Below are 144,179 nucleotides of genomic sequence, written 5' to 3' on the forward strand. Positions count from 1 at the left end.
TCATAACAAATATTGCTGTCATTATATGGTATGCAAAACACATAGTGGACGTTATACAGAAAAATTGAAAAAAATAGTCGTTCGTATTAAACTGAACTGTTATGCAGTCATGGCTACATATCAACACAGTAAACAGTGAACAGTCACAGCCATCCTCATTTTGTTTCAGTCAGACTAAATGTAATAATCACTGCTGCTATATTAATAAGCATCTGAGAGTATCTGTAAATTAGTCAGTGAACATACAACTGACAGAAAACCTCAGAACTCACTGTATCTGTAAGCATGCCACTGACACTGCAGAATAATCAGAAATTACAATGAATACATTTTCATTCCATCTTTATCTTCTGTTCACTGGGGCTGTTTCCTTTTACCCCTACAACTGAGTGGGCAAGATGGCAGCACCTTGTGCAGCAGTGGCCTCTCTGTCTCCCATTGTGTATTTTATGTTTATGCTTATGTAGAAGTTATCGGTATGTTGTCCATGTTTGGTGTTCATTGGAGTCTGTTGTGTGGCTGGGTGTGTGGTTGCATGCAGCAGCGGTGTCTTGGTTGATCATTTGGCTTGATTGTTTTTGGAGTAGTTGGTTTGGTAAGGCCATTAGAGTCTTTGGATGGAGAGTTGCACTGAGTTCAGCGCTCAGATGGTGGAGACCCGATTGTCTGGTGGTGCTATGTGTTGGATCCAGACTTGGTTTTCTTGTTGATCAGGGGGAACTGGACTGAAGTTTTGAGATGTTGGTGTGGAGATGGAGCTGATAACAGTGAGATGGCTTGGCATGGATGGTGGATACCTGGTTGTCTGCTGGTGCTGTGTTCTGGATCAGATTTGGTTTGTTGTTGTGTCAGAGGGAACTGGACTGGATTTGGGATGGTCTGTTTTTAATATCTAGCCATTTTGCTGGTGTTGCCATGGGGCTGATGATGGTGAGAGTTGTGCCAAGTGTAGATGGTGGAGACCCAATTGTCTGCTAGTGCTGTGTACTTGATCAGGAATTGTGCATGGCTATTGACGTTTCTGTGCCTATAGATTCCTTGGACTCTGTTGTTGTGTATGTGTATATTGTTTCTGTGTATAAGTTTATCCTTAATTTCTGTGTTTCTGTGTTTATACTTGAGCTTGGAGGAATGTAATTTTATTCAGCTGTGCACTTTTTTAATGTATGGTCTGAATGGCAATTAAGTTTTCTTGACTTGAATATGTGGAAGATCTGCATGCCACTGATGCACATTTGCCCATCTCCATGCAAAGTGTTCTATTCCATACACCTCCATTATGCCACAGACAGGTTGACTTGCAATTTAGCTAAAACAGAGTGTCAATACATAAATTGATTTATACAGATCAATGACAACATAGATATGTAATAAGAGCAGTCTGTTCCATCACAGCAATGCCGGACAGCTTACCTTTAAACTTGCTGTAACTCAGCTATACCTTAAAGTGAGTTCAGCCAGGTGAACACAGCTTTTATGTACCATTTGTACCATACATAATTATTAAAGTTCATTAACCTTCAATGTTTTAGAATCCAGTTGTGCACGTCCATATAACCTCTTGAAATTCAGTGCATTAACCAATAGCTTGGCATAATGGGAAGGTGTTCCATGCTACTACCTAACAGGTATCAGTAAACAGGACTATCCCTCCACTGGTCTGTTACCTTTACTTTACTTTTACTTTAAAATGTGATTTTGATACATTCTGCTCATGCCATTGCTACCTGCAAACTGAGTGTGACCTGCCTTCACATTATTCTTATGGGTTTTTTTGGAACAAGTTTTACCTTCAAGATTGAGGATGTTTACTGATAGGAAGCTTCAACATGTCAGGGAGCCAAACTGGACCAAGGAGGAGACCACCCAAATGCACAATGTCTATGCTGCATATGAGCAGAGGATACCCAGCATGGTCCAGGAACTTCATCATTATCAAAATATGGATCTGCACTGCAGGGAGCTCCACAGATGGAATGTGATATATTGGACTGGGACACAAGTCTGTCACCATTATCATAACCTGCTTCCGAAGGATGCTGAGGATCTTTGCTAAAGGTTTGCAGAGGTCTGAAACTAGCCAGCAGATGCCTGCAATAAGTTTCATAATCCACACCTTTACACCTACATCATAATAAATGTATTCGTTAGAAGTATCTGTTTATGACGCTGTTTCAGTTGTATTTAATGAGTGCCTGTACTGATAATTGTAATGTAAATGTAGTTAATGTTATCATGTCTATCCTTCTGCAGTTATCCATTACTATTCTGGGCCAATATACACAGTCTGAATAAAATTTGATTGTGATTGTACATTCTAACATACATCACACAAATAGCTATGAATAATATGACAGAAATATTCCGTTTAGAGCATCAGGTAACTTGTTTTGTCAATTAGCTCAAATGGTTAAGTAATAAGTCAAAATGACTGCTGTTTACCTATGTGTGGGTTCAAATCTCATTATAGACTATTTTTTTAAGTAGTGCAGTTATGAAGATAATATCAAACAAAACATATGGAAGACCTATGTTTGTCTAGCAACTTAGAGAATACAAAGCTTTACACATCTGGCATGGTTATGGTTCACTGACATCTATAGCACTTGGGCTCTGGATGACTACACATTCCTCTGTTACCTGTCAGGTTTCAAGAAGCATCACACGGTATGCCATACATTATTAAGCTATACATTATCATAATATCAATGGCTGCTGTACTATCTTTCATAATTGTACGAGCAATGCAAGTCAGAATTGCTAACATATGTTGGATTCTGAAAAACATATTGCAACTATAAGATGATTAAAAATTGACACGTACTACTGCTATAAGATGGATGCCATCATTATGTCATAGAAACATCCCACAGTAATTCTATATGATGGAAAGAGTGGTGCTGTCTCTTAGCTCGACCTGTTAAACAATATGAATGTGTCATGGATATATGCATGTGGGTTTAGATCCTTGTGTAGAGTATGTGTTGATATTTCTGTATTTACTATTTAAAACAGAAATAGAGGAGTCTTGCTTATTCAGTTATGCAGTACAGCTTTTTACACATTTAGTATGTACATGGTGCATTAGCACCTATAGTGCTTAGGTCTCAGATGACAGATTTTAGAAAAAAACCTACAGTAACTCTATATGATGGAAGAAATTGTGCTATCTCTTAGCTCAACCTATGTGTCATTATGCAAGTGGTTTCTAATCCTCAAATAGAATATTTTGATATTTTGACACTTCAGTATTTACTATTTAAAACAGATAAAGTAAATACTCATTTGTTCAGTTATGTAATATAGCTTTTTACATATGGCGTATCAATGCCTATAGCACTTAAGTCTTGGATAATTATGAATCTCTCCATTATCTGCAAAGTTTCTGGAAGCATCTTACCAATGTCAATACGGTTGTATGTGTAAATGCTTGGTAATATATATATATATATATATATATATATATATATATATATATAGATATATATATATATATATATATATATATATATATACATGTATAGGTTACCTGAATATTATGTCATAATCCTTCTTAACATTGAGTCCCCTCCTTAGTAACTTGCATGTTGCTGCATTTTATAATAGCGAAGAACATGAATTCCTATCACGTGCACTTATGTCTGTCAAGTACATCCACATGTTCTATCTCTAAGCATGAGACTTTGAACTCTAATGTGTCACAGCTGTTTGCTGTTGCTGTGAACAATGTGTTGACATGTAGTCAAGACTGCATGCTTTTGTGTTTTAAATGCACAGCACATGGAATATGAACTGTTCTTTTACCCATCCTGTAATTCAGAAACATGAATCCATGTGTGTCATTCTTCCTGCCATAGTCATGTAGTTGTGTTGTTTGACTTACATCAATCCATGCAGTCACCACAAAGATGGAGCTACTAAGCAAGTAGCTGCCATTGTTGTTATGCAAACATAGATGAGTTGTAGGCTTCAATCTCATATCCTCGAGTTTACATATAGTATTATTCACGTGTACAATATTGAGACTGACACAATAACTAAATGTGCACAATGTGAAATTGTATTTCTTGTTGAGGTAAAAGGACATGTGACACAATATTTTCACTGTTGTATTGTACATAATGAACATCCTGCCACAATCATTTCATGGCAGTAATACGTCCTTTTTTCCTTTATGCGGGTGATGAAGACAAGGCCTATAATCAAGCTCTGTGCATCAAGCATGTACACAGGCTGGAGGAGCAGCAGAAGGAGAGGTATGTGTTATAACTGTCAACATTAACTTCCCCAGAAGCACTCATAACATAGTCAAAAAATCAGTTTTGCCTGAAGTGTCAGGCATGCTAATATTAATGCCAGACTACCCATAATGCATCTGCAGCAGGCATTGTTGTAGCTAACATTACAGATTTTTTTAAACATTATCCTTTGAGTTATAATTAGGGTATGTTTTTACAAATGCATTTTTTGAGTGACAACCTAAATACATACAAATTAGTGGAACTGTCATAGTGCTTTTACCCATAGCATTTCACATATAAGTTGATTGTGCTGTTATTACTGTTGAGTGGTAGTTTACTGATTTATGTTGTTCATAGCCTGCTTGTTCTATTACTGAATGGGTGTCTGTAGTTTCAACCTTATAAATGCTGTAGGCAATTTCTGGCATGTACTTCAGTTTAACTTGTTTGGCACTTCTGTATAATAAACCTGTAATGGCTTGTTTAGTACAAAATTATCCTATTTTATATAACTGGTATGCACAAAAATGATCATCATTAGTGTTTTAATTGTCCAGGTACATAGATAAAAATGTACTACAAATATACGCAGTGGTAGTGATACATTAGTTGATGAACAGTAATGTGTGTGTGTGTGTGTGTGTGTGTGTGTGTGTGTGTGTGTGTGTGTGTGTGTGTGTGTGTGTGTGTTTGTGTGTGTGTTGTGCTGCATGCTAACACTGTGATTATGATTGATCAGTTGTTCTCGTGTGTTTTATTGAATTTCAGTTCTGCGATATTGTGATGTCAGCCATTAACCATGTAGCATTGGTCATCGTATTTGCATATGAATTATAAGTTAAGCACTTCTTGTTCTTTATACTATACAATGATAATATACACAGGTTATTCAGGGGATGTCAACATGACAAATTACTTACACATAAACGTAAGTTACAGTTAAGAGTAATTGTCCTAGTGACACCTCAACAAAATTGTGTGAGGCACATGTACCAATAATGGACCACGAAGTAAGAACTTTTTTTTTTTGTTAAACTGCCTGCTTGACATGAATGTAAGACATATGTCATTTGGGTTACACCAAAGGCTCTATTCTAAATGATATGTTGATAGTGTCACTATGACTTTATGGTGTAATAAGTCTTTTGGAATGTAGAAATATATCAGTACTGCATGTCATAGTGTCATAACATCCATGTCTTGATGTGTCATTTTATATATATATATATATATATATATATATATATATATATATAGAGTTTCACTTTATAATCTTGAAATACTGAAATATTGAATTTCAGTATTTTGAGACCATAAAGTTGAATCTTCTAAATACCAAAACTTCATAACCACAAGTCTGGAAATATCGAAGTTGAGGTTATAGTGTTCCAGTACGTGACATGGGATGTAGTGTGTGCCTGATGTATGATTTGGTGTGTGGATTTGGCTGGAGATTAAGGTAAGTGAATTTTTTAAAGGGTTTGAGTACATATTGGAGTGTATGTGAGTGTGTTTGGATGTTTTCGGTGTGGGTTAGGGTAGGTAGGTGAAAGCATGGGTGTTTAAGTATCGAAAGTGGTGGCATTTGTATATATGTGATGGGTGCGTGCAAGAGGACTGTAGAGTGTGTAGTGGTGAGTTTACTGTCTTGTTCTGTTTAGTACATCCTCAGAGTTAGTATATATAAGTTGCTGGGGGTGTGAGGGGCACAGCCCCCCACATGGGGGGTTTGCCCACCTGCTTATTTGTAGGGTAGGTTTGTTTGTGTTTTTGTGTTTGTGTGTGCCTTGTTTGTTTGTTGTAGTGTTGAATGGATGGTGTATGTGTTGTGTGGTGTATGGTGTGTTTACGTTCGCGATTTCCAATTTCACGGTTTTGGGGTTTCGGTATTTAGAAAATTCGGCTTTATAGTTTCGAAATACTGAAGTTCAATGTTTCAGTATTTTGAGATTATAAAGATATATATATATATATATATATATATATATATATATATATATATATGGATCTATCTTACTACGTCGACAAGTCAGAACGCCGACAGCGAGAACACCGACGCCAGAAGATCGAAAACGGAGAAGACCGACGGATCAAAACCCCGACGCTGAGAACATCGACAATGGAAAAGGCTGTGTATGTATGCGGTAGTGACGGACGTTAGGGTGCGAGTAAGGTAAGTGTGCGACTGTGATAGTTTGTGGGTTAGGGGCGGGTTAAGTGAGTTAGGGTTAGGGCGTGGGCTAGGTAAGTGTGCGACTGTGATAGTTTGTGGGTTAGGGGGTTAAGTGAGTTAGGGTTAGGGCGGGCTAGGTAAGTGTGCGACTGTGATAGTTTGTGGGTTAGGCGGGTTAAGTGAGTTAGGGTTAGGGCGGGCTAGGTAAGTGTGCGACTGTGATAGTTTGTGGGTTAGGGGGGTTAAGTGAGTTAGGGTTAGGGCGGGTTAGGTGAGTGTGCGATAGTGGCGGACCTTAGGGTTAGGGTTTGGGTTAAGGTTGTAGGTAGTTGTGTATGTGAGGTTTAGTGTTGGTTTGTAAGGATTTTGGTTTGCTTGTGTTGTGTGTGTGCTTTTTGGACCGGGGATTTGTTTTGTTTGTTGCTTGTCGGGATTATGGTGTGTCGGGCATGTGAGGTTTCGTGTTTGTGAAATGTCGGTTATGTGGTGTCGGTGATTTTGTTGTCGGCGTTTTGACTTGTCGACGTAGTAAGATAGATCCATATATATATATATGGTGGCTGTGCATGTGTGTGTTTTGTATTCATACTGATGGCCAGTTTTTACATGAACAAGTAATAACAGCATTTTCTTAGATAAACTGGGTATTGCATTCAATGTAATGCACTGGAGTAACCTAGTGACAATATATGATTGACATTTTGACCCACACATGGCCTTCCATTGATATGATCAACAAATGCTGATAATAGGACATTGAGAATGTTGTATGATCATTACTGAATACCAAATACTCTCAGTTCTTTTTATTATACAAAGTATAAATACACATTATGGATTTTATCACCTGACAATTATGTTTTAATGGCAAGTGTAATGTATTGTGGTATACCTAGAGCAAACATGTCACATTTATAAAAATCATATGTTTTGATCATGTTAATGATATACCATATACTGTCTTTAATGTTATTTAAGGACACATCTGATTGCGGTCTATGTCAAAATGGTTTTACACATAACTGTGATGTATATTACACACCATGTTGTACATTGTTAAGTGTTGAAGTATGCCTTATTCATCACATATGATATTACAGTTGCATAAGTTCATATAGTATTGTAATATGAGATACAGAAAACTTTCCAGCTATAGATTATGTCATTTTGTATGTGTTATATGGTCATAGTCTTTGAGGAACATGCATTGTGTATTTTTTTTACTGTGTTTAACTTTGACAGAGCATAGGACCTGTGGCAGTTCTCTTGTTTTTAATTTCTCCAAGTCTTTTGGGTCTCTAATACCATGATGGAAGTGGATCCCATTCCTAAGTCAAAGCATGCTTAAAGTTAATGAAATTAGTATTGTTTCAATCTTTGATGTTAGCCAGAAGTGCTCTTTGCAACATCTGCAATGTGCCCAGTACTGACTTCTGCAATTCATATGGAGTTACTTGTATCGGTAACATACCTAAGTATGACTGTAAATTCTTTTTATAAGACCCCTTGCTCCAATTACTATTGGAACTGTCTGGGTATCATTCCTCATTGCCCTCATTTCTGCCTGCAAATCCTGGTGTTTTATGACTTTGTGTCTCTCTGTATGTAGGACACTGTAGTCACTGGGTGTAGCAATCTCAATGATCAATGCTACTTTTGTCTTCTTTTCATGGACTACTATATCTGATTTTCTCACATCTATTTTTTGAACTGTTGTAATGGATGATCCCTTGTGATATAAACTTCATTATTTTCTATAAAGCTTTGTGGGTCACGTTTCCAATGTTTTTCAGCTACTTCAATATTATAATGTTTGCACTATCCCTAATGCACCAGTCTTGCCAAATTATTATGTTTTTCAGTATACAGTCCTTCTTCCATTAGTATATCACAACCAGCAACAAGGTGTGCTACTTTTTTCCAGTTCTGTTTTACATGTTCAGTGGGCTTTGTAAACCAATGTATACATAGTCCACAATCTTAAGCCACCAATATTAACCTTTCATCTTTTGGTTTAAATTTACCTCTCCCTAACATTTCCTGTATTTGCTCTGATCAACATGAGGCTGTTTCAATAGTTTTCTATACTTGCAATTAGATTTATGAATTTTCCATGTTTCTTTTCTTCTCATCTGACTTTTCACCTTATATTCTTTTTTTGTTTTTTGGATCATTCAGTTGCTGCCTGATTTTTATCTACTTACGGTTTGATTTTCATTCCCACTTGACACCGGTATGCTTCTACTAAACTAAGCAAGGAAGTCATCTTAGACTTATTCTCCTCGTGTTTTAAAACTTTCACTATGTTTGTGTCTTGTGAGGTCATCAGATATGTATGCAGTCCTACAATTGCAGATATATACATGTAATCAATTTCGAGGAGGCCCATACCTCCTTCAGAACAGGGAATATATAGTCTTAGTATACACTAAATTTTATAAATCATTTCATAAGTATAAAGCATCCTTCTTGTTTTCCTGTCCAGCCAATCCAATAGCTTTTGGGGCAAGTCAATCACTCCAAAACCGTATGTTAGGACAAGAAGAGCAAATTGATTTATAGCTTGGACTTTGTTCTTAGATGTCAGCACTGTTTTCAGTATTAATGTTGTCTTCTAAAATATCTAATACTATGTTTTATTCACATTTGTTCATATTTTATTGTTCATCCTTCATCAGTTCCCAAATAATTATACCCTCCCTCTTGCTCAGATTCTTTTATACCACACTCCTGTCCCAGGCTGATGTTTTCTTGGTGCTGTAGATTTCCTGCTTTAAAGGTTGCTTTTGCACATTTATCAAGACCAAATGACATTTTTATATTATCTGAAAAACTTTTGACCACCTGCAGTTGTGCTTTCAGTTCCTCTTTTGATGAATTATACAGCTTTAAATCATCCACAAAAACAAGAGGGGAAGTCTTTAAACTTTGTTTTTTTCTGGGAACCAAATTGAAGCCATGACCTAATCTATTAAGTAAACAGCTTAATGGGTAAAGGGCAAGATAAAAGAGCAGCAGTGACAGTCATCCAGGAATATCCCCCTTTGAATTTTTTATCCCTGGAATAATAATTTTTCCTTTATCATGGCTTAACTGCAAAGTGGTTTGCCTCTGTTTCATGGTTGCTCCAATGTAATTAATCAGTCTAGGGTGTATATTATACATTTTTAAGTACTCTTTTATCCGTGGATGTAGGATGCCGTGAAATGCTTTTTTTGTACTCTCTCCATGCCATATTTAGTTTCTTCCCCTTTTTACAGTTCTCCATTATGACTTTATTATCAACAAATGGTCTGTTGTTCCGCATGACTTTTTTTCTAAATGACTATAAACTCTGTCAGCATCAATTTCAGTGTATAGTTTATACATCTTCAGAAGGCAAGTTATTGGTCTATAGTTTTAGGATAGCTTGCAGGTTCACTCTTAAGAAGGAATATTGTTTTTCCTGATGTTAAGTTTAGTGTCAGTTTAGGGTGTGCATATAAACAGTTCTTACTCATGACTAAATCTTCATGTAAAGATGTTAATACTTTTAGCCAGAAGTTAGGTACTGCATGTGGGCCTGGGAATTTCCAATTAGGAGCTTTTCTTAACTTTGTTTCAATCTCTCTGGAAATTACTTCATTCTATTTCATATCATGTACATTTTAACTTCTTATTCTTTATTTTACTTCTTCTATCCATTCAGCATCTCTGCTGTGTTGCACATTATCTTCATAGCTGTTTCGTCAAGATGTATCTATTTCTTCTTTTGTTTTGATGGCATTTTAATTCCTTTTACTTTGTTTACCAATTCTCTATAAACTTTTTTTTGGGTCATCAATAAATTGCTTATTTTGTACTTTTCCTTTATATTCATCTGCATATCCTCTAGGTTTTTTCTGCCTGTGTTGATATTTTTAGTTTATTATTTCCAATAGTGCATAATAGATACTGATTTGTTCTGATACTGCACATTGCTTTTATCACATCAATCTTTCTGAGTATTTTTGTTGATCTGTCCCCTCTTCTATACTCTTCTAACAGTGACACTTCTTGTCTTAATAGCTTTATAGTTTTCTCCATTTGATACTTACATGATGGCATTTGATTTCTCTCTCCACCCTCCTCCTTTCCCTTATTGCCTTGTATTTTTGGGGTAAGACTTTCTCTGATATTAATTTAGCTGCACAGTAATGTATTCTATTTACTTCTGTTATATCACATGGATTTCTATGAACAGTCCTATTTACTGTGTTCATTTACTTTATCAAACTTCTAACTTTTGGGGTTTTACTGATTTTCTGCAGTCTATTTCTTTCATTGATCTTAATATGTCTGTCTATCTCTGTTAAATCAAACAACTCTTCTCTTAGATCATTTTCTTCTAAACTGAGACACATTCTTTTTTCTCCATTTCCTTTGGGCTTTCTAGAGAAAGTTCCGGAGTATCTTCCTGTGCCACATTTTCTTCAGTTTTATCCAGTGTCATTCATTGCTCTTTCATATGGGAACTCACTGGCCTATCACTCCACAACACTGACTGCATCAGAGTTGCCACAATTTCCTGTTCCTTCCTTTGCTGTATAACTCCAACTGAACTTTTGTACTGGTTTCCTATGAAAGGCTCCAAAATATCCTCATATGGCAACTGATCAGCTGTTTCCTGCTCCATTGGTTTCTCATTCATTTTGGGGCTCAATTGATCTATACTTCTGTGATGTTATCAGAGTTAGATTTTCTAAACAAAATCCTTCACTTTGCAGGTAATCTTTAGCTTCATTTTCTATTACTTCACTTTTCCATTACTAATCTGCTTTTCTACTTTTCCTCTTTGTTTTCTTATTTTTTTGTATTGTAAAATTTTTCATATCCGGATGCCTTTGCCTATATTTCTCTTCAAATATCTTTGGTGCTGCTCTTTTTGTATTAATTATTTTTCCTTTCTCTTTTACATAAATGTTGCTTCATATTAAATCTCTTTTCTTTCCAAATCCATATTTCTTCTTCAGATGTCTTTTGCTCCTCCTGTTTCTCCTAACTTGGGGGGGGGGGTTATTGTTCCATCATGCTGTGATATAACCTGTCTTAGAATTTCTACACTAAATCCTTCATTTTGCCGATATTCCATATCTTCAGCTTCTACTTTACTAATCTTCGTTCTATGTTCCTTCTTTTAGATCTTCTTTTTTGTATTGCAAAACTTTCCATATTGGGATGCCTTTGCCTGTATTTCAATTTGAATATTTTTGGGATGCTTTTTGCACCATATCAGATCTCTCTTTCTTTCCCATGTCCATATTTATTTTTTATACATTTGAAAGCATCTCTAGATTTTGTTTTTTATTTTTTCACACTTCCTCAATCGCTTCTTTTTCCAAACATTCCAAGTTTTTTTGACCTATATGAACACAGATTTGTATGGATTTTCTGATTGGATGAAAGTGATGATGATGTGCTAGACCACAGCCAGGCAACTTGGACTTTGAGGACCAGAATGATGACAGGGTGGATGACAGTGATGATGAGAGACTAGGACCTGCACATCCCATTCCTGCTGCTTGCCATAGAAGACATCCACCACCACAACAGAGAGTTGATTTATGGGACCTTAACAGGGAGGTGATGACAGATGTCTGAGCAGATGCAGATGACAGACCTGATGCGGAATTGTTTCAAAACATGGCACAGACCATGTATGATTCCTTCCAGGAGATAGCACTTAAGATCATTCATGATGTTCAAGCCCATCATGATGGCTCCAAAAGACCATAAGCATTGTTTGTGAGATCCATTTATGTAATGCTGCTACCATGGTGTTTGCCATATCCAAATATGTACTGTAAACACACAATTGCACAGGCAAAGCATATTATTCTAATGATTTTCTGATATATGTCCTATTGTATACTACATATAACATGTCATATGTGGTGTTATATTGCAGCTGAAGTATGACCCACATTATAAGTTGTACTTAATACATACATTACGCCCTATGGACAGGGGTGTTACTCCTTATGTGTGTGTGTGTGTGTGTGTGTGTGTGTGTGTGTGTGTGTGTGTGTGTGTGTGTGTGTGTGTGTGTGTGTGTGTGTGTGTGTGTGTGTGAGAGTGTGTGTACACTTCCATGCATTCAGTGCAGCATAATAATATGTCCAGTACACTGTGGCCCTATATGTGATAGGTATAACTGTTGCAGTTACCATGGTGCAAGTGAGACACAATTGCTTTGCTTGCATTGTTTCACTGTATACATGGGTAGATGACAGCAACTCAAAAATGATACCACTATATACTGTGTACTCCAATTCCCATGTATTTCACTACAACACACACCTACCATCGGTCATACACATTCAGGTGTGATTGTCAAACAGTCTGTAACATCTCTGCACTGACTAGCGCATCGATATAAATGTAGTTCTGCATTGCACCATGGCTGGTATGTATCCCTACCCTGTTTGTCCATTTTCCTTCACAAACATTGTAGAGTCTGAATGTGTGCTGTCTGTGTACCTTACCTGTCCTTTATGTGTATTTTCAGCCTTTGTCTATCATATATTCTGATATTTGTTATATGTTTATACTTGCTGTTTTACCCTTCTTCTCCTTTTTCTTTTCTATTCCTTTTATTATCAATAAAAAGGGGGGGCTATTTCTACCCACTCAAAGAAATGCCTATGTCCCTCTAAATGTCCCTCAGAGTTTCCCATTTCATCATATCTCTTGCGTGTCCCTCTTCTTCACCCTAACCGCATGTCTGCTTTTCTATCTCCATATTTCCTTGGGTGTGTTATAACTTGTTATCCGTACACTTGTCCTGCAATTATTGTTATCCCTTGTTAGCTATGGTGAAGCCATCTTGATTGCCCTTCACATAAGTTCATTTTTTTATTTGAAATTTTGTGGAGTCCTTTGGATTCTGTATAATCTGATGCGTATACTTATATATGTGATGTTGTGATCCCACCACTGCCAACCAATATGTGACATGGTGATCCCACCACTGCCAACCAATATGTGATGTGGATATCCCACCAATGGCAACTAATATATGATGACCCTCCACCTCTGTGCCAGTAATCAAGGAGCTTTAATCCTCACCACTCCCCAGTAAGAGTCCCCATTGGCACAGATATAGAGTTGAGTCCTTAGCCAGGGTTCCAAGCTAAGTCCTCCAACACTCTCTCTGTCCAACCAGTGTTTTGTGCCCCTGCCCAAGTAGCTGACACACACACTCTTGGAAATCTGATTTACACAAACACACAGACATGCACACACACAACACACACACACACACACATACACACACACACACACACACACACACACACACACACACACACACACACACACACACACACACCTGAGAAAGGCTGACAGAGGCTTACTAGCTATGCCTCCTTCTGCCCAGACTATTAGGCAGTTATCACTGCCACCAGAACCCCTCATCAGCTACTTTAAGGCCCTTAACAAAGGGTGTTCAGTTTTACTGTGTAATATTACTATTAATACAAATGGTAGTTTGGCCAAGAGCAAGGCTATTAGAAGTGGCCCAAACAGTGTTACCAAATAAATATGGAAGTACTCTCAAAACATAAATATCTCTACATAGATCAGCCACAATGAAAGGTTTAAATATATTTAATAATAAATAGCAAAAGAACAGGAAAATACTAAGTATATATTCAGAGTGACATCAGAGTCCACAACACAGAAAATATTTAAAATAACATTGAAGTACAGGCTCAGATAAATAAAGAAAAACAATCCCCTGGATTTACTATTCTTCCATGCAGGACTAATCTAGTCCTGCACCAAAGCGGCAGTTGAAGAGGAGGACGGCAGTGTACCATGCATATTAATGAAGGTGTGCTGCCTGAACTACTAATGCTACAGGGAGTGTGGACGAGTGCAGGGGGCGTGTCTGAAAGCAGAGCTCTCAGAATAAACATGCCCCTGCAAAGTAGAATAGAAGAATGTGTAAATAAATGAGTGAGACCGCTCACAGGTGTCCGCATATCCCCATCAACAGTCCCCATGTGTACAACAGCAACAGTACAGAAAAATAAAACAAAAAAACCCTTATTTTTTTTTAAAACCCCCGAGTACAGCTAACCGTAGGTGTTCATGTGTGCTCATCTCTTAGCTATGGTTAAAGCAGCTGAAAAGACTGAAGAGGATAACAAGGAATATATATGTGTATGAAGCAGCACAGCAATAGTGTAGTGGTTAGAGCATCCGCCTAATGAATAGGCATTCCCAGTTCGAGTGCCACTGCAACACATATCATTTTCCATTCCATGTGAAATATGTATATGAACATATTTTTACATCTTTTCACTGTATAACCTACATAATAAAATTTAAATGTGACCTGGAGTACTGCATTAAATGCACATGTGAAGTGTCAGTGTCATAATGAATAAGGCACTAGTGTTTAAGCAGAAATAAGCATATATAAGCACTAGTAAGCGTATTTAAGTGCAATTGTGCTGGGGTAAACATTGCCCTCACAGATTAAGCAATGTAGAAACTGAGTGTAAGAAACTGTAACCAGAGCTTAGCAGTGCTTACCTCTATGCATACCTGTGCAAACCCACTTACAGCTGCTTTAAAGTGCCTTAATAACTCTGTACCCAACAGCGCATGTACTGCCCAGCAACAAAATAAACAGCCTCTGCAAAGCTCGAACCCAGGACCATCGACACTACAATCACAGTAGTTAACCACTAAGCCATCATAGCAATGCAGAAGAGTGAGATGTCAACAAACAAATCCTCACCATAGGAAAATCAAACTGAACATGTGAAATGAACCTATGTACAGTGTGATGTATAACCTGCCACAGAACAATAATATGTGAATTGGAGTACTGCAGTAAGACCATATGTGAGGTGTTATTGCAATAAAGTGTTGAAGTTCCCAGGACCCCATACAGTGTACATATACATGAATCAAGGATACAAGACACATATATAACATGTAATGAAGAAGACCAATGCCAAAAGGCAAATATCATGCAAATCAAATATTAAGCACCACTAAGCATTGCACAGCACTGCTACCCAGACTACTAGCAGGATACTATCAGCGGGAGAAACAGTATCAACCTGCAAAGTCTAATCTTAAACAAACACATGTTCGCCCCTAGCGGGATGACCCAAAAACTCCTACTAAAAAGAGTACTCGAGGTAACATACCATACCTCACAGGTAAGCAAAGAAGGATACGTATGTTTGCAGACTGAATGTGTGGGGACCCTGAAGATCCATGGGGTGAGACAACCTACATGATGGGTCCCGAGAAGTGGAGAGTGGGCAATGTGTAGTGGTGTGGTGAGATTCGGATGGAACCTGTAGGAAGGATGATTGATGTGGAGGACAGAAGGGATGGAGGGAATGATGGGTAAGACATTATGGGCCAAGACTAGCCGGGGTTGGACAGACCCATTCTAATGTAAGACCCATGGATGTAAGCAAGAAAGGAGGGGGGGACAGGAAGGTAACTGAGACATACCATTCCCCATGGCAATGCACGTTATGAGTAATATGTATGTGGCATAACCCATGGAATAACATATATATACATATATATATATATATATATATATATATATATATATATATATATATATATATATAAACTGGAGTACTGCTGCCATGAAAGAACAAACATATATATATATATATACATATATATATATATATATATATATATATATATATATATATATACATATACGACCTGGAGTACTGCAGGAAATGTACATGTGAGGTGTCAGTATCATTATGCATAAAGCAGTAGCTAGGTTAAGCAGCAAGAAGCAGTAGTAAGCATATGTCAGCACTTATAAGCGAATTTAAGGAAGTGTGTGTGGGTTTGCGCAGAGGTAAGCACTAATTTACAGTCACAGTGCCCTGCACCCAGTAAGCTTATAAATTGCTTAACATGTGTAGACAGTGCTTACCCCCATGCAAACCTGCTTACAACTACTCAAAAGTACCTTAACCACACTGTATCCAACAGCCCTTGTTCTGCCTAGCAAACAAATAAGCAGCCTATGCGAGGAACAAACCCAGGACACTGCATACCATAGCAAGAGTGATTTACCACTAAGCCATCTCAGATATACATATCCTTGATGTATTCACAAACGTATCCATCCCAGTCATTCAACAGTACAGAAAATGTATTCCAACATGTAGATGTATGTGTGTGAGTAAATATATTAATGTATAAACGGTTACAACATATTGATATATATATATATATATATATATATATATATATATATATATATATATATATATATATATAAAACAATATCATTATGTATGAACATATACACATGCAAATGCCTACATCTATAGCTAAAAATGTCCACATCTACATGTCTAAAAATATATATGGCAGGTAATATATATATGTCAGCAGATATATATATATATATATATATATATATATATATATATATATATATATATATATATATATATATATAAAATATATATATATATATATATATATATGTATATTTGTTTGTGTCTTTCGGCTTTTCCCAGTTTAGGGGTCGCCACAGTGGAACTCCGGTCCGCTAATGATTGGTAGTGGATTTTTACGCACCGGGTTACCAGCCCTGATGCACAACCTTCAAAGAAGGCACACCCCATTCACGTATGCCTCCACACAGAAGATGCTCCAGCTGATAATCGGACGGGACAACATCTTGCTATGAGGCGACAAAGCTACCGCAGCACCACATATATACATATATTGGTATATACGGGCATACATCTGTAGATAATGGGGAGGTAACAAAACATATATGTCCTCATGCAACATTAATGGGGTTGAGAGGCCCCACACAATACAAGTTTGTTACGAATAGGTATACCCCCCCCCACAGCCAAGCACGACCTCACTATAATACAGTACCAAGTGGTGCAGATCCCATAACCAGGACCAGACACGACACGGCCATCCATAGGATACACATACACAGACACATATATGCAGATACAGGTATATATATATATATATATATATATATATATATATATATATATATATATATATATATATATACATATACATATGTAACTACACATACACACACAGAAATTTGTACAGTAATATACATATGTAGCACATGCACACAATATGGAGCAGCCAGTATTCCTACAGTCACCACCTTACCAACTGGAAACTGTATGAGCCACCCATACGAATGACATTCATAGCCTGCAACATATACTCACAGAGATATCAAAGGGTATAACACCACACACAGGTGTGTATAAATGAATGTGATAGCTTTATTTGTGTACTATGACAGTTGTATATGCCATGCCATTCAGCTGTTTAGACACTGACATCCATATGAACAGTGCAATGCAACTGTGAAACAGTTATACTATGACAGTAGTCTGGAAAAGTTGACATATGTTGCTGTCCAGGCCGAGGCCTTCAAGAAGTACATTAGTAATGACAGACTTGGCCACAGCATACAAGACAATCAACAGTATGTAATGCAGATGTATAGGTCAGCAGTCTCTATCTACAATCTGTACACAATCCCTAGGGGGTACAGACCCCAGTTGACACCATGGGATGTATCTGTGACATAGCAAGGCATGCCTGACACCATCACAATCACACTGACAAACAGAACATCCTGTATGGCAGGAGGCAGTAGGCCTACATTTACCCAAGGTGAATTGTATAGTAAAGTACATCCAGATACCTTAAGGCAGCTTATCCCAGGTACTTACACATATTGTAACAGCCTAGGTTAGTCATGTTGCACCCCCCTTACACTCACTAATACTAGGCTATATACCACTGTTACATTCACTGGCCTCTGGAGTGCATTAGGGCACACATGTATTGTGTAGGTGAAACCCACACATATATTGCCCCAACCCCCCACTATCCGTGAGGGACATAACAGCAGTGGAGTGATGGCAGGAATGACAGCATGACATACACAGCCCACTACATAACAACCCTTGACAGCATGTCATATGTGCAAAGCCTGGTATGTAGGTGGAGGACAGAGGCTGGAACACATACGCATATGTGTAAAACTGTGGTCATACAGTAAGCAAGATATGTATATGTGTACATATCTATATGGATATATGTATACTTATATATACATATATGTTCACCATATGTCCTGCACATGGAGTGGAGCCCTACCTCCGCCCCAATAGTCCCAACCTCTCAGTGCAAGGGAATGTTACGTATGTAGTGCAGGTATATTTGTAGACTACTGCTACTCTAATAGGGATTGTCTTCACAGAAATGGTGTGTGTGGGAGGCCACATCTGCTGTTAACATGTGCACCATTGGCTACTTACAGAGATCCTAAGGTCAGCATAGTACAGTACCACTGCTAACACAGTAATGCCCCTCTGGACTACAGCTGCAATATAGCCAAAATATGTGGACAGTCAGGTCAGTCCAGGGGTATACACAGAACCCCTCCATGCAAGACATGTGGACCAGGCCTGTCAATGTGGAAGTTAACAGCCATGTAGGTGGGTATAACATGTGCATGCTGGTATACATTTGCCCCCATAGGTTATGCATTCATACACCCATCTGTCCTGATGCATAATAACCGCTGGTACAGAGGTGCCATGGCCATATACTATCCACTAGTTAGTGACATACATATAAACAGCATATCACTGCTTTGTCTGACATACATGATTGTTATGGTGGCCAGGCAGCAGTACATCTGGCAAGTATCTGGACATGACATCTCACTGGATAAGTACAGTAAGCTGCTAGGCGTGTAACAAAGCACAGTGCAGGCTACAGGCAGACTGACCCAACACTGGGCTACATCTCCTATGTGGGAATACACATGTACCTGCATATATAGCAAGGTCTACAGGCATGTCACATCACAGAGTAACAGACACCTGTGTGAAAGTGCATAACCACAACCAATGTGAACACAGCCACAGCCACATATGGTAAGCTAGCATACTATTACAGTATATGGACTATCTGATGTACACCATCCTCATATGGGCCACTCACACAACAACCCTACATATACTGGACCACTACACAGTGTGGTCCGATGGCTGTCTGTGGTTTGGGACATGTGTGTGTCCGCCTCTACAAACGTGTAAGCTGATAGGGTGACATGCAGTTGAGCATCTTCTAACATCAGATAGAACAGGACCAAGAACAATGACATCTACCACAGTCTCTACACAGGCCAAGGTACATATGCACTATACACACACTGTCGACAATTACCAGCCTTACACATACCTCAGTACTGTACACACAACCACATAATGCCCAGGCTGTGTCTTCAAATATAACCCCTACTATACATAACATTTGTAGCAGTCTGATATCTCACTGGCTTGTTATCAGATGTGCTGTCAATGCATATGGTGTACAGATCATATGCACACCCTACTGCATGACATATGTACAAAGGTTGACAGAGTTGTGGCTGGAGGCACAAACACAGGGCCAATATTGACATGTCGCTGTGATAACCTCATACATGAAATGACATCAGTAACTCTCCTGGCTGTCAACATCTACTGACTGCAATCCTCCCACTACCTTCTGCAGTCAAGAGGTAGGTGCTCTGTGGGAAACACAAGGAATACAAGAAACCACACACTGTCCAGTCTGCAGATGACCCCACTGATGGGGATTCCTCATAAACATAGCACTGACATGACAAGTATTAAAACATGTAGGACAGCCATATCCACACACACCCTGTTAAACCAATATCACCCCAACTGCAGTATAGCAGCACTTACAGTCTGTAGTCAAGACAGGCACATCCCCCTCCTGTGTGTTGGCCCATTTCCACAGTGTATGTTTTCAGAGGTAAGTCCCCAATCCATCTGTGATGCTGTTTGCCAAACAACATATCTAGTTCCTGCTCACAGTGAATGAAAATGCCCAACACCAACATGATGTTCCTAGATATTGGAGTGTGTTTCCATGCAATTGGCTATGAGATTGTTACCACAGCTGTTCCACATGCACTCAGCTAGAGGAGGGCTGTAATCTGTGCAGAGGCCATTAGCTGATCATGAGCATCACTGACAATACACATGCTGCTGACTAAGCAAAGCAGGTGTAAGTCTCCACATCCACCAGAGAGGGAGTGAGACAGGCAGACAGAGGCAAAGATAAGTCAGGGTCGTTTGGGAGAGTAAAACATAAGCATGTTTGTGTCACACTCCTACCAGTCCAGGGTGCATATATATCTACATATATCAATATGTTGTATCTGTTTAGACATCAATATATTTTCACACACACATACATCTACATGTTGGAATACATTCTCTGTACTGTTGAATGACTGGGCTAGATGATATGTTTGTGAATACAGCAAGGTTGTGTACATCTGAGATGGCTTACAGGTAAATCACTTTGGCTATGGTGTGCATGATCCTGCGTTTGAACCTAGCAGAGGTTGTTTATTTTGTTGCTAGGCAGAACAAAGGCCGATGGATACAGAGTGATTAAGGCACTTTAAAGCAGTGGTAAGCGGGTTTGCGTGGGTTTGCATGGAGGTAAGCACTGCTAAAGTCTGGTTACAGTTTCTTATACTCAGCCGTTGAATTGCTTAACCTGTGTAGCCATTGCTTAGCTCTGTACAAACCCATGCAAACCTGCTTACAACTGCTTTAAAAGTGCCTAAATCACTGTGTATCCAACCCAATGGGCCGTGTTCTGCCCAGCAACAAAATAAACAGCTATTGCAAGACTCAAGCCAAAGACCCTGCACACCTTAGACAAAGTGATTTACCACTAAGCCATGACAATTACAAAGACATTTGGTGTTTTCAGAAACATATCATCCAGTCCAGTCATGCAACAGTACAGAGAATGTATGCCAACATGTAATTTTATGTGTGTGTAAATATATTAATATCTAAACAGATACAACATATCTAGATAGGTATATATATATATATATATATATATATATATATATATATATATATATATAATATTGATTTCTAAAACTATATACATATATATCAGTATATATGAACATATATACATGCATATGCCTACATCGACACTTATATGTGTCTACACCTATACGTCTTCAAATACACAGCACATTACATATGTGTACACAGATATATATCTATGTAGGTATATACGGACATAGTTATAAACATGTTAGCAGATACATATATCTATATAGGTATATATGGCCATATATTTGTAGATAACAATGGCAGTTTAACAAATACACATATGTCCACATGCACCATTAATGGGGTTAAGAGGACACACACTATATGTCTAGTATGAAAAGGCATCCCCCCCAAAGCCAAACACATGCGCCCTGCAATGCACTGCCAAGTATAGTCCGCCTCCTATAGGACAATAGGACATGTAATATGTGGAAGCCATCAGCATCCCCAGGATACAGATACACAGACACAGATATACAGATACAGATATACATATGTATATATAGAGATATATATATATATATATATATATATATATATATATATATGTATATATATATATATATATATATATATATATATATACACACACACATGTGACTACACATGTAGAAGGTGCACACAATATGGAACTGCCACTATGCCTACATTTAACACCTGAACAACTGGACACTGTACAGGCCATCCATACAAATGTCAATCGTTGCCTGCAACATATACCCATAGATGGTCATAGGAAAGACACCACACACAGGTTTGCAGAAATGGGAATCCTTTAAGTGTACTATAACAGTTCTATATGCCATGTCATATAGCTGTTCAGATATTGACAACCATATAAACAGAGTACTGCAACTGTGGAACAGTTATACTAATACAGTAGTCCGGAAAGGTTTACAACTGTTGCTGTCCAGGCCAAGCCCTTAAAATTGTACAATACTGAAGACAGACTTTGCCACAGGATACCAAACAATCAACAGTATGTACTGCAGGTGTGTAGTTCAGCAGCCTCTATTTACACTCTGTACAAACTCAGTAGGAGATAAAGGCATTTTTGTGATCAAATGGGTTGTAACTGGTACATAACAAGGCATAACTGATACCATCATGAGTACACCAACAAACAGAACAGTAATGTCAGCATAGGTGAAGTATACAGTACTGTACATCCAGATGCCTTGTGGCAGCTCACCTCTGACACCCCCTCATTTTGTAACAGCATAGGTCATTTATGGTGCTCCCCACCTATACTCAATAATACAGGCCCATATACCACAGTTACATACACTGGCCTCTGCAGTGCATAAGGACACACATGTATTGTGTAGGTGACGCTCACATATATATGGTCCCAGCCCCACTGTATGCGTGGGGGATACAACAGCAGTGGAGTAGTGGCAACAATGGCAGTGTGATATACTCACTGCCCACTACAGAACAACCCCCAACAGCATGACATATGTGCAAAGCTTGGCATGTAGATGGAGGACAGAGGCTGAAACACAGGCACATATGTGGAACACTGTTGCCATACACTAAGCAAGGTGCTGGCGTTACAGGATAGTCTGCAACATACCCTTAGTCAGGGAATTGAGGTTAGACACAGAAATAGATGTAGCCATGTACTGATAGCATGCAACACACACACTGCCAGTGTGATATCTGACACAGGACCTGTGTGGCGGAGGGACAACACATGATAGGCATACCTCTGTCCAGCAAGAGGACAGGCCCACAGCAGTTAGCTATGCAGACAGACTGCATTCCAAGGTACACTAGTATGTACACACACATACCCTGTAACACCAGTACTATGCAAAGCATAACACCACTCTAGTCACAGTCTGTCTGTAGTTCCTGATCCTTCTACGGATATGTGGCCGCTCTGAGTGTGCATATTCTCCCGTGAGAGGTATTGCTACCTGCTGTCTGTAACACTGATGCCCACACACAGGGCAGATGTCCATCACACAGGAAATGTAAAGGGACCACACCCACATGCTGTAGGGATTTATAGTGGGGGGTTGCCATGGCAATGGTAATTTGAAGTAGGATACATGTGTAATTTTATATATATATATATATATATATATATATATATATATATATATATATATATGTGTGTGTGTGTGTGTATGGCTATCTGGATAAATATATGTACATATATTTCCACCATATGTCCTGGACTTGGAGTGCTGCCCTACCCCAGCCCCTATAGTCCCAAAGTCGTAGTGCAAAGGGATGTCTGGTGTGTATAGCAGGTATATTACCTGACTACTGCTGCTGTCATTGGGACTGTCTTCACAGACATGGTGTGTGTGGAAGGTGAAATCTGCTTATACCATGTGTGCCATTGGCTACTGACAGACATCCTAAGGGAATCATTGTAAAGTACCACCGCTAGCATGTAATGCCCCTGTGGAGTGCAACAGAGATATTGGCCAATATATGTGGAACTACGGACACACCCTGTACGGTCCAGAGGTTTACACATAATCCCTCAGTGCACAACATGTGTACCACGCCTGACAATATGGATGTAAACAGCCATGTAGATGGGCATAACACATAACGACTGATATACATTTGCCACCATAAGTTTTGAATTCACACACTCCTGTCTGGCCCGACACATAATGACTACTGGTACAGGGGTGCCATGGACACTTACTACCCACTAGATATTGACATACATCTGTACAGCATCCCACTGCTCTGTCTGACATACATGACTTTTAATGGAGGCCTGGCAGCCGTACATCTGGAAAGTATCAGCACATGACATCTCACTGGGTAAGTACATGAGGCTGCTAGGCATGTAACAATGCACTGTGCAGGCTACAGGCAGACTGTCCAACACTGGCCTACATCTCATATGGGGGAATGCACATGTACCTGCATATATAGCAGGCTCAACAGCCATGTCACAGCACAGGGTAAGATACACCTGTGTGAAAGTGCATAACCACAACCAATGTGAACACAGCCACAGCCACATATGGTAAGCTAGCATATTATTACAGTATATGGACTATCTGTTGTACACCATCCTCATATGTGCCACTCACAGAATTACCCTACATATACTGGGCTACTACACAGTTTTATCTGATGGCTGTCTGTGGCATGGGGCATGTTTGTACATGGCCCTACAAACATGTACGGCAAAACGGTACCATACAGTGGGGCAGCATGTAACATCAGATAGAAGGGGAGCTAGAACAATGACATCTACCACAGTCTGTACACAGGCTAATGTACATATTAACAATACACACACTGCTGACATTCACCATCACTACACTGACTTCAGTATTGTATAAACATCCACAGAATGTCCAGGTTATGTCATAATATAGAACCCCTACTGTACATGACATGTGTAGCAATCTGATATATCACTGGCTTGTTATCAGATATGATGACACTTTTTATGGTGTACAGCACATATGCACCACTTCATGCATGACATATGTACAAAGGTTGACAGAGGTGTGGCTGACAGCACATACACAGGGCCAGTATAGACATGTTGCTGTGATAACCTCATACATTTACCAATGTAATGGGGTTTGTTGCAACATATGTCCTATGAGGGATATGAAGTCAGTAACTGTCACGGCCTTCACCATCTACAGACTGCAATCCTCACACTACCTTCTGCATTCCACAGATAGATGCATCATGGCAAACACATGAAACTAAAGGCACAACACTGCCCAGTCTGCAGATGACCCTGCAGATGGGGATTCCTCATATACATGGAACTGACATGGCAGGTATTGCGACATGTACGACAGGCATATCCAGACAAACACTCTTAAACCAACATTACTCCAAATGCAATATAGCAACACTTACAGTCTGTAGTTAGGTCAGGCACACCCCCCTCCTGTTTGTTGCCACCTTTCCACAGTGTATGTTGTTAGAGGTAAATCCACAATCCATTTAAGATGCTGTTTGCCAAACAGCAGATCTAGTTCCTTCTCACAGTCACTGTAAAGGGCCAATGCCACCATGATGTTCCTATGTATTGGAGTGTGTTTCCATGCATTTGGCTATGGGAATGTTACCACAGCTGTTCCATGTTCAATCAGCTAAGGGAGGGCTGCAAATTGTGCAGAGGCCATCAGCTGATCATGAGCATCACTTAAATTACACATGCTGCTGCCTAAGCAAAGCAGGTGTGGGGCACCACATCCACCAGAGGGGGGTGGGGGAGGCAGACAGAGGCAAATACATCTCAGGGAGGGGTGGGAGAGTAAAACTGAAGCATGTTTGTGGCACACACCTACCAGCACAGGGTGTCAAACCCCCAACAACTATGTAGTGCTATCACAGTCCGATGCAATTATTGGATGTGCCACATGGGTTACCTGCTGTGGAGCACTCAGAACATATATGTGATGGTGAGTGACATCTGCAACAGGGATATGATAGATATACGGTAGGTGATGTACACATGCCTGTCTGCATGAACAGGTGCCAGTGCCAACACAGGCACACTCACACAGGGATGCACACACATTGACACACTTGGCAGGGCCAGGAGTGCAACTCATCAGTAGTGGGATTGCCACAACACATCGATGTGTAGGTATCACATGCACCACATGGGTCATACAGAGGTTGTATGGTCAAAGAGTATGAGTAGGTGTCAGACATCAGACAGCATGCTTCAGTATGCCCTGAGGGGTTGTAATGAGCGTGGATGTGGACATACACACCATACAACACACACAAAAACACACAGGATGTCAGTTCTGACATGCATGGGGGCATGTCTGCACGAGTGTGTGGTTGTCAACTATGCCAGCAGGCTGTACAAGGGTAGGTGATGGGTATACCTTGTCATCAGGCCACATGACAATGGTCTGCATTGTGGCTCAGGCCTGTAGTTTCTGCATTTGCCCAGACAGGTGGTTATTGCTTCCCCCATCCAGTCACCTGGGTGACTATTGTGTGTGCCAATGTTGTGCATCACTTGCCATGTATGTGTTCCTTAGTCCATGACATGAATGGTGTCTGGGATGTTCACACCTCCCACATGCATGTACAGTGACATGTGTTACTGTACCTGGGGTGTCTGGCCCATGTTGTGAACACAGATTATCATCAGATGTGCCAGTCTTGCCCACCTGTAGCAGGAACTGGTAATGGGCAGCAGCCAGCAGGTTTACCCTGCACCTACATTGATAGCATGCTAACTGCATTCCCTGATGTCAGTGTCATCTGTCCACACAGGGCATGTTGTCAGGCATGGTATGTCCGTTGTGAGTCACATGTGAAGGCACCATAGGTGGTGCAGGTGTCCATTGGGGAACATGGTGGAGATGCACTGTCTGCATGTACATGCATACTGGACAGATGGGCAGGGTGACATACCCTTTGTAGCCCACTGCTATCACTGCATAGTTACTATCAGTGGCCAATATGCAGTGTGCTACCCACATATTGGCAGTTGCCTAGGCATGTGTGAGTGTATGACACATGGGTTGAGTGTGTCTCTGGGTAATAGTGGGGTTACTAACTGTGATTGGCTGGCCTTGATGCCACATGTATGTGTATGGCTTTGCAACCCAGCCTCACAGCTAAGGTACATCTGTTATCCCTGTATGGTTGACATTGTGATATATCGTAGGGCCACCATAAAAGAATTAAGCAAAACCCCCTACACATTGCCCACACGAGTTGCAAACACACACAGAAGTCACATCTGGGAGTTGAACCCCTACCTAACTAGTTTATTACACTACAGCACTACGCAGTTATAGTATGCACCACAGATATTACTGAAGTGCTTCTTCTCCAAAGGTGTATTTCACAACGAATGACATCAGCAGGATTATCAAAGAAGAGCATTTCAACTGTACTGTGAGTGACCAGCCTAAAATGCATTGATCCCTACACAGACAGTGGGACACACACAAAATATCCATAACCAACACGTGTGGGTATTAAACCCCTGACCGAGGCCTATATCACACTACAGTATAGAGCAGTTATAGGTCACACCACAGGAATTACTACAACACTTTTTCCACAATGTTGTATTTCACAATGAATGACATCAGCAGGATTGCCAAAGTAGGGCATTTGAAATGTACTGCGAGTGGCCCATAATGCATTGCTCCATACACAGACATTGGAACACACACAAAACATCCATGGGTGGATATGTAACCCTACCACAGTTCTAATTCACACTACAGCAGTACACAGTTACAGGACACGCTACAGAGATTACTGGGCTATACCTTTCCCAAAGGTGCATTTCTAGGTGGGTGACATCAGCAACCTTACCAAAGTTGAGTATATGAATTGTACAGAGTGTGAGTAGCCTAAAAAGGCATTGCTTTCTGTTCAGTCAGACACACACACAGAAATTCAGACACAAACACAGTCTTCAGGTATGGGGTTAGAACACCTACCTAATTATTTTATCACACTACAGCAGTATACAGTTACAGAGCACACAACGGAGATTACTGGGTTATGATTTTCCCAGAGGTGTATTTCTAGGTGAGTGACATCAGCAGCCTTGTTAAAGTTGAGTATATGATTTGTACAGTGTGTGAGTAGCCTAAAAAGCATTGCTCTCTACTCAGTCAGACACATACACAGTTGGCAGCTCTGGGGTTAGAACACCTACCTAACTACTTTATCACATTACAGCAGTATGCAGCTATAGGGCACACTATGGCGATTACTGTGTTATGATTTTCCCAGAGGTGTATTTCTAGGTGAGTGACATCAGTAGCCTTGCCACAATTGAGTATATGAATTGTAAGGAGTGTGAGTAGCTTAAAAAGCATTTCTCTCTACACAGTCAGACAGGCACACACACTCACCAAATCTGGGGTTAGAACTACTACTTAACTAGTTTATCACTACAGCAGCACACAGGTATGGGACACGCCATGGAGATTACTGAGCTACAGCTCTCCCAAAAGTGCATTTCACATTGGATGACCTCAGAAGGCTTGTCATAATACTGCTATGGGGAGGGCGGTGTGTGCATGGGCCATAACAGATTCCTGTATTTGTTGACATGCCACATGCGGGCATACACAGGGTCATATGTCACAGGTACGTGTATACAGCTACTAGATGACTACTTCCTTGTACAGTCATGTTGCACAGCTGGCACGTGCACCACAGAGTCTGTCATGCTGACCGATACTGGTGGCTAGTATCTGCAGTGAGTGACATCTGCACCTCATGTGTTTGGGGCCCTTTGGCTGTGTGCTGGGTGGGACAGGGCCGGATGGCTCCTGGTCATGGTCACCCTCTTCCACACATCTATGTCCATCTACCTTTGGCTTATTATAGTGTGTTGTCCTTACATATGTGTCTGTATTCCTATCCACTGTGTGTGAAAGGCAGGAGTGGTGCATTCTGACATGTGTCTGCACTAAGAACTGCGACTGCCAGATATGTCTGGTCCACTGGTGTTTGCAGACATGGCCTTCATGTGTTTAGTGTGTGAGCATGCCCAGTATGACCTTTCAGTATGTTGTTGACTGACATTGCCTTCATTCCTCTAAGTGTGTGAGCATGCCCAGTATGGCCATCTGTATTGAATGCATGGATCAAGTCCAGCTAGTTTGTACTGCGGTGCTGACCTTTGTGTTGTACACCGACAGGTAGCATGCTGTGTCTGTAGGGTAGCCATCTGTCATTTGGCATTGACTGTTGCTACATTTCTGCATAGTGGGGGGCACCTGACTGTGTCTACATTTCTAAACAGGAGTGGGGGGGCACACCTGACTGTTACTATAAGTGTAAGTAGGATGGGGGGGGACACCTGACACTTGTACACATTTTCTAGGACTGTACTGGTATGTCGGGTATTCCATTTCAGTCTGTAGTCTTACCTATTGTGCTGGCTAGAGGCATACCAGTGTACTACAGATCTTAGCTTTAATTACCTACATATTAGTTTCTGACTTACTAGCTTTCACTACTTACATCCCGCTGCCTGGCCTGCTGTAGTCTGTCTGTGTAGGCCTGGGGAAGGGCTTACCCATAGGGCTCATTCAAAGGCCATAGTACAGCAGTTGTTTGTGTTTGTCTACACCTGTCCTGCTGGCTGAGACTGTTGTTGGGTATGTGAACCTTCCTGACTGGCATGTGTGGGTCTTATGGACACACATGTCACTCAGCCCATTTTCTGCAGTGGGTTTTGTCACCTTGTATAGTACTGGCTACTATGGTGACTCCAGTATGTGTTGCAGATGTCATCGTGCCACTTTGGGTGTCTACTGTCTGCTGCCATATCATTCAATCACCCAATTCCCTTGCATGCTCACATCCATAGCATAGCTACAGGTAACAACACATTCTACTCCGTTTGGCAATTGGTAGGTTGATTGACTTACCTTGAGAGTGTGCCAGACTTGAGGATGGTGTTGGAGGTCTGCCTATGTTGGATGCACATAGTACATTCCCTATACATGGCTGAGCACAGGTAGTGTCATGTTTGGCATCCCTTTTACTGTCTGTGCGAGTCAGAGAGGTGTCATTTCCTGGGTTCCTACTGTGTCAGTTCATATGCTATGGGTTTCCTCTTTGCCAAGGCCAGGGCATACTGGGTATGCCTCCTTCTGCCTACTGGGGCAGGCTCAGGTTGTTCATCCTCTGAGTCACTATGTGCCTGTACAGACCTTGGTATTGGTGGGGGGCTGTGTGACCCTACCCCATGCTGTTCCTGCTGCAGCGGTTTCCGCAGGATCATATTGTGTAGCATAGCACATACCATAAAAATTTGGGTACATGTAGCTGGTGAATATTGCAAGGCTCCACTGGATATGTCCAGTCACCAGAACCATGACCTGAGCATCCCAAACACACACTCTATTATATGTCTGGCCTGTGCATGTGCCTCATTATGGCATTGTTGTTCAGGTGTGTGTGCATTTCTGATGGGTATCATCAGCCATGGCTCCAGTGGGTACCCAGCATCCCCCACTAGGTGACCATAGGGGATGTCCACACTGGCAAATCTGTGGTACAGCTGCGTCAGATGCCATATGTTTGAATCGGCATATCTTCCAGGGCAGCCAGCACACATTCATTATAATGCCCTGGGCATCACATACGACCTGGCAGTTGATGGAGAGGATGCCCCTGTGGTTGATGTAGGCCATATCCTGCTCACTGGGTGGTGCTTTGATGCATATGTGGGTGCAGTCTATAGCACCCACTACCCCAGGGTATTCTGTTATTTGGTGGAAGAGACGCATATTGCTGGTCAACACCTCATGTGTGTTGAGGAAATATATATGCTCACTGGCATGTGCTGCCATGGCATCTAGGAACTGGTGGAATACTCTGGATGCTGATGCCTGTGAGATCCCCATGCTATCTCAAGTTGTGCTTTGTGAGGTACCTGTAGCTAGTATACCTAGGCCTACACATACCTTGGTATCCACTGGGATGGGTTTCCCTCAGCCAGTTTGGTGTATCAGGTGCAGCCGGCACAACTCAAAAAGTTGCTGTAGGAGGTCTCTGTCCACCCTATAGTGCTCCACTATGTCCAGCCCATGTAGTCCCTGGTAGGTTATCCTGGGTCTGTACACTCTTCTCTGTCTCCTCACTGTGGGTTGTTCGGCAACATTCACATCCGCAACACCCTCAGCCTCTTGCACATGATGTTCTATGTTGCTTGCTGCAGCCCTTCTCATTTTGTAGGTTTGTTTGTTAAAATTTCCCCGCATGTATACACCAGTGGTGTAGTGTGTGAAAAAAACAGAGGGGAAGGTGTTTGCTTAGTTTATAGTAGTGTTTTGGGCTGTGCTGGCCTGCTGTCTGTGGAATTGGCTGATTCTGATACATTTCACCTGCCAGCTAAGCTAGTTTTCTTTGATTACCTTCCTACTGCTGTTTTCCCTTCCCATTGCCTTCCTGTCTAAGCCCGTGTGCACGCCGCACAAACAGAGTGCTCAAATGTGCACAGAGCTGTTATTTCCTGGTTTAACTTCCCTTTTCTTCCTGTAAAACCTGGTGCGTGGTGCGCACACCCGCTTACACTTTGTAAAGAGTGCTAGGCAGGTTTAGACACACTCCTAGCTTAGCTGTGCTAAGCTAGGAACAATCCCATGCCACAGGGCTCCAATCCACTTACAGTATGCCTGACACACACACCCATGATGTCACCTATATCCTAGGCTTGCACCCAGCTATTTATACTCTTACACTCTTGGGACCTGCCTCACACCCTGGGGAAAACTGGGATTCACTAACCTTTCCCTCATTTGCATAGGATTGCCTGCTAATGCATAGTTACATGTCCCACACTGAGCCTCCCCCCTTAGCAACCATTACTCACTGGCCAGGTTGTCTTATGCCTGCCATTGACTTGCATGGTAGAATACTGATTTTAGTTAAAATGCTTATTTTAGGTTTATTTTATTATTTTCCCCCGATCCCATTTGCACGCCATTGACCTATGCGTAAACAGCCGAGATCAGTGAAAAAAAAATTAAAAGTTGTTTTTTTTTTAAAAACAGTTTGAAATGCCAATGGCTTTCTACTTTGCCATTGACATCCTTCCTCAATAATATGCAGCCTTTATTTGGAGCTATCATAGCTCCATTTTATAGTTTACAGAAATGTACTTGTTTACTAACCGAGTACATTTCTGCAGACTACACTCGTCCTGCACTAACAGCTGCCGTCTTCCTGGATCACAGATTACCCTCATTTGCATGTTTTTCACCTGCAAATGAGGGTAATTTGCATACAGGAGCTTGGTCCATGTAGGATTAGCCTAAGAGCTCACGTGTAAGTCCTGGGATCTCGTTCCTGGATCGCACTCTATAAAGGGCTTCATAAATCCGAGGGAATATTTAAACTAAGCTTCACACAGCCACCTCTACACATCCAATCCTAAACAGAAAAAAATCAGACCTATTGCTAATGAACATTAATATTAGATGTATAGCTAACAGATTAGACATTCTCCCTACCACTCTAGCCACATACTCCCCAGACATAGTAATAATCACTGAAACATGGATTTAACCAAGTACAAAAGATAATGAAATACTACCCCCAGGTTACTCCATACTACAGGTGGATAGACACAACAAAAGAGGAGGTGGAGTTGCTATCCTCTTTAAAGACCATCTCACTTTCACTTTCCTTGACTGCAAAACCCACAACTTGGCAGTGCAGAAATCATCTGTACCACACTAACTATAAATTCAGTAAAAACACTAAATATAATTGGCTGCTATACCCCACCTGGAAATAATGCCTCAGTTAAAGAATATCTATTGCACTCAGCAAGTAGTACCCTTAGTCGGGAGACATTCATACTGGGTGATTTTAATTTAGACTGGTTTGCATGTGATACAGATCACCCCATCCATCACATAAACTTACATGGTTTTACACAAACTATTCAAGAACCTACCTGAATAGATAAAGCTAGTAAAAAATAATCAACTTTGGATTGGATATTACTGATTATACCATGACCCCCCCAAAATGTGCACACTGATTGGCCAGTGTGCACATTGTAAATCGAGTTATACTAATGGAAAAAGGTCTGGTCGCCCGGACTTTTTTCCATTAGTATAACTCTACTTTTAAAACACTGTCTCGCTATGTTAAATGGGTTTAACATAGCGAGACAGCTTTAAAATAAGCAATGGAGATCTCTGTTGCTTATTTTAAAGCTGTCTCATATGCTAAACCCATTTAACATAGCGAGACAGGTTTAAAAAAAGCAACGGAGAAAGCAAGATCTCCGTTGCTTTTTACTGTTCGCTATGTTAAATGGGTTTAACATAGCGAGACAGTTAAAATAAGCAACGGACATCTCCGTTGCTTATTTTAAACTGTCTCGCTATGTTAAACCCATTTAACATAGCTAAAAAAAAAGCAACGGAGATCTTGCTTTCTCCGTTGCTTTTGCTCAACTCTGATGTACTGCGCGGCAGGCGCAGTACATCAGAACTGCCGCAGATGCCAGACATCTGCGGAAGGGCAGTAAACAGGCATTATACTATGCCATTATTTAAGAAAAGTAATAGTTTCTTTTCCTAAATAATGTCATGGTATAATAGCAATAACCCACTTCTGGATGTGGGTAATGCTGTATTTACCCACGGTTGGCTTTGTTTGGTCCCTCGGGCTTTGCCCTCGGGACCAAACCACGCCAGCCGTGGGTAAATCCAGCATTACCCACACCCAGGCGTGGGTTATTGCTATAATAACTCCTCTCATTCATTCTAATCAGGTTGCCTTCCTGATGATCTGAGCAACCACCTACCCACATTTCTTATACGACAACACACATTCCCACCAAAACCTGCCATATTTAAACAACTCAGAAAAAAAACATAATTTTAATCTTGATAACTTCCTAGCTTACCTACAAAGGTGCAATTGGACTCCACCCAAATACCTTGACCTAGATGACGCAGTGAACCACTTTAATAAATCCTTTTTAGATGTATTAAATGCTTAACAAAAGTAACACTGCTGCAGCTGGATAAACGAACATTTCCAATTTATTTAAAATAAAATAAATCCACAAGTTCAGATTGAGCGCTTTCTTCCCTTTGAAAAGGGATTTCATCAGAATCTACCACTTCTAATCCAATTTCCCCTTAAATATTAAATTAATAACTGACAATATCCAATTAACTACATAAAGCGACACATTCTTAAAAACTTTAAAATACAATATATCATAGTTAACAATGCACTGCTAAAACATTATCTTCATTTAATAAAACTACACATAACTGATTTCAAAGTGTTAATTATTTCATAAAAGCTGCTTTTTTATGTAACAAGGGCTTGATGGAAATTTTATCATTAAGCTCAGGGTCTTGGCTTGCCTGTAACTTAATTTGCCACCTTACCTCCTTTTCCTCTATGTGGCAAATTAAGTTACAGACAAGCCAGGCAAGATTTTAAATAAATTGGAACTGTTCATTTATCCAGCTGCAGCAGTGTTACTTTTGTTAAGTTTTTGGAGATTTTTAACACTGGTTGGCTCTAGTTGGTGTTATTTTGTAGATATATTAAATGCACATGCTCTTGTTAGAACCATCAGAGTAAAATCAAACTATGCCCCCTGGCTAAGCAGAGACGCTAGGGCCCTTCTGAAAACTAGAGATAAAGCCTGGAAACTATGGCAGAAGACTAACAAAGTAGTTTCTAAACAACAGTATCAGGAACTTAGAAATAAGGCAAAAAAACAAATAAAACAGGATAAAATAAATTTATATCATAACATTCAAAACACATATCAAAAAACCCTCAAAAACTCTGATTGGCTATAACCTCATTCCTTCACCTAGGGAAATCTACTACACCAACTCCAAACATCCACAGCAATTCTGATAGCGTAGCTGCCATTTTTAACAAACATTTTACTGAATCTGTAATTGCCCTTTCCAAGCGGCAAACCCCTACTCCTGATACCAAACCAACCAAGTCTACAACCAGCAATGCCTCATTCTCTTTCTCCCCAGTTTCTACAGCCACTATAAAAAAACTACTCCAGAAACTAAAACCTACTACACTTGCTGTAGATAACTTACCTAGTGAATACCTCACAATTGCAGCTGAATCCGTAGCCTTCCTAGTATCGATCCTTATAAATAGCTCCATTCTCAAAAACAAGGTTCCTCGACTCTGGAAAATTTCCCATGCAATCCCACTTCATAAAGGGGGACCTTCCACAGAACTGACAAACTATTGTCCAATTGCTATTCTTTCACCTCTTTCTAAGCTACTCAAAAGGTGTATTCATCTCCAGGTCATTAAATTCTTGCTAACAAATATCCTTTTCTGAAACACTCAGCATGGATTTTCCCCATCACATAGTACCACTACAGCTCTCAACATCCAGGAATAACAACAACTTTGTATCTGCCATCTTTCTAGACCTATGAAAAGCTTTTGATATGGTCTCCCATTCCAAACTAATAGATGTAATAACTGAATTATCCTTCTCACCATCTGCCACAGCATGGTTTCATAACTATTTATCTGGCCGTCAACAATCTGTTCTGTGGCAGGGTGATCTATCTCTATGCCCTCCTTTATCCATTGGTGTCCCCCAAGGATCTATCTTTGGCCCTCTCCTTTTCTCCCTCTTTACTAATAATCTACACACAGCTACTCCACATGGTTCTATAATACAGTATGCAGATGATTCAACACGTATCTGTGCTGCTACTTCTCTATCAGCTCTTCATTCTCAAATACAGGAATCTTTCACTTCTGTTGAAACATGGTTAGCCAATGCCCATCTAATACTGAACCCAAACAAAACTAAATTATTACTCTTCCAAACTAACAAGACATCTATCTCATGTCACCCATTTAATATAATAGCCAAAGGCAATACTGTCATCTCCCTGACAACCCATACAAAACTTCTTGGAGTGGAAATAGACAATAACCTAAAATTTGACTTGCATGTCTCCCTAAAAGTAAAAAAGTCCATAAGAAACTTGGAAGTCTGTATAGGCACAAAAGGTTCCTGACCACAATGGCCAAAATTGTATTAGCATAATCCCATCTGCTCTCCACTCTACTATATGCCCCTCCAGTTTTAAGTAATCTAAGGAAAACTGACGTATCTAAGCTAGAAGCATTTTATAATAGCATTGCTACGTTTGCATCTGACTGCCGTATAGAACACATCATTGTACAGCAATAAGGTTACTAGACTGGCTTGGGCTTCCCAACATTATTCTTTACAACCAACTCTCTCTAACTCACAAAATTGTAACACAACCAACCAGAACCCCTGCACTACAAAATCTCATCCTTCCTTACAGTTCCAGCAGATCACTTCACTGTAATAAGAAGTTACTTACTGTCTCCAAGGCCAACAACACATCAGGAGAATCTTTATTTTTCAACTATATATCTCGTATAAGGAACTTCCTCCTTAAATCCATTCTGTCAGTCTCATCCACTAACCACTTTAAAGCATCACCTAAAGCTTATCTAAAAAAATAAGTGGCTATGTTCCTGTACTAATCCCTCATGAATGTTCTGATACATCACAGTATACCCCAACCATATCCAACTTCTTCCCTGGTGTTTAATCCTTTATTCCTACTGGCCTGTCTTAACCTTATATCTTGACATAAGTCATACTTTACAAATAGTACTAGCTATGTTCAAAGCCTAGGTTTTGTTGTCAAGATGTGACAAATTTGTATTTTCTTCTTTATGCTACATTTTGTTTACTTTATACTTTATTGATTATTGTAATGCGTGCATTATAATTTACTGCTGCTCATGGAGCTATTCTCCCTGAGCATCCGCTGAAAAGGGACCTGTGTCCAGTCGGACTTTCCCAGTAAACAAATGTTAAATAAATAAATAAATAAATAAATAAAATATATCCCTGGCTGAATCTAAGAGAATTATACTATTCCCTAATAATGTACATAATATAGCAAATCAGATGATGTGGTGAATAGTCCTTTTTGTTGTCAGGCCCAAGATAGAATGCAGAATGCTCTGTCTCATTAAGGGACTTCTCAAAATAATATCTAAAATATTACTTCTGAGATAACTTGCAGAATGCCATCCATTATGGTCATTTGACTTCTAGTTTCAATGCAAACCCCCATTGCTGGAAGCTGGCAGGACATAGCACCTACCTGTAAAAATATACACAAGGGCTTTTGCTCAGATCTCTGGCAGGTGTTGGAAGTCATAAAACAATTGCATACCTCCACACTTCTAGACTAATAATTAGCTCACCCCACAGACAATACAGAAAGCCTCCTCGTACAAATGTGTCTTTGGCTGCATTGAAACCTGTGAGATAGCATTTTTATGGCCTAGCCTATAAAGTGATTTCATTTCAGATATATTTTAAAGTTTGCTGGACTGAGGTTAACCTCCTGATTTCAAGTTTCCTCTGTTAAAACATATACATTTAAACAGTTGCAATAGTGGATGGCACAGTGGCGCAGCAGTACTGTTCTTGCCTCACAGCAAAAGTTTGTCTGGTTCTTTTTTTAGCCAGAGTGCCTTCTGTGCAGTCTGCATGTCCTCCCTCTGTTTGTGTGGGCTTCCTCCCACATTACAAAGACATGCCTCTGGAGTGTTTCTCTCAAGGCCTCTGCTGAAAATTGGCTTTGTTCCAAGTCAGACTTTCCTGGGTAGCAAATGTTAAATAAATAGTGCATGTACATGTCTGTTCTCTCCAGGACAGCACAATGTGAATCCATTTCAAACACAAGCACTTTACAAATACCTTTTCAACACAAACATCTGTACAAATCAGTTTGATATATACATAATATACAGTTCTAATACATTTGTAACACCAGCATCTTGTAGAAATCAGTTGATATTCACAAATGACATAATTATTTACAAAATTCCAGCCAGCTGTGTTGTCAGTACCTCCTTTCATCACAATATACATCCATTTATGAATTACAAAGAAAACCGTAATTGTTTGTGGATATTTGTCATTTTCCAGCAGATTGCTGCACAATTCTATTCCTTTAGTAATTTTCTATAAGTTGCCTTGGGCTAGCATAATTTCCATAGATGTAAATTCATAATGCACATCTCAGTCTATGAAAACTTTTCTTGACATACAGATTTGATGTGATTGCTTGAGAGTGTGCAGTCATTGCTGATAAATCTTTATATACTGATGCATATTTGCATATTGCTCGATTATCTGCAATTTTTGTTTGGAACTCGGTGAACAGCACCAGGTTCTACAAAGTTTAATCTGACCTATAGTTTACGGCCTGTGTTTAAAAAGAGCTTCTCTTATACTTATTCATCTCAAATGACCTAGTCTGAGGTTTATTTACATATCTGTCTAGTGGCGCTAAGTCATGGGCTATGAATACCACCCTTCTTCTAAAGTCATGACAATAAAAAATGAAAGTGCTAAAAAAGCTGTAGCTCCAATTGTTCTGCGAAGGCATATTTAAATGTTAATTTGGATTTTCATTGACATTCACAGTACAAGAGTGGTCTTTTTTGGTCTGATACTAACACTGTTAAAGTCAATAGTGCATGTTGACACCATTTACATATTTCTATCTTTACCATCATTATTACCTGGAAATTTGTTTGTAAGTTTACCAACTCCTTGTGTAATTTGTTATTCACCGCCAATTATTCATTACTTTTACATTTTCGCTCTATCTATCAGTGGACATGACCAGTACAGATACTTTATGGGTTTGGATTTACAATTACATTACTGCATAGCTTTGTTTATTATTTGTTCACAAGATTTAACCCTTGGTATAAACTCAGTATGTTAAGAAAAATAAAGTTTGCCCACAGAGTCTTGTTACTTAACTTTCTAAAGTTTTTTTTTTTTTGTTAATAAGATAGGATATGTTGGATCTTTAGTAGAAAACAGCATATACTTTTCTGATTTGTTGACATCTGGGATACAATCAAGTACTGAAATGATATCACATATAAAATATTTGCTTATGTCCAATTATACCTGAAGACATTGCTACAAGCTCCTTAAAGAATTAAGGAAAGGTAGTAGCATTGGTCCTGGGGGCATACTTGTAAACATCATTGCTAGTTTTTTATTTATTTATTTGGTAACTGAGGTAGAGCACAGATCCCAATGGATATATTTCAGGCACAACCTGTACAAATATAAATGACAGTAGATAAGCAATTTAACATGAAGTATTATGAATGCAAACAAAATGTTGTGTGCTGAGCAATGAATTAGTAACAGTAATAATGAAGTATACAACACAGAGGGGAATAAGAAGGCATGGTTAGAGTTAGGAGGGAACATGATGAAGAAGAGAGTTAAATAGTGAGCACAAACTGTAAAAGATAGCAAAAGTAAGGTAAGGGCAAAGAGAAATGAATTATTTATAATATATACAATGAGGAAGACATGCCACATATTAGTGTAGGGGAAACAATGTGAGAAATAAAAATGTGCCTGACTAGTGAAAGGTTCAGTGTGGAATTAGGTGATGTGTCCACAAGGAAAGCACTTGAAAATTGACTTGATGATCTTTAAGCTGAACGTGAAATGATGGGTATGATGTAAGGACTTTAATATTAGTAGGGAGGGATTCCCAGAGTTTGGGGCCTAGGGTCTAGAAGGCATGGTTGGTGCAATGAAGTCTGGTTCTGGGACATTAAAGGGGTGGAGCAGAATGGTTAAGACTTCTTAGAATTTAGCGGGGGGGGGATCTGAAGAGACTGGAGGCAACGGGAGGACAGGAGTGTTCTTTGACAAACTTGTAGAGTTGAAATCCAAAAAGCAGGTTGCCATGCTGTTGGACAGGTGGCCAACTGGCTTTATTAAGAGTGACACAATGATGCTCATTTCTAAAGAAGAGGGTAATGAAACAATAGATCACGTTATAGCTTGGATGGTAGACAAGTTTTTCTTGGATGCTGCTGTAGCCAGTGGAAGTCCATAATCAAGCTGGGCTACTAAAATGCCTTTGCCTCTGGCATTCCTGGGTGGTCTGGAGAGAAAGGGGGAAACTTTATAGGATCACAATAGGATGGAATTGATTTTCTTCTATATTTGTTCTATGTGAAGATGAAAGTTCTAAGCAGGATAAAGCCAAATACTAAGGTATTTGAAGGAGATGACTTGATTAATGTGTTGTCAAAATGGTTATGGATAAAAAGTGCCTGAGAGTTTTTCTGCAATTTAGGGGAGGTACCAAACACTATTACTTTAGTTTTGGAAGTGTTCAGAATTAACTTTTTGTTACTAAGCCATTTGATAAGAGAAAATCAGTCAGCTTGTAGTTGTTGTTTTATTGCTGAGGAGGTCAGGTTTGAGTGAAATAAGACCATGTCATTAGTATAAAGCAAGAGCTACAGCTATGGGAGGTCAAGTGATATTTTTTAATGAAAATGGAAAAAAAAAAACGATGAGGAGACAGAATGGAGGCCTGAGGGACTCCTTTAAGGAGAGGGGGAGTAAGCAGAGAGTGTGTTCTGAAACTGAATAGAGAAGTACCAAATCAAAAGATAATTTTTAAACCAGCGAGCTATATCTGGGCTAATTCAAATTTCAGATGGGTGGTATAACAGAATGTTATGCTCAACCAGATCAAAATCCAGTCAGGATGCCTTTGTCCATAGCCAGGAGAATGTTATCAGTAAGTGTCCAGAGTGCTGTAGAACTGCTCCTACCAGCTCAAGGCCATGTTATTTTGAAGATAGTAGATTATATTGGGATATGTAATGAGTGAGTTGATTGTAAACCTATTTTACAAAGATTTTAAAAAGTATTGGAAGAATGGAGATGGGACAGAAGTCAGCATGTGGGATGGGTTATTCTTGGGTGGATGGATTTAACAACGGCTGTTTACTAAATATTAGGCATGATGTTTGAGTTGGACAGAGATTACTAACGTGAAGAAGGAATGGGGTTATAAATTCCTTACATAGGAATAACAACCAAGGGAGAAGATTGCCAGGGCCAGCAGGAAATTCAGTTTTTCAAGTAGTGGCAGTACGTATTTAGCTTTAATTGCTTTGAAATGTAAATATGGGGGAGACTAGAGAGAGAGGAAGGGTTATTAATGTAATCATGAATGAGAAGTGTACTGAAGTGGAGGCTGAAATCACATGTTGTAAAGTGAGATGAGGAGGAGTGAGTGTTAACTTGATTAGTACAGACTGTTAGACTGCTGACTTCTGCCCAGAACATTTTAGGTGAGTTGAGTAGAGATGACTAATGTTTTTTTTTTTTTTTTTTTAATAATATAACTGTTATATATCACCTGATTACCTCTTTAGCTAGATTTCTTAGCCTAGTATAATATTGACTAGATGTTGAAGATTGTTTGGTTTCCAAGTATGCTAGACATTTTCCCTGAAACTAAGGATGTATTTGAGTTCATATGTGAGCCAGTTTTTTTTTTTTTTTTGAGGGGAGGGTGGGTTTATAGAGGTGTGATTTTAGGAAAGAGTAAGTCCTGGAGGTTAGTGAGAATTTATGTGTAGAGAATGCTGCAATTGTTGGGGTCAGTAGAAGAGAGCATAGGAGATCAGTTTAAAGAGGATATAATTGTCTTTAGTTTGAGAATGTTGGATTGGGATTTTTTCCAGAATGATATGAGGAAAGAAGAAATTGTATGTGATGAGAGATATAGAAACTGATTGGACAATGGTCACTGAAGGAAGGAGGTGAATGAAAATTTGGGAAATAATGTTAGGATTATTAAAAATAATAAGATCACATAGTGAGTGATGACAAGAGTTGAGTTTGGCTTGTTGGGTTCAGTGACCAGTTGTATGGGCTTGAAAATAATAATGATTTCCAAGATATTGTTCTTATTAGGATGAAGAAGGCTGAGATTGCAATCCTCTAGTAAGATGAAATTTTACAAATGTTACAGTGTCTTTATTAGTCATATAGTATGTATTACTGAGCACTGGAATAGTGCTTAAGACCTGGAAATTGGCTTATGTTGTCTAAGTACATAAGGTTGGTGGATATAACATGGTGCCTAGTATAGTCTGGTAAGCTTAAGATCATTGTTAAGTAAAGCATTTGAAAGCTGTTTATTCAAAATACTGAAGGCATACAAGCTGAAAATTGTGCAGATGTCAACTAACATGTTTAAAAAGGGTAGCTCAATCTTTAAACATTCTAGTTGCATTTTATGAACCAGTAAGTAAGGCTGTCTATGAGGAATTTGCAGTAGATGTTGCCTTATTGAGTTGTCCAAAGCATTGATAATGTTACCCACCATATAATAACTGAAACTATCATTAAGCTACATATAAGCATATGCATAACTAAGTGAGGTAAAAAGTCGGTAATGAAAAGATTACAATGTGTTCAGGTATCAGGAGAATTTTAAAACTGGTCTCATGGTGGATCATTGCATTAAGATACCAGGACATGTTCTAGTCGGTCTCTTGTTTTATCAAGTGTGTCCCAGAGGTTGGATTTGGATCCAATATTATTCAACTTTGCTTTCTCTAAACCTCCAATATATGGCCATTGGCATGGAAAACAGTTTCAAAATAACAAAAAATAACTTTTCTTTGGCTGATTTCAGCAGTTTAAGCGTAGGGTAACGCAAATGGGATCGGATGGAAAATAAAAGTAAAACCCTGAAAAAAGCTTTTTCTGCAAAATCACAATTTTGCCATTACAGTCAATGGCAGGCAGAAGACAACAAGGCCAGTGAATAGTGGTTGCTAAGGGGGAAGGCTCAGTGTCAGACTTGTAACTAGGCATTAGCAGGCAATTCTATGCAAATGAGGGGAATGATACTGAATCACAGATTTCCACTCATAGCTAACCTGCAGCTAACCGTGTAGGTGCAGGAAAGCCATGGTGCAAGCCTAAGAGTTAGCTGACATCATAGAGGGGTGTATCAGGCATACTGTAAGCTTATTAGAACTCTTGGCTTGGGTTTGCCCTTAGCTTAGCAGAGCTAAGGAAGGAGGTGCATATGAAGCTGCCAAGCACACTTTACATTCCCAAAATGGGTGCGCACGCCGTGCACCGGGGATTAAACAAAAAAAAAATGAAATAGCAGCTCCATTCACATCTGAGCACTGAGTTTGCACAACGTGCCTCAGGGCTTAAACAGGAAGGCAATGGGAAGGGAAATCATCAGTAGGAAGGTAATCAAGGAGAACTAGCATAGCTGGCAGTTGAAATGTATCAGAATCAGCCAATTACACAGGCAGCAGACCAGCCCAGCCCAGCACACTACTATAAACTATGTAAACAACGTTCCCTCTGTTTTTTCCCACAAACTCTACACCACCAGTGTACACAAATGGGGAAAGTTTACCTAACAAAGGTAACAAAAATGATAGGAGCTGCATTCACTCTTATAAATCAACACGTGGAAGAGGCTGAGGGTGGTGAGGATGAGAATGCTAACGACCAACCCACAGTAAGGAGAAGGAGATGAGTGTACAGACCCAGGGTAACTTATCAGGGCCTACATCAGCTGGACATAATGTAGCACTATAGGGTGGACAGGGACCTCCTACAGCAAATTGTTGAGCTGTGCTGACCACACCTCACACACAGAACCAACAGAGGGGAACCCATCCCAGTGAATACCAAGGTATGTGTAGACTTAAGAATACTAGCCACAGGTACTTTCCAAAGACCAACTGGGGATATCATGGGGATATCACAGGCATCAGCATCCATGGTTATCCACCAGTTCCTGGATGCCATGTCAGCACATGCATGTGAGCACATATAATTCCTCAACACCTGTGCTGTGTTGACGAGCAATATGCATCTCTTCCACCACATAGCAGAATACCCTGAGGTAGTGGGTGCTATCGACTGCATACACACACACATCAAAACACCAACCGGTGAGCAGGGTAGAGTCTACATAAACTGCAAGAGCTTCCCCTCCATCAACTGCCAGGTCATGTGCAATGCCCAGGGCATTATAAGGAATGTGTGTGCTGGCAGCCCTGAAAGCTATCACAGCTCCCACATCTGGCATATGACACAGCTGTACCAGAGATTTGCCAATGGGGACATCCCATATGGCCACCTATTGGGGAATGCTGGTTTATGCACTGGCGCCATGGCTAATGACACCCATCAGAAATGCACACGAACCCAAACAAGAACTCCATAATGAGGTGCACGCACAGACCAGAATCATAATAGAGTGTGTGTTTGGGATGCTCATGTCACGGTTCCGGTGCCTGGACATATCCAGTGGAGCCATGCAGTACTCACCAGCTACATGTACCCAAATTGTCATTGTATGTGCCATGCTACACAATATGATCCTGCGGAAACAGCTGCTGCAGGAACAGCATGGGGCAGGGCCAGACAGCCCACTACCATTGCCAAGGCCTGCATAGGCACAGAGTGACACAGAGGAGGATCAACCTGAGCCTGCCCCAGTAGGCAGATGGAGGCATGCCCAATATATCCAGTCCTTGGCAAAGAGGCAATGCATAGCACATACATTGACATGGTAGGAACCCAGGGAATGACACCTCACTCTGACTCACACATACAGTCAAAGGGATGTCAAACATGACACTACCTGTGCTTAGCCATGCATAGGGAGTGTACTATGTGCATCCAACATAGTCATCCCTCCAGCACCATCCTCATTACTGGCAAAGCCACAAGGTAAGTCACGCTCAATATCAATTGCTGACTGGAGTAGTATGTTCTGCTACCTGTATCTATGGTATTGATGTGAGCATGTTAAGGAATCAGGTGGCTGAATTGAATGCCAGCAGATAGTAGATACCTATATCGGCAGCATGAAATCCTTAACAAGTACTGGTGTCAACATAGTAGACAGTACTAGACAAGGTGACAAAACCCACTGCAGGACATGTGGTGGGCCAAATGTGTGTCCATAGAACACACACATGCATGCCAGTGAGGCTTACATACACAATAACAGTCCCAGCCAGCTTTACAGGTGTAGACAAACACAACAAAAGGCTGTGCTAAGGCCTCTGATTGATGGCTATGGAAAGCAGTCCACCTCCAAACCTACACAGACAAACTACAGCAGGTCAGGCAGTGGGATGTTAGTTGTAAAGGGTAAGAAGTCTGAAACTGATATGTAGGTCAAGAAAACCTAAGAACTGTAGTACACTGATATGCCTCTAGTCTGCATGATAGGTCAGAATACAGAATGAAATGGAGTACCTGAAATGCAGGTACATTCATAGCAAATGTGTACAGCTGTCACGTGTTTCCCCCCTCCCCCACAATCCTATGTAGTAACATGTATGTGTAGGTATAATAACAGTGGAGCACAGATTAACTGAGCTGGCCACAGTAGCAGGATGGATTGCACCACGTGTACAATATGCAGGGTTGTATGTGTTAGGATGGTGTGTGTTGTATAATGTGTGAAAGTGGTCAGCATGTAGGCATGGTGGGTTGTGCCCTCGTGGCCAATGGCCAGTACTATTGATGACAGGGCCATGTTCTCACAACTGCAGTACCAAACACAATGCATCCCAGCAAGACACATTCCAGCTGTAATCCATACTAATTGTTCAGCTATAATATCTGTCACCATCTGAATGATGGACATGGCATGAATGTGGGCCCAGACATACAAACAGTACACAGGTCAAGGTACCCTAGACTGAGAGTGTATAAAATGTTACTGTCAAATTTACGCACCTTTGGAATTGTACATACAGGTTAGCAGCACATTAGTTGGTAGTGTCATATGGAATACTAATGTCGTCTGGCCAAACACTGGCAGACCACAAAAGGCACTGGTATGAAGTACTGAGAAATTGCTGATGTCCCTGCACAAGCCAGCATAAGTGGAATACCCCATGTATATCTGAGTCAGCAGCAAATAGCTTCCATAGCACACATGCACCCCGTTCACCCCACCATCAGCCACAGTTACCTCACAGGTCGTATCCCTGCTGTTGGGAATGAGTACAATATGACCCCCTACCTCTGTATGGAAACAGCCAAAGAATGCAGCATGCTGAAGAGGTGTCCCATGCAGGTGTGTCCCTAGCTGTAAGCAGCACCCTGCCAGCATCCACACCACTGGATCAATAATGACAGAAACTATTGACATTAACACCTTGCCCACCTACCCAGTCACCTCAGGGGAATATAGTGGCTTGCAGCCTGGGACTGTAGGAGTGACACAATGCAACGGCCTGCTACAGATGGCCTGCATCACTACCAAATGCCCTACAGTCCTCTGTCAAAGGCCTGTGCCTTACTTGTACTGCCAATGTATGTTATCTCATGGACTCTCAAATAACAAAACATAGTCCACAGAACCCAAATGCAAGGCCATGTTGACAAATCTCAGTAGCATGTCCACCATGTCCTACATCATGAACTGTGGACCAACCCCTAAATATTGCTGTGATGAAGTGATAACTATAGGGATACTTATCAGATAACATTTGCATAGTGTTCAGAAGAGGATAGAATAACAGAAGGAGGGGTGAAAGCATGAACGCCATGGAGTGTGTGAAGTCTGAAACTCAGCTGTGTGCACGTACTATCCATCCCTGCAAACACAGGAATGGGTGGCAACAAACCTGCTCATAAACCACAAGGTGAAGGGATAATGACCAGGAATATGAGCCCTGCCTCTGGGTAACATGTGTGGATCTGTACAGCTAAGAGGCATGGTCACAGCAGGATATGGCCATACTGTCATGTTGATGGATGTACAAGCATGGGATCCTCAGCCACCACAGTACCAAGGTGCTGAACTATTTACACAGACCCATCAGCAAGTGTCTGCAGCTCACCCTCCAGAATGGCATGATTGTGCAAGAATATGTAGGCTGCAGACTACAATACTGGACACAGCTTCATTCATCCTGTGTTCCCCAGGAAATTACTGCAAGCAAATATGTATAACTGTCAGTAGCTGATGACATAAAACATCACAGGGTAAAACAGTACATATGTATGAATATCTCTGCTAACACCAAAACCATGTAGCAGTAGCAGCACAGACACAATTACTTACAGTAACCCACTATCCTTTGCCCATTGTGACCCCATATTGTCAACTGATCTACAGATATCCTGCAGAAACAAGTTGCTAGCTGTAGGTATAGAACTCAAAAGCCTGCACTGGAGTACAACCTACCTGGAATGGATTCACACATTCAATACAGAAGGTCATACTGGGCATGCTCCCACACTTACAGAAATGAAGCCCATGTCTGACAACAACAGTAGATTATACATATCTGACAGTCACAGATGTTTGTGCACACACTCAGCATTGCACAGCAGTCATGCTTTGCACACACATTGGATAGAAATACACACATATATCCAAGGACAACACACTATAATAGGACAAACTTACACTTACATAGATATGTGGATGAGAATGACAGAGTGAAAAAGAGCTTCCCATCATGAGGCCTGTCCCACCCAGCACACATCCAAATGGCTAAAACCACATGATGTGCAAATGTCAATCACTGCAGACATTTACTTCTGGTATCCCTCAGCACTATAGTGTCTGTGGTGCTTGTGATAACTGTATAACCTGCCTGTGCAAATCATTATTCATCTAGCAGTTGTATACATGATTCTGTTAAATGTAAACCTGTGTGTGACTGAGTATTGTGTGTGTGCTTCCAGATTAATGGTTTATGGCCCATTCACACACACTGCACTCCCCATTGCCCTACTTTGGCAAGCCTGCTGATGTCATTCACCTTGAAATACACCTTTCAAGAAGGAATAGCCTTGTAAGCTCCATGGTGTGCGCTATAACTGTGTAATGCTGTAGTGTGATATAAAAGTTAGGTAGGAGTTCTAATCCCAGACATGGCAACTGTAAGACTCTGTGTGTGTGTTTGTCATCAGTATCCTGTGTGGAGTTATCTGTGAGTATGTAATAACAGGACTCATTGTGGAGAGGGTTTTGCAAATTTCTTATATGGAGAACCTATTATATGTCACAATGTCCACCTTACAAGGACAACAGATGTAAAACAGCAGAGAGGCTTGTGTAGACAATCCATACCCCTACATGTGACATTATGGATTGGGGAACAACATAGGCAACCCTTGTATTACCCAGAGAACACTCTCCATACATGTCTCATACACAAATACACTTGGCTAGGCAACAATCACTATGTTGGTAGTTTCCTACATATTGCCCACTGATAGTAACCATGGTATGATTGCAGTGGACTATGGAGGACATGGCACCCAGTTCCATCCATACAATAGGCAAATAATTGCATACAGTGGTCCTTTGCTATGTTCTCCACTGGACGCCTGCAACAACTGTAGAGTCAGCAAATGTAACCCACAAAGGAAATACCATGCCTAATACACATGCCCTGTATGGACAGATGCCACTAACGCCAGTGAATACCTGTATGCTGTCAATGTTGGTGCAGGATCAACCTGAGTTTTATTGCCAGTTCTCACCACATTAGGTCAGGAATGCCACATCAGATGATAATCTGTCCACACAACATACCCTAGGTACACTTCCACATGTCACAGCACATGCATGTGGGGCATGTGCACATCCCAGACACCATCCATGTTATGGAACATAGAACACATACATGGCAAGCATTGCACAGCACTGGCCACCCACAATAATAACCCAGATGAGTGGATGGTGAATACAATACCCACCTGTGTGGTCCAAACCAGAGACTACACCCCTGAGCCACACTGCAGACCATTGTCATGTGGCCTGATGCCAAGGTATACCCTTTGTCTAGCCATGCACAGCCTTCTGGCACAGTCAACCACTACATACATGTAAAGCAATGAACCTATGCATGTCAGTACTGGCAAACATGTTTCTGTGTGTGTGTGTAGAGATTAATGATTTGGAAGCCATTTACACTCACTACACCTCCCATTGCCCTATTGAAGCTATTCACCTTAACATACCCTTTGCCCAAATATCAGCCTGATAACCTCTGTAGTGCACGTGATACCTGAGTAATACTGTAGTGTAGCAAACTCGTTAGGAATTCTAATCCTGACCCTGCCAACTGTGATAATGTGTGTGAGTCCCTGAGAGAGTGTGGCTGTGCCGTCCTTGACACCTGCTTTGTGGACAGGCACATGGACTACACCTCCCTTATCTCTAGTTTATCGCTATTGCTGATGTCACTCATTTTCCCATATACTTTTGGAGAGCTCTTCAACATGTAAGCTCTGTGGTGCATATAATAACTGAAGAAAAATGTAATAGCAATACATAGTCAGGCAGGAATTTGAAACCTTGCACTGGTAAGTGTGTGACACAAACATGCTTATCTTTTACTCTTCTACCCCCTTCCTTTCTTACTTTGTGTCTGTCCCTCTCACTCAGTCTCTGGTGGATGTGGAAAAGTGCACCTGCTTTGCTTAGGCAGCAGCTTGTGTTTTGTAAGTGATACTCATGATCAGCTGATCATCTGTGGATGAATTGCAGCCCCCCCCCCACTAGCTGATTGCATGTGGAACAGCTATGGTAACATTCCCAAGCCAATTGCATGGAAGCACACTCCTATAACTAGGAACATAATGTGGGTGTTGGCCCTTTAGCATTCACTGTGAGCAGGACTTCATGTCGGTGTTTGGCAAACAGCATCACAGATGGCAGTGGGATATACCTCTTACAACATACACTGTGGAGACAGGCCAACAAACAGGAGGGGGATGTTCCAGATATGAGTACAGAATGTAAGTCTTGCTCTTCTACATTTGAAGTTATGTTGGTTTAACAGGGTTTGTGTGGATATGGCTAGTCTAGATGATTTAATACCAGTCATGACAGCATTATGTGGTTGAGGAAACTCCCACCTGTAGGGCTATGTGCAGACTGGCCAGTGTTTGGAGTCTTAGGTGCATTGTTTTACTCACAGATGAGCTATCTTTAGAAATGCAGTAGCATAGTCTGACGCTTGCAGTCAGTACATGGTGACTGCCTTGAGAATTACTGACTTCATACCCTCAGAAGATATGTCACAACAAACCTTGTTACACCAGTAAATGTATGAGTTTATCACAGCAACATGTCAATATTGGCCCTGTGTTTGTGCCTCCAGTCACAACACCATCAACATTTGAACTTATGTCGTGCAGTAAGAGGTGCATATGTTCAGTACACCATTATTTATTGACATCATACCTGATAACAAGCCAGTGAGATATCAGACTGCTAGATATATTATGTATAGTAGGGTTTATATTTGAGGACAAAACCTGGACATTCTGTTGTAGTGTGTACAGTAGTGAGGTCTGTGTACTTATGGTGATTGTCAACAGAGCGTGTGTTGTGAATATGAACTTTGGCCTGTGTACAGACTGTGGTAGATGTCATTGTTCTTGGTCCTGTTCTATCTGATGTCTCATGCTGCTTCAATGTATAGTACCCTATCGGCATACATGTTTGTAGGGCAAAACCAACACATATCCCATACCGCAGCCAGGCATTGGAATACACTGTGTATTGTCCCAGTATATGTAGGGTTAGTGTGTGAGTGGCACGTATGAGGATGGTGTTGATCAAACAGTCCATATACTGTAATAGTAAGCATGCTTACCATATGTGCCTGTGGCTGTGTTCAGATTGGTTGTGGGTATGTGCTTTCACACAGGTGTCTGTTACTCCATTCTGTTACATGCCTGTAGAGCCTGCTATATTTGCAAGTGCATGTGTATTCCCCCATAAGAAATATAGGTCAATGTTGTGGCAGTCTACATGTAGTTTGCACAGTGCTTTGTGACATGCCTAGCAGCTCAGTGTACTTATCCAGTGTGATTTTATGTCCAGATATTTGCCAGATGTACTGCTGCATGACTACCATAACTGTTGTGCATGTCTGACAAAGCAGTAGGATGCTGTACAGATGTATGTCACTAACTAGTGGGTAGTATGTGGGTTTGTGACCTCTGCTCCTCTGGTTATTATGTGTCAGGACAGACAGGAGTGTGTGCATGTATAAACTGTGTGAGCATATGTATTCCAGTATGTACGTGATATACCCATTTACATGGCTAACACCCAGTTTGTCAGGCTTGGTCCACACGTCTTGTACTAAGGGGTTCTGTGTGTACCTCTGTACTGACCAGAGTGTGTCAGATTGTCAACATTTATTGGTCATATCTCTGCTGTATTCCACCGGACCATTACTGTGATATCTGTGGTACTGTACTATGATGATCTTAGGATATCTGTCAGTAACTGATGGTATACATGTCAATATCAGATGTGACTTCCCACACACAACATTTCTGTTAAGATAACCCCTGTTACAGTAGCAACAGTATACATTTATACCTGCAATATTTACATGACATCCCCTTGCACTAGGAGGTTGCAACTATTGGTGCTGAGGTATGACTGCACTACATGTTCTGGACATATGTTAAACATATATGTGTATATATATATATATATATATATATATATATATATATATATATATATATGTATATATAGATATATACACATATACATATATACATGCATATATGAATATATATATATATATGAAAAAACTTCAACCAAGTCCCAGGATAAAAATGAAACACACAATCCCAGTGCGGAAGGAACTGCCAAAAATTATATTTATATAACAGCCAAGAAATATATGAACCAAAGTAGATGCGTGGCTTCAAAGAACCAGTCAGCGTGTATTCCAAAAAGGTAGAAGTTTAATAACGTGAGCGCTTTCGCGGTCCTGCCGCTTCTTCAGACGTGAATAAAAAACATTAATAATGATGCTTACATATAGTGAAATTCAAAAAACATCACTTCCTGGACAAAGAACATCACTTCCTGAACAAAGACATCATTTCCTTAACCCAAAACTACAAAATACAAAAATATAAAAAACTACAACTACCATGAAGCGCTAAATATAAAAAGCATAGCTACATTGAAATACAATGACAGTCAAATATAAAACATTGAATCTAAATTCATCTGATAGATCTGCCTTTAAGGGATGGCTTAAGGGGGACGGATTCATTAAGTCCCCTACCCCAATGAGCCGCTAACAGCATAAAATCCACGGGTTTCTGCTGCTTCAGTGCGATTAACAATATCGCCACCTCTTAAACAACTTGGCTGAACATGTATTACTTGAAATAGAAAGGTATGATGCTCATAGGGAGCATAAGCTTAGATATTGCACTACAATTGTCACCTCTGGTAAAGCAATACATATGATCACGAATCCTCTCCCTCAAGGACCTGTTGGATTTGCCCACATAGAATCTAAAGCATGATTGACAGCAGGCAACATACATTATGTTACGTGTATTACAATCAGAAGTACACTTAATTTCCCAAAGCCTGCCGTCATTGGGGGAACGAAAAAATCTGGAAGTGTCTATGTATCTACACTGGGGACAATGACCCCATTTGTTGGTATGATGAAAGTTAAAACTCTTGCTTAAATCAGAGGACATACATAAAGAAGGAAAACAGAGAAGTTGTTTGAGATTTTTGGTGTTCGTATAGGTGTATCGTGGGCAATTACCAACTAGTTGCTGGACATCATTGTCGATCATCAAAATGTTCCAATTATTGATGATTGTTTGATGGACTACAGAATTATTATTTGCAAACGGTATAACCATTGATAGCCATCTATTGTCACATACTCTGTTTGTATTGTGGTGTGTAGAATTAGAAAAATAGGGTCTCCCAAGACTAGTCCTTAAAGTTGTAACAGTATTGCAGACAGACTCTACTTTGTCGATGGCATAACCTCTGCTACAAAAATGTTTCCTAAGAGTAGAAAGCTCCTGTTTAAAAGCAGTATCATCAGAGCAAAGGCGTGAGATCCTCAAAGCTTGCCCTCTGATTATATTATCAAACAGTTTAGGTGGATGCATGCTTTGAGGAGATAGAAAAGAGGCTGTATAGCATGCCTTACGAAAGACTTTTGTCTTAATAAATCTAGACTCACAATAAACAGTGACATCCAAATAGTCTACTGAATCTGAAGAGTAGAACATGGTAAATCGAAGAAAGCCATCAAGGTTGTTGAGATGTTCAAAAAACTGTACAAAAGACGCATGGGTACCGCGCCAAAGGAGAAAGAGGTCATCCACAAATCGTCTGAAAAAAGCGATCTGTGGACAGTTGATGTCAATGAATCCGTCCCCCTTAAGCCATCCCTTAAAGGCATATCTATCAGATGAATTTAGATTCAATGTTTTATATTTGACTGTCATTGTATTTCAATGTAGCTATGCTTTTTATATTTAGCGCTTCATGGTAGTTGTAGTTTTTTATATTTTTGTATTTTGTAGTTTTGGGTTAAGGAAATGATGTCTTTGTTCAGGAAGTGATGTTCTTTGTCCAGGAAGTGATGTTTTTTGAATTTCACTATATGTAAGCATCATTATTAATGTTTTTTATTCACGTCTGAAGAAGCGGCAGGACCTGCTATTAAACTTCTACCTTTTTGGAATACACGCTGACTGGTTCTTTGAAGCCACGCATCTACTTTGGTATATATATTTCTTGGCTGTTATATAAATATAATTTTTGGCAGTTCCTTCCGCACTGGGATTGTGTGTTTCATTTTTATCCTGGGACTTGGTTGAAGTTTTTTCATTCTTTTGCGAATGGAAGGAACTGCTTCTAATGGTCTATCAGCAGTGGCTGCTGAGAAAGTTGGTTTTGGTACTATTGGCTCTTTGCATGAAGCATTAAGAGACTTAAGCAATCCTCTTCTTACTATGGATGATGTCCCTCTTCTGGATGAGGGTGAATTGGATGTCGACAATGAAATCATGGTTCGGCAACTCAAAAGTGATATTGAAAATAATCTTTTCAAATATAAGCGCCTTTTGCATCAAAGGCATCATCTTGAAGCGAGCCTTACCTGCAAAGTTATTCCGAGGGGGCTCCGAATCTTGAATATGCCCACGTATGGTAACATGTATCCACAGTTATTAATTAAATGGCAGAAGATCAATTTAGATGCCAGTGAAGCATATATGCGTTTGCTTATAGAATTCTTTAAACCCAGTGAAGCTGAACTCTTGACTACCATAGATGACCAACAGAGGAGCCTAATTGAATTGGTTGGGACAAATGCGTCTGACCTATTCTTAAGAGAACTTCTAGATCGCACTAACCGGTATGGTGCCAATTTACTGGTTCAGAAGAAACGGAAGTTAATGAGGGACAAGAAAGACTTTGACAATAATAATGTTTTTGTTTGGCCGAAGTCTAGTACAGCAGCCAAACCCAATACTTATAGAAGAGCCAGTACTGCAACTTCTTATTCTAAGGTCTTAACATCAGGAGACACTATACCTGATGTTAATCAAGTCTCCAGTGAAGAGACGGTTACACCTGGAGGTTCATCTTTACATGTTGGCTCTGAGAATAAAGACTGCCAACAAGGTGAGGTTACTATTACCTCACAATTAATGACTCCAGTACATTCTATCTCTGCCGAAACACGCAATGTACCACCACCTGTACTTGATGATTGTAATTCACGCACCAATTTGGTAGTGCGACCAAAAACCAATTTTGGAAAATTCTTTATTAATCGACAACAGGATTCTACTAGTTCTAACCAACAACAGGATTTTCCCAATGCCCCGTTGCCTATATGCACGGCAAGAAGAGGAGCCTGGAACAGGAAACAATGAGGGCAACGAAACAATGAGATTCAGATGCAGAGACCAGTTATTCGATTCACAGATGGGTCCAACCTCGTTAGTATGCAATTTATCTGGACATTCTCTTACTGAAGCAGAACTTTCCATCCTTAATAAGGGACTTTCTTTTGTTCCTACTAGCAACGCTGATATTAGCGATTATATTCTTGCGATAAGATTGTTCAAGGAATTTAAACCTCAGACTACTCTACCAGGACAATACATCTAAAGGTGAGCATATTTTTAAAAAAGAAGAGTTTGGCAAATTTATTACCTAACCTAGAACTCTTCATAAGAAGTGTTGAAAAAGACTTGTATAGAGACTTTAAATCTGTTTTTCTAGTACTTGATAACTTGAATGAAGATGAACTTGAGGCACTTTCTTCGCTTAAAGCCAATGCCAATATTATTGTACGTCCTGCCGACAAAGGTGGTCGCATTGTGGTTATGAACAGGTCTTCCTATGTTGACTCAATGATTAGTATGCTAGCCACTAATGCATATGATATTGTTACATCAACAGTAGTTGATAGTTCTTGTAATAATGTTAGAAGTCTGTTACTAGATTGTAAGCTTTCAGGTTTGATAACTGATGAACTCCATAAATATTTTTCTGTTGAATGTCCCCTTATACCATGTATTAATGGATTGCCCAAAATTCACAAGGATTTCATAAATCCACCTATGCGTCCCATAGTGGCGGGAGAGGGCTGGCTCACTGAGCCTATTTCAATATATCTAGATGCTAAACTCAAACTTGTATTATCCAAGTTTTCTTATGTTTTGAAAGACCCTGGGCAGTTTCTCAGTGATCTACATGTCTTTCTCAGTAGCTATGAGGATATGAGTGATTTAACTTTTGTGACTATGGACGTGGTGTCTCTATTCACCTGCATACCCAATGATCATGGTATTATTATGGTCAGAAATCTACTTTGTGAGTTCATGTCAGCAACTGAGGCAGATTTATTGGCATTACTTCTTGAGATTGTCTTAGAAAACAATTTCTTTCTTTTAAGAACACCCTCTACAGACAGAGCAGTGTTGCTATGGGTACCAGTTGCACCAACTCATATGCCAACTTGGTAATGGTGGCTTGGGAGAGAGAGGTACTTTTCAACTGTCCACAGATCGCTTTTTTCAGACGATTTGTGGATGACCTCTTTCTCCTTTGGCGGTACCATGCTTTTTGTACAGTTTTGAACATCTCAACAACCTTGATGGCTTTCTTCGATTTACCATGTTCTACTCTTCAGATTCAGTAGACTATTTGGACGTCACTGTTTATCGTGAGTCTAGATTTATTAAGACAAAAGTCTTTCGTAAGGCATGCTATACAGCCTCTTTTCTATCTACTCAAAGCATGCATCCACCTAAACTGTTTGATAATATAATCAGAGGGCAAGCTTTGAGGATCTCACGCCTTTGCTCTGATGATACTGCTTTTAAACAGGAGCTTTCTACTCTTAGGAAACATTTTTGTAGCAGAGGTTATGCCATCGACTAGGTAGAGTCTGTCTGCAATACTGTTACAACTTTAAGGTTTAGCCTTGGGAGACCCTATTTTTCTAATTCTACACACCACAATACAAACAGAGTATGTGACAATAGACGGCTATCAATGGTTATACCGTTTGCAAATAATAATTCTGTAGTCCATCAAACAATCATCAATAATTGGAACATTTTGATGATCGACAATGATGTCCAGCAACTAGTTGGTAATTGCCCACGATACACCTATATGAACACCAAAAATCTCAAACAACTTCTCTGTTTTCCTTCTTTATGTATGTCCTCTGATTTAAGCAAGAGTTTTAACTTTCATCATACCAACAAATGTGGTCATTGTCCCCAGTGTAGATACATAGACACTTCCAGATTTTTTCGTTCCCCCAATGATGGCAGGCTTTGGGAAATTAAGTGTACTTCTGATTGTAATACACGTAACATAGTGTATGTTGCTTGCTGTCAATCATGCTTTAGATTCTATGTGGGCAAATCCAACAGGTCCTTGAGGGAGAGGATTCGTGATCATATGTATTGCTTTACCAGAGGTGACAATTGTAGTGCAATATCTAAGCATATGCTCTCCTATGAGCATCATACCTTTCTATTTCAAGTAATACATGTTCAGCCAAGTTGTTTAAGAGGTGGCGATATTGTTAATCACTGAAGCAGCAGAAACCCGTGGATTTTTGCGGTTAGCCTCATTGGGGTAGGGGACTTAATGAATCCGTCCCCCTTAAGCCATCCCTTAAAGGCAGATCTATCAGATGAATTTAGATTCAATGTTTTATATTTGACTGTCATTGTATTTCAATGTAGCTATGCTTTTTATATTTAGCTTCATGGTAGTTGTAGTTTTTATATTTTGCATTTTGTAGTTTTGGGTTAAGGAAATGATGTCTTTGTTCAGGAAGTGATGTTCTTTGTCCAGGAAGTGATGTTTTTTGAATTTCACTATATGTAGGCATCATTATTAATGTGTTTTATTCACGTCTGAAGAAGCAGGACCGCGCTCAGTTATTAAACTTCTACCTTTTGGAATACACGCTGACTGGTTCTTTGAAGCCACGCATCTACTTTGGTTCATATATTTCTTGGCTGTTATATAAATATAATTTTTGGCAGTTCCTTCCGCACTGGGATTGTGTGTTTCATATATATATGTATGTATATATATATATATATATATATATATATACACATATACATACACACACACACACACACACACACACACACACAAACTGAGTTCTGGTAAGTGTGCATATGTGTGCATGTGTGTATATTTGTAGGGTATAGCATTCTGAGGCCACTCTCCATTCTTTAAATACAATACACCTTGCCACACAGTATTAAGGATAGTGATGTTGCTGACCGTAGGAGATCCATGAAAATGCATCACCCTACTATCCTGTGGCATGTGCATTAGATGCATATCCCTGTAGCACCACTCTTAGAATAGACAAGGGATGTATTGCAGTCCTGGTCAATGTGTGATGGTAGATATGTCAGAGTGTTACCATGGGTTTCAGTGCATACAATATCCACTGTGGGGTGTGGATGCGGGGTATACTGTCTTTCCACCATGGTACCCCACGTACATGTCTCATGTTCCACTGTATTGGAACCACTGTCACCATCAAACATACAGGTAACTGATAACCCTATCCAGCCCAGTTATGCATGTGTTGTGTGCAACTTATCTGTAACAAAATGGACACAAAGACAAGGTAGTTAGCTCTGATAAGCCCAGGTCTCTCAGATGTGTGTCTGACTGTTATGTGTTTGTCAATGTGTATATGACAGTATGTCATACTATGTATTGTCAATAAACAACCAGTACATCTCCCATTACCATACTGTACAGGCCAGGGGATGTTCTTCACATAACATGTAACCTGGAACACACCTCATCCTAAAAGCTGTGTGGTGTGTGCAATTAAGGCCACACACATCAGTAGCATCACATATCTAGGTAGGGGTTCTAGTCCCAGTATTGCCAAGTAAGAGTGTGTGTGTATGTGAAGGAATCTACTTCCATTTGCAGAATATACATGTCCCAGGAGGTTATCTGTCTGGCAACTGCCTGGCATATGCTAACATTTCACAGGTATCATACTGTGGAAATACATTCAATCACAACTAGTGGTAGATGTGTAAATGCCCTTTTTCCCACTGTATAGGTGTACAGTGATACTGGCGTTGGTATATATAGCTGGGTGTAGCTATTGTGTACACAGCCACCATCATTGCAGTTACTGTTGACTGTATCACCCGCTTAGCTGGCTGTAATATTGTGCAGTTCATGTTAACAGGTTAAGTTGTTGTCTATCACACTATCTGCAGTTCTACAGCACCTCTCACCCTCTAAATGGTAGGGCTGTGCCACCCACACCAGCACACCTATGTTTATCGAGTTGAGGATTGCACTACATTGGGGAAGGGGACATATACCCTGCCAGTACCATCATCAATGACATTAAACTAGTGGACTGCTTATTTCCCAATGTGGTGTTGTGCCTATTCTGTCTTGGTGGAATTATATAGGCTACAATGGGTTCCTTGCATAGGTACATACATCCATGTCTACAATATTCTCTGTGTATTTCATCAACACCAAAGCCTCTGTGTGTGTTATACACAAACATTTAGTGTGTACCATGCTGTACACTTGCCATTGTCCACTGTAGAAGGGCTGCTCACAGCAGCCACCATGTACTTACCTGTATACACCATCCCCATACTTATCAGCCATGTGGCACATGCAGTAACTGTTATACAGACCTAAGACATGTGCTCACCTGTACACAGGATATGGCAGATCCAAGGTGTCACCACAGTGCCATACCCCTTTTAGGATACAACAGTAGACCATCCTCCTGCTGACACATGGACACCTACAACACAAATGGAATACATTATGGAGACCACAATCACTCAGTGTTAATAACAGCTATTATGCATCATGGCTGGACAGCTACACTTCCTGACATGTAAGCATTAAACTTTACTGCTGTCAACATGTTACACAGCATTACATTGGTACACCATAGTACAGTCACCCTGTGCATCAGAACCATATTAGCCTGTCCCTACATCAATGTTATGGATGACAGGGATGTGGCACAGGTATCATCATATGTACAGGGTGTGTTGCTGGTTTGCCAGAGACCTAGGCTGAGACATACATTTGACACCATGTGTGTGAGTGAGGGGGTTTAATTATTAATTTGGCCATGGTGATGTGGTGTGTGTAGGTATGGGGTTGCCCTAGCTGTGTTTGTATTGTGTGTGAGTAGGCATGTGCAGAGTTCTGCCATGTGGCTGCCCTATACAGGTGTTTGTTGGACAGCTACAGACCATATCTGGCAAGGTGTGCAGTTCACCACCTCCAGCCATGGACACAAGAACTGTGCCTGCCAAGGGTTCCATGGGCACCACCAGGTACAAGCCACGATATGGTACTCTTCCCCTGATGATGACATATGTCCACCTGGATCCGGGTCCCTCCTGGGACTGGCGAGGGCCATTTGCATGTGACCTGCTGTGATGTGGTGTGGACAGCACCTCCCTGCAGTGCTGGGGCTGGTACTGCCACAATGGGAGCAGCTCTGTGTTCTGGCATGTTCACGTCGACCTCCAGCTGTGTTGCTGGCCTATGTCCACGTGGCCTTCGCACCACTCCCACCATATATGCTCAAGCATGGATACTCCATGGTCAAGGATTCCTACCATCTCATCCAGCCGTCTATCCATGACCTCTGAAAAATAACGGAGGGCACCTGCAAGATCAAGGATGTTGTCAGTAACTGCTGAATGAGTAGCCCTCTGCAGCAGGTGTACCGTTCCATATGTGCCTGTGCCTCCTGAAACATGTGTCTGGTGGTACCAGATGTGATGCTTCTGCCAGGGGCATGATGACCAGCAGCCCTCCAATGAGCGCCCCTGTACATCTGCCTATGTGGTACCCCACCGGACAGCCATCAATGGCTGCTGTGTCCAGACACAAGTTCCATAGATACCACACTGTCCTGACCCATGCCACCAACCACCAACTGTCCCTCAGCTATAGCCACTGGTGATGGGGTATGTATAGGCATTGTGACTGTGTGCAGAGATGGGGTGGATAACAGTGGGATGCCAAATGATGGTGCAGCTTCAGCCCCTGACAACCCTGCCTGTGCCTCAACACACCTATCATCATTTTCAGTGTCTGTATGGACACCAGCATCAGATTGCCTGCAGGAGGGACTCTGACCTACCTTGCCACCTGTGAGGGAAAAACAAGAAACACACTTTAAGACCTGTACATCATTACTTAACAGTATGGACACACACACACACACACACACACACACACACATACACACACACACACACACACACACACACACACACACACACACACACACACACACACACACACACACACACACACACACACACACACACACACACACACATGCACCCTGGCATTCCATCATACTACTTACCTGTCCTTGAGCTTACATAATGTCCCTAGTTTTTTCCCTTAATTTCCCCATCCTGCATCAGTCTTGGATAATTACAGTCAATAATACCAATCATTAATGTATCATTCTTCTAATTGCTTAGAAAAGTAATCAAAAAACATGACCTGTGGAGGGGCGTGGCCAAGGATGAACACAGGATAGCAGCAGATTTCTTCAGCTCCACCAATTTCATTACATTGACAGGAATTAATTACTTAAAAAATTAATTTTTGAAGTAATTTTCTTTCTAAATACATTTGTTTTATATAGTTCTTGAACTATATCTAAAAAAGAAAGGAAATCTTAATAATATTCCTGTCAGAAATTACTTTGGAAATTTTCCTGTCAGTTTATCAGTCTGAAATGAGTTCCAGTAAGACAAATTCTCAAGACTCCAGCATCAAGAAAGAACTTCAGTCTCTGATAATTATAGTCCAGCAACTTACTGCTAAGATGGATAAAATGGATACTAAAATAGACACTTTCATAGAAAAAACTACAAAAAAAATAGACTTGTTACATATGGACCTGCAACAACAGAAGATCCAGATGACAGGCATAGAAGAAGCTGTGAATGACATGGAGAATAGAATACAAGAAGAGGAAATCAACATTGAGTTTCTGCTGAAACAAAATACACTTTTACAAACAAAGCTGGATGACCTGGAAAATAGATCTAGGTGCAATAACATTAGGATTTTTGGACTGCCAGAAAATATTGAAGGTAACAATATTACTTCTTTTTAACAACATGGCTCCCTAAAACTTTAGATTTACCAGAAGCACTCTTTGGTATCGAAAGAGCACATAGATCTATAGCTAATACTAACTCTAACAAAAACTATCCTAGATCAGTTATAGTTAGATTTCTATCATCTTTTGATAAAGAGATGGTTCTTAAATCTGCTTGGGCTAAAGCTCCTGTTAAGATTAATGAAACAACTGTGCGTTTTGACAATGACTATTCTTCCATGGTATTAGCTAAAAGAAAAGTTTTTCTGCCACTAATAAGGGAGCTTAAAAAGCACAGTTTAAAACATACCTTCTGTTTCCTGCCAAGCTTAAAATCTTCCTTCCTGATGGTCCTAAAATTTTCAATGACTTAGACTCTGCTTTACTGTTTATCAAAAAAATAAGATTTTGGAAAAATAGAAGAAATGGAATGGGCTAGTCCTTCGTTAAAGAGACTGGCAACTGAAACTTCGTGGAAGACTTCAGAGAAGAAGAAGAGACTAAAAACAAATGATTTGTACTATGTTTTTTTTCTCTCATCATTTTATTTTATTATTAATCTTTTAAATATAGTTCCTGCATTTCAAGAAGCAACAAATATTTTGAAAAGATTTAATCAAAGTTATTCTCTGTGTGCAAAGAAATGTTTTGTTTCATAACTAGTCAAAATATCTGGAGATTTAATGGCAAGCTGTGATTTAACTTGTTTCTCTTTCTGAAGAGGAAAAATAAGGTCAGTAATTTGATACATTTTTTTTTCCCTTAAAAGTTTATATGTTCTTCAAATGCTATTCCTAATTATACTTTCTTGATTACACTGCTTATGCTTGTTTGTAAATAATCTGTCATTCTTTAACTAATAATAATTAGAACTAAATAATAGTAAATAATATGTTTTATTTTTAACTCTATTAATATAAACAGTAAGTAACATTCTATTGTATATACTTCTTATAGCTTTCTCTTACATTTTTTATTTCTGCCTTACACCCTTTTACTTTCTACTCTCTTTTCTTTATTAATATATAGAAATGCTTTTGATCATATAGACACAGTAAATAATAAGATTTGCATAGGAGTTGAGTTGGGACAAAATGTTGAGTTTTGTTACTTATTAATAATTTTGGGCTTGATTTCACTTACATAGAGTCTGTAATAACCTGTAGAATGCATTGTGAAGGTTTTGTCATGTTTAGATGCATTTACACTGCTAAATGAATGTTTGTCATTAGTTTTAATAAGTTTCCTGCCAAAATGTTAAGAGAGACAATCTGGGATGTGGGCTGTCTCATGCACAGTGTCCATGAGCTACTTCAAAGCTTCAACTCTCAGAATTCTCACAGAGAAGCTGAAAGCAGCTGGTCTCACCTTTGACCTAGATATCACACTGACACATCACAGATACAGGAATAGCAGATTAATAATATGTGTTAAAAACCTATGTCCCAAACATATACATTACTATAACTCATTTAATTCATCTGATTGACAAACATAAATAATTTTATAACTCTATACTGGAAGAAATTGTCATGTGATATATTTTAAAGCAGTAGTATAGCATGTTTGTAAAATCTGGTTACTAAAATGTGTTTGCTGTGCATTATTTTGTATAAAGCAGACAGATTTATTGAAGGGACAGCAATGTAAGATGGTGCTCATTAAAGATACAACTCAGTGAGATCAGATAGATATATATATATATATGTATGTGTGTGTGTGTGTGTGTGTGTGTGTGTGTGTATGTGTGTGTGTGTGTGTGTGTGTGTGTGTGTGTGTGTGTGTGTGTGTGTGTGTGTGTGTGTGTGTGTGTGTGTGTGTGTATGTGCATGTGTATGTGTGTGTGTGTGTGTGTGTGTGTGTGCATGTGTGTGTGTGTATGCATGTGTATATATATATATATATATATATATATATATATATATGTATATGTGTATATGTGTGTGTATGTGTATATGTATGTATATATATATATATATATATGTGTATGTGTGTGTGTGTGTATGTGTGTGTATGTAGATATGTATATAAATGTTTCTGAGAATCTGCTTAACTATGAAGTATGATTTATAACAATTTCTATGAATACAATATTTCATTCTATTGGCAATAATGAGTTTGAGTAAATGCTCATATACAAGCAATTCAAGTTTTTTTTGGAAGCTGTTAACTGTATTTACATGACAGAAAATAGATGCATCCTAATATATGTAATGTCTGAATCATATTAGCCAAAGTTTTTGATTTAAATGAATGTTAGAACTTATTTTTCTTTCCTCTTGATTTCTAACATCAAGATTATTTGAATGCTATTTGAATACAAGTGTTTTATATTACACGGATGTATATAGTAGTATGAACAGTTTTTAAAAAAAAAAAAATAAAAAAAAATAAAAAGGTTTATTTTAGTTTATATGATGCTGTTTTACCAAATGTGTAGTCTTGTCTTGCTAGATAATTGAATTGAAAACTGTTAACTTCAGTTAAATATAACTAGTATTAAATTGATAAGGTGGTAGCTGACGTACTGCTGCTTAGGATAGGGGGTTAACTTGAGTGGTAAATACTACTCTAAGTTGGAGTTTACAACTCCAGGCTGGATGCAAGGTTTAATCCTTACATTATTTTCACTTGTTCATTGTTATTTGTATATAGTTTTGACATCCACAATATATTTTGTACATTCATTGTCACTACAAACAAAATTGAATCCTATACGAAATCCCATAAGAGATTCAATAAATACAGCTATATTTAAAGGTACACCTAAAGGAGGAGATGTAACATTACTTATCTTGTTATTTGTTATTTTGATCATAAGATTCTTAAGTTTTAAAAATGCCAAATGACATCTTTAAAAGGAATTTCTTTAAACATTAATGGATTGAATAATCCATGTAAAAGGGCAAGCCTAATAAGATACATTAATTTACATAAGGCCAACTTAGTCTTCCTACAAGAAACCCATCTCTTGAAAAGATATTGATAAACTAGCCACAAACAAATATACAGTATTGGTTAGTTCAGAGCACACTCAGAAAAAAAGAGGAGTGGCTATTTTATGGAATAAAAGTATGCCCATTCCTAAAACCATTAAGTCTTATCAGGATGACAAAGGAATGTTTTGTATGGTTACAATACAAATTAATGGGAAGACTTACACTTTAATTAATGTATATTGGATACCCGGAATTGGTATTAATACAGTGAAACATCATCTTGATAAGATCATATCATTCTCTATAGGAGATATTATTTTAGCTGGTGACTTTAATTGTATACTACATGAAAGTGATACTACCACTATAGGAAAGAGAAGAATTACATCTAATGCAAAACATTTAAAGGATTTTGCTAATTCTTATCATTTGAATGATATTAATAATCAGATAGATTCAAAATCATTACCATACACCTTTTTTTTCTAACAGATACAAAACTTATTCAAATATAGATAGGGTCTTTATTTCTAACCAAATGGTAACAGATTTAATTAATTCCAAAATCATTTCATGTCCTATATCTGATCATAATTCAATTGTTTTTGAATTCATGATAAAAAATACACATAATGTTCAGATCAAAAGGATACCAGCATACTTAACTCAACTAAAAGACTATAAAGAATATATACTTTCAGAAGTAAAACATTTTTAGACATAAATAACACTCCTGAAGTCTCCATTGTTTATGTTTGGGATGCCTTAAAATCATATCTATATGGACAAAGTATCAGATGGTATAATAATAAAAGGAAATCTTGGGATAAGGAATTGTTAGATATTCAAAGTAAATTAGACTCTTATAAACATAATAATAAAGAAAATATTATGGACAAGAAAGTTATTGAAGAAATAAACAAACTAAATGAGAAATACAAACAAATTTTAACTCATAAAGTTAAAATAACTTTAGAGAAATACAAGTTTTGGTCTTATACAATAAGCCCCAAATACTTACATAGACTTAAAAATAAAACAAAAAGGTTGAATAAACAAAACCATATCAAAGAAATCTTTTCTCTAAGGAAAAAGAAGAATGTTTCTAGTATACCAGAAATACTAGATGAATTTAGAAATCACTTTCACAAAATTAACCATAATAATATTAACATGGAACCTAAAGATAAAATAAAGGAGTTTATAACCACAAATATGAATAAAAAGCTTAATAAACAACAGATTAAACTATTGGACAAGAGTATTTCATATACAGAAGTTATTACACAAATAAATAAGCTTAAATCAAACAAAACACCGGGTAATGATGGTATTATACCAGAGATATATAAAATCCTTTCTAAAAATACATATTCATTAATACATAAGGTTTTTATTTTGGCCCAAACTGAGTTAATAACCCCCCATCTTGGCAATATACATTTATTTCGCCAGTTTTAAAACCTAATAAAGATCCAACTAGATGTTCTTCATATCGGCCCATCTCATTACTTAATGTTGATTATAAAATGTTTATGAATATCTTTGCTGATTGATTGAAGACAATCATTCCCGGCATTATAGATATAGATCAGACAGGCTTCATTGTAAATTGAAATACTTTTGATAATATAAGAAGAACTTTAACATTAATAGATTTTGCAAATAGGAAAAAGAAAGATTTAACACTTATTAGTCTTGATATATGTTCAGCATTTGATTCAGTAAGTTGGGACTATCTGTTTACCTTAATGAAGTGCACAAACTTCTCGGATGCATTTGTAAATCTAATTGAACATTTATACAGAGGAACGTTGGCTTATATTAAGGTAGGAACATATGTTTCACAAAAAATACCCATTCTTAAAGGTACAAAATAAGGATGTCCACTTTCTCCACTATTATTCACTTTAGTAATGGAGCCTTGGGCTAATTTGATCAGAAACAGTACTGACATAGAGGGTTTTGAAATAGATGAAAATACAACATGCAAAATTCAACTTTTTGCAGATGATGTTCTAATTACATCAGCAGGATCTAATTCTTCTATACAGTCTCTATTTGATAACATGATGAATTTTAAAAGTATTTCTGGTTTAATATTCAATGAAGAAAAACTAAAATACTACCTATATATACACCTAAAAAATATTCTCATTAGTGATTTTACTAAATATGTACCCAATTCAGGTCAGATAACTTATTTAGGTATAATACTATCTAAAGATATTAAATCTATTATATATAATAATTATAATACCTGTTTTCTTAATATACAAAATCTTTTAATACCTGGAATAATATGTTTTTTACTATGGAGGAGAGACTTACAATTATTAAAATGATAATATTCCCCAAGATTTTATACTTAATACAATCAATAATACTTCCACCTACAAAATAATTATCAAGAAACTGAACACACTAATGTTAAATTTCTTATGGGCACCTAATAGACCTAGGATTGCATTAAAGAAACATACTAATAGCTGGTCTCAAGGGGGTATTTCTTTTCCAGACTTTAATTTATATACTATCTCTTCTATTGTAAAGGTTATTACTTTATTAATAGATCAGTCATATGTCACAAAATGGAAAGATTATTGGGAGCTAATTAGTATACACTTCATGAAAATCTCCTTAACACATAAAAATATGATTGTAAATAAGCCCATGTTATGGTTACTAAAGGAATTTTGTACTTCACCTATTACACCTAAACATATGGTTTGTTACCCATTAAATATTATTATTAGTTATCGTAACTTTATATTCATGCACCCTAAGTATAGGGAATGGAATTTTATTGTATTTCCTATAATGTATACTCAGGGTATGCTTTTGTCATCTACTTCTGAAGGAACTCATTTAGCTATAGATAATGATCTAAAGTACTGGTATCAGTTGATATCTGATAATAAAGTTAAAAATCTAGATTTCTTAAAACGAGAATTTGATCTAAGAGAAACTTGCTGGTTAGAGGTTCAGACCTTTAGACAACATCTCATTAATAAAATAGATTTAATGTCTATAACTGTTAAATAATCTATTCCAACACTGATTGATTACTTGATATTAAATTTACAACATAAAGTTTCTGATAAAGGTAAACTTTCATACATACATAAAGTTATCAGACAAGAAACTTTTTGCAATGTAGATTCATACTGGAATTATTTCACTTCTATTAATGGGGACCCACCAAATCAACAAGATAAACAATATATATTGGAATCTGCTTATAGAACTACATCTTCCATTGTCTGGAGACTTTATACATGGAAATTTTTACATAGATCTTTTTATACACCTTTGATGATGAATAAAATAAATAATAAAGATAATCTATGTAAGAGATGTAATGTAGTAATTAATGCTGACTGGGCTCATATGTTTTATGACTGTATAAAATTGAAAGAATACTGGAAGTCAATTAATGAATTTTTGCAGGCTCTTTTACAGATAATTTCATTATTTCTAAATCTCTTATATTATTCAACACACCTGTACCTCAAAGTGTTAAAAAGGTTAAGCTTCCCTTGTTATGGTCTATTCTAGCAGTGGCTAGGAAAATAATAACTAGAAATTGATTTCAGATACACCTCCTTCGTTCAATGAATTTAAAAATGTTATGAATATAGTGTGCCATATGGAAATAAACACAATTAGGACTAGAACAAATAGAAAAACATCTTATTTTATTGTATGGGATAATTTACAAAATTTGTTAAAAAAATTTTAATTTCAATAGCATGGTATTTTAGTTTAATTAATTGATCTGATTGTAGTGGATGTCTTTGTAAATACTTTAGTTGTTTTGTTGAATATTATAATAATACCTATTTTTAATAACTTGTATAAAATTGTTATGATATTTCTCTTATATGTTAAAACAATAAACCTGTTTTGAAAAAAAAACATGACCTGTTACACCATTACCTCTTTAACTTGATTGGAGTCATTTTTTTCAAAGACTCCCTGATATCATCCAGAGTTCACCCTGGTTTTGTCCAGACGTCTTGTGCCTGGCCTCCATATGTTACAGACTACTACAGTCACTCAATAATGTCACTGACTGGATTGTCATACATAACTATTGTTCAGTAGATGCAAGTGCTCTATTAACTTTTTATGTGGACTACAGTAATATTTGTAAAAACTCTCTGGTGTTATCTAGCAATTCCCCAATGCATCTTTAGTGCTGCATACATGGGTATTCTTTCACCTTTCTGCTGACTGCAATTAAAACAGTATCCCTGGTGTCTAGTTTTCCCTCCCAATGCATGCAGACTTTATTATACTATCAGCTATCCTGAGATTACATGTCAGAAATGTATTCCTGGTGTCTCATGTGTCTGCCCATGTCCATGTACTGCACTATTTCAAAGGGAAGTTGAGAGGTATGAACAACCACACACTCACACATGTGCATACATGGACACACACACAAACACACACACATACACACGCATTCTACATGCATCAACCCCTCTCCACTCAACCAGATAGTACTTGCAGACAGATTACCCCCCCTCACAAACACACACACACACACACACACACACACACACACACACACACACACACACACACACACACACACACACACACACACTTACAGGTGAGGTTGCACAAAGACATTACACACAGACCTCTCATTACCCATCTGGCAACATGCATGCCATATGGCACTCAACAGCATGCAATGCAGCTATAGTCAATTCCTGCTAGCAGCATTATACATCTCTGTGATGCATGTGTTGTATTAGTGGGTGATGTCTCTTCCCCTGGAACACACTTTACCCATGTAGACAGTATTGCTGTGCACCTGTTCGGCACCCTGGCATGTACTATGCACCATACCTCAAAGGTGTACACACGCTTTCTGAATGTGTATATGTGTGTCAGTTATATTTGCTCTGCTGCTCACAGCCCCTATGTGTTTGTCCAACACATACCTGTAATGATATGTGGACAGTTATCATTTGTGAATGCCTGATGTCTGATTTACAGATCTCATCATCAGCGGTGCATGTATGGCAAATAAAATACAATTACACTGACAACCTTCAAACCTTACCATTGCTATGGAGAGTGTACACACCCTTATTGATATGGCACCCTCTTCCTTGATATGCCGTGCGGCCACATTACTGCATATGTTAACATTACACGAACCTGATATGTGACCTATGACCCGTGCAATCAAATGCAGTGTCAAACAAATGTGTTAGTTGTGCAGATGCTGATTGAGATGCATACAATTTGTGGGTGCATATGTGTGCACGCCCTTATCATGATGGTTTGTTGCACCTACTTTTATGTGTACTACAGCAGTCGCTATTCCTGGAAGGGGTATACTAGCATGGGCCAACTGCATTTGCCAATATTTGATCACTCTGCCCTACAAATGTCCCCCAACTCTGCATGATTGCAAAGTCAACTCATGTGCACATCCCTTGGAGGTCACACAATGCCATCACTATTGCTGTGGAGTCAGGGTTATGTCTGCCAAAATTCCTGACCTTGACTGTGTGCAGATACAGCCATTCTTAGTGAGATTAGCATCTCTGCTTCAGTGCACTGTTGTATTTCGTGATGACACCCCCATCCCCACCCTCAGCCTTTTTGCAGATGCTTGACAACTATGGCCTACACGTGTCATTTTGCAGTGTCCCAAACTCTGAGCATCATGCGTACCAGCCTAGTCCCTACTAATGAATGGCAAACATACAGGTGTACACTGGTTCCGGCAAGGTACAGATGGGAATGGTAGGCCTGAGGTGGGGTGAGGTGTTGCTTGTACAGCACATGTATCTTAATTGATACTGTCTGTAGGTTTCCTACATGGTCTTGGTACAACAGTGCACATTGCAATGCATGCCTTTTGGGGACCTTTGCTGTTATGACTATGCTACCTATAGAGAGGCCTGGCTGATGTTTCCTGAGGTACAACTGTCCCATCTGATTACCCTAGCCCATGGGCCACACTTATCCAGAGTCCAGGCAATTGCCAACAGAGGTACTACACAGTCAGTACTTGCTAGGCATTCTTGCATCTCCCTCAGTGTTGTGACATGTTACTAGGCAGCCTACATGAGCAGTTTGCAACATGTAACGTCATCTGTCTTGGATGGCCATCTGTTTATTTTCTACATTAATGATGTCCCATACATTCTCATCACATACATGACTGTCTGCACTGTTTGCCATGGTATATGCAATGGTGAGGTATGGCTACATGTCCAACTCCTGGGTGCTACCTGTTGAGTCTGGGATCCATTCCATGGCTTGCAATATGTGTGCAATACATGGCTGCCTCTGTTGCAGGTAAGTGGGCACATTTGATGGCCAAACTTCTTGGACAGCAGACCATTTATTGGTGTGACATTGAAGACCTGTACTTGCTGGAAGGTCCATACTCATGAAGAATGCATACTGTCAGTACCTCAACAGCTGCTTCCACAATATGTTATCTGGAGTGCATTCACACATATGCTTCCAGTGTTTGTAAAGGTATGTATTCCCCATATTTGCTGTCCTAATATAGGATTCCATATTACACATTCATTACTCTTGTTAGGACCACATTGCAGGTTGTAAGGGTTGTGGAATGCGGTATTGTGATATGCCATATTGTAGATCTGTAACAGTTGCCATTGTAATAGTGGTATATACACTGTTGTAGCACTGTATAAGGGTGATGTTTCAGACATATCCCTACTGTAGGCCATTTGTCCCACCATTATGTTCATCTCGGTGCACACATTTTGCAATGACAGGTTGCTAGTTATATTGCAGGAGTCTTACATACCCTTCAGATATGTCACCATGGTGACCAATGTGATGCAGTGCAGTTAACAGCAACAATAGGTGAACATGTACAGCATGCATTATGGGTAGATGTGTTAAATGTGTGCATTGAATATACCATGGCCAAAACATGACCGGTGTATTGGCAAACCTGAACAACACCATACTCACCAGTTACAGGCTGCTGCCCCAGAGATATACCAGAGAGCCCTACATAATTGGGTGAGAGATGTGATGTCAGTAGCCATAGCTGTGGCACTGGTACAGGGTGGGTGCAGCATTACAGTACATCAACAGTACAAACCCTCAATACTACAGATTACACACATCTGTTTATTACTACAACGCATCAACAGACTATATATATATATATATATATATATATATATATATATATATATATATATATATATATATATCTCATCTCACATATGCATGATCTAACTCTACAGATGTGGATGGATATGCAACAGTGGTCTACTGATGTGCCCTGTGGCCTTACCTGCATGCTCTTCAGCCATTGTGTGGGTAGCACCCACCTCCATTATGCTCTCCACCGGGTCTTGTGTTTGAGGGTGGGCAGGTGCCCCGAGGCTGGTGAGGAGCTCATCAACATGTGTCACAGTGGGCTGGATGGCATGACCCCCTCTCGTTGCAAGCTGGTCCAGCCTAACTGCAGCAGCACGCCAACAGGCATGGTGGAGTAGATCAGTGCATTGATGTCAGACCTGCTCATAACTGCGGTTATGCAGACAGACATCATTTACCCTGTTGACAAGATAGTTCAACAGGGCAGTACTCTCCAGCAGATCATGGGCTGTACGCCCAAACAGGGTGTTGTAGTGCTCCACCAGGTATGTGATGATGAAATCATTCTCCTCCACTGTGTACATAGGAAGTGTCTCTCTGGTCATATAGCCTGAAAGACATAAAGAGGGAAACAGGTCTGGGGACCTCATACTGCAAGGATATCCTAGTTTTTAATACACATCTCTGTCCCCCCACCATATCTGTAACAACAATCTGATCACACAACTCAATGGGTATGTCTACAGAAGACCTACCATTGGGACATATATTGTATTGTACAAGAATTTGTGCTATGTGTTTGTAGTCATGTTCCATGTTGAAACACTATCATTGGTGGCCTGTTATGAACAATGTCACCTGCATGCAATTGTAAGGGCCGCTATGGTTCCATATATGCTGCACATCTGTTGTTTTGTGTTAATGTAGATATCTATGCATGCTGTTAGACATAATCCCTGAATGTGTGGACTATTACTACACAATAGCATGTTTGGGAAACAGTTGCCAGCAGAACTACCTCTCCCACCTCATCTGGCCATATTACCAGGCCATATCACATCTGGGACCCACCCTGGGACCTCCTCATCTACAGGTCCTGCACTATCTTCAGGTGGAACCACCTCAGAGGATGGTGTTTGCCTCCCTACTGGGAGCACACACAGACAGGATCCCATCACCTGAAGTTATGCCCAGGGTCTGGTGCATAGGGAGCTCTACAGAGATGTGAGGGATGTGCTATAGAACCTAGAGGCCCTCAGTACACAATCACAGGGTCCGGATTCACCTCCTGTTCAGCCCCCAACCCCGGCACCTTCAGGGCCATGAAGATGATGTTGTGACTGCACATGGGTGGGGACCTTGGTCCCATTGTTTCCATATGGGGGCTCATGGGCTTCCACATTCCAGACAACACTCCCCATCCAAGGTGTTTACCCACCACATGTGTCATATACTGCCCCTGTATGCTGTCTTGTCTGTCTTCCAACCCAACCTACCTCCCCAAATATACCTACTGTCCTTCGCCAAATTACCAGTCCCACCTTCACAAACAAGGGCAACGTGTTCCCAACATGGGGTTCACATCTGACATAACTGTCCATTTTGCATCCACTTACTGCTGTATCATATGTATGTGTTGATATGTGTGATGTTCCCTCACACATATCGTGCAGCACTGTCATTCAACACTAGGGGATATGCATTTATATAAATATTTGTGTGTGTTTGTATATATGTAGACATACATGTATATATATATATATATATATATATATATATTTATATATATATATGTGTGTGTGTGTGTGTGTGTGTTTGTGTATGTGTGTGTGTGTGTGTGTGTGTGTGTGTGTGTGTGTGTGTGTGTGTGTGCTTGTGTGTCTGTATATCTGTAGACATATATGTATATATATATATATATATATATATGTGTGTGTGTGTGTGTGTGTGTGTGTGTGTGTGTGTGTGTGTGTGTCTGTATATCTGTAGACATATATGTCTATATATATATATATATATATATATATATATATATATATATATATATATATATATATATATCTACACACACACAGACACACACACATATATACCTATATACATATATATATATATATATATATATATATATATGTACATATATCGGACACGGATATCCTTCAGAAGGGACTCACGGAAACAGATAGCTGGTGCCAGAGCCATGGCCTAAAGTTAAACGCCAAAAAATGTATAGTTATACCCTTCGGGAAAAACAAGGTAACCCCAAGCTACCATATAGGTGGCAATCCACTAAGCACAAAAGAGGTTATCAGGGACCTGGGGACCCAGGTTGACAGTGGCCTTTCTTTTGACACTCATGTTGCTAAAGTGGTTAGAAAGACCTACATTGCCCACCTGATCATGAAGGGATTCACATCCAGATCTAGTGAGGTCATTGTTCCTCTGTACTCTTCACTTATCAGACCAATGATCGAAAGTACAATGCCCGTCGGGATGTATCTCACCCGTCTGCAGCAATTGCAGAGACCCCAAAAGTTCCTCACCAAAAGGATAAAGGGACTCCAAAATCTGTCATATGCTGCCGGATTGAAGAAACTCCAGCTCTATTCAGTCGCATACCGTCTGCTCAGAGGTGACATGTGCCTGACATACAAGGCTATGTCCAACCCGGAATTAATGGACATGCTCCACCTCAAAAAATCCAAATCCACCAAAACCACTAGAGCAAGCGACTTAAACCTTAGCACGGATATAAATAGGACGTGCTGGAGGGATAGATTTATCACTCATTATGCTGTGGAATAAAATCCCGGTCCATGTGAGGCAGAGCACCTCGCTGGCTCTGTTCAAGAGAAATCTTGACCTGTGGATGGGAGATTGTAGGTTTACCTCGGGAATCATCTCTGTGTCACTGCTGGACAGAGGCACAACAAACTAATGGGTACAGTATTTTTTCATATAAGGGGTGACGTAAGCCACACAACTTTGGGCTATGCTTATAAATGCCTTAGGGCAGATAGCCTAGTATAAACCTATAAACCTATGAACCTACACAACACACACTATCATCGCTTACATCTTGTCATTCAGTGCTGATCTGTACAGTTGACAGGGATGGCCCACTGCCCACAGGGACAGACAATATTGTCCATAGCAGTTGTTCAGCTGGACATCATTACAGCAACAACACCTAATGGCACATATAAATCATTAAATTAGCAACTATTCCATGGAATTACCATGCCACACAAACAGTAGCCAAAAACAGCAGCAAAGACCAGTCCATTAAGAACAGCAGCGAAAAGCAGCAACAGGTGTCGATTCAAGCAAAAAAACAGTGCTGGTATAATATAAAAACTCAAGTTTATTGTATACAAACGGTAAGCGCTTTCACTTAGGAGCTTCTTCAGACCAAAAGATTCAACTGAGCAGAGAACCACATTAAATACAAAAATAACCCACCCCAATCTATTATGTAAATGAACAAAATTAAAGATACATCCCAACATAACTACAACTGTACCATTCTAACTAGTAAAAATCTAACTAATATCAATAAAAATATACAAATATATATATATATATATATATATATATATATATATATATATATATATATATATATAAAAACATGAACATGGCTCTAAAAATATCTACATGATGCCAATACATAAAAACAATAAAAAAGAAGGAATATTATTTATGTAACCTCCTTCTATTCAGGGCGGGTTTAATGGAAACCCTCTCATTTAACCCGCTCCCTCTATCTGCCTGTAAAATGATGATCCAATTCATCTCTCTGTACTCAGTGTAGCTTCTAATATCAACCCCCCCCTCCCAGGACTGGAATCCACAGCCTCAATTACCCTAAACCTAAATGTATGTTGAATTCCTTGTTCTATCACATGTTTAGAAAGTGCATTATTGGATGTTTCTTTCCTAATGTTATATAGATGTTCCCACATTCTGTATTGTAGAGGTCTATTAGTTTTTCCTACGTAGAAAGCCCTACATAAATCACACACAGCTAAATAAACAACATGGGGAGTCATACAATTATGGGTCCCTCTAAACCTAAACTCCTTATTCAGGTCTGGGTGGCAAAATACCACAGCAGTGTCAACGTAGGGACAAAAATTACATGAACCACATGGTTCCATATACCCATAGTCTATCCATACTGAACGACTTTTCCTGTTACATAACAACCTCTTTAGGTATTTGTGGTTCCAAAAACGAAATCTAGGAGCTTCACCCACTATATCACCAATATCATCATGTACTAACAAAATGGGCCAGTATTGTTGGAATAACTTTGTGACATATCCAGTATCACTAGAATAATAAAGGGGAATCTTAGTAACCCCAGTAGCATTACTATGTCCCTCTTCACTAAAACATAAAGGTCCAAAATAAGGTTTAGCTCTAGTCTCCCTTAACTCTGTCAAATCTTCCCATTGTTTCTCTAATTCCTTTCGTGTGTATCCTCTATCCATACGTTTTTTTTCAAGACTAAGCAATTCTGCATGAATCCTGACTCTGTAGGATTCATCCTGGAGGCCCTCATACCCTGTCCTCTCACTAAGTTCTTAAAAATATAACCGGGATGCATACTTGATCTAAAAAGAAATGCGTTCCTGTAGTAATAGTTTTGGGTCTGACTACTATCTCATGCTCTCCCACATCTACCCTCCTCCCAAGTAAATTAGGAGTAGAGGGCCTCAAGTTCAGTTTAATAGTTTTTTTGAAGTTATGGATGGTTTATTGGAATGTTTGAAGTTTACCTATAAATTTTCACATAATGGTATAGAATATTTAGATGTATACGTAGAAAAACTTGATGGAGGGATGATTAATACAGGTGTTTTCCGTAAAACTTGTCATAGGAATGCATTTCTTTTTAGATCAAGTATGCATTCCGGTTATATTTTTAAGAACTTAGTGAGAGGACAAGGTATGAGGGCCTCCAGGATGAATCCTACAGAGTCGGGATTCCATGCAGAATTGCTTAGTCTTGAAAAAAACCTTATGGATAGAGGATACACACGAAAGGAATTAGAGAAACAATGGGAAGGTCTGACAGTGTTAAGGGAGACTAGAGCTAAACCTTATTTTGGACCTTTATGTTTTAGTGAAGAGGGACATATTAATACTACTGGGGTTACTAAGATTCCCCTTTATTATTCTAGTGATACTGGATATATCACGAAGTTATTCCAACAATATTGGCCCATTTTGTTAGTACATGATGATATCGGTGATATAGTGGGTGAATCTCCTAGATTTCATTTTCAGAACCACAAGAACCTAAAGAGGTTGTTATGTAATAGGAAAAGTAGTTCAGTATGGATAGACTATAGGTATACGGAACCATGTGGTTCATGTAATTTTTGTCCCTATATTGACACTGCTGTGGTATTTTGCCACCCAGACCTGAATAAGGAGTTTAGGTTTAGAGGGACCCATAATTGTATGACTCCCCATGTTGTTTATTTAGCTGTGTGGGATTTATGTAGGGCTTTCTACGTAGGAAAAACTAATAGACCTCTACGATACAGAATGAGGGAACATCTATATAATATTAGGAAAGAAACATCCAATAATGCACTTTCTAAACATGTGATAGAACAAGGAATTCAACACACATTTAGGTTTAGGGTAATTGAGGCTGTGGATTCCAGTCCTGGGGGGGTGATATTAGAAGCTACACTGAGTACAGAGAGATGAATTGGATCATCATTTTACAGGCAGATAGAGGTAGCTGGTTAAATGAGAGGGTTTCCATTAAACCCGCCCTGAATAGAAGGATGTTACATAATTAATACTCCTTCTTTTTTATTGTTTTTATGTATTGGTATCTTAGAGCCATGTTCATGTTCATATATCTATATATTTGTATATTTTTATTGATATTAGTTAGATTTTTACTAGTTAGAATGGTACAGTTGTAGTTATGTTGGGTTGTATCTTTAATTTTGTTAATTTACATAATTGATTGGGGTGGGTTCTTTTTGTATTTAATGTGGTTCTCTGCTCAGTTGAATGTTTTGGTCTGAAGAAGCTCCTTAGTGAAAGCGCTTACCATTTGTATACAATAAACCTGAGTTTTTACATTATACCAGCACTGTTTTTTTGCTTGAATCGACACCTGTTGCTGCTTGTTGCTGCTGTTCTTAATGGACTGGTCTTTGCTGCTGTTCTTGGCTACTGTTTGTGTGGCATGGTAACTCCGTGGAATAGTTGCTAATTTATTTATTTTTGTATTTATTACCATGGAGTTTTTACCCCCTGGTGTGCTGGTTACCTTGTTACATATAAATCATTCCACATCATCTATCCTATTATTATGGACTAAGTAATACATTCAATTACATGCATATATACTTCACATACATGTTGTGGGATTGTCATCTCTTCTGGATACAGTTTGCTGTGTCCCATTGGTCAAGTTGGGATGTCTGTAGGTTCAGTTTTTGAACTACTTTATATTTACTGGATGGATGTTTGTTTGTTTGTTTGTTTGTTTTCTTTCTTTCTCTCTCTGTCTCTTTCCACAACATTGATTGAGATACTTTGAATAGATTGCAGCATGGATTTTGTAGGTGATGCACATGATCAGGTGATTGCCTCTGCACCGATCAGTGTCCACCACTTGCTAAAAGTATGCAGCCTGCTGTGTAGTACTTCCAATTACCACTGTCATGGCAACCCACTACTATAAATTCCTAAATCATTTGGGTGTGGTCCCTTTACCTTTCCTGTATGGAGGACATTCTTCCTGTGTGTGGGGAGCAGTGTTACAGAGAGCAGGTAGCAGTACCTCTTACAAGAGGACTTGCAGACACAGGCCAACTACATATTTGTATAAGGTTCCAGACCTACAGACAGCGTGAGTAGTATTGTTATATGCATTGTATACCACTAGTGTTACAGGGTTTGTGTGTACATACTAGTTTAGCATGGAATGCAGTCTGTCTGCATAGCTCTCAACTGTGGCCCTATCCACATGATGGCCAGAGAATTGGCTGTTATGTTTTGTCTGTCCACCAAACAGGTCTTGTCTCCGATATATCACTGGCATTCTGTCTGTTGAGTGCTATCAGTACATGGCTACATCCATTTGTGTATCTGATTTCATATACCTGACTAAGGGTATGTTGCAACCAATCCTGTAACACCAGCAACTTTCACAGTGTATAACAACAATATTGCAATTATGGTCCTATGCTCCAGCCTATGTCCTCCATCTATATACTAGATTTTGTCAATATGTCATGCAGTAAGAAGTTGTTAAGTAGTGGCCTATAATTATGTCGTGCTGCCATTCCTGTCACCATTCCAGTGATATTGTGGTCCCCACACATATTGTGGGGTAGGGACCAGATATATGTGGGCATCAGTTGGACAAAACATGTGCGCCCTTGTGCAGTCCATAGGTCAGTGTATGTAACACTTTTATATGCCCCTGTAAGTCAGTCTATGGGGGAGAGATATGCACCATATATAACCTAGGCTTTTACAACATGTGAGGGATATCAGTAGTAAGACACCGTAAGGTACATGGCTGTAAATTTTCATACATTTCACCTTGGGAACATTGGTGGGCTAGCGCTTACTGTCATACAGACTTCTGTCTGTCAGTGTGATAGTGAAGTTTTAAGTTAAGAATTATGTAACAGATACATCTTCATTGTGACAATTTAATTCTTTTTCCCCTAGGAGTTGAATGCAGAATGTAACTGGAGGCTGCTGAACTACATCTGCATTACTTACTGTTAACTGATTCTTATCTTGCAGGCCAGTGTTTCTTTACTGTTGTACTACTTGAAACCCTTGGCCTGGACAGAAACATATGTTATGTTTTCGGATTACTGTATAAAATGTTTTGCTTGAGAGTTGCATTACTCAGTTAGTATGTATTTCAAATACCTAACATCTATATGACATGGGATATACAACTGTAATAGTACACAAATAAACATTTCTTATGTATGCAAACCTGTGTGTGGTGTCATATCCTTTTACTTCACTGTGGGCATATGTTTCATGCAATAATTGTCTTTTGTATAAGAGAATCATACACTGTCCATTTTAAAAGGTGGCAACTGTAGGAATACTGTCTGTTCTATATGCTGTGCACCCTCTAAATATGTATCTTCCTATACATATATATGCGTAGTAATATATGTATATGCGTGTGTATGTGTATATACATATATATCAATGGAATGTTTACTGCTTCCACATTGTACATTCCCTATGGCAGCCAGACTGTACTGCATGATATGGTATTGATACCATCCTGACATCATACAGGTGGGATGGATTGTTGTTAACTTCCTGTGGCTATGTTGTGTAGGGTCCTGGGTATGGGACTTGCAAGTGTTGGTATTGTGTTGCAAGGCAGATCTGTTTGGCTGTGGGGGAGGGGATGATATCAATAATTACAAGAGATACTTAGATTGGGCCCCCTCACCCCCATTAACGGTGCCATTGGTCATATATGTATTTGTTGTGTTCTCTTATATATATCTATAGGAATGTGTTTTTTCTTAATGTGTTTTTTATACTAAGTTGCAGTTTTTAAGGAGGTTAAAATGAAAGTAAATGGTTAAATTGTTTAATTGATGAATTAGTTAGGTAATTAGGTATGATTGTTGGTATGTGAGTATATTTAAACTCACACGAGGTTTCAGTAATACTTGTCTGAAGAAGTGTATTTACTTTTTGTACACGAAAACGTTAACAAGTAAAGGCTTCGGAATTATCGTGTGGCAGTGTTCTGTTGGATTCACTTATTGTTTTTTACAGTTGTCTAAAACTTTACAGTTTTTTGTGTGTGTTTGAATGGCTGAAAGCGGTGAACCTCAGCAGTCACAGTCCATGTTCTCTCCAGATCCTGATACCAGCGGAACCTCGACCCGAGATGTTGATTCAATCGGGAACCTTACAGCTTTGATTTTGCAGTTAACACAGCGAGTCGACGACTTGGCCAAGAAGGTTAACTGTCAATTTAGCGAAAATTCGCAAGTGGTTAGACCAAAACCAGGCGTATGTTTTTTACCAACGTTTGCAACAGTAGCGAATAGGAATAATCCTGGGTTTTCGAATACCCAGGTTAGTGGTACCATTCCTTTAGCACAACAAGTGCCGCAAGCTACTATAACCTCCAACAAAAATCCAGTACCAGTAATAAATGACAACGGACAAGTTCATTTTTCAAATCTGGTAATTCCTGCACTACATGAGTTCATGAATACACCTAATAATTTCCTTGATGTGTCGCACCAGGATGAGAATATCCTGAATGGTCAGCAGGGAACTACTGGCAACATCGTGTCTAATTTGAAACAGTTTGATATGTCTTTGGCAAAATATAAGAAATTGCAACTTGAGATCGTATATTTTAAGGAGTGCATTAACTTAAAAATTGTTCCTAAAGGCCTAAGACAGTGGAAATATCCAATTGGTGTTATAAAACACTCTGATTTCCACAAACACCTAGTTCAGTTTTTTAATGAACAAGGACTTAACCTACTAGGTCTATTAATTACGGAATATACTCAGCAAATGCAAACACTCAGGCAACAACTTGATATCCTCGAGAATAATATCAAAACAGACTGTAATTTCAATAGATATGAATTCGACTATGGTCGAATTTATTCTAGCATTGACTCTCTGCTTAATAAAATCAGCGAGACAAAGAAGCGAAAACTTATTTGCGATAAGGCAGCGTACGCTAATGATAAAGCGTACCCAGATCCACCGGGTAACAACGCTTCAGTAGATACTATAACATCGAATAGTGTCGACCGGACAGGAAATAATGTAGCACCGGATGAAGTTTATGGCTCAGAGTCACCTAACCCTACAGATTTTGTTGCTGCTCCTTCATCAAACCAAATCCGGAGGAGCGAGAGAGTACAAAATCAACAAAATCGCTATGAAAATCATTCAGCAAATCAAAATATGGATGGACAAAACCATGGCCAACAGGATTTTCACCATGTGGTATCGAATACCAAACGGAAGAACGGCAATTGGCAGAAGAAAACACAGAACAAGAAGTCCTACAATCGGCGCAGAAGGTAGTTCCAGTTTCTGAAAAGGATTATCCATCTATTATTTACAGTGACACCAACTGACCCTACAAATGACTTTTGTGTTTATAATTACACCTCCTTTGATGTTCCAAGTAGTTTTGTCGCACTGTTAGCAAAAGGTTTTAACTTTGTGCCATTACAAAAACCAGATTTAGCTAAAACATTATGTGATTTTAAACTATATGTGCGCAAACTAAATTTGCGAATGCTTCTTGGTGACAACAATAGCATCCTAAATACAGAACATGTAGCAAGTACTTACAACCCACCTCTTGATAATAATTTAATGTTATTTGAAAAAATAAGCGAAGTTCATCTGAGGGCACTAAATAACGAATATTACAGGCACAAACATTTTGATTTAGAATATCAATCTCTTATTGCGTCTGTAAAGGCTCATAATATAAGAACGATGAAGCCAGATAAAGGGGGTGGGGCTGTTCTTATGTATGAAGAAAAGTACGAAGCAGTTATGAAGGAAATGCTGTCAACTGATAATTATAGATGTGTTTCAAGGAACGAGCTAAACCAGTCTTATAAAAGAGTCAAAGTTTATCTAAGTGACTTGTTTATAGAAGGCAGTATTAGCACGGAGCTATACCAATACCTTACAATGCCAGCACCGGTGATCACTGTTATCTTCAGGATTCCGAAGCTACATAAAGATATTAAAACCCCTCCTTTTAGACCCATTATAGATGGACGCCAATCGATCACTTACGCATGTGCAAAGTGGGTCGACAACAAACTTAAGGAAGTCCTTAAAAATAAACCCCAAATTTGCAAAGACTCCTGGTTTGTTTTGGATAGTCTTAATCACATCCCTTTTGACTCTAATTTTAGTTTTCTAACAGCAGATGTCAAGGATCTTTATACCACTATCCCACAGGAGACTGGCATTGATTGGGTTAGGGATTATTTGCTTGATAAACATCTTGTAGGAGTGGATATAGATTTATTAGTTGGATTACTGGAACTGGTTCTGAGTAATAACTTTTTTCTGTTTAAGAAAGAATTGTACTTACAAGTGACAGGAGTAGCAATGGGTTCCCCATGTGGTGGAACCTTTGCAAACTCCGTCATGGCCTATTGGGAGCATTCCTATTTATTTCCACATCAGCTATATAAGGAAATGGTCGTTTGGTATACCAGGTACCAAGACGATATCCTGATGATTGTGAAGGGAAGTGAAGAGGAGGCTATAAAATTGATAGAATTAATGAATTCCTTTGTTCCTTTTTTGAAATTTACTTTCAATTATAATGATGTATCAATTAATTTTTTAGACATCGAAATTAAAAAGGACTTGGAAAAACTTAAATTCCACACATCTATCTTTAGGAAACCCCATTACAGTAACTCCTTTCTTCACTTCTCTAGTTCCCACCCTTTGTTTCAGAAGAGGGGTGTAGTTAAGGGCCAGGTCGTACGTGCTTCTAGAATGTGCTCAGAAGATAACATCTTTAGAGATGAATGTGATCTTTTGGCAGGTATGTTTAAAAACAGAGGCTACCCTAGTAGGCTTGTTAACAAAGTTATTAAGGAAGTGGAGTTCAAACGAAAAAATGGTCAATTGGGCCCTATTTTTAAGGGGGTAAATGAAACTTTTGTAGTTGATATTATAGCCGAATCAACTCTAAGTGAAAACTCTACTGATATGGGTCAAGGACAAGTTAACACTAATATTAATAGTAATGACAGTATAATTAAAGTTAATTATAACATCAGTTTTCTTACCCAATACGATGATTTGGCAGTACAGACTCGTCGTATTTTAAATAATAATTGGGAATTTTTGACACAGAGCTTGTATTCAAATAATAACTTAGGAAATAAACCAGTAATAGTATATAGAAAAGCTCCATCATTGAAAATTCTATTAGAATCCCCCCTCAGAATGTGTAGATTAAATAAAGGCATGTATAAATGTGGTCGTTGTCCTTATTGTAAGTACATCAGAACAGGAACTACGTTTACTATCAGGGGAGTGAAATATTATATTAATCAAAGATGTGACTGTTTTACCCAGGGTGTAGTGTACCTTGCTACTTGTACACTATGCCCTGCTTTTTATTTGGGTAAAACAGAAAGACATTTGAAACAACGCATCTATGAGCATATATATGCAATTTCTAAGGGCGTTATAACGAACGCATTGGCAAAACATATTATTGAAAATAATAATCATAGTTTCTTGTTTAATGTGGTTCAAAAGATAGATACAAACCCTAGAGGTGGCCCTTGGCACCTTAAATTGGAAGAAAGCGAGTTGTTATGGCAGCTTAAAACTAATGCCTATGTTTATCCAGGGATTAATGGGACATGCTCCATAAAATGCCTTTTAAAACAAAAAGCGCTTATTAGGTAATAGACTTTTGTATTATATGAACATGATTATAAGTTTTTATATGGTGTTAGTTTTTATATATATAGAGATTTAATATAAATATATGGAAGCTTATGAATCTAGTATCTATTTACATAATAATATTTTTATTTTTATTTTCTGTATATTATTTTATGGTTTGTAATATAGTGAAGAAAATCAAGTTCAAGTGATCAGTTTTTAACCAAGAATTTCTTTTTCTTAATGTGTTTTTTCTTAATGTGTTTTTTATACTAAGTTGCAGTTTTTAAGGAGGTTAAAATGAAAGTAAATGGTTAAATTGTTTAATTGATGAATTAGTTAGGTAATTAGGTATGATTGTTGGTATGTGAGTATATTTAAACTCACACGAGGTTTCAGTAATACTTGTCTGAAGAAGTGTATTTATTTTTTGTACACGAAAACGTTAACAAGTAAAGGCTTTGGAATTATCGTGTGGCAGTGTTCTGTTGGATTCACTTATTGTTTTCGCAGTTGTCTAAAACTTTACAGTTTTTTGTGTGTGTTTGAATATCTATAGGAATATATATGTATATATATATATATATATATATATATATATATATATATATATATGTTTACATATATATATATTGCTATCTATCTATATATACACATATATATATATATATATATATATATATATATATATATCTATATAGACATATATATGTTGAGATATATATCTATAGATGTATGCATGCATGTGTGTGTGTGTGTGTATATATATATATATATATATATATATATACACACACACACACACACACACACACACACACACACACACACACACACACACACACACACACACACACACACACAAGCACACACACATACATCTACATGTATAAATAAATTTCCTGTACTGTTGAATGACTGTGCTGGATGATATGTTTGAGAAAACATCAGAAGTATGTATATCTGACATGGCTTAGTGGTAAATTGCTATGGTGTGCAGTGTCCTGGTTTCAAGACTTGCAAAGGCTGTTTATTGAGTTGCTGGGCAGATCAACGGCTGTTGGATACAGACTGATTAAGGTACTTTTAAGCAGTTGTAAGCAGGTTTGCATGATGGTAAGCAATGCTAACTTCTAGTTAAATATTTTTACACTCAGCCTCTAAATTGCTTATCCTGTGTAGGCATTGCTTACCCCCACGCAAACAGGATTAAACCTGCTTACTGCTGCTTAAAAGTGCTTACTCCCACTTACCCCTGTGCTATTTTTTAAAAAAAAAAAGAAAAAGAGTTGATAGGAAAGTGGTGAAAAAGGGGCACAAAGAGGGAAAGACAGTAGGTAAAATAGCTAGGGATGTGCAGGACGGGTGTAGGGAAGGTCCATAGCTCCCCATTTCATCTTCAGCAACAACTGTGCATATACATTGATTTGGAGGTAGATTTGGACACTTATACCCCTGAGAGAGGGATGAGGATGATAACATGTTGTGAAGCCAATTAGACCAGATTACATGTGTCCAGTGGACTCATGTTCATAGGTTCATAGGTTCATATGCAGGTACTAGGCTATTGGCCCTAGGGGCCTATATAAGCCTAGCCAAATGGTACCTTGGCTTTTGCCACTCAAGAAAATTATTTTTCTGTGCCACTGTCAAGCAGAGCCACAGAAGTGATCACCGGGGTGAATTTCCTATCTCCCATCCAATCATCAAGATTTTTCTTGAAGAGTGCTAATGAGGAGCTTTGTTTTATATAGATAGGTGGTTTGTTCCAGAGTATGGGAAGTCTCTGAGACAGGAATCTATCCCTCCAGCATGTTTTGTTGATTGTGGCGACAAGGTTTAGGTCCCTAGAGCGTGTAGCTCGGAGGGATTGGGATTTCTTTATGTGGAGCATGTCCAACAGCTCTGGGTTTGACATAGCTTTGTATGTTAGGCGATATTTGACAGAGTAAAGCTGAAGTTCTTTGAGACGGTCTGCATAGGGCATCTGTTTGAGGCCGGAAATCCTCTTTGTGAGGTATTTCTGTGGCCTTTCCAGTTATTGTAGATGTCTTGTGAGGTACATACCAAAAGGGGCATTGTACTCTATAATGGGTCTAATGAGTGATGAGTAGAGGGGAACAATGACCTCTTTTTTCCTGTTTGAGAAACCTTTTGTGATGAGGTTTACCACGTAGAAGTATTTCCTGACTACTGTGGTGATGTGATTATCAAAGGAGAGGCTACTGTCCACCTATGTCCCAATGCCTCTTATCACATTTTGGTGTTAAGTAGACTACCACCTATGTGGTAGTTCATGGGTACAGAGTTTTTACCAAAAGGGGTGACAATGCACTTTTTGGCATTGAGCTTGAGGCCATGGCTTTGACACCAGGCATCTGTCCCAATGAGGCCCTTTTGTAGGATGTCCACATAATTAGGAGATTTGATTATGGCTTCTAGTTTGCAGTCATCTGAGAACTTCAGGGAAGTAGATACCAAACAGGAGAGGACCTAGGACTGAACCCCGTGGTACTCCACTTGTCACTGGTCTGAAGTTGGATTTAGAGTCTGCTACTTTCACAGTGTGGGGTCAGTCACTGAGCCAGTTGGCAACCCATCTTGTGACATAGAGATTTATACCTAGTTTATTGAGTTTGTCTATAATTCCAGAGTGGGAGATGGTGTTGAAAGCCTTGGCGAGATCTAGTTAGGCTGTGTGTACCACCTTACCCTCATCTCCATCTTTGGTGACCACTTCAAAGAAGTCTATCAGGTTTAGGAGACATGATCTGCCTTTTACAAACCCGAACTGGGTAGGGTCCAGAGTTTGGAGATTACCAATGTCAATGTTTATAAGTTCCACGAGGATATGCTCCATAGCCTTGCAGACCAGGCTCATCAGGCTAATGGGGCAGTAGTTCCTGGGGTCCTTGGTGGCTCCCCCTTTGTGGGGTGGGATAACTGTTGCTGTGTGCCATTCAGTGAGTGCAAAGCCTGAGGTGAGGCTATGATTGAACATGGTACTTAGGTGGGGTGCCAGCTCGTTCTGTAGTTTATGTAGAACGCAGCCTGGCATGTTGTCAGGTCCCATGGATGCTGTGTTCTTGGCTTTGTAGAGTGTGTTTTTTACCTGTGCAGCCATGATTACAGGTACTTTGCATTCTTCCGGTATAAAGATGGGTCTTTTAGGGGATGAGAAAGGGGTAAAGTTAGCACTGAACCTATCTGCCAGGATGTTGGCAATATCAGTTGGCTCTGTATATTTAGTGCCATTGTGCTGTAACTCAGAGCAGATCTGAGTGTTGCCATTGAGATTCTTGACATAGCTATAGAATGCTTTGTGGTTGTCTTTAGAATCAGTGGCGATTTTGTTTTCGTAACTAGCTTTGGAGGAATTTATGTATATTGGAACTCTTCTTGCTGGTCTGACTATTGGACTGACCGCTGGGTCTACTTTCATGGAGTACTCAACTGGAGGTTTGCCTAGCTTGTTGTGGAACACATCAGCATACTCTGAGAAAATAGTATGACTGAAGCTGGACCTGGGACATGTGCTTACATGATGTACTTCTTTGGTAAAAGAAAGTAGAATCATTCTCAAACTGCATCTTGGATCTAATAATGACTGCACGAGTCTTACGACTACATAAAATTACAAGCTGTAACTATTCCCAGCCGGATAGCATGAAAGCACTACTGAACCTTTGGTTTGACTCTCTTCAACTCCACAAGCAACACGATTTGCACAGCTGCCCAAATTAAGTTGCTCATCAGCTTTCACTCTAGCAAATTGCTCTGCTGACATTGCATTACACTTTGAACCAGTGTCTTTGTTGAGCTCTGTGGGTTTACCATTGATCATAACAGTACAAAATATTTCATTCTTTGATAACAAACTTACTGTATTAACCTTTTCACCAACCACTGATACACCATCTACATAGAAAGTAGGGTTGCAGCCCTCTATATTTTTTGAGTGACCTTTCTTAATAACTGAATTAGGCTTGATTGATTTACAAAACTTTTGAAAATGATTCCATTTTTTACTCTCTCTTTTAGACTCAAACTTACTGTATTAACCTTTTCACCAACCATTGATACACCATCTGCATAGAAAGTAGGGTTGCAGCTCTCTATATTTTTTGATTGGCCTTTCTTAATAACTGAATGAGGCCTGCTTGATTTACAAAACTTTTGAAAATGATTCCATTGTTTACACTTGTGACATTGCTGACCAAATGCTAAACACTTCTCCCATTTAGACCCATGGCTGGTGCCACAATTATGACAGTTAACAATAAGACTCGACTTGGATTTTGCTGACTGACTCTTATACTGCACTGAGCATGCCCTTTTTATTGAGCTAGTCTTAGAACTTGTTAAAAGCTATGGGTTCTCCCTGCCACACCTACAGAGGTTGCTGCTGTCATGTGCTTAGGCCTGTTTCTGCTTGCCATGTGTTGCATACTATCTGCATTTGCTCTAGAGGCTGTTGAAACCATGCTCTTATCACTTGCAAGCATATTTGTGTACCTTTCTGTGAGCTCATGGATTTGACAAATCTCTATGGATTTGTTTAATGTTAAATAACTGTCACAAAGCAAAATCTTTCTCACTGCAACACTATTAACACCACACACAAGCCTGCCCTTTATTAACTCATATTTCAAGTCACCAAATCTGCAAATTTTAGCTTTTCTTCTCGAGTCAGTGATGTAAGCTACAAAATTTTCACCTGGCTTTTGGTCTTTTGTATAAAATAAGTGTCTCTCTAGAGTAACATTTGTCTGGGGCTTGTGCATTTCTCTAAATTTATATTTTAAGCACTCAGTGTCTTCCCTTGATTCGGTTGGTACCACAATATGATGGTTTGCCACCTCTCCTGTATATATTTCTGGTGCATACACAAATGAACATTCTCTTTCAATAGCTTCTGACACAGCTAAGTTAAGCAAAATGAATGCCTTTGTATGTACATCTTTGTCAGAAAAAGCTGCTTGTATGAAACCATTGTATTCCTGCTCGAATACTCTGCAATTTTCTGCTATATTATGATCAAACACAAGTAGACTTGGTCTGCAAAATGCCTCTGCCATATCAACACATAGTAGTGAAGTTGCTTGAAATTATGTATGAGCATACACATAAATATATATGCCAGAACTTTATGTCAGTACTTGTAATTATGCCCAATAGCACAGCAAACCCTGAAATAACTGCACTTTGCCAAATAAGTCTCCATATCACAGGTATCTGAATCACTGTACTTTATTTTAAAATCACTGTACTCTGTGTAACCACTCCTTATCAGTGTATGAAATGTTTAAAAATTACTGTACTTTGCGAATAAACTGTGCATGGCAGAAGAAGCTTAGAGTAAGAAACACTTCAAAATGAATACACTTTGCAAATAAACTGTACACAACCCAAGAATATTTCAAAATAGCTGTACTTTGCAAAATAACTCTACACAGTGTAAGAAACACTCTGAAATGGCCGCTTTCTGTGAATAAATGCACACAGCACAATAATATTTTTGAAATGGCTGTACTTTGACTGCATTTTGCAATATAACTGTAATTTGCACACAGCAAACTCTTTGAAATAATTACACTGTAATAAAGCACACTCTGCAAACACTTTGCACACTCTGAGATACCTCAAACAACTGTAGTTATGCTTTGAATGGCTTTGTTCAATGAAAAATAGTAGTTTGCACACAAACACAGTCTTTTACTAAAAAACATGCAGTTGCCTTGCTCTTTAAGCTTAAGTTGTCCTTTTATTTGTACTAATTATGCCCTTTTTAATTTCTCATCATACTAATTACTGTATACTTTTCTTATGCCTGTTTTACTTTAAATATGCTCATTATGCAAGCCAAAGGTAATTCTGAGCCCTGTATAAACAGTTTTGCTAGTTTTATCAAATATCATGGTTTTGAACATTTTGTTTAATTAATAATATGGTTTGTGCCTTTTGTTTGCTTAATGATATGTTTTTGTGCTACTCGTCTGATTAATAATGTGTTTTGTGCTTTATAAATGCTCTGTTTAATTTTCTTTACCAAATAAATCATTTGTGCAGTTTCCTTTACCTTTAGCTTGTTTATAGCCTTTTTTCATTTGTCTGTGCTCCATTTCACTTAGCCTTCTTAGTCTGCCTTCATCTTCAACTCTGCACCTCATGGCTTGAAGAAGTAGCTCTACTAATCCTGGTTCTGACACCATGTTGCTCATCTGGTCAGGATAAAACAGACGAACATTTGTGGGTGCTGTTCAAGCAGCTTTATTGTAGACAAACACATCTGCAATTAGGCTTTGTAGCTTAAACTTAAATAAACTTACAAGCAGACTGACTACCACACTCATACATGTTAAAACTCATGCTGTTCTCTCAAAATAGCATTGCTGCCTCCACGTGCTCTGCCTTTATATGCACATGCTACATCTGGAAATGCTTCTTAAAGGTACATACACACATTCTTATCTACAGCTGGTTAAACCAAGAGGTACATATGAAGATTGGTGTAAGACAGGGATGGCCAATGAGATGTATACTCTTTGCTTTAGTTACGAATGTGATAGAATTTGAAATAAATTACAAAATGAAGGGGGGTATAACAGACAAAGGTTTAAGAATTTCAGTTTTGTTAACATATGCAAATGACATTATAATAATTGCAAAAAACAACAAAAAAAAAACAAAAGTTGGATAAAAGAATTAATAATTTGAAGAAATGAGTGACCAAAGATGATTGGGATGTCATTCAATAAAGAGAAAAGTAAAGGTTTAGGTGATGAAGTAATGATTGGGGGTATATCTTTTATAATGAATGAAATTTCAGTGTTGGGTATAAACTTTGGGAATAAATATGTAGGTAGATTTTAAAGGGAAAAACAATAGAATATGTCATACAAATCTGTCTTTACTGAAGAACATGTAAATTATCATTCAGAAAAAAAGGCTTATTGGATAAATTCAATACTGATGGAAAAATAACATACTTAGCAAGTTTAAGTGTGTTTATATCGCCAACTTTATTTGAAAAGGAATTATTATAGACATTTTTTTCATTTATATGGGGTTCCAGATTAAACCCAGAAAAAAAAGGGGAGCTGTGTATGTAAATAAAAAAGAAGGAGATTTAGTGTTAATTAACTCAGTGGTATATGCTGCTTCATTAAATTTGTACAAAGTGACAAAGTGGATAAATGAAAAAGATGAGAGATTATTAGTACAATTGTATAAATATAAGTATGATAAATTTTGGGGCATGGTAAAAAAGAGTTAAAGAGAAAATAGTATATAAACAAGGAAATAAAATATTACTAAGAAAAATATTTTTTGTGGAAAATTAAAACTAATGATATTAAAAAAGATAGAAAAGTATGATATACAAATGTAATGATAAAACATTACTATGTAAAACTATAGGAAAATCTAACAGATGAAAAAATTAAAGCAATAAAAATAAGCAATTGGTCCAATCAGAAAGTAAAATATCAAGATTTTTTTGTGGAGACAGGTAATAGATACATTGCTAGTAAAACAAAATATGTCATATAAGAAGAAAAGTGATAGAATATGCTTACATTGTCAAGAAGAGTAAAGTACGGAACATGTATTTTAGAAACAATATTACATAAATACAGATGGTGGTTATGAAAAAAAAAGTCTGAAATTAACTGTGGAAACAGATTTGTATTTTTATATATTTGTACATTTGTAATTATTTGTAAATATGTAAATATTTTGTAAATAAGAGTTATTTTTGTATATAAATAAACGACCCCTATGACCATTTATGATCTTTACAGAAAAACAGCAAGAGAACGATCACCAAACGAAACAGGATTCTTATGCCAGTAGTATAGCAGGTATAAAAGAACACAGTCAATGGCATATACAGAACCCCAAAAAGAAGGTGGTGCTGATATCAAAAATCACTGTAAACCAGATATTCGTACCAGTGTCCTTGTGAAGTCCTCATAAATTAATAATGATACGATGATAAAAATGCAGCAACAGTCAACAGACCAAAAGTATTTAATGAAAGAGTAGCGCTTTCACCCGTAGGCTTTCTCAACTCACAGTTACAACCATATAATGATACTTTATATATAAAATAGAAATGCATTCATTGGTCAGCTAATAAAACAATCAACACTAATTAAATAAAACATAATTGATTAAGAAATCAGTTTAAAATACAGTGTATGTTCTAACTATATGCATATATATATAACTTGTAGCTATTTGCATAAAAATCAGATACTTCATGTGCATACATGCATATATATATATATATATATAATAAAATATTGAATATGTGAGCCTAAAAACAAATAAAGCAATGAAACTTCCTAGTAATAAAGTGTCATGTGCTAAGATTTTACATTTTATTATTTTGCACTTTCTTAATTCTTCCTTTTTTAAGAATTGGTTTTATTTGAATTTTGTCATTCAATCCTGGTGGCTGATGTGCCCTCAGGCGAATGATCCATCTCAGTTCACATTCTAGAATAAAATTATCAAAGTCCCCTCCCCTAACGCTGGGGTGGATATATTGTATAGCACGAAAAAGAAAAGTATGTGTAGTGCCTAGCATGTCTTGGTGCTTGGCAAGTGCATTATGTTCTGAATGCTTGCTTATATGGTAGACATGCTCCCTAACCCTCTCTCTGAGCTGTCTACTGGTCTTTCCTACATAAAATGATATGCAAGCTGTGCATGTAGCCAAGTATACTAGCCCTCTGCTCATACAATCTGTTCCCGTGCTAAACCTAAACTTTCTATGTGTCACCGGATGCTCAAATACATTACTTGCTTCTATATAAATACACTGATTACATCTACCGCAAGGAGTACTATTTTCCTGTGAACCAGGAGTAATGGGGGTGCATCCATTACTGGATAGTGAAGGATAACATAAAATCCTTTTGAGGTTAGGTTTATTACAAAAGGTGAATATCGGTATTTCACCTACTAAACTACCTATTTCCTCCTCAAGAAGGAGTGTATCCCAGTGTTTTAATATACTTGCTTTCAGTATTCCAAAGTCCTTTGTATAATAAGTTAAAAATCTCATGCCTAGATCATTATTTCTCTCCATAATACTTTTATTTATGTCATGTTCAGAAAAGTAGGGCTGTGCCGTAGTATCCCTCTGTTTATATACATTTTCAAAAATCAAGTTAAAGGCTGTCATGTCATAGCCTCTATCACTAAAGTTCTTCCTAAGCAACTCTGATTCTCATGTGAATCCTTCCAGGAATGGATTCAATCTAGATGCCCTTATGATTTGGCCCTTTACGACATTGTCAAAGACAAATCTAGGGTGCATACTGCTCCTATGCAGAAGGGAATTTTTATAACAAGCTTTTCTATGTATTGAGGTATTTAGTAAACCACTAGTTAATCTCTCTATATTCACATCAAGAAATGAAATTCTATCATAGGAATATACAAAAGTGAATTTCAAATAATCCAATAAATCATTGACTTGTATAAAAAATTCTTCCAATAGATGTTCATCACCCCGCCAGATGAAAAAAAGGTTGTCCACAAACCTTCTATAGAAGCCTACATGCCTCCTAAAATTATCTAATGTAAACATAGACTCCTCTTCCCATTGTGCCATAACCAGGTTGGCGTAGCTATTGGCACAGGCTGTGCCCATAGCTACGCCTTCCTTCTGCATATAAAGATTATCTCCAAATAAGAAGAGGTTAGTAGTGAGTATTGTCTCCAAAAATAAAGTCAGGAGCTCAATTCTCTCCTTACTCATATCTGTACACCTCTGTAGATATTGTTGTATTTTATAAATACCATCATCATTGGGGTAACTGTAAAGAGGCTTACTACGTCCATGGTAACAAGAATAAAGCATTCATTTTCACTCAGCATCTTAGTATATGTATATAAATCAATTAAGAACTGTTTGCTGTCTATTAAAATATATTCACTGGCACGAACTAGAGGTCCCAGGTAATATTCCAAATATAGGGCAAGTGCCTCAGTAACCCATCCCTGGCCGGACACTATAGGTCTCATGGGTGGGTTTACTAATGTTTTATGGATCTTGGGCAATCCATTAAGTATAGGAATTAAGGGATTATCAATCTTAAAATATTTGTATAATTCAAATTCTATATCACCACTTATTAATAGGTCGTCTAGCATGCTATATACCATGGATACCTTTTCTACTACTGTAGACATATCTATAATTTCATAAAATTTACCATCACTCAACATATCTGTCATGCTATCCACATAGTCAACTCGGTTCATAAGGACAACTGGTCCCCCTTTATCAGCTGGCCTCACTATTAACTTCTCATCTTTCTTTAGAAGAATCATGGCGTTACGTTGAGCCTTAGTCAAGTTGTCCTTATAGTATCTCCTATTTTTATTATTAGAGCAATTATAATGTTTATAGATGTCATTTTCAACTAGTTTCGAAAAAGTGTCCAATAGTGGATGTACACCAGACATGCTATGCACTACACATACTTTTCTTTTTCGTGCTATACAATATATCCACCCCAGCGTTAGGGGAGGGGACTTTGATAATTTTATTCTAGAATGTGAACTGAGATGGATCATTCGCCTGAGGGCACATCAGCCACCAGGATTGAACGACAAAATTCAAATAAAACCAATTCTTAAAAAAAGAAGAATTAAGAAAGTGCAGAATAATAAAATGTAAAATCTTAGCACATGACACTTTATTACTAGGAAGTTTCATTGCTTTATTTGTTTTTAGGCTCACATATTCAATATTTTATTATATATATATATATATATATATATATATATATATATATATATGCATGTATGCACATGAAGTATCTGATTTTTATGTAAATAGCTACAAGATATATATATATATGCATATAGTTAGAACATACACTGTATTTTAAACTGATTTCTTAATCAATTATGTTTTATTTAATTAGTGTTGATTGTTTTATTAGCTGACCAATGAATGCATTTCTATTTTATATATAAAGTATCATTATATGGTTGTAACTGTGAGTTGAGAAAGCCTACGGGTGAAAGCGCTACTCTTTCATTAAATACTTTTGGTCTGTTGACTGTTGCTGCATTTTTATCATCGTATCAATATTAATTTATGAGGACTTCACAAGGACACTGGTACGAATATCTGGTTTACAGTGATTTTTGATATCAGCACCACCTTCTCTTGGGGTTTTGTATATGCCATTTATGATCTTTATTTGTGGAAGTGCAGTATCAGCTGGGAGAATGGTATGCAAGATGAAGAGCTCTGTGCAGGGAGTGGAGTCAAATGCCAGCTCAACAAACTAGTCTAGAGAAGGCATAGAAGACTCAGAACTATTGTTTCAGCAGTGACTTTTTGGTAAATCAGTCGAGTCGAGCAGAGAGGAATGTATAGGTAGAACATAAGCAGAAAATATAGCAACTACACTAGATGGGCAGAAGAAAATGAAAAAAAGAGAGCAGGTGAAAAAAGAAAGTTTATGGTAAGGATATAAAATAAAAAGAGACAGGAACTGGACAGATATAAAGTATGGAACAATTCAATATTACGCTTGGGAATGAAAACACAAGATTTAAGAGCATTTATTTTGATTAATAAAGAGTCATTTTGTTACATTTATTTTGAAGCTGTGCAAAGTTTGGAATTTTTTATGAGTACAAAAAAGAAGAATAACAATCCATTGAATGGATATGTAATGAAAGCATTGTTTCAAGAGACTATAAAGAAAATGCATGTGCAATTCCCAACAGAAATTGAAAGAGAGACATTAAAAGAATAAACTAAGTATGGTAAATCAAAGTTACGAAAAAGAGCAAAGTGGAAATGAAGAGGAGATAGAAATAGATGCAAATTTAGAAGAAAAAATGCAAGATAGTAAAAAATGATGAAGGACAAAAGTAAGAGGTACAATCAAAAGCTAGTGATGAAGAAGACATAAGCTGGAAAGTAGTAAGAGGAAAAAATCTATTGGTAAAACAGTACAAGAAAAAGAAAATTTAAAGGTGTTCATGAAAAGGAAAAGAAGAAAGGAAATGTGTAACAGATATGAAAGTAAAGAAAGCAATATAGGAGGAAGATGATATCCTCTAAATTAAGGAACAGAGGAAGGAATAACTTTAGTATTTTGTCAGTTGTAGTTAGCAGTATAAAGAATATAATTAGAGGAATATACATTTTAGGATGCTGCATCAGTTGTGATATTGACATTATTAATTTAGAAGATATAAGATTTCTGACATGAAGAAAGACTGAAAACAAAATATATGGAATGGGGAAATAATATGGAACATGGTAAATGAAAAGTGTTCAGTAATATCAATGCTATTCAAGATAGTGGCAAAGATTTTATATGTTACATCAGGAAAAATGGGAAGATTAACAATTGTAGATGTAAGACAGCAAGAGAAGGTTTTTAGAATCAGTTATTTCTGCCTATGTGATGTGTAAAGAAAAAGAGAATTTAATTAAAAAAGAGAATTTACTTCAAAAAAAGTTACACTATGTTGTAAACATGCATATTATAATTACATGTGATTTTAACTGTGATTTTAGGGGAAATGAAAAGAACTAAAAAAAAGATGTAAAAAATGTCTGAATTAATGAAATGTAAAAAAATAAGTTATATCGAGCAGAAAACCATGGAGATACAGAAGGTTTTTCAAAAACTGAAATTCATTAGTTTATAATTTCAGAAGGTATGTGTATTTCTATTATAACAGGATTATTTAGCAGAATGGATATAAATAAACCATAATAAAGAATATATAAAAGAGTTTCTATTATAACAGGATTATTTAGCTATATGGCTAGGAATAAATCATAATAAAGAATGCATAAAATAGGAAAAGGTATGCTAAGAATAAAAGAAAAGGAAATTAATGGAAAGGAAATGAAGTAATTATTTAATTATGCATGGATCATATTACCGTGAAAACAATTTAAATAGTTCATCTGAATGGTGGGTCACATTTAAAAGAAAATCTAAAAACAGTTATTTTCATTGGAAGGAAAGAAAGGAAAACAAGAAAATGTTTATAGATGCTTTGGAGAAATTAGAGAACAGCAATGATGAATATTATGATAGAGAGAAATAAGTTTATAAGAGAAAACAAGATAAAATCAAGGAAGTATTATATAAGCAAAGATATATTTTATATGGACAAAAAGAAACAGGTATCACCATATTTAGCTAAGATAGTGAAGGAGGATAATAGTGTAATGTGAGAAGAGCAAGATAAAGATGGCAACTTTAAAAATAAATCAACAACAAATTATGGAAACTGTGATAAGTTTTATGGAAGGAATGTTTAGTAAAAAAATACAAACAGGAAGGATATGTGAAGTAACCAATGAACAGAAAATTTGAAAAAGAGATTACAACGCATAAACTAGAAAAAAAGGTGTTTCAAAAGCTAAATGTAGATTCTGCAGTTGTTCCACAGGGAATCGGATTTGAAATGTATAAATACTTACAAGATTGGTAGAAAAACTACTTATTATGTGTGTTTAATAAATGGTTAAATAAAGATATAAGTTATAAAGATTTGAGTAGTGGAATATTAAAATTCATATGGAAAAAGGGAGAAAAAGAAATTGAAAAATAGAGACCAATGGTGCTAAATAATACAGAATATAAACTATTTAAGAAAATAATACAGAAATGATTTGAAAATAAGATGCAATGTATAATGAAGGAAAATGTATCTGGTATGAAAGGAAAAGGATTTCAAGAGTTATTAATGATAGTGAGAGAAATAGTAGATTATATTATAGACAAGAAAGAAGAAATAAAGCATATAGTAGGTAATTTTAATAAAGCATTTGGTTCAATACAGCATATTATGTTGTGAGATATAATAAATATGTATAATGCTGGCAAAAAATTAAAGAAGTGTTTATAATAATAATAATAATAATAATAAGGTATCAGTTTTACTGAATGGTTGCTTAAGGCATGCATAATGATATAAGAAAAGGATGTTCTATGAGTAGTATTCTATTTGCTTTAGTTATGAATATAGTAGTTAAAGAAATTAATAAAAAATGGAAGAATACAAATTAAACTATTCATACAGATGTTAAAATGTCAGTTATGATGTCATATGCAGTTGGTATTATCAGAATCACTAAAAGCAGAGGATAGATGGGTGAAGTTAATCTATTTGGTTGATTGTTTAATGGAAATAGGGGCCACTAATCTACCAGAGAGTTAAATCTACTTTTGAAAACAAGATACTCTGAGCTGTCCATACATGCATTTGGGTGGATGGCTTGCTCTACATCAAACTACCAAACTGTATATGTGAAGGGTTTTAGATTCTTTGCTAATGACTCTTGAAACCTGCAGTACAGTTCTACATATATGTGAAACTCAGTATAGCTTCCTGCCAGTTACAACCTGCAATAATTAGTCCCTCATACAGAAGGAGGGTGTATGACACATACAAACACACTTTCCCAGAGGCTATCACTGAGGTGTTTCACACACCCCTAGTTTCCTTCCACCTTGTCAAGAAGCCCATTAAGTGCAATGCATAGTTTCTATTCCAGCACTAACCTAGTCAATATAAAGCACAACAGTTCAGGGAATTACTCAGGAGTCTAGCATCTCAAGAAGGAGAGAAATATATGGATTTGAAGAAGAATAGCAGTGCCCCAAAAACAGCATGCATAAGGACTATAAAGTAGATATGTGGCACAGTCAGGTATTGTAATAAGGCATGTAAGGAAAGCAAGTTGTGGAGTGCAGAAGTACAGGAAGGCAACGAAAAGAAAGAAGGAGTACATGAAAAAGTGGGAGATAGAAAAACAGACAAGCATCGGAAGTAGTACTGGCTGATTAACAAAGATGCTAAGACAGGAGTTCTAATAGCAAAGAACAAGGCATTAGAGACACTCTACCAGTTTCTGGAAAGTGACTCAGCAGATGGTACAAATAAACTATCAGGTTGCAAGGCAAAGACATAAAGATAAAGAATATGGACACTCTTCATAAGGGGTGCTCTCAAAAATCTGCTCACCAGTCCACAGGATATCAAAGGTGGGTGGAGGAAGTATTTCCAGCAGCTTCTGAATGAAGAAAAGTCCACAGAAGTTATACTGAATCTAACATAGCCTACAATGAAAGAAGAGGAGGAGCCCACTATAGAAGAATTAAGAACAGCGCTAAGGAAAATGAAGTAAGGGAAAGCACCAGGTTAAGACAAGGTCACAGCAGATATGATAACGGTATTGGGAGAGATATGGGAGAAATGACTTCTGAGGGTACTCAAAGCAGTATAAAGAGAAAGGCATATCCCAGATAACTGGAGAAAAAGCATACTAATGGCAGTGTTCAAAGACAAAGGGTACATTCGTAACTGTGCCAGTACAGAGGTATCAAACTCCTATCACACTGCAGGAAAGTTCTAGAGAGGGTGATTGATAAATCAATATACACACTAAAACAAAGTAAGATGGGAGATGAGTAGTTCGGATCAGGATGCAGGACAACCAGCTCAATGTTAGCAGTGAATTAGATAGTTGAGAAGAAGCTAGAAATAAGGAAAACATCCAACTGGGCATTCCTCGACTTGGAGAAAGCATATGACAAGTTCCCAAGAAAGTTGATTTGGGCAGTCCTGTGGTGGTTTGAAGTCCCAGAAACATGCACAAGAACCCAATAACTCAAGAAAGAATAGTGTTTGGTCTTACAGAGGAGTTCCCAGTGGGACTGGTTGCACAGCTACACTCAGCTCTGAGCACACTGCCATTCATGCTGGCGATGGACTACATTAACAAACAGTCAAAGGGGATAGATCACCAAAGTTGATGTATGCGAATTATGTGACATTACAGGCAGACTCTGAGAAAAACCTTCAGCAAAGGGTAGGGGAAATGGAATACAAAACTGAAGACACATGGGATGAAACTGAGTACAGACAAAATAGTTGTAATGGCAGCAAATGGGGGAAATCAGAAGAAGCCAAGAATTGAGATAGAAAGGAAAATAGTGAAACACGTTAACAGCTTCAAGTATCTAGGAGGGATGGTTGAAGAGTAGAGAAGTCTGAAAGAGGAGGTCAAAGTTAAAATCAGAGGGACTGCAACCAAATGGCACAGAATGCCAGGGATAGTGTATGACAGAAGAATGCCATTGAAGTTGAAAAGTAATGTGTACAAAACAGTGGTGCAACCAGTGCTACTTTATGGTATATAAACCTTAGCAGTAACAGCAGAAGAGCTGAGGAAACTAGAGGTTATGGAGATGAAGTGCCTAAGACCCATGGTGGGAGGTGCACTGTGTAACAGATGAAAAAATGAAGAAATAACAGCAAAAGCAAAGGTAACTCCAACTATACAAAAGGTCAAGAAGAGCAGATGATGGTGGCTCAGGCACATGTGAAGAAAAGCAGAAGACAATCTGGTAAAGAAGTTTTTGGACAGACATTAAGAAGTCAGAAGGAAATGAGGGCATCTGACAAAGAGGTGGATGGACTGTGTGAGAAATGACATGTCACAGTCAGGTATCAGTGTTGAAGAAAGTAGGAGAGTGGCACTGAATATAGAAAGATGGCAGCAGTTGAAACAACACCCCAACCCTGTGTAGGAAATGGGAAAAAAGGGATTGATGATGATGATGATGATGTATAACACATGCAAACATACTTTCCTTTCCAATGAGGTGTTCACACACTCCTAGTTTTCTTATATCTTCATAGGTTCATAGGTGTGTACTAGGCTAATGGCCCTGGAGCCTTTACATGCCTAGCCCATAGGATTATCCTGGCATCGTGCCACCTGACCTTAGTTCCCAGTGCCTCTGTCGAGTAGAGCCACTGGAATGATCCCTGGGATGAATTTTCTATTTCCCATCCACTCATCAAGATTTCTATTTAAGAGGGCCAGTGAGGTGCTCTGTTTGACATGTATGGGAAGTCTATTCCATAGAATGGGCAGTCTCTGAGTTATGAACTTGTACCTCCAGAACATTCTGTTGATTGTGGTAATGAGGTTGAGGTCTCTGGAGCATGTGGTGTTGAGGGATTTGGATTTCATTAGATGTAGCATTTCTAACAGAGATGGGACAGACATGGCTTTGTAAGTTAAGTAGGCGATATGAGACAGAGAATAGTTGGAGTTTTTTGAGTCTGTCCATATAGGCAAGTGTTTAAGGCCTAGGATCCTGTTTGTGAGGTACTTGTGTGGCCTCTCCAGTTATTGTAGGTGTCTAGTGAGGTACATACCAAATGGGGCATTGTACTTGATGATTGGCCTAATAAGGGAAGAGTAGAGGGAGACAATGACTTCTTTCTTCTTGCATGCAAAACCCTTAGTAATGAGATGTGCCACATAGGACTTTCTGCCCACAGTAGCAATGTACTGGTCAAAAGAGAGGTTGCTGTCAACCTGTGTTCCCAGATCTGTTATAATGCCTTCTGTGTTCAGTGGACTACCATTGATGTGGTAATTAATGGGAACCGGGTTTTTCCCAAAGGGGATGATGACACATTTTTTGGCATTGAGCTTTAGGCCATGGTTCTGACACCAGGTGTTGGTCTCAATGAGGCCTTTCTGTAGGATGTCAACATCACTTGGGGAGTTAATAAAAAGTGATCATTCACAGTAGAGAACTATTTATTACAGTATTGTACCTGTGTTGTTAATTGTATGTTAAGCACTGTGTATATTACTAGAAGTTGTATCATGCTCCATTTGCCTTTGTTACTTTTTATTTGAATATAAAGGCATTTATTTATTGATGTATTATCAGCATGTCTGATTGAGTTACTGATTTATTATGCAGCAGATGTGTCACTTTCCTGATATTGGCTGCAGACTACAGAATACATGCCTACCCATACAAGCTGTGTACCCTCCATATTACATAAAATTAATTTAAGCTTCATTTTTCATTAAATTAAACAATATTTAAGTTAATGAAATGTTAATTTAAATAGTTTAGAATAATTATTAAATTATTTGTAAATAAACTTCTGGATTAATCCATATTACATCTTCAGAAAGCAGGACCACATCAATTGAATCAGGAAATGCATGCACATCTGCACAGTTTACAGGAAATACAAATACAAGTTTATTAAACATAATTAAATATAGTTTCTGTGAAAAATAATTAAAGCAAACAACACATACCTTACATGAAAACAGTTTAATCATTGCAAAATGAAATTTATGAAAAAGCCTTTATATATTATCTTTAAGTTAAAGAGGTCAGAATAACCAAGGTGGCACTAATGGCAAAAGTAAATAAATAACAGGCCTATAAGCCGTTTACAATAAGCAGGGCTAAACTGATAGCTGTAAGCCTGGTAATGTAACACAGAATGAATATCAAGAGTAATAACAGCAGGCTACTAGAAGCTTTCAGCTGCTTTGAGCTGCTTAGAATGCAGTTATGGACAAATAAAGACAGCCCTGTGCAAATGACTCAACCTGTAGTAAAAGTGAAACTCCCAAGGCTCAAATGAGTATACTGGACAAAACAAAAATAAAACAAATTGCTACGCCATTTAGAAGGATTAATTAAGAATACACCATGAAGTACCGTTGTGCTATGCAAATAGTGGTATCATTCAGCTCCATTCAAACAAGGGCAGAGTTAAGGCAGGAAATGTAGCAATGCACAGGCAACCACAGCCAGTAGAAACGCACAATGCTACCTCACTTCCAGGACTGCAAATTCCCCTTCTCTCACAAATGAAATGGTGCTGAAACAGTTCTAAATTTCAAAATACTAACAAGCACCACACATTTCAAAATTAGCTGTGACATACTCAAATTAGAGAGTTCCTTGGTGTTGAATGGATCAAATCTGTAGTCACTTCCAGGGAATCAGTCTATCAGTTTGGATATCAAAGGATACCTTATAGAAATCATTTGTGCACTGCTGAAAGTAGGCAAACCATGCTATGAAGGTGAATAAGTATTAGTGACAGAGAACAGGTCAGGTGCTAGAGTGAAGGTCTGGCATGTGGTGGACAGAAGTGGAATGTGTGGTACTGAAATATTTAAATACTGAGTTAGCAGTCATTTTCATCTACATATGTGTCCTGGAGATTTTATTCAATAGTCTAGTGTTTTATAATCTCAGATGAAATGAAAGCTTAAATAAAGTATTTTTGTTGTCTTTCCTTATTGATGGTTGGTATCTTGGATTAGATCTCTGACTCTGTCTACTTCATTATTCTACTTTTTCCCTAGCACCAGTAACTTTATGTGCAATCGTTTTGTAGATTATTATGATTTTATGTATATTAAAAGCCTTTACGGATTTCAGAAACCAGCACACTCTGTAAGTATCTGTAACTTCATCACTACAGTATACTAGTTTTCTCAGACTGCATCATTTGGGTTACTTTCATTAACACTAAATCAAATGACATTCATCACTTTGAAGTTCAGGGTTAGTGTGTATGTTTTTACTGGATCACTGTGCTCAGTGGCATTTCATAGAATAATGTACATAGATCAATGAATGCATGCACAAATGGGTAAATGTTATTCAGAAACAAGACCAGTAGGCATTCATGCTTGACAAGTCTCCTACTTTCTTTTTTATCTAACATTATAGCTCTATGTAAAAGTAAAGTTATGAACATAAAATAATGACTGCTGTATTATATGTCTCCTCATGTGTGCTACTCTAATGTCAGCCCAGAAAGTAAGGCCAGAGGTTATAAGTAGACAGAAAGTACAGAGTTTAGTAATATCAAAGTTATTTTGCAACTATTACTTCCTGAGTTAAGACTGCAGCTGATTAAAAAACAATCATTCTTACTTGCATGAAGTGTTAAGTAAAGATAACTTTCTAAAAGATTAAGTTAACCTGGGTTGCAACTTGCAACAGACAGTAAATATGGACAATGTTTGTTAATGCAAGAGTACCACTGAGTCACATGACATCTTTGTGTTAAGAAACACATTCTGTCAAAGGTTACTGAAATAATCCTGTTTTGTTTCATGTGATTTTTTTCACAAACTTTTTTTTAATCCTTGTAGTTTCTTTTTTGTCAGAACATTCAAATGAATGTATTAACAGATTATTTTTCTTATTCCTTAGGTCACTTAAAATCTTACTATGAACTACCTTCTCCAAGCTCCTCATATTAGATATTACTTCTCCTTTCTACCTTACTTTTTCTAAACCTCTCTGCATTTCTCTCCACACTTTCCTTGTGTCTTTTCTTCCACTATTACTCCCCTCCCTACTCCTTGTACTTTCCTAAAAAAAAAGTTTGTGTTTTTTTCTTTTTATTTTTGCTGTATTGTTGTCACTTGTAAACTATTATCTATGTATTTTTGTCTATACATGCCCAAAAACTTTGATTTGTTTTAAATTGACTGTTCTTTGTGGAGCTTTTCTCCCTGGGCCTCTACTGAAAATGGACATATATCCAGCTAGACTAGCCCGATCAACAAATGTTAAATAAATAAATAAAATGAATTTAAAATAGCAATTCTGAATGCTAAAACTAATTACACATCTGTAGGAATATCATAAAAATGGTGTGAGTAATATAGGTTTTGATATTGTGTTATCTGACAGTCACTATAAAGATCAGCATACCTGCCACGGGTAATCAGTACTTAACTGTTACATTCTACGTGATGCTGAGTACTACTTGCAAAGACTTTGAAAAAACATAGACAAAACATCTATACGTCTGTAAGTAAAACACACTGTGCAGAGCTGGCTGAGAATCTCATCACTGGAAAGCTGGCAACTAGATAAACGACCTTACTACTGATAGTAATGGGATTACCCTCAATGTCAAGAAAAGCAGTATAGTTTCCTTTGGCAAATCTAAAATAATTACAGCTTATCATATTCATAGCAGTCCATTTTCATCTGCTACAGTTGGGAGATGGCATAATGGTTAAGGTGATTACTCACAGGTGACAAGTGCAGGGTTTGGTTCTTATTAAAGAAAACTAGCTAGGCTTAAAATGGTCCAAAAGGGGAGTTAACTCAGGATTTACATACGAACCTACAGTCTTCAGGGACCATCTTGACAACAGACTCACTTTTGACTGCCACATCTCTGATATGGTTGGAAAATCCTTCTACCTTGCAGAACTTAATCCTTCATTATATATCTTTAATTCCAAAAGAAGTTAAACTCTCACTTTACTCGTCCCATATTAGATTCATCATTGAATATAATGCTCCATCTGGCATGCTTATTAAGCATCTAAATCAAACCCAGAGACCCCACAGTGTCTCCACCCCTCAAAAGACATCTCAGATTTTGGTTCCCTTAGCGATACTGATACAGTAAAAGCCCTGTCCATCCTCTAAGCGTTATAAAGCCTTCTCAGGTGGAGCTCTCTGCTCAGCCTTTCACATTGGGAATAACTCAGCACTCTTCTTCATGCTTTTCCACTTTAATATAATCAGTGGTGGTTTAGCAAGTACCTTGTGTAGGGAAGTAAACAGTTACCACCACATCAACAGCAATTGATGGTGTGAGAAGTACCCCACCTAAAGTATCCCTGTTTCTGGAATTGGTTGCCCTTACATATGAAAGAGTTCTTTGCTAGCAGCCTTCCAATTTGTTCTGCATGAGTGAGCATACATTTTTACTTAGTATGTGTGTGGAAGATCTGCTTAATGAGATATATTGTAGGTCTTCCACCAGTATTGTGCTATGTGGTGATATTCATGATTGTGTGCTTAACTGAAAGCTTAGTAAGAAACTACAGACTTATAAACTTATAATATTTTGTTATACCAAAATATGTAATATTTCTATATTCAGAATTTATAGGAAATCAGAATTACATTTTGAGAATTGAAATGCTTACCACTTAACAGATAAGTCCCTTCTGAATATTTTTGATTTATAAGGTTTCTTATAGCACTCATGGTTTGTTATTAGTATTTTTTGAGGAACTGTTTGTTAAATGCATTTTGTCAGAAATCTTTTAGGACTCTAAGGCATTTTTATTTAAGTGCTTAAGGAACAAAGGTTGTACTTAGTGATGATAGGACACAAAAATTTAAGATAAAGGTTGACAGTTTTATCAACTACAAAGCACTGGTTCATCATATGCATGCCAAACTGCACTGTGCAAGTACTGAGATATTGGCAGCATTTCTTGTAAATGATAAAAAATGGCAACCCAAGGTATAAAAGCTGACACTAGAACTGTCAAAAAGCAAGTTCCTTAGAAAAATGATTGAATACTTTTTGCATTGTCTCTAACCATAGACTATGAGGCAGAATTCAAGTCAGAATGAGGTGCTAAAGCAGATATCCACCTAGATGTCAAGTTTCTGTCTTCACAAAATGCATTTCATACTTTTTACATCCATGTTTTGACATTTTCAGCTGTTTCTTGAACTACATGTTGTAGCATATTATTGCATCTGTAAATACATATATGTTTTTTAGCATAACCATGTATCTATATAGATGTTTTATTCATTTTTATGGGCTGTGCTTGCAAATGGTCCATTGAGATCAGTGCTCTAACCTGGTAAACAAATGTAAATATGAATCTCATTTCAGGTGATTAGTTTAATCTTTCAAATGCTGACACTGTAGTGCGACATGGGAGGAGGCTCTACTCCATTAATGTGAAGTCTTTTAACTGAAACATTAAACCAAGGGCCATCTATTTGAGTTGGTGTCAGCTCAGGAGGATGCAAAAAATCCCATAGCACTTACTAAAAAGTGTAGAAGTCCAGTACTGCCCTGACCAAATTCCCTTAATGGTGTAATTGCCATCTCATGTCTCCTATGAATAGATGCCACTAGCTTAGTGGGACTAGCCCAATCAACTAAGAATAAATACATAAATAAAACAATAATAAAGCATTATAGCTGGTTGCTGTGCAATAAACTACAGAAAGCTGATTTAGATATCCTTGCAGACATTATCATGTCCAGTCATCTCATAGCTCTTGCCTGATATGATTGCAATAAATTGGAATTTTTCAGTCATCTATTTTGAACACATTACAGCTCAGCAGAATTTAAGAACTCTTAGAGCACCTGTCTGGACATTTATGATACAATGAAGCTTCACTTAGGATATGGTCCACCCTTGGAAGACCAGGACATTGCTGTACTACCTCAGAATATAACTGCACCTGTTTGCATGACCCCCTGAGACTCTAGACATAGTCAAAATGTGCCTTATTTGATTTTCTGGACTGTAGGTATGCATATCGAATGAGGTATCTGGTAAAAAATGATAACAGATGTTAGCTGCATGCATACTCTTTTCAAATGATACATATTTTCCCAGCCTGCATTAGATGCCTTGCTCAGTTTGTTTAATTCACGTGTCATTTATCTCTAGTGCTATGTTATGTTACTCAAGCTCTTTCACTACATTTCTCAAGGGAAAATAAAATTAGTTGTCACATTTATCATAAATACTGTTTGTATTCCTATTTATTAATGTATTACATTAATCCTAGCATTGAATCATACAAGACGCAGCTTTTAACTGATTTTAGTCACTCTATAGGTGGAAGACAATCTTAAAATAAAATGAACATCATAGTACAGTGAATGACAAACCTTAATCATGAATAAATAATTAGCTGATTATTAAATTAGGCATGGCAGCATCTGGCATATTGATATAAAATGCCCCACACTCTCATTAGAACCAATTTCCTGTATTTAGAGTATTGCAATGTATACTGTGTAAATAAGTTAAATTATGATAGGATTCAAAATAACTAACCACAGAGACAGCAAATACAAAAATCGCGTACGATTTTCAAAACACTGTGTATTAATGGTTGAAGAATTAGATTCAGCATTAAAATGTCAAGCTTCCAATTGGACTGCATGAAAGAGAACAACAGTGGGGAATCAGATATTGATCTGAGTGTGTGTTTTAATGAATCTCAGAAGAGTTTGCATTGCCTTCAGCAGTTTACAATGCCCCTAATTTAAGATCTGTTTCTCAATCCTTTGGATGGTGCAAATGCTTAATATTGAGTTTGTCATGGTCTTAACTGAACAGTAGTGCAAATCAGACAAATAAAGTATTTTTTATGAGATCTTACACCATGCTGAATGGAATTCTGTAGCAAACGTAGTACATTAAGCATCATTTAATCATTTGATTATTAGCTGGCATGCTGGTGCTTCTTTACTGAGCATATTTAAAAATATTTCTGACTATTTTTATGAAGCAGATTACTATATACTGCTGTGGTATATCAACCTGCATCCTTCAGACTGGGGCATTAAGTTTTACACTGTGGTGTAAATTCTTCCCCCTTAAACACCACATACAACAAACAAAAGAACCACACATATACATATATTAACAAACACACACATGTGCACATGCACACACACACACACACACACACACACACACACACACACACACACACACACACACACACGCATCTACCCACCCACTCACACAGACACACACACACACACACACACACACACACACACACACACACACACACACACACACACACACACACACACACACACACACACACACACACACACACACACACAGACACACACACACACACACACACACACACACACACACACACACACTCACTCACTCACGCACGTGCGCACACACACACACACACACACACACACACACACACACACACACACACACACACACACATACAAATATAACATAAACCTATATACTCTGTACTCTCCATTCTCTTTTAGCATTTGAAACCCTATACATAGTCAAAAGAAATGTGTGCAGGATTTATGCCTCCATTTCTTCATAAATTACATCACCATGCTGTTTCTGTGACATTTTTATAGTGTTACAATATCCTGTGAAGACTAACTTGCTCTTCTTCCTAATAACACCTTGTTCTATATGCTTTGTAGCAGCATAAATCTCTGCACTACATAAATGGAATTCTTTAAAGTGTTTTATAATTCAGTAATGTAGCGACAGTGGTAGCCCTCATTGCTAGATTCATTTTCTTCTTTTAGCTTTTCCCGTTAGGGCTCACCACAGAAGAACAATGGTCCTGATGGCCCACAATAGAGATTTCTTTTTTATCAGTTGACACTGCATGTATAGGGATAATCTAATTAGGGAATTCTAGTGTTTGTAGGTTCATAGCTCACACCTAAGTACTAGGTTAGTTGCCCATGTGGCCCATTTTTAAGTCTAGCTAACTTCCCTTAGTGAGAATCAAACTCTGTGAGGTAAACACCTTAACAATTATGCAATCCTCAACAGTCTTGGCTGTGTGTTGTGCTATGGAAGTATTTGACACTGTATCGTTGCAACTCACAAGTTGTTCTGGCCAAAGGAAACACAAACCAAGAAAAACAAATATAAGGTATCCAGACAACCACTCAGCAGGTACTTGTAACAACAGTTTATTGGGTTCTCTATAAAACCACTCTCAAAACACAATAGTCCACAGATTAAGTGCTTTCGTCGGAATAACCAACTTCATCAGAATACACATAATACAACTCAAAGGATTTAAATACCCTCCCAAAAAGCAAAAACCCTGACATCACATCCTACTATTAGATCACTTCTTGTCAACTAATGCACATATTTAAAGGAAAAAATACCTGACTTAAATTGCCAAGACATATGAAAAAGTATACTCCCATATTGCAAATAAATATAGAAATGTAAACACACATACATATCACCGATAAATATAAATGTATATAAATATATAACAAACAATTGTAGATACTATGATGCAGAAAAGTGGGGTAATAAGTCCATGAAATGACAATAAAAACCTTTTAAATATTTTTTAAATATTTTTTAAATATAAAACAAAGCTCTTAGCTTCAACAAGGGCATAATACTTATACGCTCATTAATGCCAGGATATGAGCCTGCATTCAACTTAATTTGCCATTTCAACTCTAATAATTCTAAATAATCATCCACTTTGCCACCCTGGGATCCCAGGTCTGCATGATCAATGGCAAAAAACCTAAAAAATGCATCAGATATTTCTCCACATGATTAAAAAGTGCATTGTTTTTATTTTTGCATTTAATATCATAGCAGTGCTCATATACTCTCTGCTTAAAGGCCCTTTTCGTTTTGCCCACATAAAATATGTTGCATAACCCGCACTTAGCAATATATACCACCCTTTTCGAAAAACAAAAAAGTTTCTTACTGGGGTAGATTCATCCAAAATTCTTAGTAAATATATATTCACCCTCCATAACATATGGGCACTGCCCACACCTACCACATTTAAGGCATCCACCAGTTTTGTTCTCTTTCTTCTGTCTTTCCAAGAGTGCTTTAAAGCTATAATCTTTTTTGTAGACAATCACTGGTTTATCCCCTACAATTTTAGAGACATCCTGGTCCAATAACATCACTGGCCAAAAATTAACCAATGTGTTTTTGATTTCATAAAAATCCAAGGTGAAGGTTATGGTGCACAATCTTGAAAAAATATTGTTATTAGAATGTAATCTATCTCTAACCTTTCCATCATCGATATCACAACCACTGAATAAAATTTTTACTATTAACCCATTCCATCTTTTGACAGTAACCTCATTTTCGATTTCTTTTAAAAAATACATAGGGTAACCCCTTCTTCCAAACATGTCAATAAGTTTATCACATTCTGTTTGGAAGACCCCTTCATCTGACACCATTCCAGCGATTCTGATATATTGTCCCTTAACTAGGGACTTTTTCTGATGAATCGGGTGCCAGCTCTCAAAATGTAAAAATGTGTTTGAATACGTAGGTTTCCTGTACAGCTTAGATATAAAAGATTTACTCATATAATCCTTCACAATAGTGACATCTAAAAAAAATTCAAGTTCTCTATGTCAGAATTCAGGGTAAATTCTAAAAAAATCAGTGGTACTATTAAGGTATTCAAAAAACTCACCTAATTTATCCTCACCCCCTTTCCATAAAAGGACTGTCATCCAAATAATGACCATATAGGACCAATGGTCTTTGTAGCATGAATTCATAATGTAATCCTCGTCCCAGTGTGTCAAAGCCACATTGATAAACACAGGGGCACAACATGCTCCCATGGCCACCCCTAAAGTTTGCTTAAAGAGGTGGCCATCAAAGCTTAAAAAGTTATTTTCCAAAAAAAGTTCCATACAGGTTCTAATGGCATGTTTGGTGTCAAAACTTAAATCAGAATGCCTACAAAGATATTCATAAAACCAATCAAGCCCCTCCTCATGTGGGATTACTGAAAATAGATCCTTGATGTCCAAGGTGGCCATAATAAGGCCATCATCATACATATCTGGATGTATTCTACCTAAAAAATCCCATGAATCTTTAATAATCCAAGGCGTCTTTTCTACTAGACCTTTCAATTGATGGTCCACAAATTTGGCCAACCCATATGTTTTTGAAGCCTTAACATCCACAATTGGATGTAGAGGGGGGTTCTGGATGAATTTATGTATCTTCAGGATGCCAAAGATGGTAGGTATTCTAGGGGTTTTACACTCTAAGAACATATGTGTGTCAATACACACTCACAAGTTGCATTCTTCATATAGCTGTTTCTATACTTTGCTGGTAGTGCTTGCCACTGAAATGCAGTTTTTGAGAGGTATAGAAAAGGCATAGTTGCCTATGATAAATAATTTAAATGACAAGGCAATAATCTTCATAACTGTGTTTTTATTATTCAGCAAAACTAGAAAAAGATTTTTCATACCATGAAGTTGTGACTCCAGACAATGTTACTTTTTAGCTGTATAGAAATAGACATATACTAAGCAGTGTCAGTAAAACGTGTTAGCATTACCAGCCCAGACATAGTTCATCTCCTTCCTATTCTCTGATTTGGAAATATCTTTAACTTCTTTGGATTTTACTGAACAAGAGTTGCTGCTGCTGTTGTTCTTTTTCATTCTGTTCACCTGGGTTTTGACTAAGAAACTTTTAATTTGTGGGGAAAGTTAAATCAATGATTTCAGATCAAAGACATATGTTGGACTTTATTTTATCCTGAGGATTCAGTTAGTAGCAATAAGTAATGAAACAGGTGTAAATGGATTTTTAATTTCATCAATATATCCATATGAAACATTTTATTTTTATCATCCATGTACAATGATACTGCCGCGTATGTGTAATCATTGTTAATGGAGGAGTTTTTGAGTTATTAATTTGTAAAGGCTTGTGGCTGATTGCTTATTTTATTAGTGAAAGGTAGTCACTATATACGGATGCAACAGTTGGTAGCCACCCTTTAAGAAGACTGCATGGTTATAACCAATTATAATGTAATGTTAATTGGCTCATTGGAGTGTTCAGTAACTGATTGGTATCAGGTTAGTCTGATTAGTTACAGTGTGTCTCCAGGATACTTTTACTGGAGAGGTATCAGTAGTCCCTCCTAAGAAACATTGTAAGAATGTATGCAAAAAGTTAAAATCTCACAGCTAGTGAGTTTGCACTAGAAGGCACTGGGTTCAATTGAAGAGGATGAAATCCTAAGGAGTCGATAAATACAACCCTTATCTGTAGTTTGTGGCATAAACTTTATTTGAGTGTGACAAATGTCAATCATACCCTAAGGCAGTAGTGCTCATTTGCTGAAAGTTCTTAAGGCCAGTCACCTTGTGCATACAATCTAGGTGCCACTGGTATGGATTTTACCTATGCAATCCCTATATCAGAAGATACTTGCCAACAGTGTTCAGTCTCCTTGCCATGATATTACTTGATTTGCAGAGGTGTAAATATATTTCTAATGTCACTTTTATAAGTTACAAAACAACCTTATAACAAAACATGTGTGCATCCTCACAATCACAAGACAAACTATACAGCACTAAATAGTATATTGCATAGCAATTATTTGATGCCTTAGTCACAGTAGTTAGGGCACTAATAAGATGTGCTCTGAGGATTATTTTAAGATGGAGGTCACATAGCTGGTTAAAGAATGCAAATGAACAATACGACCACATACAGGTTTGAGTAAGGATGACTTAATAGATGGTTTATGTGCAGCTGAAGTTTGTCCTCTGCATATGAAAGCAGCCTGTCAGAGAATGTAGGTGTGCAGAGCTAAGGCACTTAGAGACTGAAGCAGCTGAGACAATGAAACATGAAGTCAAAAAGGAGAAAAGTATCAGTATGGACTATAGAATGAAACAGATAAATTCAGACTGAAGAGGTTGAGAGTATGAAATAGCTTGAAGTGTCAGATGTGGGAAGGAAGTCTCAGCATAATGCTGCTGAGAGGAAGAAGGAGCAACATCATGAGAGGGAAACCGACAATGCTTCCACAAGTGCATATGAGTAGTGGGGGAAAAGGCCTAGGGGACAAGGTCAGTACCAAATTTTAAACTGAGTATAATGAGGGGATGAGTTTAACAGTTTAAACAGACAACTGAAACAGTGTGCGATCTGAACGAGTCGGTGAAGGTCAGTTGGCCAGGATTCTACACACAGACAAAACTATATGCACTATTAGTACACATCTCATACACTGATTGTTTTAAATATAGTAAAGTTAACCATGTTCTTTTTGAACATTTTAAGTTGACAACTAAAATGTGCACAAAAATGTTATAGAATATAAATGAAACTTAGAACAAAGTGTGAGTGATTTCATTGCAGAAATAGTACTTCTGTTTATAGATGAGTGAGTAGAAGTCAGATCACCATTCTGCAATATTAAGGGATCTTATAATTAACAAATAGGTACTCAATACTGTGTATGAGGATATACAGATCTGTTTGTCAGTCAGGGAATATGCTTCAGCTGAAAAGATAGGCAAAAAGGATTATATGCTTATAGCAAGCATGGTACAAATACACAAGAGAGGTTTACTGAGCACTACATATAGGTAAAAGAGACACAATGGAATAGTCTATACCATCAAATAAGGCTGCAAAGGCAATGGAGGAAGTCAGTGGTTCCAGCACACACTGATGTGCAGTGGTTTGATGTTTCCTGAATAACCAAGTGGGACATGTGTGCTCCAAATGTCCACATACAGACAGGGAAGGGAACAAAAGCTATGAGACATAGGAGGTTAGTGGTATAGCCATGGTGGTGGTGGTGATGTTTTTATTTGATACAGTAGTTGCTGCATATTATTACAAGCACCTGAACTCTATCCTGGTAGCAAGGAAGGAAACTATTACTGAAGACCACTACATCAGACACAGGTATTTTTAAGCCTTGAACTGACAGAAAGAAGCATCACTTTCCTGTGAAATCCACTCCAGTTAAAACCAAGTGAGGAGCACTTTTTTATTACATTTGCCAGGATTCATTTGAAATGGGAAGTTAGGAAAAGATGCAAGACTGTGACAGATTTTTGACAGTGTCCTGACAGAGATCCTGTTAAAGTAATTCATGTTAATGGACAAACACATATGGAGAAGGCAGAGGGGGGGATACCTAGCCAATCCCCACACTACCAGTAGAGATTGGTGTTGAGTTATCTTAGAAAAAGGCATGCATTGTAATAACAATCCTGAACTGAAGCGATAGTTGTCAAAGGGTACCAGACTTCTTCCAAAAGGGTCATCTTCAGTGGAAAGAATCATAAGTAGCCCTATGGCTAAATCTGAGACACACATGGCAAAAGATACCAGACTTTTTATGGAATAGTAACTGAGAAGGATCAGAATAATAGTTGTAACATTAACAGCTGTCAGTTCCTACCCTACATAAGTTGAGGGAGGTAGCCAAGGAGTATTCAGATTTTCAAGAGCAAAGGTAATTTGTGGATTGGGACTAAGGGTTATTGTACAGATAACTGATTCCTGGAAGGGGGTTAGAGGGAGAAGTCATTACATCAGTTGATTGTCACAAGGGGCTGTCATTGAACACTTCTGTCCATAGCCTGCAATATTGTTTTCTCAAGCCACCTAGATATAAGGAGTGCAAAGAGGAAGCTTATGCAAATGTTTTATTGACAAAATATTGCACTTTTGTCATAACAAGATCATTAAGATATATGAGCAATACCAATAATATTGTCAAAACAGATGAAAATGTTAATGCTGCTTTGGCGACTTTGGCTGTTACTGATAAACAGTTTCAGAAGACAGCCATTGTTACTGTATGGCCTCTTAGTAACTCAGGCATCAATGTTAACAGGTGTATCTTGGTGGTAGTTGTTTATTCTAATAGGTACCCTGAGGTGGTGGCTTTGTACTATATTGTTACAGTGAAGGTAGTGACTGCTCTGCCAGAAATGTTCAGCAGGATATATCCCCCACCACACTAAAATACTAACAGACAGAGAAGCTAACTTTATGTCAGACCTGATCACCTGCTTATCACACTGATCACACTGAGGGGTAAAGCAGTTAAACATTATCCCCTCCATTCATAAAAAAATAGTTTGGCATAGAAATATAAACCTGCACTCCAGACCACGTTGACAGCCTTAAAAGGTGGAAGTGAGGTATGTATGTATGTATCACACCTCTTGCCCTCACAAATCCACGTTTTTTCCACATTTGAAATACTTTAGGATCATAAGGTGAGAAGAGAATTCTAGACTTACATTGTGATATGTAGATGAGTGAAAGTAAGTCCTACAATAAGGAAATTGTGATTTGTTTACTGAGCTGCTTGAATAGGCTTAGGTAGCCCATGGGGTTGGCAAAGCAAAATCTACTTCAAACACAAAAGCAACAAAAGGTTTGGTATGACCAGACAGTAAGAAAGGAGGGTATACTGTCAGATAGAAGGTAATAGTGAGCATTACCCTTCATCAGCATCAGCTTCAATTAGCATGGAAGGCAGCTTTCACTGTTAAGTATGCAGTGGTACTGCCAGACAGGAGGCAGAAACAAAAAGCTTATCATATAAATCAAAACTCCTTCCCTGATACATAGTCATCTGTTTTCAGTATTTATAGTGGTTCACTGGAGGAGTTAGAAGAAGATCGGGTAGCAGGCTTTCTCACTGACGCTCTGTCTGACACCGCAGTGAATGGCTTACTGCTGTTACTTCAGCTATCTCCTACTCAGGTTCAAAAAAACTGAGCAGTATTACGTTAGTTTGGAGACAATCTTAAAGCTCAACCAGAATGTGCACTAATGGCAGAACATTGTATAGATACTTCCCCAACAATGAATTAGCAAAGCTCCTTAGAGGGTGTCCATGCAAGTTAAGCAAACCATGTTGGTAGAACTGGAGGAAGTGTTAGTTCTGGTTGTAATCCAGGAATCCAATCATCCCTCAAACTCCACAGCAGTGCTGGACAGCAAGAGGGTATCAGGTACTGAGTAGCCACAGGAAATTAGAGGCATCAGGTGCTGTGTAGCACAGGAAAGCAAAGAATCACATGGAAACAGATGCTTACCACTTTCCAAGAACACATGGAACTTTTGAGTAATTTATTGTGTCTAAGTTTCTGATTACTAGTGACCTAAGCATGGGTTGGCAGTAGGTACACTTAATACCAATAGAAATAAGACGTAATTTTTTTCACTCTATTACCATTCTATGAATTTGTCAAGATGTCTATAGGAATGAAAAATGTCCCACATACTTTCCCAAGGGTAGTAGATGACATTCCAGCAGGAGATGGAGTCTGTGCTGTTGTTTATAGAGATGGTCTTAATCAGCTTTAGCTTGGATGGCTCTAGGTGCAGTTGAAACACTAGAAAAGTATTGCAGAGTTCTCTGTTAGTGAACAAACAGCCTTGCAGCTTGCCTGATTTATAGTAGAGAAAAAGCTTTTAAACTGATCCCTGTATAAATAATCACACTTTGAGTTTCCTCCAGTGCTTCTCAACTCAGAGAGACCAAGTAAATACTGCCTGATACAAAATATCTAACCCTGGAATCTGTTAATGCAAAAGCACAGCAAAAGCATCTCTAATGTGCAAACTAAACAATAAACAACTAGCAGTGCTTCCCAACTGAAAGAGCCGAGGTAAACACCTTCTGCCATAAGATGCATGATCCTGGAATTTCTTAATGTAAGAGCACAGCAAAAGCAGGTCTCAACTTAAAGATAAACAGCACATAATTACAAAACAATGAAGTCCCTGGTAATTTGCCCTTCTGCAAAGAGATTTGGAGGCACATTGACTAGAAAAGCCAACAAACAGAAAAATTATTATTTTTGCCAAAAAATTAAATAAATGTTTTAAAAATGCTCAAAAGCAGTAGTGATCACTGTATAAAGCAAACAGAAGTGTAGATAATGAGGAAGATATTCTTATCTTAGCTTGGATGGCTCTGGATACAGTGGAAACACTGGAAATGCGTTGCAGAGTTCTTTGACAGGAATATGTTCAACAAGTGAATGAGGTAATAAGCAGACTTAAACAGGCCAGGTTTACCAGTAAGAGAAATGCCAGGTAGGAATGGCAGAAGAGATTACCATAGTCTTTGGTAAGTGGGGCTAGATGGTGGTAAAATTTGGCTATAGTCAGTCAAGATAGAAGATATAAGGGCATGACCTTGACTTGGTAGCAAAGAAACATGTATGAGGTGCATCGTATACACTGTATATTACAAGTATTATACAAAGTTTAACTCACATTATACTAACATAGCCATTCCTCTTAGAAACCTCATTTGAAATAACTTTTCAAATAACATCCTCTGGATACTGAGTTGTCTGCAAGCATTAAAGAAGTCCAAGCATCTACAAGCAAGTTTGTTGATAACTGCATACTGTGCATCACTGTTAAATCTCCTCCTAATCCTCATAAACACGTGGCATACAGGAAAAGGGTTAAAGTTAAGTGCAAAGATAGTATAGTGGTGTCAAATTTGATAAGCAGCACTCTATCTCTCTCTCTCTCTCTCTCTCTCTCTCTCTCTCTCTCATTGCACAGTATAGCACCTACCTCCCTCTATAATCAGGGACCTTCAAACCTGGGTTAGTAGTTCCCTCTCCTTGGACCATAATGTAACAGCAGTAGCATAACTAAAATCTAAAGGCATACCATCTTGTTTAAAAGAAGTTATTGTCCTCCTTTAAGCAGTCATTAATAAAATAAAAACAAAAAAATAGATCAATAGCAATGCCCCTTTGGGATGTACCTTTCTGGACATGTTAAGCAACTAGATAGACCCAATAGGTTCCAAACCAAGAAAATTGCTGGCCTAACGTTCCAGCAATACTAAGAAAGGCTTGAAGCTCGACACATTATTTGGTTTATTATAAGCTTTTTGTGGTGACCTACACCTGGCATTATGCTCCTTCTTGATCTCATGTGTCTTAGCAAGTCAAATGGTAAAACAAAAAACATTAGTTGGGAGTTTAGTCTTCACTACCACATAAATAAAATGATCTGGAGATACAAATCTATTATTTATTTATAGGTAAGTACTAAGCTTACTGCCCTTGTGAGCCATTTTAAGCCTAACCAATTATCCCTTGTGAGACTCAAACCCTACACCTTGTGTTTGTAAGGCAAACACCTTAACCATTAGGCCATCCTTTATTTATTTATTTTCAATTGTTAGCTGGGAAGGTCTGACTGGGTGTAGACCCCCTTTCTAGAGAAGGCCCAGGGAGAAAGGTTCTAATCGTATCATTGTAATACAAGGCATAAGGTACATATATACCTGGTGGTTTTGTCTCTGAAGATTATTTTGTCAAAGATGTAGTTGAGTTCTGTAGGACATTTAATTTAAAATTGTTTTTTCATGATAAAGGTCATGCTGATGCTCATGATCAGTTTATACATCACAAATCTACATTTTCACCTCCAATGCACCCAAGTGTACAAGCATTTCAAAACTCCACACTTAGGGACCTCCACTTTAATTCTAGGAATAGCCATATCAACACAAGCAATGTAGCTACACAGGAGATGAATATTATTAGCTGACAATCACGAGATAGTGATCTTGACAGCTGATAAAGGTGGAGCTGTGGTGATGCAAAACTGGGAGCAGTATGATAAGGAGGCCAAAAATAAGCTTGCTGATAATAGATATTATGTGCAACTGACATATAACCCTACCAAACAGTTTCAAAAACAAATAGATGATTTCTTATCATTGGCTGTGGAAAAAGGAATTATCACTGATAATGTAAAAAAAACAACTTACTATTCTGGATCCTAATAATCAATATGTATATTTTCTACCTAAAATACATAAGAATCTGCATAACCATCCTGGCTGGCCAATAGTGTCTGGTAGAGGTTCTATGACTGAGCCCCTCTCCCAGTATTTGACTAAGTATTTGAAACCTTTACTAAAATGGTTGAGAGCTTGTCTGAAAGACACAACTGAATTCTTGCAGGTCATTTCTGAGATGCAGATAGAGGATGATTGGATACTCTGTACCCTGAATGTCAAAGCCCTTTGTACTAATATTCCTCATTGGGCTGGTATCCAGAAGTTAGAATATTGTTATACATGTCAGAATTGTATCCACCTGGTTTCAATGCACTGCTTTTGTGCCTGATTAAGCATGTATTAATGAAGAATGTCTTTTTCTATCACAACATTTGCTATCTACAAATTAAGGGTACAGCTAAGGGGGCATCATTTGCTCCTATATATGCAGATATGTTTATGGCATATATAGAAGAGCAGATTATATATGACTGTTCCCACAACTTGTACCTTGACCAAATAAATATCTGGAAAAGATATTTGGATGAATGCTGGATGGTATGGAAATTGGATGAAGAATATCTGATGGAATTTGTGGAATATTTAAATGAAAACAAATGGGAAATTGAATTTATGGTGAACTACCATAAAAAATAATATTACTTTTTTGGATGTAATGGTAAGCAAGGATTCAGATAACACTCTGACAATGGAAGTCTACCGTAAATTCCCTGAGTACAATTCCCTTCTCCATGCCTCCAGCTTTCATCCTCCCCATATATGCAGAAACATTCCTAAATCACAATATCTTCTTCTTCTTCTTTCGGCTGCTCCCGTTAGGGGTCACCACAGCAGATCAACTGTTTCCATTTCTTCTTGTCCTCTGCATCTTGCTCTGTCACACCAATCACCTGCATGTCCTCTCTCACCACATTCATAAACCATATCTTAGGCCTTCCTCTTTTCCTGTTACCTGGCAGCTTCATCCTTAGCATCTTTTTCCCAATATACTCTGTATCCCTCCTCAGCACATGTCCAAACCAACATAATCTTGCCTCTCTGACTTTGTCTCCAAACCTTCCAACCTAGGCTGACCCTCTAATATACTTATTCCTAATCCTGTCCATCCTCATCACACCCAGTGCAAATCTTAACATCTTCAGCTCTGCTATGTCAAGCTCTGACTCCTGCCTTTTTGTCAATGCCACTGTCTCCAACCCATATAACATAGCTGGTCTCACTACCCTCTTTTAGACCTTCCCTTTCACTTTTACTGGTACTCGTCTGTCACAAATTACTCCTGACACTCTTCTCCACCCACTCCATCCTGCCTGTACTCTCTTCTTCACCTCTCTTCCACACTCACCATTACTCTGAACTGTTGATCCCAAGTACTTAAACTCATCCACCTTCCCCACCTCTACTCCCTGCATCCTCACCATTCCTCTATCCTCCCTCTCATTCACACACATATATTCTGCCTTAGTCCTGCTGACCTTCATTCCTCTTCTCTCTAGAGCATATATCCACCTCTCCAGAGTCTCCTCCACCTGTTCCCTACTCTCACTACAGATCACAACGTCATCTGCAAACATCATAGTCCACGGTGACTCCTGTCTGATCTTGTCTGTCAACCTGTCCATCACCATTGCAAATAAGAAAGGGCTCAGAGCTGATCCTTGATGTAATCCCACCTCCACCTTAAACGCATCCATCACTCCCACCGCAGACCTCACCGCTGTCACACTATGCTCGTACATATCCTGTACCACTCTTACATACTTCTCTGACACTCCCAACTTCCTCATACAATACCACAACTCCTCTCTAGGCAACCTGTCATATGCTTTCTCTAAATCCACAAAGACACAATGCAACTCCTTCTGACATTCTCTGTACTTCTCCATCAACACTCTCAGAGCAAACATCGCATCTGTATTGCTCTTTGCTGGCATGAAACCATACTGCTGATCACTAATCATCACCTCCCTTCTAATATATGAGGGTGAAATGAATATGCTCACAGGACGACACCTATAGGCATTACAGGGATGAGTTGACCAAGAGATTCAGGGAGAGGAGCTATAAACCAGGACATATTATGCAGGCCAGGAATGCTGTCAATAGTATGGACAGGGCAGCACTCCTACAATATCATGACAAACAAGGTAGAAGTACTGGCTATCCTAGATTAGTGACTACCTATGGTAGAAATGTTGGGGCACTTATCAATAGTGTACAATCCAATTGGAACATCCTTAAGGCAGATAATAGGCTCTCTGAATTATTGGGAGCAGATTGTCTATTCTCCTTTAGGAATGGCAGGAACTTGGCGTCCATATTTAATCATTATAAACAAGGAGGATACCAACCTAAGGAAAAATTGCAGAGTACCATTCTGGGACAAATTGCTACAGGATGTCACCCATATGGTCATTGTACACATTGCAGTAGAATATTAAAAACGAATAGCTTCACTAGTAAAAATACCAGTATAGTTTATGACATTTCCTTCTTTGCGAACTGCAGCTCAGATTGGGTTATATATTTGGCCACTTGTTAGTGCTCAACTTTTTATGTTGGCCAAACATCTAGAGCACTTAAATATAGAATTTCGGAACATATCAGTGAAATCAAAAATAAGAAACACACAGATGCTCTATACAAACATACTGAAGTCCACCAAACAGCCTCTTTTCATTTTATAATCATTGACAAAAATTTGGGTATGAAATACAATAAATCTAGATGGCATGAGTTACTGAATGCCAAAGAGAGAAAAATGGATCATTAAACTGGGAGGGCTTTTTGCCCCAGGATTAAATGAACACCTCTAATTGGTTTATTGGCTAGTGACATAGTATATAAATGTGTGATATTTTATTGTATCTTTACACTGATGAAGGCTTAGTGAATTTTAAGCAGAAACCGGTTTGTAATTTTTGTATATTGATGTCTTGACTCTAGGGAATTAATATACACTTTTATGGCTTCACTATCTGCTGGTTATTTTTTGGTTCATAAGGTACATTGACACAAATAAGTTAAACATTAGTGCCAGTTTTGGTATTGTGATATTAGAAAATGATGTACAGTAACATATTGAACTGGTTCAAATTATATAAAAGTGTATTGTATAAAACTATACATTTTAAGTACAATGACACGGTTACAATAAATTCACACTTGTACAATCACAATATCATGTTGAAATGGAATATATTTTATACAAGCTTTTATAGTGGAACACTTGTAAACATGGATAAACATAAGTAAGCAAACCTGTATTAAAGCAGAGTTAGACAATTTATTCAGGTTGTCTTAGGATAATGTAACCTTTAGGAGGTAGAATAGTGAACAGTTAGTTGCAGGAATATCAAAGTTAGTTGTGGAGAGGAGTGCCACAGAGTCTTGGTGTAAAAGTGGAGAGTATAGCAGTAGTTACAACAGACTTAGTCTATATGCATTTTATTTCCAATTGAGATTTCAATGTGTATTACTAAGGCCTGACTCCTCGAAAGAATTTCTCCTGCTAGTTAAATAAAATGATACCTTAGAATCCTTTCGCTTAAACCTGGATAATTGTAGGGGTGCCCACATATTTACTACTGGACTGACCTGCTTTGCCCTTTTTAAGAAGAGGATACAGCATGAGACAAGGTACTACTAAGGTGTAGCAGGGTCTTGTGACTCAGTAACCTTGTATTTCCTTTGACTCAATGGACCTATGGTTCTGTAAAGTCTCAGTTACTCTTGTTACATTTGCATTAGAATGTACTGACATAGACTTATTCAGGTGAAATCTTGGGGAGTCAGTCATTATAATTCTGATCTACAGTGGAAAGATAAAGCTTATTTGGGGTTAACAAGTGCCAGACATAAGCCAAGTCAGTAGTGTGCATCTGTCACAACCTTTTAAGACCAGTCACTACTTGCATACATGAAAGGTGTCAGTGGTGCATATTTCAGTGTTGTAATCTCTGTAATTCACATTATTTAATAACAGAGATATGATTCAAACTCCATCTGTTACTCTAATTATTTGTTAAGTGTGAGATTGGTTTTAATGCCTGTATGTTTTTCTATCACACAGACATATATTAGAAATATCCATATAATAATTACTGACTTAGCACTCTAAGGAGGACCATGGCAAAGTAAAATGGAAGCAGTATTGTGCAGGCAGAATAGGTACAAAGAACAAGAGAGTTACTCATAAGGAAATGGTAGGGTGCCCTTTGGAAAAGACAAGGTAAACAGTACATGAGGGAGGCAGAGCCCCTCAATGACCCTCTTCAAGAGAAATCTTGAGGAGTGGATGGGAGATCATAGGCTTACCCCTGGGATCACTTCTGTGTCCCTACTAGACAGAGGCACAGTAAGCTAACCTTAAAAGGGCTATCTTCTGTGACCTACTATACAGAGGCACTGTCAACTAATCTAAAAGGGTGGTGAAAGCCAAACACACTCTGGCTAGGCTTATAAATGCCCTAGGGCAGAGAGGAGTGCCACAGAGTCTTGGTGTAAAAGTGGAGAGTATAGCAGTAGTTACAACAGACTTAGTCTATATGCATTTTATTTCCAATTGAGATTTCAATGTGTATTACTAAGGCCTGACTCCTCGAAAGAATTTCTCCTGCTAGTTAAATAAAATGATACCTTAGAATCCTTTCGCTTAAACCTGGATAATTGTAGGGGTGCCCACATATTTACTACTGGACTGACCTGCTTTGCCCTTTTTAAGAAGAGGATACAGCATGAGACAAGGTACTACTAAGGTGTAGCAGGGTCTTGTGACTCAGTAACCTTGTATTTCCTTTGACTCAATGGACCTATGGTTCTGTAAAGTCTCAGTTACTCTTGTTACATTTGCATTAGAATGTACTGACATAGACTTATTCAGGTGAAATCTTGGGGAGTCAGTCATTATAATTCTGATCTACAGTGGAAAGATAAAGCTTATTTGGGGTTAACAAGTGCCAGACATAAGCCAAGTCAGTAGTGTGCATCTGTCACAACCTTTTAAGACCAGTCACTACTTGCATACATGAAAGGTGTCAGTGGTGCATATTTCAGTGTTGTAATCTCTGTAATTCACATTATTTCATAACAGAGATATGATTCAAACTCCATCTGTTACTCTAATTATTTGTTAAGTGTGAGATTGGTTTTAATGCCTGTATGTCTTTCTATCACACAGACATATATTAGAAATATCCATATAATAATTACTGACTTAGCACTGTAAGGAGGACCATGGCAAAGTAAAATGGAAGCAGTATTGTGCAGGAAGAATAGGTACAAAGAACAAGAGAGTTACTCATAAGGAAATGGTAGGGTGCCCTTTGGAAAAGACAAGGTAAACAGTACATGAGTGAGGCAGAGCCCCTCAATGACCCTCTTCAAGAGAAATCTTGAGGAGTGGATGGGAGATCATAGGCTTACCCCTGGGATCACTTCTGTGTCCCTACTAGACAGAGGCACAGTAAGCTAACCTTAAAAGGGCTATCTTCTGTGACCTACTATACAGAGGCACTGTCAACTAATCTAAAAGGGTGGTGAAAGCCAAACACACTCTGGCTAGGCTTATAAATGCCCTAGGGCAGATAGCCTTGTATCAACCTATGAACCTATGAATGTACTGTGAGGGGGGGCAGGTGCAGGCATTTTACCATGTACAGGACTTTGGTTTAGTAAAATGGAAAGACACAAAATTAAGATATTAGTATTATGATGCAAGGCATAGCTGTAATGAATGGAAGTTAAAGGCAAATGTAATACAAGAAGTAAGATTTTTTAAAATTTACTTATGAGATTGGGTTAAATGAAATTAATTATTTGGATGTAAAATTAATGAAAGATAGTAATATATTCAAGTCAAAAGTATATAGAAAGAAAACATATTCCAACTCTTATTTACATTTTAGCAGTGGACACCCTCTACATCAGAAAAAAAGTATAGTAAAGGGTCAGTTTGTTAGAATTTGCAGAATGACTTCTAGTGATGAAGATTTTTATGAAGAGTGAGAATTTTTGACTCAGTTATTTGTAGAAAGGGGGTATCCCTTAGAACTTTGTAATAATATAAGAAATGAAGTTACAAATGGACGGAAGGGTAGATTTGAACCTATTCTAGGGAAGGAATTGATACCCCTGGATGATAGAGAAAATATTAATATTTTGTGTACATCTAATCATAATTTTGATGAGGATAAATCTTTTGGGAGTGCATTTGTCACAGATTTTAGTGGTGATTTGGGGGTTATCTATAATACACTTGGAAAAGAATGGAATAAATTTATAAGTTTAACAGACCTAAGGCTAAAAAATAAGGAATCCTTAAAAATTATATATAGGAGAGGGCGAAATATTAAAGATTGGCTCATGGTTCAGTATGGTGGTCAAAAGAAAAGGGTACACACCCATGTGGGATGTGCACTCAATGTTCACTTAAAGCTAACAAAGATCACATATATATTGAATCTAGGGGAGAGAGATTGTCAGTAGAACACATAGTACCTGTGACATGCAGGGTGTCGTATACATTGCAATATGTGAAATATGTTTGGGGTTTTATGTGGGAAGAACTGAGAAGAAAATAAGGAGGATGGTTTATGAACGCATGAATGATATTAAAAATAAAAAGGAGAGTAATGCCTTATATAGACATAATACAATTTGCCCCCTAGAGAAATATAAATATAAATATAAATTTAATATATAAATATAATATAATATAAATTTTTCATTATTGAGGAAGTTCCGAAAGATGAAAGGGGTGGTATGTGGGAAACTAAGATTGAATACTGTGAATTATACTGGCAAATTATACTAGAAGCTAATAGATATCCAGGTATAAATGATGGTATTTCCCTTGCACCGTTCTTAAAATGAGGGCAGCTAGATTATAAATAATTCAATGTACTATATAAATTTGCATTGTGAGTAAATGTTTTTCAGTGTTTTTTAATGTTTTTTTTTTAAGGTTTTATGGATTTTATAGGTGGTATACACATATACAACTATTTATGTATATATTATATGCATTTTTTATTAATATATATTATTATATTGTATATATATATATATATATATATATATATATATATATATATATATATATGTGTGTTTTTAATGCATATAGTCTGGACATCCTGCCTATTATGTAATACATGCTTGGTTTATGAATGAAATGATATATGCTTGCAATTGTACAATTTGTCCACTTGGGGGTAGTAATGGTTAGAGAATGTGGTACAATTAATTTTGAGCAAATGCGTAAATAAGGGTTATATTGGAGTTGTTGCTATATACATTCATATATTAGCATTCAATTCACCAAGTGGTGGGATATATATATATCTATATATATATATATATATATATATATATATATATATATATATATATGTATACATATATACACTCATACACACACACACACACATATATATATATATATATATATATATATATATGTATATATTATTTTTTTTCAAAAGATTAATAAGATAATATCCACTACAAATGAGGAAAGAAAGAGAAAGAAAAAGTAAGAAAAAGTTTTGAATATGGTGTAAATTTAAACAGCTCGTGCCTTGGTGTCAGTATTTGTGAGGTATGTTTACATATTAATGAGTTGTACTATATTCATATGCCATTGGATAATTTAAATGTTTAGGTTAGTATATAAGTGATGTTAGTAAGTATCTGTTTGTCTGATGAAGTCTGTATGAATAGATGAAAAACGCAGTGACTCGTTAAGCGTTTTATTGTTGTCAGTTACTTATTAAACTCTGTTTTTTACGGTTGGAAGTCCGGCGTTTTGGTTTTACCTCCTGCAGTTTGTTTTTGTTGTTACAAGTTCATTTTCACATTTGTATCTCTTTATAATTGGTTATTGGTGTTATGGAATTGGAGGAGAGCTTATCGCCAGTAGGTTTGGCCAGAAATATGCACAAGACGAACGAATAGCCGATACTCATTGGGCAACTTACTCAATTAGTGCAAATTTTAACCCCTTTATGCATATCGCTAATGCAGCATAATAGCGATGGATCATTACCTGGGAACCAGTGTGCACATGTTACCAATGTGCGTGATAAAGGAGCTGTACTAACCGACCAAGGTGGTTTGACTAACGGTAGTCAAACGGATGGCAGAAGTGCTGGGCCTGATGGCATGGATAGTTTTCCTCGGTTACTGGTGGACAATGGGAGTGGTAGCTCACAGAATGGTCGCAATAACACCAATGGAAGAATGCAACAGCCTGTGGTTCAGCAAGGTTTCTGTTCAAACAACTTGCCAAATTTAAATGAATGGCTGAGGCAAAAAGTTGCCTTTAATGACATTAATACTGTGAAAGATGACATTAGTTTATCTTATGCTGGTAACTTGCAAAAGCTAAATGATTTATTGTTCAAATTTAAGTCATTAGACATGGATAATGCTTATTTGAAAGAATGTGTACAGCTTAAAATTGTACCTAAGGGTCTACGTGTTTGGAAGTTCCCAAATAATGTTAAGGAGGGGACAAAATTTTATGATGAGTTAATCAATATATTTGATGGTTGGGGCTTCGACCTCATGAGAGCAATTATCAGAAATAATGAATTTGAAATGAATGGGTTGATGGAACAAATTGATACTATTAATGGAAATATTATTAATGATATTTTATTTACAGTTGAGGAAGACAGAAACATGTATTTTGACTTGAGGAAACAAATAAACAATAAATGTGTTAGAATTCTTAACAGGAAAAAAAGAAAAAAATTAGAGATACATTTGAGTATGAAAATCACACTCCTTATCCAAAACCAAGAATTATGTTTAATTACACTACAGATATATATACAGGTGGTGATGGGGTTAGGTAGGATGGTATGAATCATGAAAATGATGAAGTTTATCATGAAAATATACAACATGGGTATGACCCTTTAGAACACCCCCCCCCCCCGGAGATCAGAGAGGATCAAGAACCAACGAAATGGGAATTACCAACAGAATGGATGGAGGGGGAGGGGCAGGAGATGAATTTTCATGTTAATTTAAGGTGTGTTGAATCAAATAGCAATGATAGTATAGAACATATAGTTTGGACTAATGACAATTTTAATATTTTTAATTATACCGATTTGGAAATTATTGATATATATTTTAAACTGTTCTCCAAGGGTTTATATTTCGTCCCTAGAACAAAAAGTGACATTAGTAAACTTACAATTGACTTAAAAATGTTCACTAGAAAGATTAATTTAGAATTGCTTTGTGATGATACATTAAATGGAAATGGTGAGTTCAATGTGCTAAAAAGAAGGTGTGTTTGGAATCCATCAATACACTCACAGTTAAGAAATTTTGAAAATCTGGTGGAAAATTAATTGAGACAAGTAATTAAGAAAAATAAATTTGCACCAAACCTTTCACTTTCATAAAAGGTGTTGTTACAAGAATTAAAAGACAATAGGAACTTGAGGGTTATGAAACCCGATAAAGGAGGTGGTATTGTTTTGATGAACAATATCACATATGAAGCCAAAATGCTGGAGATTTTTCAAGATGAATCCAAATATGACAGTATCTCTAAGAATGAGATTCATATAGGATATAGAAAGATACATTTAGCCTTATATGATTTATTTTTAGAGGGAACCATTGATAAGCAAATATTTGAATTTTTACATAATATAAAGCCTAAGAGACCTTCAATTTTCGGAATCCCGAAAGTTCATAAAAATATTTTTAACCCCCCATTACATCCTATTGTGGAAGCTGAGGGTTCAGTCATTTCCCCACTGGCCAGATATGTTGCTGTAAAATTAAAAAAGTTGATGATGAGAGGTGAATCTTTTTTAAAAGACTCCTGGGATTTTTTGAGAAACATTAAAAATGACTTGTTCCATGAAAACCTTATATTTTTAACAATAGATGTGGTCGACCTGTTTGGATCTATACCACATGATATAGGTTTGGAATGGTTTGAGGAAGCAATAAGATCTACTGGAGAGTTAAGTGACCATGAAGTATGTGTATGTTTAAATTTGATGGAGATGGTTTTAAAATATAATTATATATTCTTTCGAGGAGAATATTACCATCAATCTAGTGGGGTGGCGATGAGGGCGAGATGTGCCCCCCCATATGCCAATATAGTTTTGAACACATGGGAAAGGAAATATATTTATAATAGTACATATGTGAATAGTTGGGTGCTATACAAGCATTTTTTAGATTATATAGTCATTTTGTGGCAGGATAATAGGGAAAGGTTGGAAGAATTCATACAATATATAAATGATTCCACAGATTTTTTAAAATTTACTTATGAGACTGGTTTAAATGAAATGAATTATTTGGATGTAAAATTAATAAAATATAGTAATATATTCAAGTCAAAAGTATATAGAAAGAAAACATATTCCAACTCTTATTTACATTTTAGCAGTGGACACCCTCTACATCAGAAAAAAAGTATAGTAAAGGGTCACTTCGTTAGAATTTGCAAAATGACTACTAGTGATGAGGATTTTTATGAAGAGTCTGAATTTTTGACTCAGTTATTTGTAGAAAGAGAGTATCCCTTAGAACTTTGTAATAATATAAGCAATGAAGTTACAAATGGATGAAAGGGTAGATTTGAACCTATTCTAGGGAAGGAATTGATACCCCTGGATGATAGAGAAAATATTAATATTTTGTGTACATCTAATCATACTTTTGATGAGGACAGATTTTTGGGAGTGCATTAATCACAGATTTTAGTGGTGATTCAGGGGTTATCTATAATACACTTGGAAAAGAATGGAATACATTTATAAGTTTAATGGACCTAAAGCTAAAAAATAAGGAATCCTTAAAAATTATATGTAGGAGAGGGCGGAATATTAAAGATTGGTTCATGGTTCAGTATGGTGGTTAAAAGAAAACTACTAAATTAAGGGGTACATACCCATGTGGGATGTGCACTCAATGTCCACTTATGGCTAATAAAGGTCACATATATATTGAATCTAGGGGGAGAGAGATTGTCAGTAGGACACATAGTACCTGTGACATGCAGGGTGTCATATACATTGCAATATGTGAAATATGTTTGGGGTTTTATGTGGGAAAAACTGAGAGGAATATAAGGAGGAGGGTTTATGAACACATGACTGATATTAAAAATAAAAAAGAGAGTAATGCCTTATATAGGCATAATACAATTTGCCCCCTAGCGAAATATACATTTTTCATTATTGAGGAAGTTCCAGAAGATGAAAGGGGTGGTATGTGGCAAACTAAGATTGAATACCGTGAATTATACTAGCAAATTATACTAGAAGTTAATAGATATTCAGGTATAAATTATGGTATTTCCCTTGCACCCATTCTTAAAATGAGGGCAGCTAGATTATAAATAATTAAATGTATTATATGAAGTTGCATTGTGAGTAAATGTTTTTCAATGTTTTTTAATGTTTTTTTTTTTAAGGTTTTTATGGATTTTATAGGTGGTATACACATATACAACTATTTATTTATATATTATATGCATTTTTTATTAATATATATTATTATATTGTATAATATATGGTATATATATATATATATATATATATATATATATATATATATAATTATTTATATGTGTTTTTAATGCATATAGCCTGGCCATCCTGCCTATTATGTAATACATGCTTGGTTTATGAATGAAATGACATATGCTTGCAATTGTACAATTTGTACACTTGGGGCTAGTAATGGTTAGAGAATGTGGTACAATGAATTTTGAACAAATGCGTAAATAAGGGTTATATCAGCATTGTTGCTATATATATTCATACATTAGCATTCAATTCACCAAGTGGTGGGATCTATATATATATATATATATATATATATATATATATATATATATATATATATTTTTTTTTGTTTTGTTTTTTTGGAAAGATTAATAAGATGATATCCACTACAAATGAGGAAAGAAAGAGAAAGAAAAAGTAAGAAAAAATTTTGAATATGGTGTGATTTAAACAGTTTGTGCCTTGGTGTCAGTATTCGTGAGGTATGTTTACATATTAATGAGTTGTACTATATTCAGATGCCATTGGATAATTTAAATGTTTAGGTTAGTATATAACTGATGTTAGTAATTATCTGTTTGATGAAGTCTGTATGAATAGATGAAAGACGCAGTGATTCGTTAAGCATTTTGTTGTTGTCACTTACTTATTAAACTCTGTTTTTTATGGTTGGAAGTCCGACGTTTTGGTTTTACCTCCTGCAGTGCGTTTTTGTTGTTACAAGTTCATTTTTGCATTTGTATCTCCTTATAATTGGTACAAGAAGTAAGGGTCTACTACAAGTGCTAAAGTCCCAGATGATTGACTATCACTTTTCCCAGCCAAGGACTCTGGCATCTTGTAGCTAGCATGGTTGGATGCTCATGCTTAAACTTGACTACATGTTCAGACAAAGTTCAGGAACCATGGGAGAGAGTGGATCTGCCACACCTCACCCAAACACCATAGCTAAGTTCAAACAACTTTAGTGCAGCATCCATGGAGAGGGGTGAGTGTGCAGGTTAAGGTTTTAAGTGATTATCAGGAAGGGTGATTTAGGATTAAGGAGAGGGATCTTTACTTTTAGGGAGCAGGAAGGGGCAGTTTAGGGTTAAAGACTGATCACCGACCAGGTTTAGGGAGCTGAAAATGAGTTTTAGATTTAAACCTTAGGAGGGGGATTTTAAGTTTAGGGAGTGGGATTGGAAGTCTATAGTCAGAGAACAAGTGTATAGTTAGGGTTAGGGAGTAGTGAATGGAGTATTAGGTTTAGGAATAACTCGGGGAATTTAAGGTAACGGAGGGAGTGCTAGGATTAGGGTTAGGGACTGGGTTGAAGCTTTATGGTTAAAGTTAGCATTCTGATGGGGCTATGTACAAACAGTAGGGTCACGTGGTGGAAGAGCAAGGTAAGTCACTAGGATCAGGCTAGGGAGGTGTTAGAGCACTTTTCAGAGCAAGTGGCATTGAGCAACTGTATCACAAGCTACTAGCACATGAGCACTTGTAGTGGAGCAATAAGAACTAATTATCAGCATTTGGGAAAAAGAGGCCCTGCAGAATAAAAAACAAGAAGTACACTGCAGCGAATGAATGATAAATATCAAAGCAATGAAAAGACCTCCTTTAGAAAAATGTAGATAGATCATAAGACAACAGGAGGAAAACAATTACTTGACAGATTGCAGAATGGCATTTTACATGAATTATGTTACTGCTTATTTGTACCAATAATGTGAAGGTTCCATTTCTGACCACTGGTAAATGTCTTTATATTCCACAAGTTTTCCCTTTGCTTGTATTTTTTTTATTTCTTGGTTTAATATGTTCCTCCCATTTCTCAGAAACGTGGGTTAATTTGTTCCTATTCAGTTGGCAATATATAATGAATTCAGTCAAATTTTATGGTCTGATTGTACTTAAAATGGCATGTAAAGGAGCAGATCATTTTGACAAGTTATCAAATAAATACATTTAAAACACTTAAACAAATACACTTAAACATTTTATTATTAATGGGGGAAAACACAACACAAGGCAACATACAATATATATAGATTTCCCTTTTCCACACTGTAGTGTGATCTCGGAGTTGATATATTTAAATAGCAGGGGGTGTGGGGGGCACGTGTTGGTAATTTTTTGTGTTGTGTTGCTGTTTTTTAACAGCTGTTTGAACTTCCAAAAGTCGATTATATGGTCTCGGCCATATGAAAGTCGGCCTTTTGGAATTTTGATCATCTGTCGGGCACCTATATATATATATATATATATATATATATATATATATATATATGTATATATATATATATATATATATATATACATATATACATATATATATACATATATATATATATATATATATATATATATAGATATATATATATACACACACACACACACACACACACACACACACACACACACACACACACACACACACACACACACACACACACACACACACACGCACACATATAGATAGATAGATAGATAGATAGATAGATAGATAGATAGATAGATAGATATTCCATTGTAAGAGGAGAAACTTAATGGGAAGATGAAAGAATGAATGATGATAAAAGAAATGAGCAAGGAAATGGAGTGACACTTAAAAAGAAGAAGTTTGTTGTGTATTAGTTTGCTTTCATTTGTTATATGGGTAATTCAAATAGGCTACAAGTGTTCCTTTTCAGAAGGTGACCTGGGAGCACTGTCTGGTCATTTATTTGTTTAAGTTTGTTCTCTGTGGGAGTAGGCTACTCTACAGGGACCCATTTCATCCACAGAGTGAGAGTTACAGTGTATCAGGCAAAGAACACAATATGACAGCACTAGGTAATAACACTACAGAGTATACATTATGTGAACATTACATTTAAGATATAGCAAGTTTACCAGAAAAAGTATACATGCATGCCTTAGGTAGTTATGAGGCAGAGGCCAATTCTTTTGATGCTATAAGTAAATTTCAGAAAAGTCTGCATGATAAAAGAGAACATATGATAAGAAAAGATATTATGAATGTGAATAGAGCTAGTACTGTTGATGTGGTTAATATGTAGAGGAGGGCTATGGAGTATGTGAAGCTACAACACCTTCTATGGATATCCCTATCTATGCACAAGTAACTAGAAATATGAAAATAATTAGAAATCTGAGTTATAGTTCAGAGATCAGTCCTGACATTGAAGCAAAGGAAAGAAAATTAAAAAAAAAAAAGTAGGCCATTGGATGTGCTTTTTTCTATCTAAACTTGGGTTTTGTTACAAAGGATGACACTTGTCTGGACTATGCAGAGAATAGTGTACTTGTGTTTGGTGACTCTATGATCAAGACATTCCCCAGGATTTAATAAACTCCATGTAGGCACCATGCAAAGTCTACATGGAATGTAGGTTCCCTTATGGCAGCGCACCATGCATATTAATGATGACGCACTGTCGAGGGAGAGCATACGAACAGGGATACTGAATCAGAGTAGGGAGATGTGTAGAAGCTACCGTGGTTGTGGATGCCTCATCAGATGTTACGTACAGGGCACGCCTGTGAATTGTGTTAAATATGAAATATATAAGTTATATGATTTCATTTATTTAATTATTTAATTAATTTTTCTACTGCGTGCTTGTGTGGCGCAGCATGGAGTTCAGCAATGCCAAGCTGTGCTTACGTATAAACAGCTGACACCTGCTACACATGTAAAAGTAGAAAAACAGATGTAATCAATTATCATAATTAATTATTTTATTTTTCCATTGTAATTTTTTTTTTTTGCAATTGCCATTTGCACGGCACAGTGTGGAGTGCTGCAGAGCCAACAACCGTTTATACATACATAACCAACATTTCCCAGACATCTAAAAATAGAAACCGGATCTAATTATTTATTTAGTTATAAGTTTGTTTATGCATGTTTGTGCGGCTCGGTGCGGTGCTCAGCAATGCTAACAGATAGCCTAGTAGTATATGTAAAGGTATGCTAGTTTTTAGTATTTCCAAGTAGCTAAATGGGCAAAGTTATGGCCTTATATATATTAGGTTCTGGGTTCGAATCTGTAGCAGGCAGGACATGTTTGTAATTTAATATACAATTTTTGTTTAACATAATAAAATTATGAAATATGGCACTGCTGCATTCTGCTAAGCTTTGCTCAACCATGTTCAGTTACAGATTTGCTGTTCTGAACTGTTTGGAAGTTTCTAGAAGGCCAGTGCTTGCTTGGGCTAAAGGGAAGTCTCTGTGTTTACCAGTGGGAGTGGTTAACACTGAACAGCTTGCCTGTCCCTGGAGGAGTGGCTACTACCTAGAAGCTGTAGTTTTATTGGCCATTTTGGGTCAATTCTAAACTCCTTGATCTGTCTCTCTTAAAACCCTACAACTCTCTTTTTGCGCGGTTTTGCGCACTGAGCAGTGTCGGGCAGCAATGCCTGAACAGGTTTAAACTATTCCAGGCTCCACAAAGTCTGCTCTTCACTTTTTCCCTTAGAACTGTTCAAACTCTCAAAGTAATCACTCTATTCTCTTTCTAAAGCCCTGCACTTGCTCAGCTCTTATAAGGAAACACTAACTAACTAAAGCACTACACCCTCCTTGACTTTTCATAAGTATTGGGCTCCCGATTGGTCCTTCCTGATCAAGTGAAAAATCAGTTCCCTTCCCTAATCTGATCAGTAAAAAAACAGTTCCCTATACTAATCTGGTATGTCCAAGGGACGGTTTCAAGGTTATTCTCCAGTCCAGCTGGTGAATCTGGGAATTTTGAGGAAATGTTACAATTGCCTTATGTACACAGACAACCCCCACCTCCTTCCAACAAACTCAAATACATGTGAGAGATGCAGTTACACAGCCAAACTGGAGGCAGAGCTCTCTCAACCCAAGACTGGCACAGTCAGTCAGGAGGAAAGGGTAACCACCCACACCACAAATCCAGTCTCACACGGACCTGTTGCATCTGCATACCCAACACATAAACACACAAAAACATACTCGGAGGCTCTAAATAAAAATCTGCCTAAACAGCAAAGACCTCCAAAGCAGATATCCAAGCAACAGCAACCCCTCAACAATACCCACAAATCACATATCTCACAAAATCAGTGTGCCTCACAGTCATAGCCCTTAAGGCCAAACAACACACCAAATACACTTGTTATAGGGGACTCTATTTTCCAACACACTGATGTCCCGCTCACCAGACTGAACAAGGAGAAGGTCACTGTAAGCTGCCTGTCAGGTGTCAGGATCCGCCACATAATGCAAGCACTCAGGTCACTCCAAAGCAAGTATAAGTATGACTCCATCATTGTCCATGCTGGTGTGAATGACCTGAGACGTACCTCCCTGGACTACATGAAAAGAGACATAGAGGAGCTCTCTGACCATGTAGCCCAGGCTGGTATGATCCTGACCTTGAGTAGCATCTTGCCCTCACCAAGAATGATGCCACAGTATAAAGACAAAATGATCAGTTTCAACAATTGGCTAAAGTATTGGTGTCATTCAAAGGGGATCCAGTGTCTGTCAGCCTGGGATGACATGCTTGACAAGCCACGTTGCTTCACTAGGGATGGCTTGCACCTGTCACCCTTAGGCATTTGTATACTGGCCAAGGCTCTTGCCACCCCCATAGTGCCTTTTTTAGGTAAGACTCAAAGGACAAACCCACCTCCATAGACAACCCAAGGATAAAAAAACTAAAGGTAATGCTACTCAATGCCAGAAGTCTAAACCTCAAGATGCACGCACTCGAGGCTCTCCTCAGTATGGAGAAAATCAATGTCTGTGCAGTAACAGAAACCTGGTTCAAGGCTCCTGAGAGCACCCCAGCACTACCAGGTTATAACTCATATGTTTTGGCATCAAAACTCGGACTGAAGCACAAAAGGAAGGGGAGTATCTATATTCATCAAAGATACCTACACATCCAGGTTAGTGGCACTGCACGAAGCATCAGAAACCATCCATGTACAACTAACAGTGGGCAAAACTGCCTTTCAGTTTGTAGCCTGCTACAAAACACCCTCCCTATTACAGGAACCCCACGGTTCCTTGAATTTATAAACTCACTGGTCACAACTCCCACAAGTGGGAACAACATATTGGACCTGGTCATCACCAACATGGGGACTCTATGTTCCACACCAGAGGTAAACCCCTCATAGGTAAGATCAGACCATAAACAAGTTTCCCTGGACATCCATATCCCGTCCCCACCCCCAGCCAAGGAAATCAATGTAAAGAAGTTCTCAAAAGCCAACTTTGCACTTCTCAAGACTGAGGTGGAATCCTTCAAAGCCCCTGGGCCAGAGGATAATACAGCCCAATCCACAGAATCCTTTACAAATGCATTCTATGAGCACCTGCAGGAATGCATGGATCATGCTATCCCAAATAAAACCAAGACTCACTCCTCCAAAAACAGGAGACCGGTCTGGTGGACCCCGGCCATAAATAAGCTATACAGCAGAAGGAGGAAGCTACTACATGACAGAGCAAAATCCCAAAAAGGGAAGGCATCTCTGATCAGTATTAGCAAGAAACTTCGATCCCTCATAAAATCATCAAAGGCCAGCTTCGAAAGAAAATTTGCCCTAGACACTAAAGATAATCACAAGGCCTTCTTTAGTTATGTCAGGAACATGGGCAGAAACTCCCAGATATGCTCTGAATTGTTGCATAACGGTACAAAATATACCGAACCTACAGACATAGCCAACATCCTGGCAGACAGATTCAGCGCAAACTCCCCCCCCCAAAGAAGCAAATGCCTATCCCAACTGAATCTAACCTCCCTGACATCACAGATGCACAGGTGAAAGCTGCCCTCTCCAAAGCAAAAAACACAGCATCTATGGGACCAGATGGTGTCCCAGGCTGTGTCTTACATGAGCTCCAAGAAGAACTGAACTCTCACATTAAGTCACTGTTCAAACTTAGCCTTACTACAGGATATGTACCCAAAGAATGGTGGACAGCTACAGTGGTCCCACTCCACAAAGGTGGTGATACAATGGACCCCGGAAACTATCGCCCCATAAGCCTGACTAGTCTGGTCTGTAAAGCTATGGAGCGTATTATCATGGAACTCATAAACAAAGACATTGGGAGCCTCCAGACACTGGACCCTTTGGCTTTTTTGGCTTTGTTAAGGGCAGATCTTGCCTCTTAAACCTAGTTGATTTCTTTGAAACATTTACCAAAGCCATAGATGAGGGCAAGGTTGTCCACACAGCCTACCTGGACCTCGCAAAAGCCTTCGACACAATACCCCACTCGGGCATCATAAATAAGCTTACCAGCTTAAATATCAACCCCTATATCACAAGATGGGTTGCAAACTGGCTCAAAGATAGAACCCACATGGTCAGAATCGCAGGTGCCATGTCCGAATCCAAACCAGTTACAAGTGGCATCCCACAGGGCTCAGTTCTGGGACATCTCTTGTTCGGTATATACTTCTCTGAGGTTCAGGCTAACACGGGGGGATTATGGCTGACAAAGTTCGCAGATGACTGCAAACTGGGGGCCATAATCGAGTCTCCAGCTGACACAAGCATCCTCCAAAGGGTCTCACAGAGACGGATGCTTGGTGCCAGAGCCACGACCTCAAGCTAAATGCTAAAAGTGCATAGTCATCCCCTTTGGGAAAAACAAGGTGCCCACAAATTACCACATAGGTGGTAATCCATTAAGTATGGAAGAAGTAATTAGAGATTTGGGGACCAACGTATATAGTAATCTCTCCTTTGATAATCACGTTGCCAAAGTGGTTAGAAAGACCTTCTATATAGCCCACCTTATCACGAAAGGGTTCGGATCTAGATCAAGAGAGGTCATTGTGCCCCTCTACTCATCACTCATCAGGCCCATAATTGAATGCCCCTTTTGGGATGTACCTTACCTGACACCTGCAGCAACTGGAGAGACCCCAAAAGTACCTCACCAAGAGGGTCATGGGCTACAAACAAATGTCCTATGCAGCTCGACTAAAGAAACTCCAGCTCTACTCAGTTGCTTACCACCTACTCAGAGGCGATCTATGCCTGATGTACAAAGCCATGTCAAACCCAGAATTAATGGACATGCTCCACCTCAAAAAATCCAAGTCCCTTAGAGCTACAAGCTCCAGGGACCTAAACCTCAGCACAAAAATAAATAGGACATGCTGGAGAGACAGATTAATTTCCCAGAGGCTCCCCTCACTCTGGAATAGAATCCCAATTCATGTTAGACATAGCCCCTCGCTGACCCTCTTCAAGCGAAATCTGGACGCATTGATGGGAAATCACAAATTCACCCCTGGGATCTCTTCTGTGTCCCTGCTAGACAGAGGCACAGTAAACTAATCTTAAAAGGGTACCTTCTGTGACCTACTTTACAGAGGCACAGTAGGCTAATCTAATAGGGAGGCGGAAGCCAAATACACTCTGGCTAGGCTTATAAATGCCCTAGGGCAATAGCCTAGTATCTACCTATGAACCTATGAACCTATGCTAAACACTTCATAAACATACTAATGGCTACCAATGTTTGCACAGTGCTACGCTTCACTAAAACCATAGTTCTGTCAGTTTTCACTCTGCTCAGCTCTGCTTAGCTGGTTTGGGTGCTGCTATGTTACACAGTACTTTTTTGAATGTTGTTCAATGACGTGTAAGGGCAGTAAAACAGCCTATATTAAGAACAATAGGCAGAAATTCTGCACCATTCATTGGATATGACAGGCGGTGCTAGTGAAGGTGCGCAATACTGTTATCCCCCACACAGGTGAGCAATGTCAACACCATTATGTTGGCCAAGAAACTAGAGCAGGGAATGCCCCACAAATATGTAAGTAATTTTTTCTCTGTTTTACCAATATGCAAGCTAAGTGTCTGCAAAACTGGTTTGCATAATGGTGTGCTTTTCTCCCAACAGCTGCAGCTGAGAGGGCTCACAATGTTAAGTCCCATGCCGGGTGCCTGGTCAGGTTGCACTGTAAGTGTGGTAAGTACGGATGTATTATGCTAACTTTAGTGCAATAAGCAAGAAAGAGTAAAGCATTTGCTGCAATAAATTATACACAAGATAAACTGTAATGCAATAAATGGGCATGTACAACTGTTGTGCATTAAATGGGCAATTACAGCTGTAGTACAATAAATAAACAATAACAACTGTAGTGCAATAAACAATACCAATAACAGTAAGAAAAAATGGTGTACAACGGGATTGTGTTGTCATAACCATTGCAGTAGAGCTGTATGCATTGATTGTCTGTGGTAAGGTTGATGCAGTACAAGTGTAACAATGTAATAACTGTAGAATGCAAAACTAATACCTGCAAACTGTATTGTTTAACTCATAGTATGGTCCAAGGCTGTCTCCAGGCCAGTATCAGTCACATAATGCTCTCTGTTCCTCCTACTTCAGGTAATAAAGATATATGAGGGAGGTAGCCCACTCAATGGGCAGATATTTTGTGGATTCCTCAGATATTTCAAAGCAATACTAATAAAAATTGTTCACCAGCATTGCTGATTCTAAAATAAGGCTGTATTAATATATGAATATGATTGTATTCCACGCATGTGTGTTCTACAGTCACTGCAGTCAATTACAACACTGTAGTAGTTCTAGAATGCAAGAATAATGTCCTGTAACTTGTATTGCTTAGCTCATATTATGGTTCCAGGTTATCTCTAGGCCAGTATCCATCACTCAGTAGTCAGCAGTCCCTCAGTAACTTAGTCTGTTAAATACCTTATACACAGTACATTTTTCCACACCTAGTCACGGGTTCTAATCCGATGGGGTGTAGCAATACATTTTTAGTATCAGCCACATAATGCTCATATTTTCTCTCTCCCCAAGGAACAAAGGGTATATGGGTGGTGAGGTAGTCCATATTATGAGCAGCTATTGTATTTAGATTTCACAGAATTTTAAAATCAGTAGTAAGAAAGTGTTCACCAGCATTGCTGATTCATAAATAAATATGTTTATTTGCAGTATGGCTGCATTCCTTGCATGTCTGTACTAAGTTACTGGAGTCAATTATTACATTATTTGCAGATGTCCCCTGCAGTCACAGCTATTGGGGTCTATCCACATGCCTCCCAATTAAGCCATGACAACTGTCTAGTTTATGTACTGCACAGAAACATGCCTCTTAAGTGTCACGATTTCTCATAATGTAATTAAAACTGCCTAATCCGTCTGTGACAGGATTACCAGAGAAAGTCTACCTGGAATGTAATGTATTGCCAAATCTGCTTACAGAACATCTTGGTAGTTATATAAGTCCACATTATGTGAAACTGTTCTCTGTAGTTGTTTGCCTATATTTGTCATTGCTTGGCCCATACTGACCCATGGTTGAGAGGTATGCACGTACTACATCAGCTATAGGACAGTTGTAGTCACTGTACCAAAACTGACATGACACACCTGTACAGTACTTCTTATCAATGTTTTCAGGGATGCAATCTGCCATGCCACTAATGGAATGTTTTTTCTCTCTCTCCCCACCCCTTATCTTCATTTATGTATTACTATTTATTTTTATGGCTTAATATTAACATATGTTGTTAAACTAACTATATTTTTGCAAAATGTGATGTAATATTGTTATGTGTTATTATAATTCACTATTAACATACTTTTTTAAACTATTTTATTGCCTTTATGGCTTACTTCTTACTTGCATGTTGTTACCATACTGACTGTAATGTTATTTACTGTTATGTTATACAAACTATACATTAATATGTATTCGTATGAATTAAAATGATGTTCCATTCTGTTAATACTAACAATAGTTTTGGTATTAGTAACCTTAATCTATTACTATACCTCTATCACCACAGCACGTCAAGGTAGTGTGGTTCTGCCTGTTCCCCCTACCTTGCCTCAACCAGCCATGACACATGGTCCTGTCATGTCTGGGTCCCAGACCAGTGGTGCCCCCTATGTTGCCCCTGCACTACCTGCAGGGTCAGGTAGTATTGCCCCATGGGACTGGGATGGGCCCTTCTCTGGGAGCAGTGGTGGAGGGGGTGTTGTCACCTGTAATGAGCTGCCGGTGTTGGTGTACAGGATAGCCTACCATGGGTTTGACCACCGTCTGTGCCGAATTGAGGGCATGCTGGCCGACATAGTAAGGCAGCCTTGTCCCAGTGCCCAGCCTCCAGCAATGCCACCCTTGGGGCAGTGAAGGAGCAGTGCCGACATTCCCCATGGGTGGGGATGTGAGTCATGCTCCTGCCATCTGGAGGCACATGTGACATGGATTCCACAACACCCTCCCTCTCCAAAGTGTTCACCCCCCCATGTGTCAAATACCGCATCTGTCTGCTGTCTTGTCTGTCTCTAAATGCATCCTCACCTACCCAACATACCTCCCTAACACCTACCTATATCCCTTCACAAACATTCCACTCACACCTTAAAAAAATGGGCAGCTTTCCCAAAAAAAAAAAAACAAAGTATTACCCAATATATAGCTCTCAATTTTGCCCATGTGTCCACTGGACACAAGTAATTTCATCCAATTGGCTTGGCAATGAAGTTATGTTTTCCTCACCCCTCTCTCTGTGGGTGAGAGTTCAAATCTATGTACATATTCTGTCAAAGTGCACAGTTGTTTCTGTACAAGAAATGGATAGCTGTGGTTTTTCCTACACCCTTCCTGCACATCCCTACCTGCCTTCCACTATGCTTTTCCCCTGCTTGTATCCCATTACACCACTTTCCTATCTCCCCATTTTTTTCTTTACATTTTTGTAGCATGATGCTGCATGCTGCACAGCATCAGACAGCTTTGCTAAGCTCAGATAAATGGAGCTATATTGATTATATGTGTCCTTAAAATTCTATTACACATTTACAAAATAAACATCTGTCCCATGTCTTGAACCTGAGACCATCACACCTCCAGACCAGTGCATTAATCTGCCATGCCACTCTTAATTAAAATAGACACTTTAAAAAAAACATAGTAATTGCCAGTTACAGTCATTATGCGCATGGGAGTGTTCCTTTGACTCTTGTACAATAGTATACCACTACAAGGCCAAAGACTTTATAATGGATGTAAGTGAGGCCTCATAGCAGGTACATGTGCCTGCTAAGGCATGGATAGCAAAATCATGTGCAACTTGGACCCTGGTACAGAAATACTTCCATATAAAGGCTTGCACATACTGATGGATGTAGAGCATGATTGTCACAGCCTGTAGGTGTGCACATATTTCTTGCAAATACACCTATTGCAACATTGACTCAGGAGCTCAGTCTGTTAAATGCCTCATAAACAGTACATTTTTGCCACACATAGTCCTGGGTTCAAATCCAGTGGTGTGCAGCACTGAATGTTCAGTATTGTGAAGCCAGCAATTAATGACAGAGTCATATACTTTTCATCCAAACAATGCATGTCAAATGAATTGACTGCTTTTAACTGATGGAAGTCACAGGCCTGAGAGTAGGAACACACTTCACATATCCCTATTGCAAATGTATATGTGCATAAATTTTTACATCATGCAGTAATATGCATTCACAGAGAATCTCAACTCAGGTACTGTGAATGAGCGCCACTAATATCAGAATGCACTACACAATCCTTTCAGAGTCACAATGCAGATTACCACAGCTGAACAACGAACATACACATTTGAAGTCCCTGCTTGTAACAAGGACTGCCCTCATTCATGCTGCAAATTACTACCAGACTGTAATACATGGTCTGGCAGATGACCAAATGGTGGACATATTTACACACACACATATATATATATATATATATATATATATATATATATATATATATATATATATATATACACACACACACACACATATATATACCCATTTTGCTATCTTGCTCAAGGACACATCAAACATGTTGCCTTGTATTCTGTTATTGAAACCACTGCTTAACATACTTACTTTAAACACATGCCTTCAATAGAGTGTAGAAAGTACTCTCACTCTGGGCCTGGCTCTACAAGGCTGTAACAGCTCACACAGTTACTCTTACAGCGTGTTGTCCTACAAAGTCTTCACACTCTCTGCCTATGACTATTACCTGCAGCAGTAGCTGCAGCCTGTAGCACACCCATCTCTATGTAAAGATGTCTGCTGCAGACCTACCCTCTGCAATGATATAGTCTCCTCATCCAGGTAATGTCCAGCACAACATATCAGGAAGGAGCCCTTCTACATGAAGGCCTTATATACTCTACAGTGGTTGCATGCCATTGGCTGATGATAGTGCAAATCAGCTGTTTTAGCTACAATTAGCATTTCAGAACCACAGACTGATTTAGAGGCAATCACCTGCTGCTGGGAAGCATTTTTAAAAGGCAAGCAGCTGGCTATGGGAGACCATTCTGTATGAGACCTTCCTTACACAGAGCATGTCACTGTAACAACTAGACTATCACCACATATCAACAGAGGAGTACTGCATTCCATCAGGTATGTAAATGTTTTTGTGTACAACATGTTGCAGATGGGTGAATAGAGTTAGAGGGAATAGTGATTACAGCATTAAGACTGTCTTAGACCTGTGATAATGATGTGCCAGTGGCTTCCTGCTGTCTTACACTAACACAGGATGTGCAAAACATTGAGTGCATTGCTTTTCTCATTGTGGCACACTAGCCTCATTGGTCTGTTACTTCACAGTGGTTGTAATAGCACACTGTTATTCGTGTGGCATTGTTCATTTGACATATTATCGAGGGGTTGCCATAGAGGACAGACCACAGTAGACTTCAGTGTTAGGTGTATGATAATACAGCACTAGCTGTCATGGCATA

Source organism: Protopterus annectens, chromosome 1.part1 (genome assembly GCF_019279795.1).
Source record: "Protopterus annectens isolate FY-2018-M chromosome 1.part1, PAN1.0, whole genome shotgun sequence".
Lineage (NCBI taxonomy): Eukaryota > Metazoa > Chordata > Ceratodontiformes > Protopteridae > Protopterus > Protopterus annectens.